General features: G+C 41.6%; 3 protein-coding genes across 11 annotated transcripts in view; all 3 read left to right on the top strand.

Moving 5' to 3' along the window:
- col8a2 (collagen, type VIII, alpha 2) overlaps positions 1-32653 on the top strand; it is a 224404-nt gene extending 191751 nt beyond the window's left edge. For 6 of the 8 annotated variants that reach the window (XM_063033645.1, XM_063033649.1, XM_063033648.1 and 3 more), the window contains one exon: positions 27648-32653. In XM_063033645.1, the coding sequence (XP_062889715.1) occupies positions 27648-29569 (1922 nt within the window). In that variant the 3' untranslated portion in view covers positions 29570-32653. The other 2 variants (XM_063033651.1, XM_063033652.1) reach the window with 2 other exon arrangements.
- A 6372-nt stretch (positions 32654-39025) lies between these two features.
- On the top strand, positions 39026-86270 carry yars1 (tyrosyl-tRNA synthetase 1). Its single transcript, XM_063033923.1, has 14 exons — positions 39026-39176; positions 47632-47713; positions 48243-48389; positions 51520-51695; positions 52344-52473; positions 55470-55550; positions 57342-57434; positions 60262-60397; positions 65683-65768; positions 66784-66922; positions 67692-67783; positions 72248-72441; positions 80292-80433; positions 83067-86270. Exons 2-14 carry the CDS (start codon positions 47657-47659, stop codon positions 83175-83177), a joined length of 1584 nt encoding a protein of 527 aa, XP_062889993.1. The 5' UTR covers positions 39026-39176; positions 47632-47656; the 3' UTR covers positions 83178-86270.
- A 6325-nt stretch (positions 86271-92595) lies between these two features.
- Positions 92596-130250, top strand: LOC134338229 (uncharacterized). 2 transcript variants are annotated; one of them, XM_063033921.1, is made up of 3 exons: positions 92596-93503; positions 113296-113382; positions 125560-130250. In XM_063033921.1, exon 3 carries the CDS (start codon positions 125840-125842, stop codon positions 127568-127570), a length of 1731 nt encoding a protein of 576 aa, XP_062889991.1. In that variant the 5' UTR covers positions 92596-93503; positions 113296-113382; positions 125560-125839; the 3' UTR covers positions 127571-130250. The 2 variants fall into 2 exon arrangements, with proteins under 2 accessions (XP_062889991.1, XP_062889992.1); XM_063033922.1 differs by lacking the exon at positions 113296-113382.
- Positions 130251-144179: the final 13929 nt, after the last annotated feature.

Raw genomic sequence — 144179 nt, 5'->3', positions numbered from 1 at the left:
CAGTGATAAATTGAACTGAACTGATCTAATCTGAACACTCCCAGACTGTTTCAAGGATTCCGCGGTTTGATGTTTATATTTGCTTGCCTTGTACCGTTTGCATGATTTGTTCTTGGGTTGGGTGTTTGATGTTTTCTCTGAGCGTGTTTCATGGTGCTTCTTTGTCTACTGGCTGCCTGAGGGAAGACAAATCTCAGGGTTGTATACTGCATTACTTACTTTGACAATAAATGTATTTTGAATCTTCGAATCTTTCACAGGACATCCAGATGTTATTTTCTTGGTTGCCTGCCAAACGTCAGTAAGGCAACATTGTTGAAGCCCCACACTTGAAGGTATCAAAACTTAATTGCGTTGATGTGTATGTATCTTCATGAAAGACTGGTAAGTCGTAGATGTAGAAGGGCCATTTGATATCCAGGAGTAAGTGGATTGGTATGAGGTGCCGTAGTTGATATAAGTTACTTGGATTTCAGTAAAGATTGAACAAGATCCCATATAGGAGACTGGTCCAAGATGTAAGAGGCTATGTGGATGGAGGGAAACTTGGCAAATAAGATCTGTATTTGGTGGTGGGAGGGGCAGAGGGGGATGGTCAAGGACTGGTTTTGTGAGTGGAAGCCAGTGCCCAGCGGCGTTCTGCGCTGGAGACTCGCTGCCTGAACATTTAACGAGCTTAGATGTAGGAGACATGATTTGTAAGCCTGCTAACATGGTGTAGCTGATAACAAGGAGGGCAGTGCTCAACTACAGAACAATATTGGTAAGCTGGGCAGAGAAGTGGCAGACGGAATTCATCCAAGAACTGTGAGGCAATGTATTTCCGGAGGACAAATAATGTTAGAGTATACACAATAAAGGGTAGAATCCTAGGAATTATTCAAGAAAAGTACAGTGATAAACACTCCAACCTGATGGCATGAACGTTGACTTCTCTAACTTCCACTAATGCCCCACCTCCCCCTCGTACCCCATCCATTATTTATTTATTTATTTATATACACTTTTTTCTTCTCTCTCTCCTTTTTCTCCCTCTGTCCCTCTCACTCTACCCCTTGCCCATCCTCTGGGCTTCCCCCCCTCCCCCTTTTCCTTCTCCCTGGGCCTCCTGTCCCATGATCCTCTCATATCCCTTTTGCCTATCACCTGTCCAGCTCTTGGCTCCATCCCTCCCCCTCCTGTCTTCTCCTATCATTTAGGATCCCCCCTCCCACTCCCACTTTCAAATCTCTTACCAGCTTTTCTTTCAGTTAGTCCTGACGAAGGGTCCCGGCCCGAAATGTCGACTGTACCTCTTCCTAGAGATGCTGCCTGGCCTGCTACGTTCACCAGCGACTTTTATATGTGTTGCTTGATAAACACTTCTACAGATTCCTGAAAACAGAAGCAAAGGTTGAAAAAAGGATAAGGTGACAATAAACATATTTGCTTTCGTTAGCTAGGGCACAGAATATAAAAGGAAGGAAGTTAATGTCACAAGTAAATAAATCACTAATTTGCACATGGTTGAAGTACATAGTGTGTAACTGAGTGTACTGTCTTGTGTTGACCCCAGTACATTGTGTTACCCCAAGTCGTCTTCCTTCTCATAGGCAGTTCCTTGGGATTGAGGATGACTCTCTTCCAGCCCGTTTTTGTGGGTTCAGAAGTGGCTCGTAGCCCAGCGGGGGGACCAGTGACTCTTACATCAATGAGATAGATCAGGGGTTCCCAACCTGGGGTCCAGGGACTTCTCGGTTAACAACAGACAATAGACAATAGACAATGGGTGCAGGAGCAGGTCATTCAGCCCTTTGAGCCAGCACCACCATTCACTGTGATCATGGCTGATCATCCACAATCAGTATCCAGTTCCTGCCTTATCCCCATAACCTTTGATTCCGCTATCTTTAAGAGCTCTATCCATCTCTTTCTTGAAAGCATCCAGAGACTTGGCCTCCACAGCCTCCTGGGGCAGAGCATTCCATACATTCACCACTCTCTGGGTGAAAAAGTTTTTCCTCAACTCCGTTCTAAACGGCCTACCCCTTATTCTTAAACTGTGGCCTCTGGTTCTGGACTCACCCATCAGCGGGAACATGCTTCCTGTCTCCAGCATGTCCAATCCCTTAATAATCTTATATGTTTCAATAAGATCCCCTCTCAGCCTTCTAAATTCCAGAGTGTACAAGCCTAGTCGCTCCAATCTTTCGACATATGACAGTCCCGCCATCCAGGGAATTAACCTTGTGAACCTACGCTGCACTCCCTCAATAGCAAGAATGTCCTTCCTCAAATTTTGAGACCAAAACTGCACACAGTACTCCAGGTGTGGTCTCACCAGGGCCCTATACAGCTGCAGAAGGTCCTCTTTGCTCTTGTACTCAATTCCCCTTGTTATGAAGGCCAGCATTCCATTAGCTTTCTTCACTGCCTGCTGTACTTGCATGCTTGCTTTCAGTGACTGATGTACAAGAACACCTAGATCTCATTGTACTTCCCCTTTTCCTAACTTGACTCCATTTAGATAATAATCTCCCTTCCTGTTCTTACCACCAAAGTGGATAACCTCACATTTATCCACATTAAACTGCATCTGCCATGCATCTGCCCACTCACCCAGCCTGTCCAAGTCACCCTGCATTCTCATAACATCCTCATCACATTTCACACTGCCTCCCAGCTTTGTATCATCAGCAAATTTGCTAATGTAGTTAACAGTAGACATCCATGGGATAAAAGAGGTTGGGAACCCCTGGGACAGATGATAGTCAATGGGGAAGGCAAATGGGTAGTTTTTGATAGCTGTTACACTAGTGATGTTGGAAATCATCTTTAGTGAGTAGGGTGAAGTTCAGATACCAGTAAATGGTAGGGCTGAATGGCTTTGCCCATAAAAGTCAAATCAACCTCTCTGAACATCAACTAAACGTTAGTCTTGATCTGCATCTGTTTATGATCTTGGTTAAGGAATTCTTAAACCTGATTATTCCATTTGTGCAGTGTGTTTCTTTTTGTAAGCAGTCAGAGGATTTAGCAAATGCTTTCAACTTCACACTTGCAAAGTCAATAAAGTTTTAGAGACATAGAGTCATAGAAAAGTACAGCACAGAAACAGGCCCTTTGCCCATTAATCCATGCTGAACCATTTAAACGGCCTACTCCCATCGACCTGCATTGGGACCATAGCCCTCCATACCTTTAACGTCCATGTACCAATCCAAACTTCTCTTAAACATTGAAATTGAGCTTGCATGCACCACTTGTGCTAGAGACTCATTCCACACTCTCATGAGTGAAGAAGTTTCCCCTCGTGTATGCCTTAAACTTTGCGCATTTCACCCCTAACCCCTGACCTCTGATTGCATTGCCATCCAACCTCAGTGGAAAAAGCCTGTTGGAATTTGCCCGATCTATAACCCTTATTTCGTATACCTCCATCAAATCTCCTCTCTATCCTCTCAATCATCTAAGTTCCAAGGAATAAAGTCCTAACCTATCCAATCTTTCCTCATAACTCAGGTCCTCCAGACCCAGCTACATCTTTGCATTAAAATGATTGATGTTTATTAAAATTCATGTGGTTTTCAGTTACCCTTGAGATTTATACTTTGTTTGCACTGAACTAAGTGACATTTTAATGAACTGTATAAAAATCTATCAAAATAAAACTTAAGTTTAAATATTTTTAAATAACCTTCCTATCACCTCCTCCAGGGTCCCCTTCTCCTTCTGTTTCTCCTATGGTCCAATCCCCTCTCCTATCAGATCCCTCCCTTTCCAGCCCTTTACCTTTCCTACCCACCCAGCTTCACCTACCACCTCTAGACATCCTCCTGTCCCACTTCCCCACCTTTTTATTCTGGTGTCTTTCCCCTTCTTTTCCAGTCCTGATGAAGGATCTCAGCCCAAAACGTCGACTGTTTATTCTTTCCCATGGATGCCGCCTGGCCTGCTGAGTTCCTCCAGCACTTTTTTTTTGTGTTGCTTCGGATTTCCAGCATCTGCAGAATCTCTGGTGTTTAATATTTTTAAATAGTCTGCATTTTCATATTTGGGATTTTATAAGATGGAGATAATGTCTCAAATAAAGTCATCTGTGCCAAGTCTCCCCACATTAAGCACTTGAGTGTGTGTCGGGTGTAACAGACGAGCCTTTGCCTCATGTTGTTAATTCACTTTAATGGTGCTCAGATCTGAAAAACAACTTCAGAGCTGTTCAACATTGGGTGGATGTGTGACCAATCTTGCTGTGCAGTATCAGCAGACAAAAACAGTTAAACTTCTCTTATGAGACAACTTTTGCTTTTGCTTTAACTTCAGAGGTGACTCACAGTAAGTCTCCAAGTGGCTTAACTGTTTACATCGGAGATCTCTCTCCATTTAGGAACTTGCAGGGGACGTACAAAATGTTTTTCTTTGCTGTTACTATTTATGAAACAAAGAGTTTGCCATTCTGCCATTGTTGCAAGGGAATACTTAACAGCTTTATTTCAGTTGTACAAACCTGCTACATTTTTATTGCAAGTGGTTAGGAAAATGAAGTATGCTTCCTGTTCTCAAATCATGTTATGGCTAACCTTGGTTGTTGTGATTCCAAGCTTTATTTGGTACCTAATTGTAGGATGTGGAGGCCAAGCTTCATGTATGTTTAAGGCAGAGTTTGATAGATTCTTGTTTAGTCAGAGCATGAAGGGATAGGGGGAGAAGCAGGAGATTGGGGCTGAGAGAAATGGATCAGCCATGATTAAAAGGTGGAGCAGACTCAATGGGCCAAATGGCCCAATTCCGTTCCTATATCTTATTGCCTTACGGAGAACTACTGAGAAATGTTTACCAGGGGTTCCCAAACTGGGGTCCATGGACCCCTTGCTTAATGCTATTTATAGCTTACAAAAGGTTGGGGATCCTTGGTCTACGCCAATTATTACCTCATGCTTTTTTGATTGCATTGGCCGCTTATGAAATCAGGCTCTTCCCACTGACTGATTTAATTGACGATCTTAGGGAGCACTCAGAGACAAACACATATAGGTCTCTCTCTCTGGACAAGGCCAACAAGCTTCCTTCTTTGAAGAACTTCTCAAAGTTCCAAGTAAATTTATTATCAAAGTACTGTATGTATCTGTCACAATATACTTGAGGAAAAACTTTTTCACACAGAGAGTTGTGGATCTGTGGAATGCTCTGCCTCAGAAGGCAGCGGAGGCCAATTCTCTGGATGCTTTCAAGAAAGAATTAGATAGAGCTCTTAATGATAGCAGAGTCAAGGGATTATGGGGAGAAGGCAGGAACGGGGTACTGATTGTGGATGATCAGCCATGATCACAATGAATGGCGGTGCTGGCTCGAAGGGCCGAATGGCCTACTCCTGCACCAATTGTCTATTGTCTACTACTCTGAGATTTATTTTCTTTCAGGCATTCAGAGTAGATACAAAGAAACACAATAGTATCAATGTAAAACTGCACAAAGATGAACAAACAACCATTGTGAGCTACTTTTAGTGCAAAAGATGACAAACTGTGCAAATACAAAGGGAAAATTAATAATAATAATAATAATAAATAAATCACAAATAATATTGAGAACGTGAGTTGTAGAGTTCTTAAAAGAGAGTCCGTAGTTTGTGGAATCAGTTCAACGTTGAGATGAGTGACTCTGGTTCAGGAGCCTGATGGCGAAAGGGTGATAGCTGTCCCTGAACCTGATGGTGTGAGGCCTACAGCTCCCGTACCTTCTGCCCGATGGCATCAGTGAGAAGAGAGCATGGTCTGGATGGTGGAGGTTCTTAATGATATGAAATAATCTGATGGAACATCAGATTTAATCTCTGAAAGCTTTTTGGGGTATCTTCAATGTATAAGTGAACATTTCTCAAGGAGATTTAGATGATTCCTTTCACAGACATTTACCCATACTAATATTTTAATCACGGATAACAAGTTCTTCAGGAAGAAATAACATGGTTCAAATTATTGAGGCCTGAACTGTCTGGTATTAGTTTAGTCTCTGTGTTCTTGCTGAGGAAAGGAAATCTCTCCATGACTAAACATTTTGATTTCATTGCGTGTTGGATCTGCTTGCCACAATGTCTGCTTCAGTTTACCAGAGGCACCTGCAGTTCCTACAACAGCAATTTCCAGATTAACGCAGCCATGTCACATTTTTGGCAAGACACCGGATTCCACACAATAAAGCAGATGGTTATAATTTCCCTTCCAATTAAAAGGGAAATCAAATAAGTTAGCTAGGAATCAGTGAAAAACACAATAACAACCATTTTACCCTACAAAACGTAAAACAAATAAACCAGTTGACTGGAAGGCAAACCTGCTTCCATTGTGCATTCTTCTCTATGGTATCTATACCACTTCAGGAATTTAGGACAATAAAATTAAATTTGATTTTTATTAAATTTGGGTAAGGACATGATAGAAACAGGAAATAGACGTGAACTTCTGATTCGTATCCTTTAAGGCAGGGGTCCATAGACCCTTCAGTTAATGGGGGGGTCCATGGCATAAAAAAAAGGTTAAGAAGAAAAGTGTTACAGAAAGTGCTGTAGTTTCATTGTCATAATGGAAATGAAAACCATTGATTCAACAATGAATGGTTAATCCCAAAAAACTGGTATTGGGCAGGTGAAAAATCTACTCCTGGGGACTTGCTTAAATATACACTCAGTGCCCCCTTTATTGGATACCTCCTGTACCCAATAAAGGGGCCAGTGAGTGTACGTTCATGATCTTCTGCTGCTGTAGCCCATCCACTTCAAGGTTTGATGTGTTATGTATTCAGAGATGCTCTTCTGCACGTCACAGTTGTAGTCATCATCATAGCTTGTCACAGCAGACAGTCAGCCACTCTAGTGTTGTTTGGTTGATGTCGAGCAGGTCAGTGTCAGCTGAATCAGGTGAGAGTGGGCAGTTGCGCAGAACGTGTTCAATGTTCTGCACCCTCTCGCCACACTCACAGGATCCGCTGGTCTTTAAACCCCACTTCACCAGATTATCTCCCGTCCTACAAACTCCCGCTCTCGCTCTGTTGAGAGTGCACCTCTTCCGTCTGTCAAACAGTGCCCCATCTGGTAACATTCCTGTGGGGTCTGGCACTGTATTGTTTGGTGGGGTTCTGGCTTCTGTTTGTTGCCAGAGGTCAATCCTGTATGTTTGGAGGGATGTTCCGTGCGGTAGTTCCTCCACTGTAGCAAAGCTTTTCCTCGATTTTAGGCAGTTGGAAACTGGCACATGATGATGTAGTGGGTGCCGTGGATCCGAGTTCTGTTTACTTTTTTCAATTCTTATTGTAGTGTGTCTTCGGGTCTCTGTTGTGGTGCATGGTTATTTGAGCTACTGTTGACTTGAACCCGTCTGGCCTTTCTTCTCTGACCTCTCTCATTAACAAGGCATTTGCTGCTCACTGGATTTTTTTTTTTTGTTTCTCGGACCATTCCCTGTAAACTCTAGACACTGTTGTGTGTGAAAATACCAGGATATCAACAGTTTCTAAGATACTCAAACCACCCTGTCTGGCACCAACAATCATTCCATGGTCAAAGTCACTGAGATCACACTTCTTCCCCATTCTGATGTTTGGTCTGGACAACAACTGAACCTCTTTATCACGTCTACATGCCTTTATGCGTGGAGTTGCTGCCACATGATTGGCTGATTAGATACCTGCATTAACAAGCAGGTGTACCTGCTGAAGTGTATATATAGACTTTGATCAACTCAAACCAGTTTTATTACATCATACACGATGGACACTCTGTAAACCAAGAAACCTCCTGGGAGGCACATAAAAAGAGAGAAAATGACAGTCGAGGCAGGATACAGGTAGAGTGGGCTTACCGATGTGAGCGGTTCACGGACTCTCATAGGTTTAGAGATGGTAAACCTCACTCACATGGTACCGAGGATTCTGTGGTATGTTTTTATCTACACAGACCAAGAGAATCTATAATGTGATAAATCCTCATGGCTTTTAGTTCTCAGTTTATAATGATGTTACAATGTTCCCAATATTTCCCAGAGGTTATGTGTTGGGGCTGAATCTTTTTACACTATATGTCAATGATTTGAATTAAGAAATTGATGGCTTTGTTGCAGACGATATGAAGATAGGTGGAGGGGCAGGTACTTTTGAGGAAGCAGAGAGGCTACAGAAGGATTTAGATAGTTTAGGAGAATGGGCAAAGAAATGGCAGATGGAATACAGTATTAGGAAGTGTATGGTCATAAACTTGATAGAAGAAATGAAAGGGTTGACTATTTTCTAAATGGAGAGAAAATACAAAAAACTGAGGCGCAAAGGGATTTGGGAGTCCTTGTGCAAGATTCCCTAAAGGTTAATTTGCAGTTTGAATCAGTGGTGAGGAAGGCAAATGTGATGTTACCATTCATTTCAAGAGGACTAGAATATGAAAGCAAGGATGTAATGTTGAGACTTTATAAAGCACTGGTGAAGCCTCACTTGGAGTATTGTGAGCAGGTCTGGGCCCCTTATCTTAGAAAGGACGTGCTGAAACTGGAGAGGGTTCAAAGGAAGTTCACGAAAATTATTCCAGGATTGAATGGCTTATCATATGAAGAGCGTTTGATGGCTCTGGGCCTGTATTCACTAGAATTCAGAAGAATGAGGGTGACCTCATTGAAACCTATTGATTGGTGAAAGACCTTGAAAGAGCGGACGTAGAGAGGATGTTTCGTATGGTGGGAGAGTCTAAGACCAGAGGAAACAACTTCAGAACAGAGGGGCATCCCTTTAGAACGGAGATGAGGAGGAATTTCTTTAGCCAGATAGTGGTGAACCTGTGGAATTCTTTGTCACAGTCAGCTGTGGAGGCCAAGCCTTTATGTATGTTTAAGGCAGAAGTTGATAGATTCTTGATTGGTCAGGGCATGAAGGGATATGGGGAGAAGGCAAGAGATTGGGGCTGAGAGGAAAATTGGATCCGCCATAATGAAATGGTGGAGTAGACTCATTGGGCAAATGGCCTAAATCTGCTCCTATATCTTATGGTCTTATGGCAATTTTAATTCGAATTTACAAGAACTACAATATTGGCTCACATCCACTTCCAAAACAAAATTGGTGACAAGAATTATCACAATAATTTACTTATATCTGCGATACAGAAAAGATGGAAATTTGATGAAACACTTTGTTGCACCTACTAAGCACTACCGATTAATCTTCAGACCTTGTGGTTCTACAGTCATGAAGATAAAAGATGCTGGTGTTAAAAAATTCCACGGTATATTGTGTTGAAAAATATGTCAGTGACAAAAGACTTCTGCTTTGGCTACAGCATGGAGAAAGTTTTCCAGAGATATTGAGGCCCTGGTTAAGAAAAAGAAGGAGGTGCATAGCAGATTTGGCAGGCAGGAACAAATGAGTTACATTTAGGAGTATAAGAAATGCAAAAAGACACTTAAGAAGGAAATTGGGGGTGAAAAGAAGGCATGAGGTTGCTCTAGCAGACAAGGTGAAGGAGAATCCCAAGGGCTCCTACAGATATGTTAAGAGCAAAGGGGTAGAAAGGGACAAAATTGGTCCTCTGGAAGACCGAGTGGTAATCTACATGTGGAGTTGAAAGAGATGGGGCATCTGTATTTACTTGGGAGATGTACACAGAGTCTATAGATGTCATGCCGTGCACTAGCAAGGTCATAGACCGTATACAGATTACAGAGGAGGAAGAGTTTGCTGTCTTGAGGCAAATGAATGTGGACAAATCCCCAGGATCTGGCAATATGTTCCCTTTGACCCTGTGGGAAGCTAATGCAGAAATTGCAGGGTCCCTGGCAGAGATATTTAAAACACCCTTATCCACAGGTGAGGTGCTGGGAGATTGGAGGATAGCTAATGTTGTTATGTTGTTTAAGAAAGGAGCTCTAAGAAAAAAAAAAAGAAACTATAGGCCAGTGAGCCTGACATCAGTAGTGGGGAAATTATTATAAGGTATGCTAAGGAAAAGGATATATAAGTAATTGGATAGAGAGGGACTGATTAGGGATAGTCAACATGGATTTGTGCATGGTTAGGTCATGTTTAACCAATCTTAATGATTTTATCAAAGAAGTTACCAGGAAAGTTGATGAAGGGTAAGGAAGTGGATGTTGTCTACATGGACTTGAACAAGGCATTTGGCAAGGTCCCACATGGGAGACTGGTCAGGAAGACTTAGTCCCTTGGCATTCAGGATGAGGCAGTAAATTGGATTATACATTGTCTTTGAGGGAGAAGCCAGAGAGTGGTAGTAGATGGTTGCCTCTCTGACTGGAGGCCTGTGACTAGTGGTGAGCCGCAGGGATCAGTGCTTGGTATGTTGTTGTTTGTCACCTATATCAACGATCCGGATGCAGTATGGTAAACTGGTTCAGCAATTTTTTGGACAACACCAAGATTGGGGGTGTAGTGGACAGTGAGAAAGCTTGCAATGCGATCTGGACCAGCTGGTGAAATGGGCTGAAAAACTGGCAGATCGTATTTAATGCAGACGAGTGTGAGGTGGTGCACTTTAGGAGGACCAACCAGGGTAGGTCTTACACAGTGAGCAATAGAGCACTGGGGAGTCTGGTAGAACAGAGCAATCTGGGAATATAGATCCCTAATTCCTTGAAAGAAGTGTCACAGGTAGATATGGTTGTAAAGAAAGCTTTTGGTATATTGGCCTTTGTAAATCAATGCATTGAGTACAGCAGATGGGATGTTATGTTGCAGTTGTACAAGACATTGGTGAGGTCTAATTTGGAGTATTGTGTGCAGTTTTGGTCACCTACCTACAGGAAAGATGTACTAAGGTGAAAGTGTACAGAGATTGCTGGGACATGAGGACCTGAGTTATATGGAAAGTTTGAATAGGTTCGGACTTTATTCCCTAGAACATAGAAGACAGAAGGGAGATTTGATAGAGACATGCAAAATTATGAGGGGTATAGACAGGGTAAATGCAAGCAGGCTTTTTCCATTAGGGTTGGGTGAGACTAGAACTAGAGATCATGGATTAAGGGTGAAAGGTGAAATGTTTAAGGGGAGCATAGGGGGAACTTCTTCACTTAGAGGGTGGTGCGAGTGTGGAACAAGCTGTCAGCACAAGTGGTGAATGCAGGGTCAATTTCAACATTTAAGAGAAATTTGGATGAGTACATGGTTGGGAGGGGTAAGGAGGGTTGTGGTCCACGTGCAGTTCAATGGGCCTATGCAGTTTACATGGCTGGGCGTGGACTAGATGGGCCAAAGGGCATGTTTATGTGCTGTAGTGTTCTAAAAGACTTGACTTTAGGAGTATTACATGAGATAGTACAGACGTTTTATGGTTTATCAGGAAAAATAATAATAAAGGCAGCTGATCTATTGCCTGGCTTGGGCTGTTCATCAAGCATGTGAGTCATTTACCGCTGCCCACATTGAAGGGATGGACATGTTCTTCTAACAATACACCCAAGGTGAAAAATTATATTCAGGATACACAGGCATTGAACACTGTTTAAAAAGTTTAAAGTAAGTTTTATTATTAAAGTACTTTTAAGTCACCATATACAACCTTGATATTCATTTTCTTGTGGGCATACTCAACAAATCTATAGACTAATAACTATAACAGTACCAATGAAAGACTTCCCATTCAACCAGAGTGCAGAAGATAACACACTGTACAAATGCAAATATAAATAATTAGCAACACACATCAAAGTTGCTGGTGAACGCAGCAGGCCAAGCAGCATCTATAGGAAGAGGCGCAGTCGACGTTTCAGGCCGAGACCCTTCGTCAGGACTAACTGAAGGAAGAGTGAGTAAGGGATTTGAAAGCTGGAGGGGGAGGGGGAGATGCAAAATGATAGGAGAAGACAGGAGGGGGAGGGATAGAGCCGAGAGCTGGCAATAAGTTTTGAGAACTTGAGATGAAAAGTCCCTGAACTTGAGTCCATAGATTTTGGGAACGTTTCAGTGATGGGGCAAGTGAAGTTCTCCCCTTTGGTTCACGAGCCTGATGGTTGAGAGCATGACCTGGGTGGTGGGGATCTGCAGAGAGAGAGTGAGTGAAACCTGTTTTTATAAGAGCAATGGGTTCTGAGGCTCAGCTCACTTACTGATCTGCTAGACCCTGTAGGCAAAAGTGTTGCCTTCACAGAAGTGGTACAGGATTGAAGGATTACTTCAGCCAACAATATTTGAGTTATAATCTGACTTAATGGAAAAACATTGGAGATATTGTTGTAACATTGAAAGAGTTCTCCAGCCTATAAGTTTGACACATTTTTTTTTTGCTTAGCCATTGCAGATTAGAGTTGTGTACTGTTTACATGACATGATCCAGGTTGAGTAGGTAGCCACAGAGAATCTTGTAATTTGTCTGGCTAGTTTGACTGGAGTCTATAACAAGCTGACAGCAAAATAAAGGACTAAGAGTTTTCTCTATTGCTAGGTACAAGGAATCGGTAAGATGCTGATGCGTTATTTCACAGTGGCTTCTATTGTCCTTTATCAAAGTATGTTTTTATGATTGCAAGACCATTCTGGACATTAGGAACTTGAAGTACTGCAGGTCTACCCCATCAGCGAGTTGCTCGTTGGTGGAGAGACTGAAGGAGCTGGACTTGGTGCGGATTGTGCTGCTGCCTGCATCAGAGGAGTCGGAGCGTGAAGGCAGTGTGCAGTTTAATAGCAAGTGATCATCTTAGTCACTTTTCTTGAGTTCGCAACACCCTATTGGCTGTTTTTAATGTGGAGTGGTGCCAGTCCTTTTCACCGATTTGTTGGCGGGCGGCTGGGGCAGACGGGCGGGGGAGCTGCGTGGCCTCGGTCATAGTAAGGACTAGGTCTCAAGTTGCAGTGTCAGCTGATTACAGCGGCCCAGGAGAGAGGCATTGGAGCCAGTGCACTCCACCAGAGACGGTGAGGACTGGCATCCATGCTAGTGTTGGTGCTGCCCCCCAGTGTTCTCTCAGCGGATGACAAGCGGTATTGTGTTCGACTGCAGACTGCTGCAGTGTTCATGGACTCAGGGTATTAGACTATATTTTTTGTGTAATTATATTTTACTTATATCTTGTATGTGCTTTGTGCTGTGTATGACTGTTGGTACTATGTTTTGCACCTTGGCCTGGAGTAACGCTGTTTCGTTTGGCTGTGTTCATGAGTATTCATGTATGATTGAATAACAACTAAACTTGAACTTAGTAGTCTATAGCCCATTTCAGAAAGTTGCATGACAATGTACCTGAGAGAATTGATGCAGTTTGAAAAGCAAAGGGTGGACACACCAAATATTGATATAGTTTTTTCAGTTTTCTGCTCTTCTTAGTAATTCTTTGATATTTAGAAACTTTTCATTTCATCATATTTGAAAGCATCTTTGCTTTACAGATTTTTTTTACGTGTTTCACAGTACTGTGTGTGTATGTATATATGTATATATATATTCCTTATTGTAATTTACAGTAAGTTTTTATGTATTGCACTGTACTGCTGCCACAAAACAACAAATTTCACAATGTATGTCAGTGTAACGTGAAAGCAGGTTCATGGGTCTGGTGAGTGAGACAGAAGACACTAATTATGAATAAGCATATTAAACATTTATTTATTTATTTGCACTTTTTGTCCCTCTTCCCTCCTGGAGAAGGCTCAGGAGCTTGAAGACTCATACGGTCAGATTTGGGAACAGCTTCTTTCCATCTGTGATAAGACTGCTGAACAGATCCTGACCCAGATCTGGGCCGTACCCTCCAAATATCTGGGCCTGCCTCTTGGTTTTTTTGCACTACCTTACTTTCCATTTTTCTATTTACGATTTATAATTTAAATTTTTTAATATTTGCTATCGATTTGTAATCCAGGGAGCGGGAAGCGCAGAATCAAATATCGCTGTGATGATTGTACATTCTAGTGTCAATTGTTTGGCGACAATAAAGTATAAAGTATTTACAAACAGTAAAAGATTCGACCGAACATCTGAGTTCCCCAAGTTACACAAACCTCAAAACTAAGTATTCAACAAGTCAATACTTAGCTAAGAGTGCGCACCTGGTCACTTCCATGATGGTAACGAGTCCGAGCCTCCTGCATGCACTATTCTTATACCTCTGAGGTGCTTGAAACTGGACACTGGTGCTGTGACACACAATACAACCAATGGGAAAAAGCTGCCGCAACTTTTAAACCAGCCAATCAATGACCAACATGGCGGAAGTGGCTTTCGACCCGCAAGGAAGCGAACCCCCAGGTGACAGTCGGGGATACTAAAGCAGATTCTGATTCTTAAATGTATGAAACACAACATCCAATTTTGCACTTGGCAATTTCTTATAATTAGCAATGTGCCAGTACATCTGTCTTAGTAACACACATAAAAGTTGCTGGTGAATGTAGCAGGCCAGGCAGCAACTCTAGGAAGAGATACAGTCAACGTTTTGGGCCGAGACCCTTCGTCAGGACTAACTGAAAGAAGAGCTGTCTTAGTATCAGCTTAAGTATAACTGTTGGTGAGAACACCTAGAGAAATCATCCTTACCATGGTATTCGAATTATGCATGAAGGATCTTATATTATCTATGAAAGGACATGGGTCTTAGTTTAAGCTTTAATCCTAAAGAAAATGTGTCAGGAAATGCAGCATCCACTGATGCTACACTGAAAGCACAAATAATTCATCCCAAGCTGGGCAGAGAGCTGGAACTGGTCACGATTGCAGAAGCCAAATGTCAATATCAAAGGCATAACTGATAGTTTCTGCCTAAAGCAAGGTTCTAAACCTGAATTAATTTTTTTTGGAGGTGGCACAGCTATTGAGAAAATTGAGATGTGTTTTTTTCCCTTTTTGGAAACCAGATCAGACCACACAGTACCAGATCAGTGTTTAATTTATAATAGGTTAAATTATATTTCTTGACATGGACCAGAGCTGCCATTTTACCGAACCATGAAAATGTTGATTGGACTAGGTTTTTCCACATGAATAATATGTCTAGCATACAAGACCAAGGGTTGTCCGAGACATCACAAAATACCTTGGATAAATATCTATGCTGATATTTAGTGTTCAAACCAAAGTTAGCATCATTACAATTTCACAGTGGTTGGCCTGTTTTCTGTGCACAAGGCAGCACTTAGTCTGGCATTCCCAGACGGGTCCTTAGCTCTCTGCTTCCTACTGAAATCACATCTTTCATCACAGGAGACAACCCAGACAAAAACCATCTCAAAATCAAAGCATGAAGACCGGGAGAGACATCTTCTATAGAACAATATATATGAGAAATAGCTTCTTCTTGAAAGTGTTTACTTTTCCCTTTATAGGGATTGAGATGAAATGTGATTTAGAACAGAATTAAAGGTCGCCAGGGCAACCATGGGCAGATAATAAAATGCCTTATGGTTACATTGAAGTTGACACATGGGGAAGAAATCTGTGGAATGCAAGTGGTCACTGTTAAATAACATGGTCTTCAATGCTGGATTACTACCCAGGGAGACATTTCATAGAGTTCTTCATTCTTGGATATTTTCCCTGTCAACAATTGAATTCACTTCACTCATGGGATTACATTGGGCCAACCCTGACAGCAATGTGTGTTCTGTTGAAAGGAATGGGAAAAATGGATTTCTTCCATTAAATAGAAGTTCCTAAGCTATCAATAAAGTTGTGATGTTTGATGAAGATTGGAGATAAGATATGCTCTGCTCATTGCGAAATTATGTTCATGTGTTTTTGAAGTAAGCAGCTCCTTGATCTTTTTCCTGCCTTTCAAGACAGCAGCAGACATAAAAATTGAAAGTCTGTTTAATGAATACCCTAGAGGTTCCCGTTTCTAATCTATCTGGTAATATTGCTTTAGTGTGTATCCTGACAGATTATATTTGGAATGTTCCCCTCCCATTGGAATAAAATGCAAAGTGGGTCAAATCGATAGGCAAGTTAATTAAATCCACAAGATTCATAAACACAAGAGATTCTGCAGATGCTGGAAGTCCAAAGTAACACACACAAACTGCTGGAGTAACTCAGAAGGTCAGGCACCAGCTATGGAGGGAAATGAATGTTTTGGCCTGAGGACTCCCAACGGCATTTTAGAGACACAGAAGATTCTGCAGATGCTGGAAAACTTGAGCAACATACACACAAAATACTGGAGGAACTCAGAAGGTCAGGCAGCATCTATGGAGGGGAATGAACAGTCAACGTTTCAGGCTGAGACCTTCCAAAATTCCTCAAAATTCAAGCCTGCCTGTGTTTATCCATCTTCAACATGATAAATAAAGTTTAGAGAGAAACAACAAATGTCTGACTATGATGCAGATCTTCCATTAATTCCTTTGTAGGTAATTCTTTTAGAAGTTTCATGCAATGTCCTTATGGTTAAAATTAACATCTTTGTGGACAAGGTGTGGGAAATGGTGTAAAAATTAGTTGGGTTATCGCTGAGATTCTTTGACTCCGGTTGTGAACAGAACACAAAGCAGAAGAATCGCAGTTCAAAGCAAAAAGCGAACAATTCTCACAAACTATTATCACACTTGGGTAGTTATCGAGACATACACCCACAGTACATACATCTAGACATATCTAGATACGGAATTTGCCATTCAGAAATCAATTCTCATGTTATCTTTTTACCTCAAATGAAGGTAGTTCACAAACGGAGAGTGAAACACAGTATTTCTGGATCACTATTAAACATAAAATTATCCCTAATCCATTTCACAGAGAAATCAATACAGAACAATGAAAAGATTAAAAGGACTAAACAAAAATTTGATCATATAACTGAGTTTAAGAATGTTCTTAAATGATGAAATCTTCATCGGCATCTGGAATATTATTCTGCTTTAGATCATTTGGCAAACCTTAGTATGTTTCTTTTCATATAAAGGCTCATTGATTCATTATGTGCCATGTCGTATGACGTGGGCAATCATGGCATTGACCATGATTGTTCTTCAGAAGTGGTTTTCTACAGAAGTGGTTTGTCATTGCCTTCTTCTGGGCAGTGTCTTTACAAGATGGTTGACCCCAGCCATTATCAATACTCTTCAGAGATTGTCTGCCTGGCGTCAGTGGTCGCATAACCAGGACTTGTGATGTGCACCAGCTGCTCGTACGACCATCCACCACCTGCTCCCATGGCTTCAAATAACCCTGATTTGGGGGATAAGCAGGTGCCACACCTGCCCAAGGGTGACCTATGGGATAGATGAGGGAAGGAGAGCCTTACACCACTTTCGGTAGAGATGTATCTACACCGCCAAAAAATACATGTAAATAGAAACATGAGATATTGGACTTACTTTTAAAAGTGAGTGATGGGGGAATTTTGTATTCATTAATGTTGGAAATATTCTGTTAAGGAATGGAATAACCTTGCACTTCAGCTGTTTCATTCTCTCAGCACCTAGATCTCCTAAACGAGGGAACCCACTTCAAGCTCCAAAATGATATCAATATTGAACCAACACATAAATAATGCATTCCATTTGGACCATAACTGAGAGGCGTGCCAGTTGGCAGTACGGTTTCTTCACTCATGGGACAACATTTTGGTAATATGTGGAGTAAGGATATGAGTTCTCAGCAATCATGTTTCATTTCAAATAGCTTTCAAGTTTTTCCAGCACAAAACCCAAGTTTCCAGTTCATTGAATGTTTAAGTGATGAGATTCTGTGATTTTTCAGGTTACTTAAATAGGCCTCAGTACCATGGAATCTCAGCATCTACTGAACAATTACCAGCTTCCCTAAATTACTTTCAATTTCCTGCATTATTTAAAACTATAATTTCAATTAGTACTGGGGCTAGATCGCGATGCTGGGATACATCCTAGGATGTGCTGGTACACAGCGTCAGTGATGTAACCTGGGGTCTTCGGATGTATCAACGTAAGACATGCTCGTCCAGGCAACCCAGCCAGTGTTGATCAGGCCCCAGCTTGTGTCCCAGTAGCATTGGTCCACGGCTCACACCTCTTGATTTATAGCCACCTGGAGACTCGCTCAGCAGCCTCTGTGACAGCCCTGATGGCTCTTTTCTTTGCAGCCCCTATAATGCTGAGGGGAGAGTAGGTTCTGTGGAGCAAGCAGCCAACAAAACCTCTACACCCCACCTCTATAGACTCACATCATGCTCGCCAGCCCTGTCCCTGGCACTGCTCTACCGGCTCCTGGTACTTGGCTTTCTTACACTCAAATGCCTCCTCAATCTGGTCTTCCCAAGGAACTGTCAGCACTACCATGAGCAGCTGCTTCGAGATTTCTGACAGAATGACCACGTCAGGCATCAGGGATGATGGTGCGATGAAGTCAGGAAACTTTAATTGTTTGCCAAGATCGACTTTCAGTTGCCGTGGTGAGCAAGCCTGCTGGTGATCTGGGCCGAGGACGTGGTCAGTCTCCAGCTTTGGGATTTCTGGATTGGTGGAGGCAGATTTCATGAAAAGCTAAATAAATAAAAACGCAGAAAAAAAGGCACTTGAACGTCCATAAACCTGTGCATCATTTATGAGTTTAAGCTGTGCACTGCTAAGTTAGCTGATGTGTTATGTATTCAGGACACAATTAACGTGGAATTATTCTGAACCAAATTTCACTACAGTATTTTAAATGAAAATGTGAGCAGCCTTCAAATCTGAGAACCATTCCCTCTCTGACATAGCTTTCCAGATTTTTAGGAAGGTCAGACATATTGGCAACAAACCTCATTTATGATTCTTCCTTTGTACAAAGCCAAAGCCTCAAACATGTCTCAGATGGCTAAAGATGGCTTATACATAACAAATGTACATAGCAACCTCTAATGTTTTCCAATTGTTAATCATCCACACTTTTGACTCAATTTTCTATTAGTTTGTAATACAGAGTTTGTCATACATAAATCTTTAAACATTTTACAGCAAGAATAAAACAAAGTAATAAATTTTACTTCCCCTTCTTTCCTGCACTACGGGCACTCTAAGAGACTACTGGTGCACTCTCTGAGAATTAAGATCACATTATGGTCGCGTAGTGGTTAGCACGATGCTATTACCGCTCTGGGGCGTTGGAGTTTGAAGTTCAGAGTTCAAACCCTGTAAGGCGTCTCTGTACGTCTTCCCCGTGGAATGCATAGATTTTCTCCGCGTGCTCTGGTTTCCTCCCACAGTCCAAAGACATACCAGGTAGTTGTACATTGTCCTGTGATTAGGTTAGGGTTAAATCCAGTTGTGAGGTACGGCTGAAGGGTTGGTAGGGCCTATTCCACACTGTAACTCTAAGTAAAATAAAATAAGTAATTCTCTCAATCATAACTATGCTTCCTGCTTTCACTTGCCGTGTTCTCATGGAGTTGGAGTTTTCTGGGACCTACCCTGAATAGTTCCAAGTGATAATAATTCCAAGCAGTACAGAACCTATGTAACCAAATATTTTATCCTGTATATAGAATTAAAAACTTTTTAACCAATTTCTATCAAAAAATATATTATATCTTATTCCTCTATGTAGAATTAAAGGCCATGTCATCAATTTGTATCAGAAAATATATTACAGTAGGCACAAAATCAGATTCGGGAAGTAATTCTCACATTGAATTGAGTGGAGTAAACTACTATCTAGTGGTTTCAAAAGAAGTTCTGTAAATTTATTCATGTAGCTTCAAGATAGATGTATTTTACAGATGTCTTTCGCTATAATCAGTACTAGTCATTGTCCAGCACCATACCATCAATTCCTTAAATAATTTTGCTGCAAAAGTTGATCACCAGAAACTACGAACTCATTGGAATCATAGTTGATGCAGCAGAAAGTTTTCCTGTGAATTCCAATTATAACCAACATGTCGAGCCACAGGAGAGAGAGATGGGTGGCTTCCAAAGTGCCAGTGGAACAACTTCTGGCATTTAGGAGGTCATCCATTCATTTACCAATGTTCACCCACATTCTAAGACAAAGCCTCTGCACCAGTGCAGGCAATAAGCCTAAATACCTAGACGACATTCTTCATCATCATTAAGTGCTGTGTTGTATGCCATAGGCGATTATGATCTCATGGCCATGATTGTTCTTGGCAAATTGTTCTACAGAAGTGTTTTGCCATTGCCTTCTTCTGGGCAGTGTCTTTACAAGACCCCATCCGTGATCAATACTCTTCAGAGATTGTCTGCTGGTGTCAATGGTTGCATAACCAGGACTTGTGATATGCACCAGCTGCTCATACGACCATCCACCACCTGCTCCCATGGCTTCACATGACCCTGATCGGGGGTGGGGGGGGGGCTAAGCAGGTGCTGTACCCTGTGCAAGGGTGATCTAGAGTCTAGTGGAGGGGAGGAGCGCCTTACACCTCCTTTGGTAAAGATGTATCTCCGCCCCGCCACCCATCAACAATATTACACACTTTATATTCGAGTTCATCTGCGAACTTGGGACATAACGGACATTGTTACATTGCACCGTCCTCCCAGGATAAATGAATGAGCTGCAGGACAGAAGGAGAATGTGGTGGTCCACGTATCTGAGACCTAAACTGAATGCCTTCCATCGAAAGTTATGAACATTGCAATGTGCAGCTAACATGTCTGTGCTGTCCACATCAAGAGATGCTTCCTGCTCTTCATGCAAGTAGCACATCAAAGTTGTATAGACTGCACACTTAGTAATACTTAACCTACTTGTTGGCTAAGTTTCCTAGCCAAAAAGTAGCAGCTCTGTTCGTGTTGATAGATAATGCACCAGTATGATCTTACAACAGTAAGAAAAGGATTTGCCTTCCCCTTCCTTGCACCCCTAGCCTTGCATTCCTGAAGACAATCCAAAAATCCACTTTATTAATGTCTCTGATATTTAGAAACATTACAAACATTTCAAAAAGAAATAATTTTAGACATTATTAAAAATAATTAATAGTTCTAACTACTAGAAATTAGTTCATTGTACATTTCTCATCAAAATATGCACTGTATATCTTGAGACTGGTCTCCTTACAGGCAAGCATGAAACAAAAAACCCAAAAGAACCCGTAAAAGATAACCCCGACAAACACTCAATGTGCAGAGCGTGGAAAAAAAACCCAAAATGTGCATTTAATAAAAGTAAGCAAATAGCATTTAGAACAGAAGTGAGTTACATTAAAACTGAGTGATATTAAAACATTAATATAAAGTAAAATTATAAAAACAAACGGGTTACCTACATGTACATTTTTTAATAAAGGTTGGTGACAATTCACTGGGCTTGCACTGGGGCTAACATAAATCTAGTTCTGACTTTGGCTTTTAACTCACCCAGATTCTCATTCCCAGCCACCACCTGCTGATTTCATAGAATTGTTGAATCGCTCAACTGCTTTCAGTTTGGGAGGACTGTCACTTGCCAAGCAAATGCATAAGAGCACAGAAGCAGAAATATGAGGGTAGTTCGTGTTGACTTTCTGTTGGACCAACTGGTAGTCATTACTCAAAGCAGTGGCAGGTTTAGGATGGCCAAATATACTAGTGTATAGGTTTATTATATAAAAGTTACATATGATGCACACTCCAATGTTAGATCTAAATAGTATTTATTGTGTTTACTATTTCCATTGGATGGCTTTTAGATGTTAAATGTTATTCAGAGTTTACTATAGTTGAGGACTGCAAAACAAGTTTCAGTCGCCTTAGAATGTTGGGAGATTCAGTCTTGTTAAATTCGCCATCATTGTGGCTAAGAGTGCACAGTAGCATGGAGGTTAGCACAATGCTTTACGGTACTGGCAACCCGGATTCAATTCTCGCTGCTGCCTGTAAGGAGTTTATACGTTCTTCTCCCCGTGACCGCGTAGCTTTCCTCCAGGTGCTCCAGTTTCCTCTCACAGTCCAAAGATGTACCAGTTGCTAGGTTAATTGGCCATTGTAAATTGTCTCTTGATTAGGCTAGGGTTAAATCGGGGGATTGCTGGGCAGCGTGGCTTTTCCACACTGTTTGTTGGTCTATAAGTAAGTAAGTAAAGCAACAAACAAACAAATAAACATCTTAACTTGTCTCCATACACAAAATAGATGCTTTAGATCTGGGGTTCCCAACCTTTTTTATGCCATGGACCTCTACCATTAACTGAGGGGTCAGGTTGGGAACCTCTGCTTTAGATAAAGGCTCATTTTCTGAACGGGACCTGTCTGACTTTCAACTGGAGCATAATAATATTAATACTCACCCACAGCATTGAAAGCAGTACAAAGTAATTTGGTAAATCGTCCTAATCACCAGCCATCAGTTCTGCAGGAAGTCTCTGGCAAACTGCAATACAGCAGTCAGCTTGTCTTGGACTTCAGAAATCCAGAAGTCCGAGACAAGCTGAAGATAAAATGCCCCATGTGTCTAACCTGATGTTTACTTCAGGCCCCATCACTGGGTTCAGCAGCAGAGCAACTATGTTCTAAGCTGAGCGGCTGGATGCTTGCCAGATCTTTGTCAGTGCTAGTGCAATCCCAGTCTTTGAATGAAGTTACCACTCTTTATTTAAAATGTACCTATAGGTAACTTGTTCGCTTTTTTTAAAAAAAATTTTTGTTTATTACCATCATCATCATGACTTTTAACCCTTAAGATCAATCTAACCCTTCCCTCCCACACAGCCCTCCATTTTTCTATCATCCATGTGCCTATCCAAGACTCTCTCAAATTTCTATAATGTACCTGCCTCCAGCACCACACCTGGCAGCGTGTTCCAAATACCCACATCTCTACAAAGCATGATGATTTGGAAAACCTACCAAATGTGATTATGACACAAGTGCAGCCCAGACAACTATCATCAAATGGGAGGAATCCACATTAGTGCCATCAGATAATGTCCATCAACACTCAAGTTAAGTTCCGCCAAAGTTCTTTGGTCAGCGCCAAATATTCAGCTATTAACGAACGCTTTCTTAAGGCTGAGTAAAGCTATTCATGACTGGCTTATCAGTGTTCAGTTTTACAAATTATCCTACACTATTGTGGAACCTCTTTGGGGGCTTTGCTGTTGCTTGGTGGGTGGTGGGCACCGATGTTTTCTGAAATGGGTGGGAGTGGTTGATGCCTTGTTGCTGCTTGTGCGTGGGAGGGCAAAGGGGGGCTCTGGGGCTGTAATGTTTTTCTGTCGCTCATTCTTTGGGGTTCTCTTCTGTTTTTGTGGATGTCTGTGAAGAGTAAGAATTTCAGGTTGTATACTGTATACATTCTCTGATATTAAAATGGAACCATTTGAAATGAAAGATAAGATCTATGACGTAAATTGTCAGGCAACCATTATTCAGACAAGAACAGCCCCAGCTGATCACTAACACTGCTGTGTCCCCACCACCCAACACCCCAATGCACCTTAACCTCCTCAACAGTTCACACTTTTGTTATGTGCTGTCATATGATGTAGGCGTTCGTAGTCTTCCCATGACCATGATTGCTCTTGGCAAATTTTTTGCAGAAGTGGTTTGCCGTTGCCTTCTTCTGGGCAGTGTCTTCACAAGGCAGGTGACCCCCAGCCATTATCAATACTCTTCAGAGATTGTCTGCCTGGAGTCAGTGGTCACATAACCAGGACTTGTGATATTCACCGGCTGCTCGTGCGACCATCCACCACCTGCTCCCATGGCTTCATGTGACACTGATTTGGGGGGGAAGGGGGGCTAAACCAGTGCTACACTTTGCCCAAGGGTGGCCTGTAGGCTAGCGGAGGGAAGGAGTGCCTTACACCTCCTTTAGTAGAGATGTATCTACACACCACCCACCTGACTTTATTGTAATGTTTCAGTTAATTAATTTCTAGTACTTAAAAGTACCAAGTACACTTATTTTTAATAACTTCTAAAACCATTTAGATCTTTTTGAAATGTTTGTAATGTTTCTGGATATTAGAGACATTTAAAATAATGATACAAGACCTTTAGCAGTGGTGAACTGTGAAATGATCATCAGATCTTTCCTGGTGTTATGCTTCAAGGGAGGGGGTGGAGATACACCCTTCTCTATCTAACTCACAAAAGCATGGTAACTGGGCTGCAATACATGCAATAGTGGCTACTTACCAAATCACACTGTTGTTTGTTCAGGACCTGTTACATTTTAACCATCGTTACGCATTTACCCACATGGAACTGACTTATAAAAGAGCATATCAGAATTTACAGGAACTGGAAGAGTCCGATCCATTAATCTGCATTTATAAAGTCTTCTTTAGGTCTTATCTAAGGGCTTTGGGATTAGTTTATACCTGGTTAAATAACGGGCCAATTCAACACAGCCATTCAAAAGCACTTGAAGTACTGGCAGTTCAAAATTATCAAGTCGGGATGGCTGAGTGACTGATTGGTGTTGGCAGACGTTCACAGAATACAAGTGCACCTGAACAAGCAGACTAGATGTCTTTGGAGCACTTGCAGAGTTAAGCTTCAAATTTCGAAACTATTTATTCAACAATGTCAAAACTGAAATTAAGTGTTTTAAGAATAAAATCAATTACTAATCATAAAGTTTTTCAGCTGAATTATCAACATTTTAATTGTTCTGATTTGTAACACCTTAACTTAAAACTATGATCACATTCGATATAAAATTCTGGTGCAGTGGTATCTACTTAACCATTCTATTTCACATGTACTTTGTTGATTTGGACGGCACGATAGTGTAGTAGTAAGCACAACACTTCACACTACCAGCGATCTGGGTTCATTTCCCTTCGCTGCCTACAAGGAGTTTGTACGTTCTCCCCGTGATCGCATACTCCAGTTTCTTTCTACGTTCCAAAGGCATACTGGTTGGTAGGTTGATCGGTGATTGTAAATTGTCCCATGATTAGGCCAGGGTTAAATCGGGTGATTACTGGGCTGGACAGTTTGAAGGGCCGGAAGTGCCTATTTCACGCTGTATCTCGAAATAAATAAATAAAAATAAAATATTGAGGATGGGAAAGGCACTTTATCAATGTAGGGTTTTTCACTCAAATTTGAACATAATTTAATGCAATAAAATTTTACTCTCGCGATTTGACAGAAATTTCCCTTTATTTCTTCAGTGGCTGAAGAGCTTTGTGCAATTGAGCTCTGCCCCATTGTGGCAGTTACTGGAATTGCAATCAATGGATTGCGATCTCACTGCAAGCTAGCTTCAGAAAGTTATAGGGATTACTTTTCATATTTAATTTCAATTGATATTGCACTTAAACTTCTTTTACTGATGTTCAACTTTTCAAGCATTGCTTTCCGGTTTTTAGGTCAAATTCTTCGGCCCCTGTACAAAGTTCTTTGATAGCAACAAATTATCTTTGAGCTGTATTGGGTAATGCCCTGGTTCATATTTTTTTACTGTTATGCTGTATGTATTTCATTTTGTGCTGTGCTGCTCTGTGCAAGCTGCTTGTTTTCAGCTTATGTTTGGGTTACTGTTGAAGATAAGAGCGAGGAGAAATGTGTGCCATCCAATTAGGATGGTCTGGTTAAGGGGAGGTTTCTCTGGTGAGGGACTCCAAGGCTGGGCTTGGAGCTTTTGTTCGAGAGGAGATGAAAAGAGAGGATGCTGGGGAGAACTGGTCGTAGCACACGATCCGGTGGGAGACCTGTTTGCTCGAGCTGGGTTGCGAGCGACATTCGGAAGGTGGTGTGAGCTTTCACATTGACCGACGGCCCAGCGCATGAGTGACAGAGAAGTTCAAGATGAGATCCAACTTGTACTCATTTGACTGTTTAATTAAAATTAGCCATCTGCCTGCTTTTGACCAGTCTCCCTCTCCCTCTCACCAGCTGCTGTTGGAGGAACGTGTAGGAGTCTTGGGACCTACATTGCCAGGATTGATCCACATTGCGGCGAGTCTGTGGACTTACTCTGGGGGCCTCTGAGGTTCATATTGCATGTGTTACTGGATTCTAATTACTCTTTTTTTTCGCAAACACGAGGAAATCTGCAGACGCTGGAATTTCAAGCAACACACATAAAAGTTGCTGGTGAACGCAGCAGGCCAGGCAGCATCTCTAGCAAGAGGTACAGTCGACGTTTCGGGCCGAGACCCTTTGTCAGGACTAACTGAAAGAACAGCTAGTAAGAGATTTGGAAGTGGGAGGGGGAGGGGGATCCCAAATGATGGGAGAAGACAGGAGGGGGAGGGATGGAGCCAAGAGCTGGACAGTTGATTGGCAAAAGGGATATGAGAGGATCATGGGACAGGAGGCCCAGGAAGAAAGAAAAAGGGGGGGGGGACCAGAGGATGGGTAAGGGGTATAGTGAGGGGGACAGAGGGAGAAAAAGAATGTGTGAATATAAATAAATAACGGATGGGGTACGAGGGGGAGGTGGGATATTAGCGGAAGTTTGAGAAGTTTGAGAAGCCAATGTCTTTTTCTCCCTCTGTCCCCCTCACTATACTCCTTGCCCGTCCTCTCACATCCCTTTTGCCAGTCAACTGTCCAGCTCTTGGTTCCATCCCTCCCCCTCCTGTCTTCTTAAATGTCAACCTGGCCTGCTGCGTTCACCAGCAACTTTTATGTGTGTTACTCTTTTTTTTTGCTATTTTTGAGTGGTTTGATCAGGATAGTTGAATGTTTGATATTCTACGTGTTGTCCGCTTGCTTCTTGGTGTTTGCAATTTGTTCTTTTTTTTTCAAGCGTTGAGTGTTTGGTATGCTCTTGAACTGGTTTCCATGGTGTTTCTTTGTTTTATGGCTGTCTGCGGGAGGACAAATCTCAGACTTGTATTTTGTATACATACCTTGAGAGCAATAGTACTTTGAATCTTTGATTTTTGAATCGTTAGATTTTGTTAGTACATCTTATGATTCCTTTAAAAATTTTAAGGTCAAAGGCAAGTTCATTGAGTTTGTTCGCACGTAAAATGATATCTATACTATTCAGGCAGGAAACTTGTGAAACTTTTTGCAATAGCAAGTTAGTATATCAATGGGATTAATGAAAGTCCCATGTTGCCTTCATATCTGTTCTATATATTTATAAACGCCTTGTGCTATAAGCAAAATCAGGAATTAAGCATTAACAAAAGCAGCATTTTGCAGTGGGCAATGAAACTATAAATGAATTTTGAAGTTCTGTTAAAATGAATATAAACAATAACTTTACAAAATAACGTCATCAGCATATTTCATGGCATTAGTGTCTAAACAAAGTCATGTTTAATTGTTTATTCAATGTGGAAAAACATGCTTGAGGGAGTGGTCGTTAAAGTATATGGGATCCTAGGATTCACTGGGGCACAGTAGAGAAACACAGTAAAAGTATGTTGAACTTGATTGTTATAAGATCAGAATGGAAAATATAGGGTGGTCCTCTTCATAAGGAAGACAGATAAGAGGAGATTTGATAGAGGTCCACAAGATTTAAAAATTGATCTCGTTAGTTCAATACCACAGGAAGACTTTAAAATTTTGGGCAAAGGATCCAAGAGGGAAAGTTTTTTTTTAAATTCTAGAGAGTACTTAGAACAGGAAATGTATTGTCTGTAAGGCCTGTGGAAGCACAATCTGTCAGTCCATTCGAAAGAGAATTGGACAGGAATGAGATTAATTTGAGTTCAAGAGGAAAGGTGGTAGGTGGGGGGAGGGGCGGTTATATTGGGGGTTATAAGATGTTAGTATAGACTTGATGGGATGATTGGTCATCTTCTATGCCAAAATAAATCTGTGGATTCATAATTTGACATGGTTTTATATTTATTTTATTGCAACAGAAATTCCAGTGATTCTTCCTTCGGATCTCAAGGGTGATAGAGGTGCTCCTGGAAAACCTGGACTGAGAGGACCTCCTGGGCCGCCGGGAATGCCAGGCAAACCAGGATATGGCAAACCGGGTCGACCAGGCCCAACTGGCCCTCCAGGGGCCCCAGGATTTTCGAGCTTTGGAAAACCAGGAATGCCAGGAATACCTGGTAAGCCAGGAATAAAAGGACTTCCTGGACCTAAGGGCGACGTAGGACCCAGAGGAGATCTAGGTCCACGAGGTCCAGCTGGGATTCCAGGGTTACCTGGGCCTGTGGGGCTTTCTGTAACTGGGAAGCAAGGGCCCCCGGGGATTCCTGGAGCTCCAGGGCCTAGAGCAGAACCTGGTGAGAAAGGAGAACCTGGACTTCCTGGGGAACGTGGCCCCAAAGGTGAGGTTGGATATGGAAAACCGGGTATTCCAGGTTCAAGAGGTAAGGAAGGGATTCCAGGAAAATCTGGACCCCCAGGTCTACCTGGTATTGGAAAACCAGGAATTAATGGCCTACCAGGTGTACCTGGTGAAAAAGGTGAATTAGGACAAAGGGGAGAAATTGGCCCAGCAGGTCCTCCTGGTCCTCAGGGTCCTGCAGGGAAGCCAGGATTGGATGGCATAGGAAAACCAGGTCGAGATGGACTAATAGGTAAGCCAGGAGCTGCAGGTCATAAAGGTGAGCCTGGCCCACCAGGTGTGAGGGGTTTTCCTGGAGTTCCAGGGTATGCAAAACCAGGAATGAACGGAATAAAAGGCCAGCGAGGGCCTCCTGGTGCACCAGGTGCTCCAGGACCCAGGGGTGAACCAGGTGTACACGGTTTCCGTGGTGAACCAGGTCCTAAGGGTGAAAAAGGTTATCCAGGGCCAATGGGATCCAAGGGTTTAATGGGAAAGCATGGTCTACCAGGACCTGAAGGAAAAATTGGGCTTACTGGGCCTCCAGGGCCAAAAGGAAGACAAGGAGATCAGGGATATAGTGGTGTACCTGGAGAACCTGGTATACCTGGGGAAAGGGGTTTACAAGGACTTCCTGGAGCACCAGGTAAAATTGGTCCAAAAGGAGACGGTGGACATACAGGGGCTCCTGGGATACCAGGATTAGCAGGTCCTGTAGGACCCAAAGGTGAACCAGGGCAAGGTGGACAACCAGGACACAGAGGTTCTTCAGGAATTCCAGGTATGCAGGGGCCTACAGGACCTAGAGGACCAATGGGTTTACCCGGTCCCAGAGGAGAATCAGGGCCTCCAGGCTTACCGGGAGAAGGAAAATTAGGATTACCAGGAACTGCAGGACCAATGGGCCCAACGGGACACCCTGGCATTCCAGGTAGGATGGGAGCTCAAGGCCCGCCTGGACCTCCAGGTCCACCGGGCCCACCCGGGATCATCGTTAATGGGGATACAACAGGTATTGCTAGCCTGCAAGTAAATGGTGGTGTGGATGGTGCCTCAATACCAGGAAACGGAAAGCCAAAGTATGAAAGAGGAGAAATTTCTGCACGCGTAGCTCCAGCTTTCACTGCAATCCTTACAAAGTCATTTCCACCATCAGGGGTTCCCATTAAGTTTGATAGGATTTTGTATAATGGACAATATGGTTATAATCCAGCAACTGGGCTATTCACGTGTCAAGTTCCTGGTGTCTACTACTTTGCTTATCACGTGCATGTAAAGGGAACCAATATCTGGGTGGCACTGTACAAGAATAATGTGCCTGCAACGTACACGTATGATGAATATAAGAAAGGATACCTTGATCAAGCATCAGGAAGTGCGGTTCTGGAACTGAGACAGCATGATCAGGTGTGGGTCCAGATGCCTTCAGACCAAGCTAATGGTTTATATTCCACAGATTACATCCATTCCTCATTCTCAGGATTCCTACTTTGCCCGACATAACGATGATCAACTTGAATTAGCGGATTTATATATTGTGTAGTAATTAACTGTATCAAGAGGGACACTGGAAAAAAAAAACACACACACACAAGTGCTATATGTTGCTACCATTTTCCAGTATAAAAGAAAAGCCTCTGGATGATAACCGGCATAGTATAACAACCACAAACATCAGACGTTTTCCCTAATGACTGCACATTTTCAGCTTATGCTATAAGGGATTAAATGTGGAACTTTTTTTTTAATGATCAGTTAGAGGCAAAGGTTTTGTCAATGAAAGTTGATATGATGTACGTGACACTTGTATTCCCTGTGCTACTTTTGAGTAATGTTCTGCGTAAGGATGCGTTTCTTGTTCTTTTTTCACATTTATACCATTGACAGAAACAATCTATCAATATTACACAGTTGTATACTAATTATTATAATCGTATCTTTTAAGTGCAATACATGATTAGTGGTGTTCATTGTGAATTCTGACAACTGTGTACACTGTATACTTACTGAGAATTAAAACTTTTGAGGAATGGTATAATCGCCACTGCAACTTGCTTGAATTTTAAATTTCAATTTAATTTGTAGTAATGTTATGCTGACTAGAAGAAGGCTGAAGGACAAATGATGTAGGTGCAAGTAAATGTCTCTTTTGTACTGGTTAGGTGTTATGTATCTTGAATTATCTTAGTACCTTGAGATGTTCACAAACGTTAATTTAGTTGGATTAAAGGGTAGGATACATTGAACTGTACAGAGACTATTTTGTGCTCAAGTCCCAGGAATGGGATTTGAATCAAAATTTTCTGACTCAGAGAGTGCTGTTCATTGGCTAATGCCCAAATCAGAATGTGGTGTACCCCAACATTTCACCCAACTGATGAGACAAAACAGGAATTCATCCATTATCTGTCATTCCCCCTAATGAGATACTAAATTATCCCAGCTGATGTGATCTCAGAATAGTCACATGCAATGAATGACCTCCTTCTAGATCATAAATTGTTATGATTTTAACATAGTGAAGACATCTCTGGGCCAGATGTAGTGTAGTTACTCGGTAATTTAATTCAGTTTGCTGGCAGCTAGAGTGCTGCACGTACATATGCCACTATTTTTCAAAACTAGCAAAGACTGTGAAATGTTTAGTCTTTTAAAGCACATCACACAACAGCCTTGATGAGAACCCATAGTTAAATCATTCCAGAGCCCAGAGGGAATAGCACTTGGAGCAAAGGACCACTGGATTGCGTTTATAGTGGATCCTTCAATGGTTTATACATTGCTGAGATTCACTATGTCAAATTATTCCCATTGTGGATAATGCTTCATAAAAGCAATACATTACATATGCTGTTTCAGATTATGTTGCAGTGTCTGTGCTTCTGAGCTAAGGCATGTACACAACAGTAGGTGCTATATTTTCAAAAAGGGCATATGTGCAGATTGACTATTATAAACCTCTAGGCAGTGTTTCTTTTCTGATCATAAGAGGCCAAATTATTTTTGTTGCTCGAGATACTTATTGGTAAATTCTCTGCAAGTAAAACTTAGTTAATAAAAAAAATTGCAATATAATTTACTTGCACTGGTTCATTTGTAAATGCCTTGTCTCTGATATTTCTCCCCCCTGCCTCTTCTTTATCTGGCCTACTAATACTTCTATTGACACAGCAAACCAATGTTGCAAGCTGTAATTCAAACCTTTAATGTACACATCCAATTCGATTTGAAAAGTTAATACAGATATGTTTAATATTCTAATGAGGTAAATGGAAGGTATGCATTCTACTGATACAATCAACTAATAAAGAAATTCAGAATGGACAGCAAAAATGTTGTGGCTGATGAAAGTGATGAAATATGTTTAACAAGTAATTTGACTACTTATGAGTCAATAATGATCATTAAAACTGTTTTATGATCTCCCAGTTCTTTCCATGCATTCTGACTGAATTATAATAGTTACCCTGCTCATAAAATAGTTAAAAGTAAACCAATTCAAACTACTTTTTAACTTTTTAGTTGAAAAATTGTATTTACAGAATCAAACTGATATGCAAAGCAATTTGGCTCATGATGAAATGACACCAGTAAGAATTCTGTTTACAGGATCCTGCAATTTTTGTGCAATTACGCATATTTATTAGCATATTACCCTTTTATGTAACAGAATTAAAATCAACTGAACTGAAAAATGCACAGCAGAGAGTGGGTTTGAAGGAATGAGTTGATAATTGTCTCAGTTTATTAGGATAGAAATTTCAGAGCAAAAGTCATAAAAAATGTTCAAAACATGGAGATTATAATATGAATTGATAATTTCTCTCAGATTTCAATTATAAGCACTGGGCTGTAACATAATTTATTTTGTAACAAAATTAACATCACCAAATGAAGCTATCTTTTACCAGAAAATGTAATAACGATAGCTGTTGCAATAAACCACAATGTGAAACTATGTAATATCATAATGTGCAAAGGATATTATATGAAATGTCCATTGTTCGAAACAAAGGCTTAAATCAATTGCTTGGAGAGATTAACAGGCATGGATTTGTTAACATTACCATATGAATTTTCTGATGTAGCATCAGTGGACCGCAAACTGATACTTTCATTCTCTGTACTAACGTCAACAGAATTGTCATCTAAAATTCACTTATACATTACACATTATTAATCTATTGTTATATCCAATGTCAGCCAGCATAACAATTCCAGCATGAAGGGATTGCATTTCAATATTTCACACTATGCAACTTTAGATTACAGTATAAGTATTTTTAATAAGCTGTTGTTTTCACATCAACTGCTTTTTGATAAATCACATTTTGAGTCTGGGTGATTATGTTAATGAATTATTACTCATGAAGAAAGAGACTAATTCTCCCTCTTTTTGTTAAGAGGAGATCTTCACCTTCTGTAGTCATCTTTTTCTGATGTAGAAGGATAAGTTTTCTTTTGTAAATACTTAACCTGCACTGTAATAGCAACTGGTAAAATGCACTCTTATCGGAATTGAAAGCCAGACTCTTCTTTGAAAACTAAACTACTTGATTGTATTGATAGAACATCAATAAAGGGTTTCCTGGTATAAAGAAAAATGACTTTTTGTCTATTTTGTGTAATTCTAATAAAGCATTTCCTGTTTTTGTTCCTGCCTGAAACATCCTGATAAAAAGGCATCTTTCAGTGTCAAAGTTTATCCAATTTATCTTGTCTAAATTGGCAGCATGATAACTCACTTTGCATTATTAGATATAAAAAGAAAACAAATGGATGATTTTAATATTATTAAAATTTAACCTTTACATTACTATACAGGCTCATGTTGGAAATTCAAAACCAACAACTATTAGTACTGTTCCAACAACCAGCTACAGATAAAATGCTTGGATATTCTACTATATACAGTAAATAAAATATCAGTATAATTAACTGATAGCAGATCACTATTAAAAACACAAGCACATTTATATCACACAGCAGTTTAGGCCATTAATAAACTCACACATTTCTAATTGATTCAATGCAAGATTGAGAAGAAGGGACTGAAAAATCCACTCAAATTTTAGGAATAATATATGATATACTGACTGACAGAGTCTAAAATTATAAAAGCACAACTGTAATAGCTTAAACAAATTAAAATAATTCAATTTAGAGCAGGGGTTCCCAAACATTGGATCTACAGACTCCTCGGTTAACGGTAGGGGTCCATGGCATAAAAAAGCTTAAGAACCCCTGGTTTAAAGTGATATGAAGTTTTCAGACTGTTTAAAAAGAGAGAAGTAACAGTGAGACTACCAGTTGCCATTGTTACTGCGGGAAAAATATGACTGCAGCTTGCAAAGAATGCACACAAACAACTGTACAAGAAAATCATGTTTCTGTCATGAATTCCCTTCTTTGCCACAGAGGATGTTATTTTATTATCTCTAACAATCTGCTGATATTAATGAAGTGACAGGAACTCTGAAAGGATGCACTTATTGATGAGTTGTGTAACTCTTTGGTTGAGTTGACCATGGATATTGAGTCCTAGCTGTCTAGCTATGCAAGCCTGGGCAGTACGATACGGAGAGCAAGCTGTTGCCCATGTAGCAAGCTCCCCCTCTCTACAGACATGATGAACCCAAGGGAACAGCAGAGACTGACACAGCTTGGTAGTAGAAGCGTCACAGCGTCGCCAGTCGACATTGAACTCAGTGTAAAACTGTCCCAGGGACTCCAGCTCGAGGTTTACTCCCAAAGCCTTCCCCATGAGTGAGTATAGCTACAAGGCAGCAGAGGTTGAGATCAGAGTTTTCCTTCTCCTCGATTAAGCTGCCAACCATTTGCCCGAAGCTACTGGTTTTAAGGCACCAGTAACCCTTCTTTGCCCCTTCTCCTGTTAGTAGAAACGGTTCCACTGGGCTTAGTAGCTAAGCCACATGTGAAGGCCACGAGCTGGACTTGGTTGTCAGAGGCTATTTGAGGTGCACACCATTGGGAATATTTAATAGGTAGTGGGAGCTTGTCCCCGTTACCACCCCCGGCTACAACAACCTTAAGGAATCTTAACTTCCTTAACTTCTTGGTAGTATCTTAAAATCTTCTCTGACCTATGTGCATTGTCATTCCCACAGCTAATGATCTCAAAGATCCTTGCATATTTAAAAAGAAAATTTTACTTTTATTATACTTCATCTTTGCCCTTAATTTCATTTTTTTCCCTAAGCAAAGTAAAATACTTTGTACAATGCTTTAGAACTTGGTCAATGAAAAAAGGCCCAGAATCTTTTTTGAGTAGTGACATAGCACTCTGTGCAAGAGTGCTTTCAATGTGGAGAACATCCAGCAGCAAATGGGTTCAGCTTGGGTTACTTCATTATAAGAAGGAAATGGAAGCTTTGGTGAGGTTGCAGAGGACATTTACCAGGATTCTGCCTGGATTAGGGAGTATATCTTATGAAGACAGGTTGTGTGAGTTAGGGCATTTCTCTTTGGAGAGAAGAAGGATGAGAGGAGACTTGATAGAGATATACAAGATGATAAGAGTAGACAGCTGGCTCCTTTTTGGGTGGCAATGGCTAAGTCAAAGTTAAGGAGTTTCAAAAAAGTCCAAACTTTCTTGTGGTTGTGTCCACTAGGGGAACAGCAATTCTGGATTGGGTGTTATGCAATGACCCAAATTTGATTAGGGACCTTAAGGTAAAGGAACCCTTAGAAGACACAGTATGGTAGAATTCACCCTGTAGTTTCAGAAGAAGCTAAAAATCAGTATTCCAGTGGAGTACAGGGAATTACAGAGGCATGAGAAAGAAGCTGGCCAAAGTTGATCGGAAGGGGACTATAGCCAGGATGACAGCAGAATAGCAATGGCTTGAGTTTCTGTGAGCAGTTCGGAAGGTGCAGGGAAGATATATCTCAAAAATTAAGTAGAATTTTGAATTGAGGATGAGGCAAACGTTGCTGACAAGGGAAATCAAAGACAACCTAAAAGCAAAAGAGAGGGCATTTAATATAGCAAAAATTAATGGGAAGGTAGAGGATTGGGAAGCTTTTAAAAACCAACAGAAGGCAACTAGAAAGCCTAAAGAGACAAAAGATGAAGTATGAAGGTAAGCTAGCCAATAATATAAAAGAGGACACCAAAAGTTTTTCAGGTATATAACAAGGAAAAGAGAGACCAGATTGGATACTGGACCACCGGAAAATGCCACTGAAAGGTAGGAATGGGGGACAAAAAATGATGGATGAGCTTAGTAAGTATTTTGCATCAGTCTTCACAGTGGAAAACATTAGCTGAATGGCAGAAATTCAAGATGGTCAGGGGGCAGAAGTGAGTGCTGTTACTATTACTAAGGTCAAGGTGATTGGGAAACTGAAAAGTTTGAAGGTGGATAAGTCACCTGGACCCGATGGACTACACCCCAGAGTTCAGTAAGAAATAGCCAATGAAATTGCGGAGACATTGGTAATGACCTTTCAACAATCACTAGATTCTGGAATGGTTCTGGAGGACTGGAAAATTGCAGATATTACTCCACTCTTTAAGAATGGAGGGAAACATAAGAAAGGAAATTATAGCCCAGTTAGCCTGACTTCAGTGGTTGGAAAGATGATGGAGTCTATTATTAAGGACAGGGTTTTGGTTACTAGGAGACACATGGTAAAACAGGCCAAAGTCAGCATGGTTTCCTCAAGGGGAAATGTTGCCTGAAAAATCTGTTGGATCTCTGAGAAAATAACAGGCAGGATCAAATCAGTGAATGTTCTTTCTTTAGATTTTCAGACGGCCCTTGACAAGGTGCTGCACATGAGGCTGCTTAACAAGGTAAGAGCCCATGGTATTACAGCAAAGATACTAACATGGGTAGAGCATTGGCTGACTGGCAGGGAGCAAAGAGTGGGAATAAATGGGGCCTTTTCTGGTTGGCTGTCAGTGACTAGTGGTGTGCAGCAGGGCTCGGTATTGGGACTACTTTGTTTCATGTTACGTCAATAATTTGGATGAAGGAATTGATGGCTTTGTGGCCAAATTTGTTGATGATACTAAGATAGGTGGAGGGGCGGGTAGTATTTAGGAAGCAGGATGTCTGCAGAAGAACTTTGAGAGATTGGGAGAATGGGCAAAGAAGTGACAGATGGAATATGGTGTAGGGAAGTGCATGGTCATACACTTTGGTAGAAGGAATAAAGATGTGGACTATTTTATAAATGGGGAGAAAATTCAAAAATCAGAGGTGCAAAGTGACTTGGTAGTCCTTGTGCAGGATTCCCTAATGGTGAATTTGCTGGCAGTGGAGAGAGTTCTAAGGTTTCAAGAATTATCTCAACAGTGGAAGCTTAACATATGAAGAAGTTTTGATGGCTCTGGGCCTGTATTTGCTGGAGTTTAGAAGAATGGGGCGGGGGGATCTCGTTGAAACTTAACAAATATTGAAATGCCTAGATAGTGTGGATGTGGAGAGGATTGACCACTGATGCCAGGCAAACAATCTCTGAAGAGTATTGATAATGGCTGGGGTCACCCATCTTGTGAAGACACTGCCCAGAAGAAAGGCAATGGCAAACCACTTCTGTAGAAAAATTTGCAAAGAACAGTTATAGTCACGGGACCATGATCGCCCACATTATACGACACGGCACAGAATGACGATGATGAAGTTAAATCAAGAAAGTTATTTCAAGTAGGAACAAGCTCAAAAACCAGTATGAACCAGACCTCACATACATTTTCCTTCCAAAATATTACACTTCTTCATTCAAGCATAGGTTAATCTTTCTCCCCTTCTGAAAATTCCATGGGACATATTTTGACACTAGAAGCAGTATGTAAAAGCAAACTGTGATTGAGACATCGTTTATTCACTTTAAAGCCGATTATGGGGCAGTGCAGCTGCAACATGCCTCTGTATCACCTTTAACTCAGCTTATGGTGAGTGTAACCATGTGAGATACCTCATGGCCTGTTAACTTTTTTAATGTTTCACAGTTCTCCCTATTGACGAGCAAATAACAACTGCCATAAATTTGTCTTAACTGAAGTTTTGAATTCATTTTGCCTTACATCTGTTGACTCCCTAATACTAGTGAATTAATTAGATAATGTTAATTATGGAATGATATTGTGTACTAAATGAATATTGGCTGTGAACAATGAACACTATCTCATGGTTCTCATCCCTTTTCACGAGACTATTTACGAATTTAACAGGTGTAAAGTGTGCATACTACATTCCCCATGGTGCACATGAAGAGCCTTTGAATAAGTCACACAAGATGTTTCAGCTCCTTGTGTTTTATTTCTGTACTGCATTTTGTCAGAGGCTAATAATTCACTGCATGCATAAATTTAATCTGCAATTCAGACATTGACACCCATCTGAGGTATTTATCAGGAGTACTGCATACACAAGGGCCTTAGCAATGTCAATGACCCCCCCTCCCATCCGTCCAACAATCTCTTTGACCACCATCAGATAGGAGGTACCGTAGCATTAGGACAAGAACTGCTAGGATAGGAAACAGCTTCTTTCCCCAGGCCACGAGACTACCGAACTCCCTGACCACCCAGGTATAAAGTGCCACTGACATTATACTCATGAGGAAGTCTGCAGATGCTGGAAATCCAAAGCAATACACACACAAAATGCTGGAGGAACTCAGCAGGTCAGGCAGCATCTATGGAAATGAATAAACAGTTGATGTTTCAGGCTGAGACCCTTCCTTGGGACTGGAAGGGAGAAAATGCCAGAATAAGAGTGAAAGGAAGATAGCTGGAAGGTGATAGGTGAAGCTAGGTAGTTAGGAGAGGTAAAGGGCTGGAGAAGAAGGAATCTGATAGGAGAGAGAGTGGACCATAGGAGAAAGGGAAGGAGGATGGGACCCAGCGGGAGTTAAAGACAGGTGAAGAAGAGGTAAGGGGCTAGAGTGGGGAATAGAAGAAGAGGGGAGAGGGAGGGAACTTTTTCTGTTGTGCACCTTGGTCTGGAGGAGCATTGTTTAATAAACTGAATTTCAACCACCTGATAAGTGGAGCACAGTTTGAAGAGTCTGTCTGAACACTTTACTTTCCTCTATCTTCTCTCACCGCTTTCACCTCCCTCATGTTCCTATCACTCATAGTTCTAGCTCAGATACATAGACCTCAGACCTGGAAGGTGACCACCTAGCAACCACTGAGGACAATTTCGGACAGGAAATAAATGGTGACTTCGTTAATAAATTGCGTACACCATAAATTAATAAAAACTATATTCTTTACCCCAATCCCCTCCCTTAACAATCTGTGTGTTGCTCTCTGAAATGCTCTCGCGGAAAAGCAGGACCTATCATCAGAGATCACCACCACCCAGGACATGCTCTTTTCTCACTGCTACCATCAGGTAGAAGGTACAGGAGCCTCAGGACGGGCACCGCCAGGTTCAAGAACAGTTACTACTCCACAACCACCAGGCTCTTGAACCAAAGCGGATAACAACACTCACGTGTCCTTCCATTGAGAAGTTCCCACAACCAATGATCTCACTTTCAAGATTCTTTAGCTCATTATTTCATGTTCTCGTTATTTATTTATATTTGCATTTACACAGTTTGTTGTCTTCTGTACTCCGGTTGATCTTCCATTGATCCTGTTGTAGTTACAATTCTATAGAATTGGTGAGTATGCCCGCAGGAAAATGAACCGCAGTGTTATATGTGGTGATTATGTATGTACGTTGATAATAAAATTAACTTTGAACTTTACCTTATGGCTTTCTGATCACTGTAAATAATATTTGCTTGTCTAATACACTTCGCTGCCTTCTTTCAGTCCGAAGAATTGATGGAGCGACAAGTGCTCTGCGCAGACGCAGTGAAGCACAATTGACAAGACCGGCTCTGCTCAGTCTGCGCAGACGCAGTGAAGGGCGATTGACGAGACCGGCGCTGGTCAGTCTGCGCAGACGCATTGAAGAGCGATTGGTGAGCCCGAGCAGTCGGGGCCCGCAGTGTCTGCGCATGCGCATGACCATGCAGGTAACCGGTGGGAGCTGATGCAATTCGTCAACGTGACTTGTTGGCGGTAGAGCTGGAGGTGGAGGGTTGTTCATCGTTGGCTCTCTAAGCTGATCTGCACACGGTAAGGAATGTGGTGCTGAAGCAGCCGGAGGAAACGGGGTCTGGAGCTGTGTGTTGGTCGGATTCACGTGGGCTGGGGGCCTGTCTGGAGGACTGTAGCCGGCCTGGGCTTTGGTTTATATCGAGGGTGCGGTGACATCTGACTTGCCTTTTCCTATTTGTTTTTCGGGTTTATGTCGCGGGCAAAGATTAAGCATTTGTTGCCCATCCAAAATTGCCCTGGAACAGCAGGCCGGTCAGAGGACATTTAATGGTAAATCATGAAGCACGGTCTGGCAATAAGAGGAAATCTGCAGATGCCGGAAACCCGAGGTAGAAAATGCTGGAAGCACTCAGGTCAGGCAACATCCGTGGAAAGAGAAACAAACTTAACGTTTCAAGCCTCAGATTCTTGGTCGTTACAAAGACCAAACACTTTAATTATGTTTCTTCTTCACTGATGACGCTTCACTTCCTGAGTGTTTCCATCATTTTCTGTTTTTTTATTGTGGTGCTGGGCCAGACCAGGTAGAATGGCAGCTTTCATTCCTTCAAGGACAGTCGTAAGCCAGATGGATTTTTACAACAATCTGTTAGTTTTGTGGTAATTACTAATTACTGGCTTTGTAAATTTAAGCTCCACTGCTACCAGAGTAGCATTTGAATGATAGTCTCTGGTTTCTTTAAGCCACTGGGTTGCTCAACAGCCTACTTAAGACTGATACCAGCGATACCAAAGAAACAGATACCGGGGTTCATAAACACAAACGGTTCTACAGGTGTAGAAATCTTGAGTAACACACATAAATTGCTGGAGGAACTCAGCAAGTCAGTCAGCGTCTTTAGAGAGGAATAGGTAATCATCGTTTCTGGCTTGAAATATCAGCTGTTCATTATCCTCCATAGATGTTTAAACGTATTGATTTTGATTCTGAATCTCTCTATAGGTGTTTCCTGGCTTGCTCAGTATTTTTGGGATCTTTGATTTTTGTTTCAGATTTTCAACATCTGTGGCTGGCAGACTCTAGAAATAGTTTATTTGTATATCAAATGAGGCTGCCCCTCTCACTTTAGAAAATCGTCAGTCCTTGCATTGCTCATGTATTGCACCAGAATAATAAAATTTGCCCTCTTAAACTCTGTTAGTTCTGGAAAATATCATCATTGTTATGTGCCATGTCGAATGACATGGGCAATCATGGTCTTTCCATGACCATGATTGTTCTTGTCAAATTTTTCTACTGAAGTGGTTTGCCATTGCCTTCTTCTGGGAACTGTCCTTACAAGATGAGTGACCCCAGCCATTATCAATACTGTTCAGAGATTGTCTGCCTGGCGTCAATGGTCGCATAACCAGGACTTATGATGTGCATCGGCTGCTCCCATGGCAGGTGGTGAAGAAACGTGACCCTGATCGAGGGCCTAAGCAGGTACGACACCTTGTCAAATGGTGACCTGGGGGTCAGCGGAGTGAAGGAGGACTTATACCAGCTTTGGTAGAATTGTATCTCCACCCTGCCATCCAGCTGCAATGTAACAGCATACAAATTGGACACTTGAAGGTGATGGGGAGAGTTGTGCTTGTATTGGCTGAGTCTATAACCCTCTGCAGCCTCATGCGATCTTGTAAATTGGAGGGCTCACACCAGGCTGTGTTGCCTTTAAAAATTTGCAATTTATAAAAACATACCAAATCTCCTCAAACTCCTAACAAAGTAGTCTTCATGATTGCATTGACAGATCATCTGAGATGTTGAAACCCAGGTACTTGAGGCTGCTCACCCTTCCCACCACTGTCTCCCCATTGAGGACCAGTCTATGTTCTCCCTTCTTCACATCCAGAATCGTTTTTGCTGCAACGCCACTCAACCAACCGATCAATTTCGCTCCTGTATGGCTTCTCATCATCATCTGGGATTCTAAAACAACAGCGGTGTCCTTGACGAATTTATTATTGGTGAATAAATACCTGGCCTTCTGTGATTTTTGGGGAACTGCTGGATCCTCCACTTAGAACTTCTGGTAGTAGATGGTTATAGAAGGTGCATCCTTGTCTTTGGCACTTGTACTAGGTGAAGCATTTTAGGGATCATCTTCCATTAAGTGTTTAATTGCCATTCATAGCTGGATGTGGCAGAACTGCAGTGTTTTGATCACATCTGATTTGGACTGTGTGATTCTGTTTACTGTATGCTCTTCTTGCTAATTTGCACACATGTTACAACTTCAACAGGTTCCTCTTCTTCCCCCCCCCCCACTTCCTCATTTCCCCACTCTGACCTTTTACCTTTGTAAGGGGGTTTCGTCTTTTAGGTTACTGTGTAGGCTAATTAAAATGGCTTCTTTGTTATGTTATGCTTAGGAATGCTTCTTTGTTATGTTAAATGCTGAGAAAGTCCTTCCCGCTAGCAGTTTGTTTTGTGTTATCTATTGATATGAGGAAGAATGAACCAATTGGGATAGTTGTTATGTTTTTGGTGTATTTGAGGATACTGTATGTGCGGGGTTTTGGGGCAGAAGGCAGGAGAGAGAGACAGAGAATGGACCAGGTGCTGTGAGTCCGCTAACGGGGTTGGACCCCGAGCGGGGCGTTCGGCGAGGAGGGGAGACAGAGACGGACTCGTGTGGAGCATCTGGTCGACCACCGTTGTTGGTCCCAGGCGGCCGGTCAAGGTGGTCCGAGGGGTCGCAGTGTGATGAAGAAGGGTCCTGAGCTCCAACTTTTTTTGTGCACAAGTGTGGCGCCTTTTATTTTCCTTTTTTTATTTTATTCTCTATTAATTATATAGTTCCAGTAATATCTATAAACTGTAAATCATTTAATTGTATCTAGTGTATTATCTGTTATTTGGGCGGGGTGGGGTACATCACACAGCATCCACACAAACTAATTACCCAGTTTGCCTGGGCCGAGGGCTGTTTCCCTAGTCGACAGCGAGCCGAGCGACCCTGAGGCTGGTCGGGGAGGCTACACCTTTTCTCACCTGCCTATTCCCCTGGGTCCTCTTTCTCCTATGGTACACTCTTCTCTGATCAGATTTCTTCCATCCCAGCCTTTGACCTTTCCCATCCACCCGAGTTTACCTATCACCTTCCAGCTAGCCTCTTTCCCCTCCCTTCCGCCCTTTAATTCTGCCATCTTCCTTCCTTACTTCCTTCTCAGTCCTGAAGAAGGGTCTCAGCCCAAAACATCGACTATCAATTCATTTCCGTAGATGCTGCCTGACTCTTTGAGTTCCTCCAGCATTTTGTGTGCTTAACCTCAACAGATTGTTACCTCATTTTTATACATGCCTAATGGTATGCATGGCAAATCCTTGTACACTATTCATTGGAGCAGGTTTTGACCTGTGTAGAGTCAGGGACAAGTGATGTCAAAAGGTTACAGTCTCAAGATGGCACAGAACTGTGACCTCTGTGGAAGTTGTGACTAAGTTTTAGTTGTTTTTTTTTCCAGTGCATTTTTTTTAGTGTTTTGTTTGGGTTTGTAGGGATGGTTTTGGGGACAGAGAGAGTTGTCAGGGGTTATCTTGGGGTTTTAGGGACAAGAATGTTGGGGAGTTGGAGGACAGGCTTAAGTGTCCTCGTCATATTCAAAAGAGAGCGATGCAACAGTGAAGGATGTGGGGCATCCCTGTGAATCTGGCTGGAATGTCTGGCTGACAGACTAGCTTAGATGATGGATGTTGGCTCATTTTAGGGTCAGGTTGTCAACGGGTTCCAGGGTCTGAGTTCGGTTCAGACAGGAGGAACAAGGTCCAATGACCGCCCTGCGTTCATGAATTGATGAGACCAGAGTTCCAAGGCCTAGTGTTCAGAGTCCTGTCATCAGGGAGGATGGAGTTCGAGGTGAGTCTGAGAATCGAGGCCCGAGGGTCTAATTGGAAGAATATAGGTTGAGGCCCATTGGCCGGAGCCGCGGGTCTGCGGGTCTGCTGGGGTAGTCGAATGCCCAATGTCTGTGTGTCCACATTCGAATCTGGGTGTGCTGGAGCCCAAAGAATACGGGCTGACTTGAGCTTAGGGGACTGTGTGTGTGCGTGTGGGAATGAGGAATGGGACTTATTTTGGTGTTCTGCCGAGCATTGTGGGCGTGCTTTGTTGACATCTGTAGTTGGGAAAATGCTTGAAGCTATCATTAAAGAAGAAATAGCAAGGCATCTAGAAAGAAATGGATCCATCAGGCAGACACAGCGTAGTTTCAGCAAAAGCAGATCTCTTTGACAAACTTACTGGAGCTCTTAGAGGATATAATGAGCGGAGTGGATAGAGGGGGACAGATGGACGTTATTCACTTGGATTTCCAGAAGGTATTTGATAAGGTGCCACATAAAAGACTTATCCATAAGATAAGGATGCGGAGTTGGGGGTGTTGTATTAGCATGGATAGAGGATTGGTTAATCGATGGAAAGCAGAGAGTTGGGAAACGTGGGTGTTTCTCTGGTTGGCAATCAGTGGCGAGCAGTGCTGAGCCCACAACTGTTCCTGATATCCTTTACTAACCATATAGTCAAATTAAGAATTATAAAGCTGAATCATTTAATTGCAAAAAAAAGAAAAGTGCCCATTCTTATGAAACAGTCTAATGTGCAATGTTGGAGCTCACTGATAAGGCCGTTCGTCCACCATCGACTTCCTCCGATCATCGCTGACCTTCGGACCCTCATTCCAAGTCCACTCCATCTGGCGGTCTACCAGCTCTCTCCATTCGCATCTTATCTCTTCCCAGCAAAAGACTGCAAATTCCTGGCTCCCAGACACACAAGAAAGAACAACATCCTGCTCATTGGCTAACGTGCCCCGTTACCTCTAGTCATAACCCAAACATTGCTGCTACAGAGAAACCATTACCTCAGCAGTGGAACATTACAGAGAAGCCATTACATCAGCAGTGAAACCTTACACTGTGTTACATACATTAACAATCTGGAAGAGGGGACTGAGTGCAGTGTATCTTAAGTTTGCTGTAGACAATAAATTGAGTGGAAAAGCAAATAGTGCAAAGGATATGGAGAGTCTGCAGAGATATAGAGATAGGTTCAGTGAGTGGGCAAAGGTCTGCCAGATGGAGTACAATGTTGGTAAATGCGAGGTCATCCACTTAGGAAGGAAAATGGAAGATCAGAGTATTATTTAAATGGTAAAAGATTGCAGCATGCTGCTGTGCGGAAGGATGTGGGAGTGCTTGTGCATGAATTGCAAAAGGTTGGTGTGCAGGTGCAACAGACTATCAAGAGGGTAAACGGAATGTTGGCCATTACTAGAGGGATTGAATTTAAGAGCAGGGAGGTTATGCTGCAACTGTATAGGGTTCTGGTGAGGCTGCATCTGGAGTACTGTGGGCAGTTCTGGTCTCCTTACGTGAGGAAGGATGTACTGGCTTTGGAGATGGTGCAGATGAGGTTCACCAAGATGATTCCAGAGATGAGGGAGTCAGACTATGAGAGAATGTTGCCTGGGACTGTAATCACTGGATTTCAGAAGGATGAGAGGAAATCTTATAGAAACATATACCATTATGAAAGGGATAGAAAAGACAGAGGCAGGAAAGTTGTTTTCACTGGTAGGTGAGACTAGAACTAGGGGACATAGCCTCAAGATTTGGGGGAATCGATTTGGGATGGAGATGAGGAGGAAATGCTTTTCCCAAAGGGTGGTGAATCTGTGGAATTCTCTGCCCAGTGAAACAGTGAAGGCTACCTTAGTAAATATAATTAAGACAAGGTCAGATAGATTTTTGCATAGTAGGGGAATTAAGGGTTATGGGGGAAAAGGCAGGTAGGTGGAGATCAGCCATGATCTTACTGAATGGCAGTGCAGGCTTGACGGACCAGATGGCCGACTCCTACTCCTGTTTCTTATGTTCTTATGTGGACACTGGAATGTGTGACGACAATTGCGGGCTGACCCCAGCACATCCTATATTGTGTTGGTTGTTGATGCAAACAACACATTTCACCATTTGTTTCGATGTGTGTGTGAGAAATAAATTTGAATCTTGGCATACTTGAGGTTATGGACGGTAGCAAAATTCAATTCTGATCTTGATTGTCCACTTTGTCTTACAAATGCATTGTCTTAAGCTGGTAGATTTGTTCTGAATATGCATTGCCACGTACCACGCAGTGACGGGTGTATACAGTACGAAGATAAAGAATTTCATTCCATTAAAGGGCGGTTTTCCTTCTAACACATTTATGGACAGTTTGGGTGAAGTATTGTTAGTATTGCCTTGCCAGGAAAGCACTTTTGAATTATAGTCATGTTTGTAATAAGCATGGTAGGTAATCTTTATCCAGCAAGGTTAGCAAGGGGCCAGAGTAGTACAGTGATTAGCACAGCAGTTTACAGTACAAACAACCCGGGTTCAATTGCTGCTGCTGCCTGTAAGGACTTTGTACATTCTTCCTGTGACCACGTGGGTTTCCTCTGGGAGCTCCGGTTTCCTCCCACTGTCTAAAGATGTACCGGCTGATAGGTTAATTGGCCATTGTAAATTATCCCGTAATTAGGCTCAGATTAAATTGGGGGATTGTTGGGCAACATGGCTCGAAGGCTTGGAAGGGCCTATTCTGCACTCTATCTCATTAAATATTTTTTTTTAAAAAGAGGTTACAGGTTTCCCCTGCAATTCCTATGAAATGGTTCATAAGCTGGATTGACGTGAAGTGAAGAAGCAATTACCATTTATTTATATGGGAAAAATTTGTGATCGTTCACAGACCCAAAAAATAACCTATCAAATCATGCCAAATAACACACAAAACCTAAAATAGCAGTAACGTATAGTAAAAGCAGGAATGATATGATAAATACACAGCCTATATAAAGTAGAAATAGTTTTCTGCAATCATTGCACTGTCCACCGTAGCGAAAATCTCACACAAGCGCTCTCGGCAGAAACACTCGGCGCAAGCACTCTCGGCAGAAACACTCTCTCCAGTAACCTTTAAGCTATGAAGCTGCCAAATCATACCAAATAACACATAAAAATACAGAGCCTTTATAAAGTAGAAATAATATATTTGCAGTGTAGTATCACTTACTGGAATTGGGAAGACAGCGAGCACACTGATGATGGTGTGTTAGGCTGAGTCGTTGGAGGTTGGAGTGTTGGGACACTGGGGTGTCATCTCATCGTTGCCTGTTTCCATCAAGGCAGGCAGGTCATCTTCTATGTCTGCCTGCCTCGATGTTGAAGGTCGAGGTTGGTCGTCTGCTGTGGCTGATGTGGAAGGCTTGAAAAACGACGGTATGCTTGACTGCTAGCCTCGCGCATTTTTCTATCGTACAGTTCTTTGTAAGCATTCAAACTATCCTGCAAATATGCCCTAAACCTATATACCCTTTCAAAATTAAAGTCGTAGTTTTCTGCAATCATTGCAGCGTTGTCATTTGCAGCGAAAATCTCACGCAGTTACTTCATGTTCAGTTCCTGGACGACTTCACTTGCGGTCTGTTCACTACTGCATTCAGTTTACCCTTTCCTCTTCCAATTGCATCAGTTCTTGGTCATAGGATGCCAAAGCCTCTTCAAAATCATCTTCGTCAACTTCCATAAGCCAGACTCACTTCGTCCTTAATTCGTTCACCACGATCAAAACGCTTAATTATGCCTAGTTTTATGCTAATTGTAACACCCATAGGAGCTCTTTTAGGTTTTTCATCTGGCTAATGGATGCTCAAAATAAATCGACATAAAGCACAGATGCTCACAGGCACGTGTTTAAGCAATGCCAGCTAGAATGCATTTCATGGGGAGGAGCTTGGCTGCTCGGGGTGCACGCTGCCTTTTTTCGTAACAGTGAAAACACCTTCTGTTAGCGAAGACAGGTAACTAATGTAGGTCTATCGTAACAGCGAGGTGTCATAAAGCGAACGTTCGAAAAACAGGGGACACCTGTATTTGTATTTTTGCTTTAGAACTAAGCATTATACAGGACATCAGAGCCAGCTTCTCCATGCTTCTCAAAATGGTGCCAAAGGATTTTTTTTGCATTCACTGAGAGGGCAGATGAGTCCCCAGTTTATTACTGACTCCTCAGTTATTCTCTAATGTTAATGTAAAAATATAGTACTATACCAGTTGCTCAGTTTTGCTTCTAATCCTTGAATCTTTGAATTGGCAACCCACTTCCTACTGATTTGTGTAAAAGCTTTCTCGAGAGGCCTTGTCTTACACTAAAGGCAACCTTTACTCTTACACAGTTGTACATGCAGAAATCTACAAATATTAGACAGTTCTTCAGATTCATTTATTTTTCACATGTACATCAAAATATACACTACAGTGAAATGTGTTTGCATTAACGACTGACACAACTTAAGGATGTACTGGGGACAGCCTGCAAGTGTTATCATCTATGCAATTATAGTGGGCAGGAGAAGTTCATGTTTACTGGCATTGTTTGTGAACAAAGTTAAACATTTGGCAGTAATGTTATAGTAAAACTGACGTTTTTTCGGTTTCTCGCAGATCGCCATTGGAAGCATTCGGCAACATGGGGGAAAGCAGAAATGTTAAGGAGAAAATCAGTCTTATCGCACGAAACTTGCAGGTATGATATTATGCAAATATCAATGATAAGAAATAATTATTTCTCCTTCTGTTTGAATACGTAGACTTGATTACCGGAAATAATGGTGAATGCAAATTTAACTGGAATCTTTTAAATGAATTGAATGTTGAAATATGTTGAAAGTAGTACTAACCCCAACCTTTTTCCCATTATATTGAGCTTGTAAGTGTAAATCTATTAAAACTTCTCACCCTGAATAATGTGCAAACTGCAGACCATGTTATATTGTCACTGAAAGTAAATATATGGGGAAAATATAAAAAGTGATGTAATATTTTTAGCAAAAGAAGCACAGAACAGTATAACTGGTAAGTAAGTTGGTGGATAATTGATTACATTTTGAGGATCAATTCACTTTTATGTCTATATGTTAAGTTCTTGAACTTCAGTCATTTAATCCTATTATATAGTCTGCATTTTCAGAAAAAAAATCAGTTTAAGAATGTATTTTTATGCTTAATATATACTTAAGTAGTTCAACAAAGCAAGCTTTATGTTTTTTATCTAGGAGGTCTTGGGTGAGGATAAGTTGCATTCCATTCTGCAAGAGCGAGACCTGAAAGTTTACTGGGGAACGGCCACGACTGGAAAGCCCCATGTAGCATACTTTGTGCCAATGTCAAAGATTGCTGACTTCTTGAAAGCTGGGTGTGAGGTGAGAAGATAGACAAATAGGAAATGTGATGCAGATTTTTTTCCATGAACTTCGTAGTCCAAACTATATTATTGGTTTAGTCATGATTTTGTTGAAAACTGGCGGCATAAATCAGAGTCAGGTTTATTATCAGTGGCGATTTGCAGCAGCAGTACAGTGCGAGACATAAAGCTTCCTGTAAGTTACAAAAAATATCGTGCAAAAGAAGGAAAGTAACGTAGTATTCATAGGTTCATGGACCGTTTAGAAATCTGATGGTGGAAGCAAAGAAGCTGCCTCTAAAATGTTGAGAGTAGGTCTTCAGGCTCTTGTACTTCCTCCCCAATGGTAGTAATGGGAAGAGGAGTGTCCCGGATGGTGAGGGTCTTAATGATGGATGCTACCTTCTTGAGGCACTGGCCCTTGGAGATGACTCAACAGTGGGGATGGTTTCGTTGGAGCTGGCTCAGGCTACAACCCTCTGCAGCCTCTTTCAATACCGCACGTTGGAACCTCCATAATCAGGCCATGATGCGTCCAGTCAGAATGCACTCCACTGTACATTTGCAGAAATTTTTAAGCCTTTGGTGACATGCCAAATCTCCTCAAAATCCTAATGAAGTGGAGCCGCTGTTGTAATTGTATCAAAATGTTGAGCCTGGGATAGATCCTCTGAAATGTTGGTGTCCAGGAACTTGAAGCTGCTCACCTTTTCCGCTGCTCACCTTTTCCACTGCATCACTTCGATGAGGATTGGTGTGTGTCCTCCCTCCCTAAAGTTCATGACCAGTTTCTTGGTCTTGTTGACACAGGGTGCGAGGTTGTTGTTATGACACCACTCAACTAGCTAATCTATCTCACTCCTGTATGCCTCCTCTTTGCCACCTGAGATTCTGTCGAGAACAGTAATATGATCGAAATTAGAGATGTCTCTTCAGCTGTGTCCAGCCACACAAGTAGCCCGGGTCAGCATGTACCTTGGAGGTGTTGATTGTCAGTGAGGGCGATACATTATTATTGCTCTGCGCTGAGTGTGGTCTTCTGATGAGAAAGGCAAGGAACCAGTTACAGAAGGAGGTACAGAGTCCCCAGTGAGGGAGTGATGATGTTGAACACTGAGATGTAATTGGTAAACAGCAGACTGAGGTGTGTAATGCTGTTGTCCAGATTTTCCAAAGCTGAGTGGAGAGCCAGTGAGATGGCAAGTTGCAGTGGGTCCTTGCTCAGGGTGGGGGAGGGAACGTCGACTCAGACAACAGTTAGGAGTGTTAGTTAGTTAGAATAGGCCTTTCAAGCCCATCCCTCCATAGTTAACCCTTGCCTAATCACAGGACAATTTACAATAACCGTATTAACATACTAACCAGTACGTATTTAGACTGTGGGAAAAAACTGGAGGACCCAGAGAGAACCCACACATTCCATTGGGAAGACGTACAGACTCCATAGAAGTGATGTTGGAACTGAACTTTGAATTCTTGATGCCCTGAGCTATAATAGTATCTGGTAACCACCAAGTGAGTGCTGTCAGGAGACAGTCGTTGAAATAGCCCATCCTGTTCTTCTTGGGCACTGGTATGAATGATGCCCTTTTGAGGCAGGTGTGAACCACTGGTTGCAGTAGTGAGAGTCTGGAGATGATTTTGAACACTCCAGCCAGTTGTTCAACAAAGATTTCCAATACCTGGCCAGGTACACCGGTGACTAATTCAACAGATTCGAAGAGGAATCCCTGATAATTCTGTTTTTTTAAAAATTCTATTATACTCCATCATTGTTGATAGCAATAGCACCTTCCATAATCTAGGGCCTCCATTAGTCAGGGTCGACCATGGATGTTGAGTCTTAGCTGTCTACAGGATATGCAAGCCAGGGCAGTACAATACAAGCTTTTACCACGCATCACACACCCCATCCACACATCTGATGAACCCAAAGAGTGGCAGAGACCAATATTGTTTGGCACCTGCAGTGTTGCAGGAGTTGCCAGTCAGAGTTGAACTCAATATAGGACTGCCTTGGGGATTCCAGCTCTAGATTTTTCCCTCAAGAGTTTACTCCCAAAGCCTTCTCCATGAGTGGGAAGAACTGCAAGGCAGCGGAGGTTTGAGATCGGAATTTTCCTTCTCCTAGATGAGCTGCCAACCACAGCTAATGAGCCCCATCTGCCGGAAGGTACAGGTTTTAAGCTGCTGACGACTCGCCTTTGCCGCTTCTCCTGTCAGTAGAAACAGTTCTGCCAGGCTTAGTAGCTAAGCCACACGTGAAGGATAGGAGCTGGACTTGGTTGGTCAGAGGACATTTGAAGTGCACACTATTGGGAGCATTTATTAGGTAGTAGAAGCTTATCCCCATTACCACCCCTGGCTATAACAACCTGAAGGAACAATCTTTCACAACACAGCACCTTAAACAGAATGGATCAGTGAGTAATATGCAAGAAAAAAAATTATTCCAATGAAATAACATGCACGAGATCCTGAGGATGCTTGAAATTCTGATGAAGGATCTCAGTGATCTTTATTCCTCTCCATAGATGTTGCCTGACCTGCTGAGTTCCTCCAGCATTTTGTGTATTACCCCTATCAAGTGAGTGGATCTTAGGACAGATAATCAAAATTTTGGTAACAATAATTTTAATGATCTTCATAAAGGCCAGTGGAGAGTTTAATAGTGGGAGTTCTTGAGCTTAGTGATTAGAGCTGAAAGTAAAAGTCTAAAATTCTTTATCAATATACATTGTGAGTATCTGAATATTTTTAATCGAGGAAAAACTCTGACTCCCGGCTATCTTAGTTGTATCGTATCAAGCTTACAAACATTCTGAGAATAAAACTTGTTGGACTATGGAGCAAATTTTTGCAGGGACCAAAGGTGATGGCAGTGGTCTTCCTGGTGCTTAAATGGAGAAAATTTCTGTTGTTCTTTTCTGGATGTGGGACTTGCAAAGTGTCACGTCATAGTAGTGAACATGTGGAAAGAGTTTCAAAAGCTGGAAATGTCATGATTTAGTTTTCTGAAGCATTGTGCAGGATCTCAATATGTGTGAATATCTTCTAGGAAAGCTATAGCACATTCCAGAAATAGCAGAAATTGCAATAAAAAAATTTCTTACGAACAATTAAAATCTCTGTTTCCCCTTCTGCTTCAGGTAACTATTTTATTTGCTGATTTGCATGCTTATTTGGACAACATGAAAGCCCCTTGGGAACTGCTTCAACTAAGAACGGAGTACTACGAACATATTATAAAAGCCATGCTGGAAAGTATAGGTGTATCAACAGAAAAACTCAAATTTGTGAAAGGGACCGATTATCAGTTAAGCAGGTAGGGTATTAGTATCTCAATAGAGAAAAGATTATTTTAATTTCATAGATTGAAAGTCTTTATTTTGTTTGACTGTAACAAGTTAACTTCATTCAACTTCACTTGCCCCATCATTGAAAAGTTCCCACAACCTTTGGACTCACTTTCAAGGGCTCTTCATCTGAAGTTCTCAATATTTATTGCTTTGTTTTTGTATTAGCACCTTGTTGTCTTTTGGGTTGGGGTTTTGGTGTTTAATGTTACAACTGCCGATTTCCATGTGGACGATCTGTTAGTTTTTTGTGTGAGGGAGGGGTGGGGTATTTTGGGTTAGCGAGTTTTGTTTCTTTTTCATGTGGGGGTGGTTGATTTTTCTTTCAACAACACCCATGATTTTTTGTATTTCATGGTTATCTGGAGAAGACAAATATCAGAGTTGTATGCATACTTTGACAATAAACTGAACCTTTTGCACATTGGTTGAATGGCCAAATTGGTGCAGTCTTTCATTGATTTTATTATGGTTATTATTCTGTAATGGATTATTGAGTTTACCCACAAGAAAGTGAATCTCAGTGTTGTATATGATGACTTGTATGTACTTCGATGATAAATTTACTTTGAACTTTGAACAATTTCTCTAACTTCAGCATGTGTCTGTGTTTTCAGGGAATACACTTTGGATGTCTACAAGTTGTCCTCTGTAGTGACCCAACATGATGCCAAAAAAGCTGGTGCGGAAGTAGTTAAACAAGTGGAACATCCACTCCTCAGTGGTCTCCTGTATCCTGGGTTACAGGTAGGAATGGGAAAGACTGATAACAAAGGGGATGTACATGGTGAGGCAAAGGGGCTCCGACACCTGTGATGATGTCCAAGAAGGATTCCTGACACGATATGTGGACCGGCCGACTAGAAGAGAAGTCAATCACTAACACACACAAAAGTCTACAGATTCTGGAAATCCAAAGCAACACACACAAAATGCTGGAGCAACTCAGCAGGTCAGGCAGCATCTATGGAAAAGAATAAACAGTTGCCGTTTTGGGCCAAGACCTTCTTCAGAACTGAGAAGGAAGAGGGAAGATGCCAGAATAAGAAGTTGGCGGGGGGTAGTGGGTGGAGAGGCTAACTGGAAGGTGAAAGGTGAAGCCAGGTAGGTGGGAAAGGTAAGGGCTGGAGAAGAAGTAATCTGATAAGAGAGGAGAGTGGACAATAGCAGAAAGGGAAGGAGGAGGGTACCCAGGGGGAAGTAATAGGCAGGGAAGAAGAAGGGAAAGTTCAGAATGGAGAATAGAGGAAAGGGTTATACTGGATAGAAGAGAAGCCATACTGGATCTGTTACTAGGCAATGAACCTGGTCAAGTGACAGATCTCTTGGTGAGCATTTTGGAGACAATGACTACATCTCCATAACATTTAGACAAGGAAAGGAGCAGACAGTATAGAATAGTGTTTAATTGAGGAAGGGCAAATTAGGATTCTGGGCAGGAACTGGGGAGATACTGGGGATGTATGTGCGGTCAGCATAAAACAGGCTAAAGTGCTGAAACATGTCGAGGTTAAGAAAAAGGGTGTGTTGGAACTTTGGAAAAACATTAGGCTAGATAACTCTTTGGACTGGATGGATATACCCCAGGTTATCAAGGGAAGAGATTGCTACGCAGTTGGCACTGATCTTTGTATCTTCACTGGCCACGGAAGTCGTAGCAGAAAATTGGAGGGTGTCATGTGTTATTTCCTTGTTCAAGAAAGGTAATAGGATAATCCTGAGAATTATAGACCACTGAGTCTTATATCAGTGGTGGGCAAACAATTGGACAGGACTGATGAGCAATTTGGAGAAGCTTAGTCTGATTAGAGATAGAAAGTATGGTTTTGTGTGGGACAGGTTGTGCCTCGTGAGCCTGTTGACTTTTCCAGAAAATGACAAAACAAATCGATGAAGGTAGAGTGGTAGATGTGATACTTATGGATTTTAGAAAGGCATCCTGCAAGGTTCCTGTAGTAGGCTCAGGAGGCATTGGATCCAGTGGAATTTGGTTGTGTGGATTTTAGAATTGGCTTGCCCTCTGGTAGTAAATGGAACGGATTCTGCCTGGAGCTCCCTGACCAGCGGCAGTCCACATGGATCTGTTCTAGGACCCCTGCTCTTTGTGATTGTTAAAAATGACTAAATGAGGAAATTCAAGGGTGGGTTTGCAGATGACACAAAGGTTAGTGGTGTTGTGGATAGTGTACAAGCCTGTTGTAGTTACAATGGAACATTGATAGGATGTAGAGCTGGGCTGAGAAGTGGCAGATGGAGATTAATCCTGAAAAGTGTGAAGTAAAGCACTTCAGAAGGTCGAACTTGACAGTGGAGGACAAGGTTAATGGTAGGATTCTTGGCAGAGTGGAAGAACAGTGGGATCTTGGGATCGATATCCATCGATCCCACAAAGATGCTGCACAGATTGATAGGACGGTTAAGAAGGAGTATAGTGCAGTGGCCTTCATTATTCAGGGTATTTTAGATTAGGAGCCGTGAGGTAAAGTTGCAGCTGTATAAAACTGGTTAGAACACACTTGGAGTATTGTGTTCAGTTCTGACCACCTCATTATGAAAGGATATGGACTCTTTGGATAGAGAGGAGATTTACCCGGATGCTGCCTGGGTTGGAGCATGCCTTAGTAAGATAGACTGAGTGAACTAGGGCTTTTCTCTGCAGAGCAAAGGAGGATGGGAGGTGACTTGATGGTGTATAAGATAATAAGCATAAATAGAGTGGACAACCAGTGCCTCTTACGCAGGGCGGCAATGACTAACTTTAGAGGACGTTCTTTTAAGGTGATTGGAGGAGCGCACAGAGGGATGTCAGAGGTACAGAGAGTAGAAAGTGTTGGCACACACCACCAGGGGTGGTAGTAGAGGCAGATTCATGAGGGGTATTTCAGAGACTCTTAGATAGGTACATGAATGAAAGAGAGATGGAGGGCTATGTGGAGGGTAGAGTTAGAGTGATCTTGAAGTAGGCTGTACCAGGGTGACCGCGTGACTGAGTGGGTTTCCTCTGGGGGCTTCGGTTTCCACCCACGGTCCAAAGTCGTACAGGTTGGTAGGTTAGTTGGTCATTGTAAATTGTCCCGTGATTAGGCTAGGATTAAATTGGGAGATTGCTGAGCGCCATGGCTCGAAGACCAGGAGGGCATATTCCACACTGCAGCTTAATAAATAAATAAAGGTTGGCAGAACATTGTGGCCAAAGGGCCTGTACTCTACTATTGTATATTCTTTGAACATGAAGCAGATTGAGAATGCATGCTTGCGTGCACAATGTGTATTATTTTAGTGAGCCCCATCATAACAGTCAAATTTAAATTCCTATCCATATCACAGCTGAAACTTATTGAAGTAAGGGAAATCCTTTCTCTTAAATCTTTGTTGTCGATAGATTGACAGGAATTTCCATTTCTCGTTATGTAAGTTTGTGGGTAATAAACCAGGTGTTCAAATGATATCTGAAATATTACTTATTCATTTTTGATATTTTTTTCAGTCATTCATTTGTATTTTAATAAAATCACAACTTTTTGTAGTCTGTTCAAAACCATAGGGCCCTAGGTTAAAATAAACCTGTGATGCCTGCCCTGTTCTAATGTTGAAATGATCTTGTGTGGCAAGTAATTCAATTTATTAGTTGCTTTCTTTGTTTTCAAAGCTTCAATATTATCATTAATTGAAAACTTTAAAAGTTTTATTTCATTTTAATCCTAAGTGTTAACATTTTTTAAATATTTTCTCACTCCTTTTAGGCCCTAGATGAAGAGTATTTGAAAGTTGATGCACAGTTTGGTGGGATTGATCAGAGGAAAATATTCACCTTTGCAGAAAAGGTACTTCTGTTATCAAAATATTTACCATTATTTGAAATATTAAGCAGTTGGAGTATTGAATGTCTAATTGTGCTTGTCATATTATTGTCATGTCTTATGAGGAAAGGTTGAGCGCGTAGGTTGGATGTGAAATTTATTAAGGCATGTTACTTTATGGTACCAGCGACCTGGGTTCAATTCCCACCCGCTGCCTGTAAGGAATTTGTACGTTCTTCCCATGACTATGTGGGTTTCCTCCAGGTGCTCAGGTTTTCTCCCACAGGCCAAAGATGTACCGGTTGGTAGATTAGTTGGTCATTGTTAATTGTCCTGTGATTAAGCTAGGATTAAATCAAGGGTTGCTAGCCGCCGCGGCTGGAAGAGCCTATTACAGAAACCAATGCTGTCATGATGAGAACGTACAAACTCCTTACTGCGCTGTATCTCAATAAATAACTTGAAGAATAATTTGGTTTGCAAAAGTGTAAGAGCAGATCCAATGTTCCACTTGGAACTGGCAAAGACTAGAATATCCTCTTGTGCCAGAACAACTCTGTAAATATTAGGTTGCAAAAGCATGTCCCAGAATTCAACTTTCACTTTAAAAGTTAGCATTATTAACAAAATGATATTCGGTGGGGGGGGGGGTGTCCTTTCAGAGGAGCATTGCAAATTTCGTGTTACAATACAGTTGATTCTCAACCGAGTTCAACAGGAAATTTTTATATGTACTTTATTGGAAAAGTATGCATTTTTTTGTTCAGTTATATTAAGAATATCTTGCCATTGAAACCTGAATTTATAATCTAGGTTATTTCTCTAGTTCAAGGTTTAGAGGGATGGGATTTTCTGCACCATCTGCAGCTGGCATCTCTCGTATAGGATGTTAAACCAGGATCCCACAATAATACCTGAAGTGGGGAGATTCCTGGTGCCCTGATTGATCCTTGTCTTCAATAAACCCCAACTATCATAATATTGCTTTTTTTGGAAACTTGATATATGTAAACTGATGACTGTGTTTCCAATGTTACAAGCATAATACTTAAGTTATTTGATTTAAAGTAATTTGCAATGATCTGTGCTTTATGAGACCAAGTGTCTGTTGGTCTTGCCAGAACTAGCATTCAATGTTATAAGTAATGCAGCTGGAGATGTCTGGATAGGTTATTAATTGCATATATTTTTAAATCTTTAGAAATATTAATATTTTCTTGGAAAATGCAATGCTTAAGATTCATTTAAAAAGCTGAATATTCCATATGTTATTGTTTCAAGATGCTGCTGCTTCAGTTGCTTCAAGGACCAAGCAAACTATGATAAAAATGTAAAATTTAAATAATCTAATTCAATGTACAGTAGTTGATTTATAGAACATGTGATGTCTGAAATGTAACAACTCCTTTCTCTTTGCATTTTCCTTGTACTTATGAGACTATTCATTGGCTTAGTTTTTGATCACATTGTTAAACGTGGAATTAACATAAGATACTCTGCGCTATTAATGTTGATATCTTGCTAGATCTGAATGACAACTCTTTAGGTTACATTATTGCTTATTCAAATAATCTAGAGTTATCATTTGATAAAATTTAACACAGGATTAAACATAACTCTTAAGTAATCTATTAATAATCTTCAGAGATATTTTGAAGACAAAGCTTTCTAAACAATAGTCAGGAGTAGGCAAATGTTTTTTAAGATTATCAGTCCTCCTGTCAATGCAGGTGGACACCAACTTTTGGTGAAGTTAGTTTTAAAATCTTCAAGCAGTGTCTGAATGTATTTAACTCTGAATTGTTCTTTCTTCAGTACCTTCCAGCTCTTGGGTATTCCAAGCGTATTCATTTAATGAACCCTATGGTCCCAGGTCTGACTGGAGGGAAAATGAGCTCTTCTGAAGAGGTATTGATTGTTGATTTCAATTTCTATTGTTCTGGATAATTTTACTAATTGAGAAACAAAATTGTAAGTGCCCATGGCTTGTTATGAATCGTGACTAGATTGTCAGCCAAAAATAAGCATAAAATTCAACAAGAAGGGGAAAGTAATGGCCCCAAGGTGATACAGGCTAACAATATCCTATCTAACGGGGATCATGTTCTCCAAGTTTCACCCTGATGTGTTCAGGGAATGGGATTAATGTGTTTACTCCAAACCTTATCATAAACCTGCAGGATTAAATGGCTTTCATCTATGTCAGGAGAGAGTAGGAAAGACCATGATGTTAAACTTTATTTTAGATTATGAGAATCTATTTAGAAACGCATACATGCATTAAGAAATGATACAATGTTTCTCCGGAGTGATATCACAGAAAACAGGACAAACCAAAGACTAACGCTGACAGACCCACATGATTATAACATGTAGTTACAGCAGTGCAAAGCAATACCATAACTTGATGAAGAGCAAACCATGAGCATGGTAAAAAAAAAAATAAAGTCTCAAAAGTCCCCGAGTCGATCGACTCCCGAGTCCCCGATAGCAGGCGGCAAAAGGGAGAAACTCCCTGCCATAATCCTCTAGGCACCATCAACTTGCCGATGCCTTGGAAGCAGCCGACCCTGAGTCCGTCCGTCTGAAAACTTAAAGTCTCCGACCAGCCCCTCCGATACAGCCTCCTGAGCGCCATACTCTGCCGAGTGCCTTCGACCTAGCCCCAGCCGCTGAAACAAGCAAAGCCGAGGATTCGGGGCCTTCTGCTCCGGAGATTCCGGTTACCACACAGTAGCAGCGGCAGCAAAGCGAGCATTTCAGAAGTTTTCCAGATGTTCCTGCGTACTCTCACATCCATCTCCATCGAATTAGGATTGTGCACGGTCCCCTACTCAACAGATTAACAGATATTCATCACTGGAGAGGCCGCGTGCGCTGCCGTCGCGCCGCCATCTTCTCCTCCCGCTTTATTTATTTATTGACATACAGCATAAGATAGGCCCTTCAAGCCATGCTGCCCAGCAATCCCCTGACTTTATCTTAGCTTAATTACAGGTCAGTTTACAATAACCAATTAACCTACCTACCAACTAGTAGGCCTTTGGGCCATGGAAGGAAATCGGAGCATCAGGAGCAAACCCACGCAGTCACAAGGAGAACATACAATCCCCTTACAGGCGGTGGCAGGAATTGAACCCAGGTCGCTTGTACTGTAAACCGTTGTGCTGACCACTGTGCTACCATGCCGCTCAAATTGCCACTTAGTGTTTAGAAAATGGATGTTGAGATTACTACCTGGTGGTATAAATATCTGCTAATGTCTTGATTCATAGAAAAAAAATTCCTAGAATTGCGCAAGATAGAAACCATTGAATGGGTAATCAGTCTGTATACTGTTAAGCCAGAATTTGATTCTGTAACAAGTTCAGAATTGTAACAGAAATTTTAGAAGATGGTAACAAACAACAGGAATTCTGCAGATGCTGGAAATTCAAGCAACACACATCAAAGTTGCTGGTGAACGCAGCAGGCCAGGCAGCATCTATAGGAAGAGGCGCAGTCGACGTTTCAGGCCGAGACCCTTCGTCAGGACTAACTGAAGGAAGAGTGAGTAAGGGATTTGAAAGCTGGAGGGGGAGGGGGAGATGCAAAATGATAGGAGAAGACAGGAGGGGGAGGGATAGAGCCGAGAGCTGGACAGGTGATAGGCAGAAGGGGATACGAGAGGATCATGGGACAGGAGGTCCGGGAAGAAAGACGGGGGGGGGGTGGTGACCCAGAGGATGGGCAAGAGGTATATTCAGAGGGACAGAGGGAGAAAAAGGAGAGTGAGAGAAAGAATGTGTGCATAAAAAAGAGTAACAGATGGGGTACGAGGGGGAGGTGGGGCCTAGCGGAAGTTAGAGAAGTCAATGTTCATGCCATCAGGTTGGAGGCTACCCATACGGAATATAAGGTGTTGTTCCTCCAACCTGAGTGTGGCTTCATCTTTACAGTAGAGGAGGCCGTGGATAGACATGTCAGAATGGGAATGGGATGTGGAATTAAAATGTGTGGCCACTGGGAGATCCTGCCCTAGCGGAAGTTAGAGAAGTTCACAGGATCTCCCAGTGGCCACACATTTTAATTCCACATCCCATTCCCATTCTGACATGTCTATCCACGGCCTCCTCTACTGTAAAGATGAAGCCACACTCAGGTTGGAGGAACAACACCTTATATTCCGTATGGGTAGCCTCCAACCTGATGGCATGAACATTGACTTCTCTAACTTCCGCTAGGCCCCACCTCCCCCTCGTACCCCATCTGTTACTCTTTTTTATACACACATTCTTTCTCTCACTCTCCTTTTTCTCCCTCTGTCCCTCTGAATATACCTCTTGCCCATCCTCTGGGTCACCCCCCCCCCCGTCTTTCTTCCCGGACCTCCTGTCCCATGATCCTCTCGTATCCCCTTCTGCCTATCCCCTGTCCAGCTCTCGGCTCTATCCCTCCCCCTCCTGTCTTCTCCTATCATTTTGCATCTCCCCCTCCCCCTCCAGCTTTCAAATCCCTTTCTCACTCTTCCTTCAGTTAGTCCTGACGAAGGGTCTCGGCCTGAAACGTCGACTGCGCCTCTTCCTATAGATGCTGCCTGGCCTGCTGCGTTCACCAGCAACTTTGATGTGTGTTGTTTTTAGAAGATGGTGGTGTTATTATATTTAATTTATACACGAAAAGTAAAGCAAGAGGCACAAAATGAATGTAATTGCTTTGGCATTCTGTTTGATAATGCAGTAAATGTTGCTTTTAGGAATCCAAAATTGATCTGCTTGACAAAAAGGAAGATGTAAAAAAGAAGTTGAAAAAGGCGTTCTGTGAACCTGGCAATGTGGAGAACAATGGTGTTTTATCCTTTGTGAGGCATGTCTTGTTTCCATTGTATGGAGGTGAGAACAAGTTATACTTCTGTTTGTGGCCAAGGATTATTACTGACCTGTTCTTGCGGAACTGAATGCTATTTTCACAGTCACTTCACCTGATTGGTTAAGGAGATGCTCAGTTGTTTAGGTCCAGATTGAACGATAATGGAGATTGTGCCATTTCTATTTTGCATGGGCAGTGAATTTGCCATGCAGAATGCCATTGGTGTTAAATTGAGTCAAGCCATTTGCCAAACGTTTCCAAAGAAAGTATATCAATTAAAAGATCAAAAGGTTTAAAACATTGATTAGAGTAGCAGTAAGGTTGAGGATTGAGATTAAGAATTAAAAGATTTTAAAGATCAAAACATACAGTGAAATGTGTCATTTGTGTCAATGACCAGGACGGTCTGAAAGATGTACTGGGGGCAAGCAGCAATTGTCACCATACTTCCGGTGCAAAAATGGCATGCTGATATCTTACTAACCCTAACTTGTGCTAATGTGGGAGGGACTGGAGCACCTGGAGGAAACCCACGTAGAATGTACAAACTCCATACAGCCAGCATTGGGAACTGAGCCCCTGTCAATGGCACTGAAATGGGTTGTGCTAACAGCTACGCAATCATGCCACCTGAGAGCTTTAGGAAGCAAAATATTTAACTGGAAAGTCATGAGGAGAAATTAAATATAAGAGTAACCAATGAGGAAATTTGAGGAAGTATTGTACGGGCTATGGGGCATGGAAAGGGAGGTGAAATTATGAAGGGTAATGATGTTGGTAGCATTAAATATTCTGTGTAGTTTTTCTGGCAAAGATTCAAATGTATGGAATGTGTCAGACCTTAAGGCATAGGAGCAGAATTAGGCAACTCGGCCCATCAAGTCTGCTTTGCCATTTCATCATGGCTGATTTCCGATCCCTCTCAACTACATTCTCCAACCTTCTCCCCGTAACCTTTATGTTCTGACTAACCAAGAACCTATCAACCTCTGCTTTCAATATACTCAATGACTTGGCCTCCACAGCTGTCTCTGGTAGCCAGATTTTCAATCTCCCTCTTACATGTTGATTTGGCCTATGGCAGTAGTGTCATTAGCAAACTTGAATATAGCATTGGAGCTGTGCTTAGCCACACAGTCATAAGTGTAAAGCAAGTAGAGCAGGGGGGCTAAGCGTACCTGTGCTGATGGAGATCACGGAGGTTATTGCCAATCTGAACCGATTGGGGTCTGCAAGTGATCCAATTGCACAAGCTGGTATTGAGGCCAAAGTCTTGAAGCTTATTGATTAGTTTTGAGCTGTATGGTGAATGTTGAGCTGTAGTCGATAAAGAGCATCCTTTGCTGTCCAGATGCTCCAGGGGTGAGTGGAAAGCCAGTGAAATGGCATCTGCTGTGGGCCTGTTGTGGCGGTTGGCAAATTGGAGCGGGCAGGCAAGAATTAATAGGTTTCATTACCAACCTCTCAAAGTATCACAGTGGACAATAATTTTTGAGGCTGGTCACCGTGTTCTTAGGCACTGGTATAATTGAAGCCTGCTTGAAGCAGGTGGGTATCTCAGACTGCTGAAGTGAGAGGTTAAAGATATTGGTGAACATTCCAGCTAGTCGATCAGTAACAGGTCTTTCGTACTTGGACAGGTCCGTCACCTGGGCAGAATAATTTCTGTTGGTTCACCGTCCTGGAGGATGCTCTCATGTTGGCCTCAGACCGAAATCACAAGGTCGCTGAAGGGTTGTGGGAGTTCGTGGAGATTCCTCTATGTTTTGATGGTCAAAGTGAGCATAAAAGGCTTTGAGCTCATCTGAAAGTGAAGCCTTGTTACCTATGTCACTTGGTTTCACTTTCTTAAGAGGTGATAGCATTCAAGCCCTGCCACAGCTGTTGAGCATCCTTCAATGGTTCAAGTTTAGTCTGGAATTGTCACTTTACCTGTGAGAAGGCTTTCTGGATATCGAACCTGGATCTCTTGTATCTTGGTCACCAGACTTGAATGCCAATGATCTGGCCCTCAACAGATTGCAGATCTCATGGTTCATCCATGAGATCTGCAATCTCATGTGGAAGCCTGAATGACTTTGTGGGGGACACACTCATTACGATTGTTCTTATGAAGTCCATGATGCCCATGGTGTATTTTTTCAGATCCCCTAATGACCTGGTCCACTGACTTGAAGCAATCCTGACACTGTTTCTCTGCCTCCCGCAAAGACTGCTTTGTTGTCCTTGGAGCTAAAGAGCCTTGCTCTTTAGCCTCTACCTGCATGCAGGTAGGAGAAGGGCAGCCAAGTGATCAGATTTCCCAAAATGTGGTCTGGGCATGGAACATTAGGTATTCCTTACCGTAGTATTGCAGTGGTCTTGTGTTTTGGGATGTCTGGTGGTATAGATTATATGCTGATGATTTTTGGGAAGAGATTTCTTCAAACAAGCCCGATTGGAGTCCTTTGACTATGATTTGAAATGTGTCAGGGTGGACTATTTCTTGTTTGGTGATAGCGAGATGCATTCATGTGTCTGATTACAGTCGTCCGTTTGCTGTAACAATCACGGAGAACTTTCTTGTTAAATAGAACGGTTGGCACTTAATTGTGAGATGTTCCAGGTCAGAGGAACAAGAGTATGACACATCCCTCTGTGGTACGAGCACCACAGAGAGTTTATCTTGAAACACACACTCCCATCTTTTGCCTTTTCTGAATCTCCAGTTCAGTCCATGTTGTGAATTGTGAAGCCTTCAGGTTTGATTGCTGAATCTGGCATGTTCAAAATAGGTCCCCTTTTTTCTAGCTCTTAGCCTGTGCCAATCTTCTGTTCATGTTCGTATCTTTCCTGTAATTTTATCTTATTAAGTAACCTCGTGTGTGGTACCATGTCAGAGACCTTCTGAAAATGTAAGTAAACAACATCTGCTGCCTCTGTCTATACTGCATGTTATTTCCTCAATTTGTCAGACAAGATTTTCTCTTAAGGAAACCATGCTGAATTTGGCCTACTTTATCATGTGCCTCCAAGTAGCACGAAACTTCATTCTTAATCGATTCCACATCTTCCTAACCATTGAAGCCAGGCTATCTTGCCTATAATTTCTTTTCTTCTGCCTCCCTCCCTTTCAAAGAGTGGAGTGACATTTGCAATTTTCTAGTCCTCTGGAACCATTCCAGAATCTCATGATACTTGAAAGATCATTACTAATGCACCCATAATCTCTTTAGCTATGTCTTTCGGAACCTCGGGGTATTGTCCATCTGGTCCAGGTGATTTTATCTACCTTCAGACCTTACAGCTTTCCAGGTACCTTCTCCTTAGTAACAGCAACGACACTCACTTCTGCCTCTCTCACACTCGAATTTCTGGCATACTGCTAGTATCTTTTGCAGTGTAGTGAGATGGGACAGCAGATTAAAACATTGATAAATGCTATTGATATAGTGATCAGCCATTGTTTAACTTCCAAAAACATTTGACATACTACTCCTTTTGGGATATGAGTATCAATTTGAAGAATAGCCAGGGAGCAGTAACCCTCCAATGTACAAAAAGCATTGTTCAAGCGGTTGGTGGTGATCTAAGATGCAACATTATCTCCAAGTGCTTACTCTATCTCCAGAATTAAATTTCTCATTTTTCCTTCTCTTGTTTTTCAAGTACTTTTTTTGCTGCTCCACTCTGTGCATTTTCCTGTACTTGCATTGCAATAGGGTAGAATTTGCGACTTGCCAAAAAGATTTACAAACTTGCCGGATAAAATCTTGGCTTGAAGGTTGGTGGGTGGGACCCTAGTCTGATATTGCATGGCAGGGACCTAGTTAGATGTAGAAGAAGATCATACAGTGCAATCAAAGTGAGCTACTTCCATTTTAAAAAAAAACTTCCGTTCACAGAAAAGGAGAAAAACATTCTTACTCTTCAACTCAGCTGAAAGTGTAACTGAATGCTTCAGACTTTCAAAAACTATTCATTCGTTGTTATGTGATGTGTCATATAACGTGGGTGACCAGGGTCATTCCATGACCATGTTGTTCTAGGCAAGTTTTTCTCCAGGAGTGGTTTGCTATTTCCTCCTTTTTTACAATGTTTTTACAAGATGGGAGACCCCAGCCATTATCAATTCTCTTCAGAGGTTGCCTGCCTGGCATCAGTGGTCACCTCACCAGGATTTGTGATGTGCACCAATTGCTCATACAATCATCCACCACCTGCTCCCACAAAACCATTAGAAATTATTAAAATATTGTCGTTAGTTTATTAGAAAATTAAATGCATCTGGTGCACTGATGTTTTAAATATTTTAGATCATCTTTCCAAAATTCATTGCAATTGTTTTCCTCTAGTGCAATGAAGGGTAGTGTTTTTGCTATGCCTACTCCCATGCAGCGCAGGATCCTGGGACAGTTTCCCTACCCAAAGAGGAGTCATTGCTCCAATGAGCTACAGCTTCGGCAAACTGCCCATTTAACACCAACACCTTGATTTCCATATTCACATTTACAGAAGCACCAATATTGGTGTCAATTACACAGGATAATATTAATCTATTCTTGATAATGTTCTCAACATTTCCTCATGAAATCTGGGCTGTTATGTCGCTTGCCAAGTCTTTCACAGAATTCAGAAAGTTGCCATTGCACTACAGTTATTTTATCCTAGCCAGAGAGGCTAGACAGTTTGGACGTGTAATTCAGAAGAAGAGGTGACCTTATTCACATACAATATCCTGAGTGGAATTAACAGGGTAGATATTGAGATGATTTCATGGTCGGAGAGTCACAAACAAGGGGTTATGGCAGCAAAATAAGGGAGAAAATGAGATGCACATAAATTTCTTCTCTCAGAAGATAACAAATTACTGGAATTTCTAGCCCCAGAGTGGGGTGGAGGCCATATTATTGGATGTATTAAGCTGTTTGTAGATATTTGAAAGATCAAGGAATTGAGAGTTATGGAAAACTAGTACAGAAAAGGAGTTACAGTCAAAGGTAGCTCAGCCAATTTCATAGTGAATGGAGGCCCATTTTTCCTATTGTGCTTTTATAGACTTTGTATTGCACCTGTGACTGGACGAACGAGTGATTTAATTATGAATGACTAAAGGGATTTGCTATTGCAATATTATATGTCAGTCAAAACTTAGAGCAAGTGTCCTTTTTTGTGCCATTGACCAATACCATTAATCAAGGAGTCTGTGGACCCCAGATCGGGAACCCCTGACTTAGAGGATAGTTGATGTATGCATTATTTATTTTTAAACACTTGTTTTATTTCTGTTCAACTGCAATAAAATGTAATTTTTTCTGCTCTCTTTCAGAATTTGTAATTTTGAGAGATGAAAAGTGGGGTGGCAACAAGACCTATGTAGAATATGATCAACTTGAAAATGACTTCCGTGATCAAGTAATTTAACATAAATTCCTGTAATAGTTTCAAATAATATTAAACTTGTTACTTTGTGGTATTTCAAGATATAGCTTTGGATATATCTCGCTTTGAATACTTAATTTAACTGTTTGTTACAGAAGTAGTCATCAGAGAAGTATAGCACAGAGACAGACCCTTCAGCCCATCTAGTCCATGCCAAAACTATGTAAACTGCCTACTCCCATCACCTGCACCCAGGACCATAGCCCTCCATACCACTACCATTCATGTACCCATCCAAACTTCTCTTAAACATTGAAATCGAGCTCGCATGCATCACTTGTGCTGGCAGCTCATTCCACACTCTCACGACTCTGAGTGAAGAAGTTTCTCCTCATGTTCTCCTTAACCTTTTCATCTTTCACCTTTAACCCTGGTTGTAGACCCACCTAACCTCAGACACCTGCTTACATTAACTCTATTTATACCCTCATAATTTTCTATGCCTTTGTCAAATCTCCTCTCAATCTTCTACATTCTAAGGATTACAGTCCTAACCTATTCAATCTTTCCTTATAACTTGGGTCCTCCAGACCCAGCAACATCCTTGTAAATTTTCTGTGTACTCTTTCAACCTTGTTTACATCTTTTCTGTAGGTTGGTGACCAAAACTGCACGCAATACTCCAAATTAGGCCTCACCAACGTCTTATACAACATCACGATAACATCCCATCTCCAGTACTCAGTACATTGATTTATGAAGACCAAAGTGCCAAGAGCTTTCTTTACGACCCTATCTACCTGTGACCTCACTTTCAATGAATTATGGACCTGTATTCCCAGATTCGTTTGTTCTACCACACTACTCAGTGCCCTACCATTCACTCTGTGAGACCTAACCTTCTGTGAAGTTTGCTCAGTGATGTCTACAGCTCCTGAAGCTGCAATTTAAGTCCTATATAGAGTTTGCGAGGTGCAGTGTTACTTGCATGAATATCCGCTTAGTTAGTATTTGTGTGTATTAATAGATTAAAACGTTTTCTCCTCAGACTGTCCATCCTGGGGACCTGAAGAATTCTGTGGAGGTCATGTTAGATAAGCTGCTAGACCCAATCAGGAAGAAGTTTCAGACACCGGAGATGCAACAACTAATCCAAAGAGCTTATCCTGTACCTAAGAAGCAACAAAGTGAGTAGATTTTAGTCAAATTGATTCTTTGCCTTGTTTACCAGGAAGGAAACAAGTTAATTGTAAAATTGGTGGCAGGGTGAGGGGATTGATTGAAAGCCATTAGAATTTAAACACAGAATAATAACACCTGGTATAATAGAAGAAGGAGCCTGCAGACCTGGAATTGGGTGAGTAAATGATTTGAGGAGAAATTGGTTGGGGAGTAAAAGTGCATGTGAATTCCTAGTGTTCACTTAATACCATCACAAGAGACCAATGTCAGCCTTATTATATATCAGCCTTATGATTAATTTCAATTAATATGCATAGAATGTAATGGATTCATTGGAACATTTCTGCAAGTCAAAGCTGAAGAATAAAAGTGAAAGCATTTTTGTCTTGAGCTCTTCTTGATTCGGAACATAAGCATGAGTGTGAAGACACAAGAGACTTTAATTGCTGGAATTCAGAGCAAATAGCAAGCTACTGGCGGAACTTGCCGGGTTGAGCAGTGCTAGGTAGATGAATCTGGTTCACCCCTCCCTCTCGCCTCTTTATACTGACTGCCACTCTTCGTTCTGATGCAGAAGCTTGACCTGGAGCACCAGCTATCCCTCTGCGTCCACAGATGCTCCTCAACCCACTGAGGTCTTCTAGCAGTTTTTTCCTGCTCTCTATTTATGGAAATGATTTTCTGCCAGTATTATTTTTGAAGGAGCATAACTTTAAATAAATCTTAACAAAAGATGTGTATTTTCAAGTCGTCTTTCTCCAATTCAACTTCCAGAGGGAGTTCCCAAAGGACCAGCTGTTGATAATGATGAAATTAGGCCTTCTAGGCTTGATATTCGAGTTGGAAGGATTATCAGTGTGGAGAAGGTAAGTTAGAAGCACAGAGGACTTCTAGCTATCACTGAAATGTGCCCCTCCTGTGCCTTTCTATTAGGTATATGGCACTGCCTTTAATAATTGGTTGCTGGGACAAACAAGTGACTGCTATATTAAAGTTGCTGGTGAACGCAGCAGGCCAGGCAGCTGACGAAGGGTCTCGGCCTGAAACGTCGACTGCGCCTCTTCCTATAGATGCTGCCTGGCCTGCTGCGTTCACCAGCAACTTTGATGTGTGTTGCTTGAATTTCCAGCATCTGCAGAATTCCTGTTGACTGCTATATTAGCTCAGTATTATGGTTGTGAAGTGTTAGGTACAAGAATTATACTTTGTCCATGTTATATCTGATATGGATTCCTGGACATGTCCTGTATACAAAAATGAAAAGTTCTTACTTTCAAGCATAGCCGAGCTTTAAATTGAGAACATAGATCCAGAAAATACTGCAAATGTAGCACACCTTTGATTCAGCCAGTTTTTTTTCCCTGTCATTTTGTCTCGGGTCTGGAGGGTTTTTAAAAGGAAGCAATTCCATTGTTTTTCAATTTGCTAAGAATACAGTTATACAGGATAGAATGAAATATGTGCATATCCACTTAATTAAGTAGGCACTTACACTCTGTCCCTCACCTGAAATAACTTCCTGGAAGTTCAGAACACAAATACACAAGCCCAAAATTTGCTGATTGAGCTTCATTGATTCCCAGGCTATACTCCAAAGCTGAAGGTTTCTGGAAACCCTGCAAGCTCATCTCCTTAACTTTCAAATAAATGGGCTCACTTTCCCAGGTCTGGTCTAACCTGTGCAAACAAAGTTCTAGACAGCTGTGGTGGTTAGTAAAGCTTGTGGGCATGGTTATGGTCCTTTGTATACTGGGGTTTACTCTAGTCTGCCCACTTTATAGTATTCTGACACATGAGAGCCTCGGCAGTCTGAATTGGAACAGAACTCACTAGTGAATCAATGTTGGTAGACCCATGAAAGGCAAATCTCTAGATGCTTAAAGCTGGCATAGGCAGCAAGCTGTGGCTGATTTGTATTTTAATTTGTAACTGGAGTACAGTGAGTTTGTAGTTTCCGAACTGTGGCTTTAGTTTGAAATTAGCATGGACAGTTTTGACCTTTGTTTTTGCAAATTGAGATCCAAGAAAACTTAAATTAGCCATATTTATGCAATTGACATTTATTCACTGTAAATAAATCAATCAATAAAATTATAGTTTAGGCACTGTCTTGGAGTTAAATAAGCTGCTCTTAATTTCATCCTGCAAAACTTGATAAAGCAGTGGTGATATTGGGCATTAGCATAGAAAACCTACAGCACAATACAGGCCCTTCGGCCCACAAACCTGTGCCGAACATGTCCTTACCATAGAAATTACCTAGGGTTACCCATAGCCCTCTACTTTTCTAAGCATGTACCTATCTAGGAGTCTCTTAAAAGGCTGTATAGTATCCACCTTCACCACCATCGCTGGCAGCCCATTCCACGCAATCACCACTCTCTGCATAAAAAAAACTTACCCCTGACCTCTCCTCTGTACCTGCGTCCAAGCACCTTAAAACTGTGCCCTCTCGTGCTAGCCATTTCAGACCTGGGAAAAAGCCTCTGACTATCCACACGATCAATGCTTCTCATCATCTTATACACCACTATCAGGTCACCTTTCGTCCTCCATCGCTCCAAGGAGAAAAGGCCGAGTTCACTCAACCTATTCTCATAAGGCATGCTCCCCAATCCAGGCAACATCCTTTAAATCTCCTCTGCACCCTTTCTATGGTTTCCACATCCTTCTTGTAGTGAGGTGACCAGAACTGAGCACAGTACTCCAGGTGGGTCTGACCAGGATCCTATATAGCTACAACATTACCTTTCAGCTCCTAATCTCAATCCCACCGTTGATGAAGGCCAATGCACCATATGACTTCTTAACCACAGAGTCAACCTGAACAGCAGCTTTGGGTGTCCTATGGACTCGGACCCCAAGATTCCTCTGATCCTCCACACCGCCAAGTCTTACCATTAATACTATATTCTGCCATCATATTTGACCTACCAAAATGAACCACCTCACACTTATGTGGAGGAACATCACATGAAACTTGATTTTTAATGTTTGACAACATCTGAGTATATTGATAGTGCATCTAATTATAATCTAATAATCATAGTAAATGTATCATACAAAGTAAGTGCTTTGCGGTCAAGTGCTGCCAACCAAACTTCAGTAAACTTGCTCAGATAAATTATTTCAGGAAAATGAACCAAGGCTTACTTTTTAACTTAATTGTAATATCAATGGAATAAGCTACCAGAGGAGGTGGTAGTGGCAGGAGCTAATAACGTCTGTTTAAAACTTCCCCCTTCCTTTCCAGTCCTGAAGAAGGGTCTTGGCCCAAAATGTTGACTGTCTATTCATTTCCTGTCTTGCCTGCTGAGTTTCTCCAGTATTTTGTGTGTCCTGTTTAAAACAAGCCAGTTAGTGCATTGATATATCAATCTAACTAATCCAAAGATTACTTTGATGTTTCTCTATGGCTAGTTATTATTTTGTATTGTATTCACTGTCCACTTCCTGATTTATTTCTCATCACCGTATTCATCCCCACCAACTCAAATTCCAATCCAATTTGTTCAGTTTCCATCCATTTTTGAATATTCTGACTTCTTCCTCCCAAGGCCTCCACTTGTCGGGATTGACGATGGATATTGCATCCTAGCTGTCTGCGAAGCAAGGGCAGTACGATATGGAGAGCAAGCTCCCCTCTCCATGGAGCTGATTAATCCAAAGGAATGGCAGACACTGTTACAGTTTGGCACCAGTGGCATGCAAGGACTTGCCAGTCAGTGTTGAACTCAATGTAAGACTCCCTTAGGGATTCCAGCTCCGGATTTTTTCCTCTGGGTTTACTCCCAAAGGCTTCCTCAAGGCAGCTGAAGTTTGAGATCAGAGTTTTCCTTCCCCTAGATGAGCTGCCAATCATAGCTGATGAGCCCCATCTGCCTGCTTCTTCCTTCACCTTCTTCTATTCCGCCCAATTTCTACTTCAGCTTATTTGTGCACCTCCACCATCATCCTCTCTTTTAGATGAAATTTAGAGTAACGAGAGTTCCAATGCAGCCAGGATGGCCTGAAAGGCACGATGTTGTATGACAATAATTCTATCAAATGGGAAGGAGTGACCATTTTGGAGTTCTAACTGAGCAGCCATCCAGTTTGTAGAGGTGCTATGAGTAAAACATTATCAATTAAAATAGTAATTAAATGCAAACAGAAAATCTTTACCTGAAAAAATTAACTTTATAATTTTTTAAATAGAATGCAATCTCCACTAACTGCAAAAGTAAATCTCTTTCATCCTACTGCTGGCCCACCACCTCCAGGGAGTCTTGATCATAAGCGGGCTGAAACTGCTGAAGACAGGTGGCAGATCAACTGATGGTCCCACTGGTGATAGCACAGGACAGTTAACATCTTAGTCCACGTGTATTTTTTAACTCAATGCAATTAATCATCTTGCTTAATCATTTTCTGATTACAAAATTCATTTTCCAAATCTCCAGTGGAAATCACTTTCCTTTTACTATTTCATTACGGGCTGCCAGCATCGGGTGGTCTTCCTTAAATTGATCAAGCCAGCTGGTCATGTTTTGCACGGTTTAGACTGCTAGTTGATTCATTTTCCCTGATTGTCTAGAAGTGTAGTTTAAATTACTTTTCCCTCCTTTTTCTTTATACTTTCAATTTTTTCTCTTCATTGCTTGGGCCTTATGACTTGCAATAATCTTCTTTCTTAAAACGAATTCTAACTTGGAGAACCTGCAATACTTCCCTGACCTTTTGGCTATTTTCATTCTTCTGACTGTCAGCTTTTGCTGACATTTCAGCTTCTGTAGAATACATTAATCTCCATTTTTCTTGTATATCTTTTCCTTTCTCAAGGAATGCTAACAATTCTACTTCGCTGTTTACTGAAAAAAAATAGTGCCATCCATTCCCTAATGAAAGGTTATTTCTTCCCCCTTTCACCTCAAATATCAGTGACCTTTCTGAGGGACTTCTTTCAGCATTACATACTATTCTCATTGCCTAATATCAAATGTTATCTCCTAGCTGTGACTGTTTTCACACTTCATTTATCAAGAAGGCTTGATAATGTTCCTTCTCATGATATCCAACATATGTACTTCGAGCTTATTTTTAGGCAGTTTACTTTAGAGGCTGTAAATTTGGCGTTAAGATTTTCTTAATATGGCCTTGCCTCTGGAACACTGTTAATTCCCTTACTGTATTAATTTTCAATTGTATATGATAATAAATTAGCCTAATGCATGATTCCTGGTATGGTCTTTCAAAGACCTTAAGATTGTTGAAGAAATTGCTTATTTCCTGATTGTAAAATTAAATGAAAAATATGTGCATAATTATCAATTGTATTTTGTTTACCCTAGCATCCTGATGCAGAGAGTCTATACGTGGAGAAAGTGGACATTGGAGAAGCAGAGCCACGAACGGTTGTTAGTGGGTTAGTGCAGTACGTTGCTGCTGAGGAGCTCCAGAATCGAGACGTGGTATTGCTATGTAATCTGAAGCCACAGAAGATGCGAGGAATTGAATCTCAAGCCATGTTGCTTTGTGCATCCATGTGAGTAGGATTTTTTTTCAATAATTAGAGCATTATAGACCCTAGCTTGAACACTACATTATACATTTTTGATAAAGAACAGACTGGCTGCCAAATAATAAAATATGTAGTTAGCTGGTATCATTAATGTTTTGCTGCTGCTTTATGCTTCACCTGCTGTTAGTTTTATAATTGGAATTTCAGAATGTACAATATTAAATTAACACCACAAGGTTCAGGAACAGTTACTACCCCAGCCATCAGGCTCTTGAACCAAAGGCGATAATTTCACTCAACTTCACTTGCCCAATCACTGAAATGCTCGCACAAACAATGGATTCGCTTTCAAGGGCTCTTCATCTCATGTTCTCAATATTTATTGCTTGCTTGCTTATTTATCTTATCTATCTATTTATTATTTCTTCATTTTGTATTTGCACAATTTGTTGATTTCTGCACTCTGGTTGAATGACCATGTTGGGCGGTCTTTCATTGATTCTGTTGTGGTTATTGTTGTATAGATTTATTGAGTATGCCCACAAAGAAATGAATTTCTGGGTTGTAGTGGGTCATATATGAACTTTGATAATAAATTTACTTTGAACTTGAATTTTAAATAGATATTCAAATAAATCATCTATGGAATCTATATCTTTCACTCTATGTCAAAGATATTTCCATTGCTTCTGTTCAGCTTTTCATACCTTATCTATCATTACAGATATTTTTATAAAGTAATAACTGATCAAAAAGAAAGCAGTGTTCAAAAAGCTCCCCCTCCATTTTTTTTTAGCTGAATTAGACTGTTAGTATTAATTCATTAATTTTACATGTGTGCTTTTCAATCTATGGAATTAATTCAGTAATGCATTTTGTTTTGCATTAGCTTCATTTTAACATTTAACATATTTCTGTGCTTATTTGTTTTGATTATTGAGCAGTTTTATGGCAGTTTAATACATAGGAGCTTTTTTATTTTGGTAGGTTTATTAACAACTTCTGAATTCAATAAAGGATTCCAAAAATGTTTTAAAAATAAGAAGGCTTTTGTGCAATATTAATATTTATTGAGGGTAATAATTTGCTTTTGTCTATTCTATATCAATAACTTTTTTAAATTTTTATCGTGATTTCTGTTAGGTTTCCTTCCTCTCACAGTTACTTTCTAAATTTGTCATTCTTGTGTTACCAAGATGTCCAGGTCTTGTGTTTACTGGACTTGGGCCGCCTTTGCATTATTAGGGGGGAACCTGCTTCAGGATCAGTATTTTGCACCAATTTCATCTCTTGAAGACCAACAAACTAGTACACTTTCAGCCTTTTTCTCTAAAGAGCTCGTCACAAATTATTTGGCAAGACCAATACATAAAAGGACTTCATATTTTCTCTTTTTTTTACTTTATTGTCAGTAGCAATACTAATTGTTAATTTGAAATTGGAGAAGAGAACTTTAGTTTCCTTACTTGACAGTTTGTGATCTCACTGTGTACAGAAAATCTGAAATAGTTCCTGGAAATGAAGGTGTGTGTACTAACATTCACAAATGTACACTTTCAATAGTTTTGGCTACTTTCTTATTTTCCACTTTACTTCTGGAACCTTCCGATTCAGTTGGCACTGCTTTATATTTAACAATATACTTTACAATTTTTGTCTGTTCAACAATGTTCTAATGCTGTTTTGAAGAATGTCCATTTCAAAGTGAATTTTTGCCAAGCAATTTCCTGGAAATTGATTTTTGGAATATGCTGTACTTTGAAGGTGAAGCATATTTCATGCTCTTCTAGCTTTGATGCATTATATAGAGTTGAAAATCCAATCAGTATCTTACTGGCAGAATGCACTGTCATGCTCCTTCTAGCCTGCATCAACTTTTCATTTGTAGAGAGTGTCTTATCATTGAACTTGATGACAGTATCTTCATAAAGTAGAAAATCTACTCCAACAAATGGAAATACAGGCAGAGAAAGACAGATCTGAGCAATCTTGTATGATGAGTTGAACAGAAAACAATGGCCCTCTCGAGTTTATTTCCCAAGTTGACTATCTTGAAGCTGTAAAAACAGCGTCTTGAAACCCAACTATACAAATATTTTGCTCTGTCTTCAAGGTTTTATTTTTATTGAGATGCAGTGTGGAGTAGGCCCTTTCTGCCCTTTGAGCAACCCACCGATTTAACCCTAGTCTCATCAGGGGACAATCTACAATGACCAATTAACTTGTCAGCTGGTACGTCTTTGGACTGTGGGAGACCCGGAGGAAACCCATGTGGTCATGGGGAGAACGTACTAACTCCTTACAGGACAGCAGTGGGAATTGAACCTAGGTCGCCTGTACCATAAAGTGTTGTGCTAACCATTATGCTACCATGTTTCTAGAGTATTTATTTTTCCTCAGCTGGGCCGTGCTTGTTCCACTGAAGTGGGTAGAACAGTAATAGCACTTCAGCTACCCATATAGAGCTGCCCATCAAATGGTTTTACCTCATTTGAGATCTTCTGCAGTAAATTGTCATCATCAGACCTCATTCTGATTATCAGAAGTTGTAAATGCATTTTTAGCACAATTCCCTGAGAATTCAAGTTGCATTATTATTGTCATGTACTGAAAAGCATATCTTGCATACTGTTTATACAGATCATTATGTACAGATCTGTTTATACAGATCTGTTAATGCAGAGAAAGTGCAGTGCAGGTAAGACAATAAGGTGCAAGATCATAATGAGGTAGACTGATAGGTCAAGAGTTCATTTTATTTTTCTAGGAACTATTTAGTAGTCTTGTAATAGGTAGCATCTATTATTTTGTGTGGTGGTATTTGCTTTCAGACTCTCTTATCTTCTAAACACGAGCAAGTCTGCAGGTGCTGGAATCCAAGCAACGCGCACAAAATGCTGGAGGAACTCAGCAGGTCAGGCAGCATCTATGGAAATGAATAAACAGTTGACGTTTTGGGCTGAGACCCTTCATCAGGACTGTGAAGGAAGAAGAAAGATGCCAGAATAAAAAGGAGGGGAAGGAGGCTAGCTGGATCGTGATGGGTGAAGCCAGGTGGGTGGGAAAGGTCAAGGGCTGGAGAAGAAGGAATCTGATGGGAATCAGGTTGGATCTTCTGCCCAATGGGAGAGGGAAGGAAAAAGAGTATCCAGTGTGAGTAACACACACAAAATGCTGGAGGAACTCAGCAGCTGGGCAGCTTCTATGAAAAAGAGTAAACAGTCGACATTCTGGGCCGAGAGCATCAGGACTGGGAGAAAAAGATGAGAAGTCACAGCAAGAAGGTGGGGGGAGGGGAGGGGAGGGAGAAGTACAAGGTGAGGGGAGGGGTGAAGTAAAGAGCTGGGAAGTTGATTGGTGAAAGAGAGAAAGGGCTGGGTAGCAAGAAGTATAGACAGAGTCCATGGGGGGGAGGCTGGTTTCCATAATGTGCTGAGCCACAAGTCCTTGTAGATTCTTCCAGTCACAGCTGGAGCAGTTCAGTATCAGAATCTGGTTTAATATCACTGGCATGCGTCATGAAGTTTGTTAGCTTTGTGGCCCCAGCACAATGCAATACATGGTAATATAGAAATAAAAATTAATTACTGTTCATTGGTTCAATGTCTATTCATATGTCTGATGGCAGAGGGGAAGAAGCTGTTCTTGAGTTGTTGAGTGTGTTGAGTTGAGTTGCCATATTAAGCTGTGTTGAACCCAGACAGGATACTCTATTGTGCATTGATAAAAATTTTTTTTAAAAAGCATGAATTGCTGCTAGTGTTTTACCCTTGAGTTCTGAGAACTGAAGTTAATTGTAGTGACCTTATTACTGCATCTGGAAGTTAACGGACCAGAATACAGGTTTCCCCCGCCATCCGAAGGTAGAGCGTTCCTGTGAAATTTTGTAAGCCGGAATGTCGTAAAGTGAAGAAGCAAGAACCATTTATTTATATGGGAAAAACTTGTGAGCATTCGCAGACCCAAAAAATAACCTAGCAAATCATGCCAAATAACACATAAAACCTAAAATAACAGTAACATATAGTAAAAGCAGGAATGATATGATAAATACACAGCCTATATAAAGTAGAAATACTTTTCTACAATCATTGCCGCATTGTTCTCCGTAGCGAAAATCTCACGCAAGCGCTTTCGGCAGAAACACGGTGCAAGCGCTCTCGGCAGAACCACTCTCTCCAGTAACCTTTAAGCTATGAAGCTGCCAAATCATACCAAATAACACATAAAAACACATAAAAACACAGAGCCGTTATAAAGTAGAAATAATGTATGTACAGTGTAGTATCACTTACCGGAATTGGGAAGACAGCGCCGAGCACACTGATGATGGTGTGTTAGGCTGAGTCGTTGGAGGTTGGGGTGGTGCAGTGGTACAGCGGTGGCCAGGACGCACCCAGCACATCTTTAAGGAAAAAGCCGAAATAAGCAAGCTAATTAATTAGGTGCCTCCCGGCACGTAAATGTCGGCCCAGTTCAGAGGCGACACAATCGGCAATCGCCCCTGATCTGGGCCGCCATTTACGTGCTGGGCGGCACCTAATTAGCTTATTTCTGCTTTTTAAAGATGTGCTGGGTGCGTCCCGGCTACCGCTGCATTCTCCGCGGCAATGTATCGATCCACGGCCCAGGGGTTGGGGTGGTGGGACACTGGGGTGTCATCTCATCGTCGTCTGTTTCCATCAGGGCAGGCAGGTCATCTTCCTCTACGTCTGCCTGCCTCAGTGTTGAAAGTCGAGGTTCATTGTCTGCTGTGGCTGATGTGGAAGGCTTGAAAAACGACAGTATGCTTGACTACTTAGCCTTGCGCATTTTTCTATCATACAGTTCTTTGTAAGCACTCAAACCATCCTGCAAATATGCCCTAAACCTACGTACCCTTTCAAAATTAAAGTCGTACTTTTCTGCAATCATTGCAGTTGCTTTACGTTCAGTTCCTGGACAACTTCACTTTTGGTCTGTTTGCTACTGCATTTGGTTTCGATTGTTATCCTTTCCTCTTCCAATTGCATCAGCTCTTCATCTATCAGTTCTTGGTCATAGGATACCAAAACCTCTTCAACATCATCTTCATCAACTTCCACAAGCCAAACTCACTTTGTCCTTACTTCGTTCACCACAATCGAAACACCTAATTATGTCTAGTTTTATGCTAAGTGTAACACCCTTACGAGCTCTTTTAGGCTTTTCCGATACCTTAGAACTCATCTGGCTAATAGATGCTCAAAATAAATCGACATAAAGCACAGATGCTCACAGGCACGTGTTTAAGCAATGCCGGCGAAAACAGGTAACTAATGTAGGTCTTTCGTAACAGCGAGGTTTCGTAAAGCGAACGTTCGAAAAGCAGGGGACACCTGTAACTGGTTAGTCTGCAAGCCCAAGTACATTACCCTCCAAGTCGATAAGGATTAACAGGAAATTATAGACAATGAATTCCATGGAAGAGCTATTTCAATTTTGTGCAGAGTATTCCTTTTCTCCTTCGCAGCTATTAAATGTCACAGATCATACTCTACCCATAGCTATGAAATGTGAATACAAAGTTGGCAGAAAATATTTGTGCCTTTGCATTACACTATTCTATACTTGCCTAACTCACTGGGTCTGATGCAAGTTGTCAGTATACTGCTGCCAAAGTGGAGTCTGCTTGCTCTTATTCTGCTTTTATTTATGGGATCTAAGCAGACCTATTCTTTCTTGCTTCGGCTCGATGCAGCTCTAAGTTAGATGCCCTCTGTCTCATTACAGTATGCACAAGAATGTGAAATGTTCAGCTTCCTTAGATTCCTAGCTTGTACAGGGTTTAGAAAAATGTATTATAATTACTGAGATACAGTGCTGCCCAGCAATCCCTGATTTAACCCTACCCTTATCACAGGATAATTTACAATGACCAATTAGCCTACTAACCAGTATGTCTTTGGACTGTGGGAAGAAACCGGAGAATGTGGAAGAAACCCACGGGGTTACATGAAGAGCAGACAGACTGCTTGCATGCAGCAGTGGGAATTGAACCTGGGTCACCTGCACTGTAAAGCGTTGAGCTACCCACTACACTACCAGCTCTCCTTCTGCAGGGGTAAAGGTTTATGAATGGTGGGAATCAGGGATTCCCTGAGAACTATAAGTCATGGAGATCTAATCTCATGAAAACCGGTTAAGAAGGCACTACTGAAGACATGTGACAGCTTACTTGTGGTTTGAAAGCAAAGGCATTCCATTAAAAACATTATTAATAACACTATTTTCCCCGAAGTAAATTATGGTAAACTATCACCACAAACAATGAAAGGCAAGCGAGGGCAAAGCCAGCACGAGACATGTATCCTGCTGATGCACTGCAAAATCGATGCACTTGGAGTTGGAGTGGATGATTTGAAGGGGCGAAAATGGGACGGGGGAGTTCCGATGCCAGTCCAACTTACCCAGGTGTAAGAGTGGGTCACTGTAAGCGCCGAGCCAATTTGGGGGGATTTGCTACAGCAAGGCCCGGGTCCTAGTGCTAGGTACAACATGCTATTTGGACAATCTAAATGTGGGCCCAGATAGACAGAAAAGTCAGGGTGTCGAGAGTCTGGCGGGGCTGAGTCACGCAAAACGCCAAGCTGATGTGGAGAGATTGAGAACGGCTTCTCTGGCAGCAAAATCTAGGCCCCGAGTGATTCACCATGCTTCCTAGCGGGAGGTGCAGACAGATTTAAATACCGACCCAGATAGTCTGGGGGCTTCACTCTCCACAACGCCAAAGTTGTAAGATTGCCCCCAGCTGCAGTGCTTCATGTCTGCGAACTTTGCGGCAACTTGCTCCGCTGATATGATGAACTGCATTCCGTGGCTTTAGGCCTACTCCAAGCTGTTCCGGGGATTTGGGTCTAAGGACTCAATTTGATTTGGAAAGCTGCTGCTGTTCTTGTTTCTGTTGCTTGTATGATTTGTTTTTTTTCTCTTTCTCTGTGGGCACTAGGGTTGGTCTTATTTTTTTTTCTAATAGGTTCCTTGTTTTGCAACTGTTAAACAAATCTCAAGGTTGTATAATTTATATATTTGTTGATAATTACACTTTAAATCTTTGAATATTTCATGCTTTTCCTTTTGTTGTGCATCTGAAAATAGTGTTCCACTAATGAGAGAAAAAGGAAAATCTACTACTAAACCTAAACTGTTTGAATGAATAATTAATGATAAATATGGTTTATTATTTATTTGGAAGCGAGAGGGGCAGCAGATTAGGTTGGTTCCCAATACTGAAATCTGTCCACTGAAACATTGATAGATGGGGCTCAGGTGTGATATCTCTGATTAGTTTCATGATACCTACCATCTATGTTCTTATCTGTAGAGCTAATCACTTGGGCACTGAAGTTAGTGTAGGAAGCTTGTACTTAAAGAAAGAACACTCTTGGCATTATATCTGAGTTTTATTATCTTTAGACACATCTGTATGAAGGGCCCTGCAGGTTACTCAAACTATTAATTTATAATGGAGATTTTAAAAAATTATTACATTATAAAATAAACATCCATTTGCAATTTGACAATCTCGGAATATGAGCCAAATGTAGGAAGTTTGGATTCGATTGGAGGGAGGGGCACACTGTGGTCAGCATTGAGCCAAAGGTTTGTGGAGTATTAGTCTGACTCCATAATGCGATAGTTGCCACGTTATATCTAGAAACAGTAAAATTGAGTGGAAATTACATCATTCTAACAAGCTAAGATTTTCACCGGTTGATAAAATTTAAAGCTAGATTTTAGATGCTGAGGTATGAAAAAAAAGAGCAACTTTCAAAGTAGATACTTTGTTAGTTGTTGCCTGAAGATCTTGAAGTAGACAATGTTGTAAAGCAAGTTTGTCCTCCTTGTCTTTACAGAGATGGAGAAAAGCGTAAAGTGGAACCATTAAATCCTCCAGAAGGCTCTGAACCAGGAGAGCGGGTGTTTGTGGAGGGATTCGAAAATGGTACAGCAGATGAAGAACTGAAACCAAAGAAGAAAGTATTTGAGAAGTTGCAGGTAATATTTGTACCAGAAAGCCTCCAGAACATACCCTTGCAGGAAATTGTATATGCTGTATCCCTTCTGATTTGTTTGCAATAAGCATGTCTTGTGATAATAAGAATTAAGAAATTGAGCAGTTTTAATATAAGACCATGAGACATTGGAGCAGAATTAGGCCACTTGGCCCATTGAGTCTGCTCTGCTATTCCATTATGGCTGTTTTATTGTTCTCGTGCCTCCTGCCCCCTGCCCATTACCTTTGAAACCCTCAGTAACCAAGAACCTGTCAACCTCTGCTTTAGATACTCTTAATGACTTGGTCTCAGTGGCAGTGAATTCCACAGATTCACCATCCTCTGGTGAAAGAAATTCCTTCTCATCTCTGTTCTAAATGGGAGTCTCTCTATTCTGAGGCTGTGCCCTCTGGTCCAAGACTCACCCGCTATGAAAAACATCCTCTCCACATCATCTCTAGACCTTTTAACATTAGAAAGTTTTCCGTGAGATCCCCCCATTCCTCTTAAGTTTCAGCGAGTACAAGCCCAGAGCCATCAAACCCTTCTCATGTTAACCCTTTCGTTCCTGGAATCATTGTCTTGAACCATCGCTGTTCTCTTTCTAATAAAATACAGTATTGTGCACAGTACCGTAATAATTTTATGTATTGCACTGTACTGCTGCCACAAAGAAAGATAAATTTCATGACATATGTGAGTGATGATTAACCTGGTTCTGATATGGGTCTCTATTGTGGACTGGAGAGTGGGAAGAAGGCAGAGGGAGGGGAATAATGGTTGGAGAAAGGGGGAGGGAGTGGGAAGCACCGGAGAGACATTCTGTAAGGGTCTGTAAACCCATTGTTTGAAATCATATGACCTTGGCTGGTGACTCAGGGCGGGATGTGTCTGCACCCAGGCCACACACTGCCCCTTCTCTGCCACCTGTTCTATACCCTTCCTGCAGTGCTCCACCTTCACCACTGCCAACATCCTCTGCTCCCACCAGATTTACAGACTCGCTGTCTGCTCCATGTTGACAAATACAGTAGTGCAGAAATCTTCGGCACCCCAGCTATGTGTACGTTCTGAATTTATTTGTGAAAATATAGAAATATTGGAATTGTGAAAGCAAATAAATGTAATTGTCTAGTCTGATGTACAGAGTAGTTTTAGGATTTGTATGGGTTGAGGAAGTTGTTACCAAGTAATAAATTCTTTAAGGTAAGACTTGAATATGTATTCAATGTGTTGGTTGTTTATTTTCCATTTTACCTGTAGTGGGCAGTATTGGTCTTTTAACTGATCAGATTTGTTAGTGACAATTGACTCCACTTCCCAAGCCTGGCATCTTTAACTGATAATTTGTATTTGTACAGTTTACTTCAAAGCTCCGCCTTAATTTTCTACCCGGAGTAAAATTATTCACATTCATAGGAGAGGGTAGCCCTACTTGTACTGCTTTTAATCTTGGCAATGTCATGGCATTCACTGTTATTACAGGATTAATCTACTACAGGATGAACTGTGCATATGCACAGTTCATCAGAAGCCGGGGGATTCCTTTGAGTCTTGTACTGCAACTGAAATTGCGGTTTTGGTCACAGTGTCGGAGGAAAGGTGTGGTTAATCTGGAAACAGTGCAGGAAATAATGAGGAAGTGGCCAGGATCGGCAGGTTTGAGTTATGGACAGGCTCAGTCTCTATTGCTTGAAACTTAACGGATGACCTTTATAGAAATGTTTAGAAGTACGTTAAGTGAGATGTTAAGAGTCGGGCAGAAGAGCCTGTATTTGTGCTGTATTGCACCATGACTCAGTGCTGTCTTGTTTCTCCATAACTTAGTTTTGCAGCCTTTATAAAACGAGAACAAACTCACACTTAATAATTTTCATAAATGAAAATTCTTGAGTATTATTATATCATGCAGGTGGGGGTTAAGTGAGTTTTTACAGGTATTATTAGTGATCGTGCAACTAATAAACCTCTTTGGCCCTGAAGAAGTTGCAAAAAGGATTTTTTGTAGTCTTGCTCTCCTTTAACAAAATAATTACCTTTTAAAAAAAAAAATAAAATGTATTGGTGAGAATTATTTGACTGATAAAGGACCCTCACTGCTGATCATGGAAACAATGTCCCCGTGAGAGATCTGCGTCCGATCAGATGTGGGACTAGTAGCAGCATCTAGAGGCTGAGGTAATTGACAATCACCGTTCCTTTACTGCACACAGCAAAGTAGTGGCCATGATCCTATTCAGTCTCAGGTAGAATTTTCTAAGTTTGACATGCAATGTGACAATGTCAGGACAATTCCCTAAAAGATATGCCACCAATTCTGTGTCATAACTTCCCTTAAGATAATTTTGGAATAATGTCCATACCTTCGAGAGGAAAACTTTAGTTCAAATACATCACTTGCAGATTTAATCTGGTATAGTCCAGGGTAGATGTGATTTTAACATTAATAGCTCCTGACGTAGAATTTTGTACAGTACAAAAGAGGACAATATGGACTCTGCTATTTCTTCGCTCTGTTGGAACAATCCAAAACTAATCCTTGAAGAAACATTTATCTCTTTTACACATTCCATTCCTACTGTTAAATGTTGTACAAAGATAATTTTCTAAGATCAATGCTTATTTATTTTCCAGGTCGATTTCAGGATTTCAGATGATTGCATTGCCCAGTGGCAGGAGAAGAACTTTATGACAAAACTTGGTGCCATTACATGTAAATCACTAAAAGGAGGAAGTATAAGTTAATGAATACATCCTACTTGAAAGTACAGAGATTGCTTTTCATCTGGCTTTAAGACCTCAGCTCCAGCCCTGTACAGTGAGGATATTATTGCAGTCTCTCAGCTGAAACTCATAACTATGTCGTCTGCTAGTGGTGAAATCATGAAAGGATGAAATATCAAGGAATTGAATAAAGGTTATTAATCTTGGAATAACCACATTCTCATTAATAGTATCTAATATACCAATTGTCAATGTGACAGAATGCATTTATTGCTAAGGTGACATCCTTGCACTGCATCAGTAGTTTTGGCAGCATGTACCTTGTGTCTAAGTTGAGATGTTTGTTAGTTGGCTCACTAGACACTCAAGTAATTAGACAGTAAAAGTCAACTATCTACTAATTATAAATATCATAGTTGGTATATAACCCTGATGAAGTTCAAGCAGCAGAAGGAATACAGCACCTCAAACTAACTTCCTCCTCGCACATCATCAGGCATCTTCTGCCCTGTAGCTGGGAAAAAGTCTGTGCTTTCCATGATGCCATCATTAGCCACTTGTAAACCCACAAACAGGAGCAGAATTTGACTTTTATCTTGAGGAATTGCTCAGGAAGGATGTTTATATTCATTAAAGCCCATATAAATTAGTCGTATTAATTTGACCATACTTCCAAATTTCATCGGAATGGTTTTTGGTTTCTTTGGCCTCATAGTACTCTGTAGCTTAAACTTAATATACGTAGACTATCTATAAACATCTGTAACTTGCCTTCATTCATTAAGGTAAATGAGTAATTATGTTTACTCGGCCTCAAAGCCTGCTCTGATATTTATCTTCTGTGACTTTTGCTAATGGGGGAGGGTGGCAGTAGCCCAGTTTCAATCCTGACCTCTGGTGCTGTCTGGGGTTTTTGCACATTCTTCTGAGACTGTGCTCTAGTTTCTTCCCACATCCCAAAAAAACGTGGGATGGTTAATTGGCCTTTGTAAATTGTTCCACAAGTGTACAGTAGGTGTGGTAGAATGTGAGAATAACATGGAATTAATATAAATGCATGCTTACCTGGGCAGATTCTGGGGCTGGAGGGTGTGTTTCCATGCTGTGTGACTTACCTGATTGGGATTCATGTCACAATTATGTTGGTGAGACTACACTGAGAACAGTTGTAGTCATCTTCCATAAAATTGGATATATATGCCACAGAGAGAATGCAATGATGATTCACTAAGTTGGTTCCTGGGAAAGCAGGCTTGCTGTATGAACAGATATCAAACAGGCAAGACTTGAATTCTCTATCATCGAGAAGAATAAGAGGTGATCTCGCTGAGATTTTTAAAAATTCACAGGGGTTAATGCAGAGGAGATATTTTTTCCCTTGTTAAGGTGTCTTAAACCAGGGTTCACAGCCTTGGAAAAAGGGGGAAGTCATTTAGGGCTGAGATTAAAATTGAAATGAGGTAAAAGAGCTCCATGAACTTGAAAGGCAGAGCAAACTTGAAGGGCCAGATGCTAATTCTTATAAGAAGTAATGTGCAGGAAAACTGACTATAACCAGATTTCATTGTGTACATGTGATCCATACAATGCATGTCTGAGTTTGCAGCAGTAATACATTGCATTTCTAGCAAGGAATTTGTCATGGCATCAGAGATATCACCAGCTGCCAAGACCTGTGTTAGGCTTTCAGTTTATTCTGACATTTAAATGATTTTAGACATCTTCAGTACTGGAAATTTTATGTTGTATAAATGATAAAATAATCTTTAAAAAATTAAGCAACTGAAATTGTTGTTTTTCCTAGGAATTGATTGGGACCCAGAAATTCTTTGCTTTACTTTGCTTAAATCCAAGTGGCTTCAAGCTCTAGCTGGGACAGAATGTATCAATGCACTTGTAACTTAGATACGCCGATCATAAGTGAAAACAATTTCTTGAATATTTAAATGTCTGCAATTTCTATTTTGTGTATTGAAGAAATAGGGAGTTTTTAAAATTATTTTGAGAGAACAAAATAATCAGCCTCTCTTTTAAACACCATGAACTCTGTTGGAAACTAATTGGAGGTGATTGATATGTTTTCAATTACGTTGTAAAAACAATCAGTATAATTTTTATTTTTTTATTAATTTAGTTGACCTCCAAGTCCTATTACAAGTGTACTTGGGTATCATGGTGCTCTATTTTATGCATGTGTAGGTGGTTTGGTTTTGAAACAGCTCTCCATTCAATTATGCACTGTTAACTTCTTGATGGATATTGTTCATACGCAAGATGCAGTGGCCAATTCTAATAAACCAATTGCTCCTGCTGGTGACCTAACACGGGTTGTTACCTTTGTGTGATGTGCCCTTCAATCACTCCAGTAATGATGTTCCACAGAGTTGAAGAAATATATTAGATACTTTATTAGCAAAACAATCATGAAGTGATGCAATTAAGCATAACTAAGCGGTAGAAAAAAATGACATCCAGCGGTCCCCAGAACCAAACTGCCTAGAACAAAACACAAATACGTAACTTATTCCCTTCACTTCTACCACACCCCCACTTGAATGACTAGTTATCATAAACATGCAACAGATGTAATGTTTCTACACAAGATTTGCTCGAAAGCTACCCCACTAAGGATAATGTTATTGTTTACTTGATTTTCATATGACAAACAGCCTATTAGCTGAGTGTAACTGATAACAATTGAACCATAACCTATATATGTTGCCTTTAGAGTTAAAACGCAAGGGGTGTTGGTTATAGAAAACCTTGAAGATCAGTTACAGATATTAAAACAAATCAGCTTGAATTATACACAAATCATGGATGGAGCTTTCACTCACATAGTTTGGATTTTAATGAAAACTAATTGTTTGTGGGTATTACTTGTTGCTTCAAGTAGGCATTTGAATTTAATACATTTACCACTTTTCCATTTTCAGACTTACAAGTAAGTTTTTTGGCAAACTTCAGATAGGACCAATACTTAGTGTCCCAAGAAAAGCCAGGGGAGTGTAATTAATTGGAGAGTTCTTTCAAAAAGCCAGCATATGTATGATACTTTGTTCAAATTTAGAGCTGTATGCATGTTGTATATTGAAATTGCTTACGGAGGGGTCTGTTACGGAATTTAAATATATCAAAATCAGATTTATTATCACCTGCATATGCCATGAAATGTCATTGTGACAAACTTTATGCAATACATAATAAAAAAAAAACTAAAGTATATATATTTTAAGTTAAATAAGTAGTGCCAAAAGAAACAAAAAGTAGTGAGGTAGTGTTCATGGGTTCAATGTTCACTCAGAAATCTGATGGCAGAGAGGAAGAAGCTGTTTCTGAATTGCATGTGTGCTTTCAGCCTTCTGTACCTCCTCTCTGATTATAGCAATGAAAGAGGGCATATCCTGGGTGAAGGTATACAACTTAGTTTTATTAAGTCATTAGGTTATCACATCTGCCATAGATAACTAGGTAATGATAAGCCAAATGAAGCTTCCAGGTCAGGCAGCAGCTATGGAGAGGGATGAAGAGTCGACTTTTTGAGCTGAGACCCTTCAGGAGTTTCTGGATTCCTGCATTTAAATGTTCAGAAGTTGCGCTTAGATTTCCTTAATTATAGTCTGACCACAGATTATCACACTGAAATTTTCATTTCAAATTCTAGGCATTGGTTTTCATTCAGAAAGTACTATAAAATAAAATTGGTCTTTGTATTTTTATTACAGCTCATCGCTTTAAATGGCCTTAAGTACATCAGACAAATAATTCTGAAATACAATGACGACTTTAGGCAAATGTGCCAATAACAATGTCTCACAAATAGCAAGAAATAACAGGTTTAAGAACAGCTGCTTCCCTTCAACCATTTGGTTCTTGAAACAACTGGCAAAACCTTGATCACTATGGTTTAGCAACGATAATCACTTATCACTAAAATAGACTTTTTTTTTTAATTTCTAATTCTGCCCAAAACATTGGTTCTTTATTCCCGTCTATGGATGCTGCCGGACCTGCTGAATTTCTCCAGTATTTTTTGTGCTTTACTCTGGATTTCCAGAATCTCTTGTTCTGAATTTTAATGACTAGAATATATAAGTGGGGATGTAATGTTGAGGCTTTATAAAGCAATCTGAGGCCTCACTTGGAGTGTTATGAGCAGTTATGGGTCCTTTATCTAAGAAAGGATGTGCTGACATTGGAGAGGGTTCAAAGAAGGTTCATGAAAATGACTCCAGGATTGAATAGCTTTTCAGATGAGTGCTTGATGGCCCTGGGCCTGTACTCACTAGAATTAAGAAGGGGAGGGGGTGCTCTTTGAAATGTTTCGAATGTTGAAAGGCCTTGATAGATTAGATTTGGAGAGGATGTTTCCTTGTAGTGGGGGAGTTTAAGACCAGAAGGGCCAGCTTCAGAATAGAGGGGTGTCCTTTTAGAACAGAAATGAGGAGAAATTTCTCCTCATTAGTGGTGAGTGTGGAATTTGTTGCCACAGGCAGCTGTGGAGAAAGGCCAAGTCATTGGGTATATTTAAGGCAGAGGATGATAGATTCTTGATTAGTCAGAACTAGATATAAACCTGAATTAAGAGTCCAAATCTATAATCCGCTTCAATTAAACTTTGCTCTGGCAACATCAGCTGACAGCATCGAGAGAGAGAGAAAGGTCACTTGAATGCAAGGACGTTCCCTTGGGAGCAGAAAGTGAGAGACCAGCACACACAGACACCTGCAGCGGCGAGCAAGAGGCTGGCAGTCAGCGCTGATCACTCGATCACTTTCCACACCCTCATGGATAAAAATGAAATGATTCATTTTGGTTCTTATCTGAATGGTGAGAGATTGGGGAAAAGGGAACACACAATGAGAACAGATGCCCTGTTCCAACACCACATACAGTGAAGATCATGTCTGTTATACTGTTTTAGGGAAGGAATCACCTTTTCAACTTTGAGAGAAGATGCTCTACAACTGCCATGAGGTATTTGAGGTGATCCTAGCAGTAACTGTGACAGAGAGAAGTAAGGCTCCACTAATCTCTGTTCTCCAGGTGATTGCAACAATGGCATATGCAAGGTCCCCATGCTTTGTCATTCTCTTGCTGGAGGAAATAGGGTCATGAATTTCTGCCTGAAGTACTTTCATACGTCAGCAGGAGTTTAGTGTGCTTCAATCCCCTTATGGTTTTCACTTGTCAAGTTGTCTTATCAACTTCTTACCGGGGTGGGGTAATGGTGATACTGTAACAGATGGTGTGGTGTAGGATAACGTTAAGGACAATCATATCAAGGTCAAAATCTTGACTGAGGAGATTTTACAAAGTGCTCCTTTTAGCAGTAGCTGACTGCCTCATTCTCCCTGATTAATTCTCAGAGCTATTTCTGCAAAACAAAGGCAAATGGGACTAGCCTGGATGGGCATCTTACTGCACCATTTCTGTGCTATATGTTTACAAATTCTCCAAATCTATTTGCAGGATGCAGCCTGCATCTTGGCTGGCAAGTCTGTGATAGGCCAGCCATGTCACATACTGTATGTTCGGCCACAGAAAACATACACTCGTGATCTAGCATGAGATTTTCAAGATACAGGAACTGTTTCCCTCGTGTTCCCAATGTCTCTTTGAAAAACTAACATCCTCCAACTTAAGATTCTAAGTACATTCATTATCAAAATATATATGCAGCATACAGCCCTGAAATTCATCTTCCTGGGACAATCATGAAACAAAGAAGAACCATGTTTGTTTGAAGCCATTCAAAGAAAAACATCAAACCAACCCACCCCCTACCCCTACTAAAAAGAATTGTGCAAACGGCAACAAAATATATGGGAGAAAACAGAACATAAAACACAAAATCAAAATACATATTTCAGTACAGTTCAGCTCAGTGTTCACTATCTGGAAGCTATCCCGATTCAAAAGTTGCCCAAAAGTAATAACAAAAAAGTAGCAACCAGGACTACAACTAGAAAATCATAAACCTGATTTAGAGTCCAAATCTACAAATCGTGCCGATTAAACCTTGTTCCAGGGCCATCCACCAACGGCATCGAGGCAGAGAGCGATCACTCGAATACAAGGACTTTCCCTCAGCAGCAGCAAGTGAGAAACCATCATACACAGACACCTCCTCCTGCAGCAGCGAGCTAGAGGGTTGAAATCACCCGCCTTGATGATTTCAAACTTCCTCGGTGAGATAGAGAGTTTAATTATAATTGGTGAATAAATAATTCATTTGTTGCTCCTGGATTTATATCTGAGCTGAGAAGATATTGTTTTCAATTTCACTTGAAGTTCATGACTTTGTGATGGGGTGTAGATATTTCAATATGACATACCAGCTGGCAAATGCGAGATAGAGACAGATAACAAATAGATCAAAGGATAGCAACTCTCCTTTACATACACAATAACGACATAAAAGAAATTAATACACATGCTTGTCATGTTCTTTATTAAAACAGACTCCAGAATTTTCTTTTTTGAAAATAATTTCATGTTCTGTTTTCATTATCTTACTTCTCGGGGATATTTTTAATCTTTGACCAATGGATGAAGTTAGTCAAAAGTGAATAATTAGATTGATCAATTAAAATCAAAGTAGACTTATCAAAGCACATAAATGTCATCATATACAATCCAAAGATTCGTTTTCTTTTAGGCATACACAATAAATCCAATAACCATAATAAAATCTATGAAAGACTGCACTAACAGGTCAGCAGACAGCCAGTGTGGAAAAAAAACAAACTGCAAATACAAAAAGAAAAAAAAAGTAAATAAGCAGTAAATATTGAGAACATGAGATGAAGAGTCTATGAAGGTGAATCCTTGATGGATAGGGCCATATCCACTACTTTTTGTAGGCTTTTCTGTTCTAGGGCATTGGTGTTTCCATACCAGGCCATGATGTGACCCATCCACCACACATCTATAGAACTTGGTCAAAGTCTTAGTTGACATATTGAACTTTTGCAAACTCCTAAGGAAGTAGGGGTGCTGCCAGGCTTTCTTTATAATGGCACTTGCATGCTGGACCTACACAAAGCCCTCTGAAATGTTAACTGGGGAATTTAAGTTTGCTGACCCTCTCCACCTCTGATCTCCTGATGAGGACCGGCTCATAGTCCTCTGGTTTCCTCCTCCCGAAGTCAATAATCAGCTCCTTGGTGTTGCTGACATTGAGACAGAGATTGTTTTTACAGCACCACTCAGCCAGGTTTTCAATCTCACTCCTCTTTGACTCCTTTGATTGGGCCAACGATAGTGGTGTCCTCACCAAACTTAAATATAGCATTGGAACTGCGCCTAGCCACAGAGTCACAAGTATAAAGCAAGCAGAGCAAGGGACTAAGCATGCAGCCTTGTGGTGCACCTGTGCTGATAGTGCTGATTAACGAGACAAGGATGTTATCAAATGTTTCATACCAGCTGCATGAACATCTAGTGTCAGAAAAATATTCTGTAACCCAACAGGCAGCAATTGTGGAGGCACAAATCAAGTTAACGATGCAGGCGAATGCCCGTATCTCACTAGGGTATGGGTGGCAAGCCTCCTGATCATCATTGGTGTCAATCTTCAACGGAGCACCACATCAGAGATAATAGGCTATTGATAGATCGTTGACCCAAAATATCAGCTTTTCCTGTAAATTATTTCAAGTATTTGCTGATTTTATTTCAGATTTCTACCATCTTCAGTATTTTGCTTTTGGATTACTATTCCATTTGTTCTGAATTTTTTTTTGTTTTAGGCCTATCCTCAGAAACCTGAAGATAAATAATTGAAATAAATTGAAATCTCTTACTAACTCTTCCTTCAGTTAGTCCTGACAAAGGGTCTCGGCCTGAAACGTTGACTGTACCTCTTCCTAGAGATGCTGCCTGGCCTGCTGCGTTCATCAGCAACTTTGATGTGTGTTAATTGAAATAAACATCCATTTATGGAGTTTATCACAGAGTGTATAGAGTTAAGAATACCTTGCCTCTTTTGAGGGAGAACTTGACTGAGATAAAACAGGATCTTTTGAATGACTGGAAGTTCGATCATTCTAAAACTTCAAACCCAGGATTCACTCATCCTAGTGCATGCTTAGGTCAATTAAATTTAAACAATTGATCAGGCAAAATATAATCACCAAGCTGAACCAAAGTGATGAATACATTATCCATAAGTGCAACTGAAAACAACAGTCTTGCCACCAAAAAGTAGAACAATTATATTTTAACACTAGGGTTTAATATAATTGCACATTATACATTAATATCTCAGCTGAAAATTCCTTCAAAACACAAGTTTATCACACATACGCCTTCTTCTGAAGAGCTGTACAATCATGGCCAGTATGTGATTCCAATTTACAATATTTTAATATTCCTGGTATTGAGGTGCTATTCTCTGACATATTGCAAATGGAATAAAAAGATATTTGGTTGCTGTTATTTGGTCTTTAATACCCCAGTGAACGTCAGTACAAAAGGAGTCGAGAAGGCTAATTTCTATAAGGTCCTTGACAAAATGCTCGAGCCAGGACCAAAACTCAACAAGCACTCTGCTCACCAGGGAGAGAAAAAAAACACAAAAAGACATAGCACTCCACCAATTTCAAGCACTGGGACCTTCTAGTATCTGAGCAGGACACATAACGACGTTTGCCATCGACTGCACCATGAGAGGCACCAGTGGTCCTCTTCAATCGCCTCAAAACGTCAGCTTCAATGGGAAGATCAACGTGGAAGCTCTCAGCCATATCACAAAGCTGCCTTTAGCCTCAAACAGTCTGCCAGCGGGTCGCCTACAATGTTTTCATGACTTACGGGTATTTGGCAAGACTTAGTTCCCGCTGTACATTGTGCCCCAACAACCTAGATCTTGAGGCCCATTAACCAGGATCCAGGGTCCTGAGATAATGAAGTAGGGAAAGGAAAAGCCCTTGTTGGGTGAGATTCCTTCGAAGGCTCTGCCACTCCAGACTGGAGCGACCAACTCCCCCTCACTGGCGCCATTTCCTGCAAGGAGAAGCGCCTGGTGAAAACCGAACTGTGAGTGTTCATACTCCATGTTGTCTCGGAAATCTTAACTCAATTTACCCCGCCCTATCCTCCCGTCATTTCCTCTCTTGATTTTTCTTTCTATGCATTTCTTTCCTCTGAAATGTACTGTCATCTAATTTCCACCCTGCTTTTTCACCTCATTCTTTTGTTCCCTCCAAAACCACTCACACACTCTCCATCTCTTAACAGAATACGAAAGCACACCCACAAACCCCAAATATCATCCATTTGCACTAATCCCATTTATTTCCCGCATGCCCCCCACCCTACCAGCATCCCAGTCCAGCCATTCATTCCCTTCTGCTGCATAATGCGGTATGAACTCCGGGACTGAACAACGTGCCGTGGTAGTAAAACTATTAACGTGGTTTAATTCCCGTCTGGGTAACGGAGCTTTGTATTGCAACAACAACAACAAAAAGATTAAAATAGACCGTTTAGTAATCAAAAAAGCAAGCCTCCATCAGCCTTACTGATGTGCAGGGGGGAGCCGTCTGTTCCAGGGTGCCGGGGTCACAAGGGAAGGGAACCTCTCTGGTCCTGGATGGTGGGCTGCTCCCCGAACCTCAGCAGCCCATCTACGGTTCACCGCCGCTGGCGGGCTCGGGTCTGCGGGCTGCAAAAACTTTCTAAATCCGAGGAGGGTGGGCCTCTGTCTTGAATGTGGCTGCCACACTGAGGCATTAGGGTCACATTTACCTCAGGAAATATGCGCGATCCCAATGAATTTCTAGGCTACAAAAGAAGGGGGGGGGGGATCATAAGGCATGATTTTTAAACGTGACTTCAGTGAAATCGAATAGTCCCGATTCCTCACGCTACTAAGCCGAGGGGGTTCATTCCGCTCCCTGAGCGCGTCCATTGCGCCGATCCATCCGGCCGGCTGGCGGGAACGTGGAAGAGTGACCGTGTTGGTCATCTTTCAACTTCAAATGTGTGGAAGTTTTAGTGGTTTATCGTTTATAAAAGTGTTTTTATCGTGAAAATCCCTATGAATAAGGGTCGGGGCAAACGAGGTGCGATTTATTCCTCAGAACTATGCTGTGCTATCAAGCTAAGGGGCATGCAGTATGGCGCAGACACAAGGACGAATAACAAATGTCTGACCTTGTGATACGAGTGAGATAGCAAGTCCTGCGAACGAGTCTTGCACAAATAAATGTTTTAAGAAAAACAGCAGCAGACAGGCAAACTTCGGTTCTCCAACAAGGCAGGCCAGAAGAGAGAAATCCCGGCCCGTTAGATGTAAACACCTGGGCAAGCCTTTCAGACTATTGGTGTGATTCAATGCAGGTAAACTGGCATTTAATTGAACAAATATGGGAAACAAAATAAGCTACTTGGGAACTGGGTGTTCATAAGTATAAAATTTCCTATTAAGTACAACCAGGAGACTTGTGTACCTCATTTAGACTTATAGAACAGTACAGCACAGAAACAGGCCCTTTGCCCATCCTGTAAGTACCTACCTATGTAAACTGCCCCCACCCATCGACCATAGCCCTCCTTACCCTTACAATCCATGTTCCTATCCAAACTTCTCCTCAACGTTGAAATGAAGCTCACATGCACCACTTGTGCTGGCAGCTCGTTCCACACTCTCAGAGTGAAGAAGTTTCCCCTCATGTTCCCCTTAAACTTTTCATCTTTCACCCTTAAAACATGACTTTTAGTTGTAGTCCCACCCAACCCCAGTGGAAACAGCCTGCTTGCATTAACCCTATCTATACTCTCATAATTTTGTATACCTCAATCAAATCTCCTCTCAATCTTCTACCATCTTGGGAATACAATCCTAACCTATTCAGTCTTTCCTTATAACTCAGGTCCCCCAGCAACATCCTTGTAAATTTTTCCTGTACTCTTTCAATCTTGTTTACACCTTTCCTGGATGTAGGTGACCAAAACCGCACACAATACTCCAAACTATGCCTCACCAATGTCTTGTATAACTTCAATATAACATCCCATCTCCTGTACTCAGTACATTGAACTGTGAAGGCCAATGTGCCAAAAGCTTTCTTTATAACCTCATCTACCTGTGACCCCACTTTCAATGAATTATGGACCTGTATTCCCAGATCCCTTTGTTCCACCACACTCCTCAGTGCCCTACCATTCACTGTGTGAGACCTAACTTTCTGTGAAGCTTGCTCAGTGGTGTCTGCAGCTCCTGAAGCTGCAATTTAAGTCCTGTTTAAAGTTTGGCAGGTGCAGTGTGACTTACATAATTAAGTAATTTAACATAAGCTCCTTTAATGTTAGAGTAAATTATTAAACTTGTTAATTTGTGGTATTTCAAGATATTTGATCAAAGACTTTGGTTATATCTCATTTTGAAAATACTTAAATTAACTGTTTGTTACAGAAGTAGTCATCAGAGAAGTATAGCACAGAGACAGGCCCTTCAGCCCATCTAGTCCATGCCAAAACTATGTAAACTGCCTACTCCCATTGACCTGCACCAGAACCATACCCCTACCATCCATGTACCTATCCCAAACTTTGCTTAAACATTGAAATCGAGCTTGCGTGCACCACTTGCACTGGTGGCTCATTCAACTCAATCTTCTACATTCCAAGGAATGAAGTCCTAACCTACTCAATCCCTCCTTATAGCACAGGTTGTCCCAACCCGGCAACATCCTTGTAAACTTTCTCTGTACTCTTTCAACCTGATTTACATCTTTCCTGTAGGTAGGTGACCAGAACAGCACACAATACTCCAAATTAGGCCTCAGCAATGTCCTGTATAACTTGTTGCATCATCTCCACACAATGTGTGGCAGCACTTGCGAGCTGCCCCCAGCGCATCGTTTGTATGTGTTGGTTGTTAAGCAAATGCTTTGAAGTACATGTGATAAATAAATGTAAATCTGTACATCAGTTCTGTTACTCACCCGCTCCCTCATATACAGCTCAGCCCTCACTGCACGTGTGGCTGGTGAGGGGTGGTGGGGGGCGCGATCTGTTGGGATGAATTGTGCCCACAATATCTGATGGGCTGAGGGGAGTGGGGGATAAAGGGAAAGAAAAGAAGACAAGGACTGGGTCGGGGGGTTCCCAACCTTTTTTATGCCATAGACCCCTACCATTAACCGAGGGGTCTGTGAACTCCAGGGTTGGGAACCCTGTACCCGGCAATTCAGAGGGAACTTTATTTTTCTCTCCTGAATCTCTGCATGGATCATTTTAATTTCCCACTGATTATTACTGACATCAGCAACAATGCCTATTTTTGATGCCTGGAAGATGATCAGGTCCTATGAGGTGAGGAAGGGGCTGGGAGTGGGTCAAACTACACAGAGAGCAATGCTCACCAACTTAACGCCAGGACGTGCAGGTAAGGGGGTCTTAGAACTTGATAATCTCTTGAGACATAGCAAGCCAACAGCCACTACACAAGGTCACCATACGCAACCCTGAGATTCATTTTCTTGCGGGCGTACTCAATAAATCTATAAAATAATAATCATAACAGAATCCATGAAGAACGGCACCAAAGTGCAGAAGACAACAAACTGTGCAAATACAAAAAGAAGAAATAATAAATAAATAAGCAAAAAATATCAAGAACATGAGAGGAAGAGTCCTTGGAAGTGAGTCTATTGATTGTGGGAACATTACAACAATTGGGCCAGTGAAGTTGAACCTTTGGTTCAAGAGCCTGATGGCTGAGGGTAGTAACTGTTCCAGAACATGGTGGTGAGAGCTCTGAAGCACCTGTACCTTCTTCCTGATGGCAGCAGCAAGAAGAGAGCTTGTCCAGGGTGTTCGAGCAGGGGTCCCTGATGATGGATGTTGCTTCTAGATGTGCTCAGTGGTAGGGAGGGCTTTACCTGTGATGAACTGGGCCGTATCCACTCCTTTTTGTAGGATTTTTCGTTCAAGGGCATACAAGTTCTAATCAACAGCCGGTCTTTGTAGACTTCCCAATAATACTAAACTATGCTTTATATGGAGTCATATGAAGGAATGCAAATCTAGGGCATCAACCAAGTTGTTCAGTTCAATACGGCAAGATATTAGTAACTGGTTAAAAGTATCACTTAATTTCCCTGACTGATGGTGATGAAATAATCTTCTGCATCCGAGTCAACATAAAGTCATGTGCAGAACAGTGTCACTTGCCTCAGGATGAGAAGGGTACAGAACTGGAACTGCCAGTGTCCAGAACAGTCAACTGCATCATGAAGTGTCTTTGTAATCGCTTTCAGCATCGGCAGAAATTTATCATCTGTGCTTCCTCTAACTCTTTTTGAAAACTTAGAGTTTTGTTCTTCTGTTGTAACCCTTCTCGTTAATTAAATCCATCCTTGGCAATTACTTATCAATTTCTGATATTAGTTCACTTCCTCTTTTGGATTTGTGAACGATTCCATATTTACTAGTAGAAGTTCTTAACTACCAGGCTGATTTAAATGCCAAATTGAGAATCAGTGCTGAAACTTATCTTCAGCTCCACTGTACCAATATCGGAAAGTGTCAGTATTCTTTTCTTTTAATAGAGTCATAGAGGAGTACAGCAAAGAAACAGGCCCTTTGTCCCATCTAGTCCATGCTGAACCATTTAAACTGCCTACGCCCATCAACCTGCACTGGGACCATACCCCTACCATCCATGTACCTATCCAAACTTCTCTTAAACTCTTATTCCTTGACATTGCCAAAAGAGTATGAAATCCCATCCAAAGATGCTAAAAACTTGATTTTTCTGTTTTCCTCAGAGTATTTCTAAGAAATGGGGTTTTCCAACCCTGTTTGTAAACAAAAGAGCAACAGACAAGCTCCCCTTCAGAAATTTCTTGGGGAAATTCCTACTTGAAAAAACTGAAACATTCTGTTTCATGTTTCCAATAGCTAGGGATGCAGCTATCCACAGGGTAGAGTGCTTTAGCTGTAGAAAAACATTAATATTTCACAAGCATATGTAAACCTTCCAATAAATATCACATCAGAACTGACTGGAGGCAGGTAATATTTGAATTGTTTTCTTCAGGAATATGGAGAATCTCTGCCTCCACTTCTCCCGACAGTAGCTGTTGAGAAGCTCTCTTCGTCAGCTTTAAACAACAATATTCAGGAAATAGCTGGTGTACAAAATTTTCAAGCAGCAAACATAGGCAATGAAATACACTATTTTCTAGTTCCAGTACTATGTAAAAGTCTTAGGTTTATATATATGTAGCTAGGGTGTCCAAGACTTTTGCACAGTACTGTATTTGCCAACATGGACCAGGGAGCGAGTTTGTAAATCTGCTGGGAGCAAAGGATGTTGGGAATGGCGAGGCTGGAGTGCTGCAGGAGGGGCATGAGACAGGTGGCAGAGAAGGAGTGCCAGAGACGGAGCTGGGGGTGGCACAGGTGCAGACACACCCAGCCCTGACACACCAGGCAAGGTCATTTGATTCCAAACAATTGGTTTATTGACCATTACAGAATGTCTCTCTGGTGCTTCCTGCTCTCTCCCCTCTCCTCTCCCTTCCCCTTTTCCCAAGCATGACTCCCCTCTCCCTGCCCCCTTCCCACTCTCAGTCCACAATAGAGACCCATATAAGAATCAGATTTATTATCACTCACATATGTCAGCAGTAGGGTGTAATAGATAAAATTACTACAGTACTGTGTAAAAGTCTTAGGCACCTTAGCTATATATTGTAAGTGTGCCTAAGAATTTTGCATGGTACCGTACATAGAACTATACTGCCATTTCTTCTAAACTCAGCAAAATAATCATCACCCAGAACAAAAATGCATTTATAAAGAGAGGATAGAATTTAAGTGTATTCTACAACAACCCAAAGGCCATTACAGTGAGTGATACAAAGTTAGAGCTATACACACAGAAATGGGCCCATTCTATACTAATTCCATTTGTTATGGTCCACACTAGGTCCATGTCTCTCTATGTCTTCTCTATTTCAGTGCCTGTTTAAATGCAGTAATTGTACCTGACTCCATCTCCTGTAGCAGAGAGTTCAAAATATCCATGTAGAAGCAAATTTCGTTGCAAATCTTCTTTAAAGCTCCTCCTCTAATCTTCAATATATTCTTCTTCAGCTCATCACCCATACTGGAGCAGAGGCCACCGACAGCAACTTGCCGGAGTCTTCTGTCCTGGGCCAGCCTTTCATGTTATCTCCAGGTGTAGCCCATCTTCTTGGTGTATCTTTCCTCTCTCAGGGATGAGCGCTTTGGAGCTTCTGTTGGCATTTCTGTAGCACTGGGCTTTTACAGGATGGAGTTGCTAGCCCCGTGCCCAATCCTCCTCCATTTGCAGTCGAGCTTCGGGCCGTCCATGACACAGTTGATCTTAAATATATGCACTTGTTTTTGATTTGATCGTCTATCCCACAACTCTATCCCACCTCTGTCAAGTCACTCCTGATCTTCTTTGCTGTAGGGAAAACAAAACCAGCCTATCCAATTTCTACCCATGACTGAATTCCGGGCAACTATCTGAGGAACCTCTTCTGCACTCTTTCTAACACAACCATTTTTACAGTGTGGTGACTACAACGGCACATGATACTCCAGATACAGGTTAACCAGTGTTTTATAGAAAATCTAACTTTTATATTCTTTGCCGTGACTCAAGAAGACAAACATGATATACACCTTCTTCACCACCCCGTTTACCTTGTTGCTACCCCAAGATCTCCGTTTATCAGCTTTCCATTGCACCCTACTATTTATCATACATGCTCTACCACTATTTGACTCACCAAAATGCATTACCTTGTGCTCTTTGAGATTACTTTCCATCTGCCAACTCATCTATTTGAATCATTCTATTTTAGATTGTGGAAAAACGTGAAACCCCGCTGGTTTCCTTGGCTGCGGAAGTCCAGGGAATACACACTCCGGTCCTGCCAAACCCACGAGATTGAGACAGCTCTCCCACACCAAACCCCAGTTTGTGTGGATGCTGTGTAATTTGCTACCCTGTTACAACTCAGTCCCAAGAAATAACAGACAGCACAATGTATTTGATTAAAGGAATTATATTTATGAATCTTAACTAAAGGGTTAATAAAGAGAGAAAAAAACAAAAAGGGCTTATTATAATTAAACAGTCAAATGGGCACAAGTTGGAGCTCAACTCTTCCAAAACTAATATTCACCAACCCTCAGTCGACTGTGGCACCTTGCTCCCTTGAATCACAGTCCCCCACCGGGTCAAATCCTACGAGCAGGTGTCTCCAGTGTCTTCCCTCTATCTCCTGCCAAACACAGGACCCAGCTCACATTCCAAAGCACCCATTATCTCTAACCATAACCCAAACACAACTACAGAAAGACCATTACATTAGCAGTGAAACCTCTCCCAGGGTGTTACAAATATAATGTAGAAGCAGTGTACAAAGGATATAGAAAATCTAGTTAAGAAGAAAAAAAAACTTGTGAAAGGTTCAAGAAACTAGGTACTGTTAGAGCTGTAGAAAATTACAAGGGTGCCAGGAAGGAGCTCAAGAATGAAATTGTTAGGAAAGCTAGAAGGGGCCATGAAAAGGCCTTGGTGAGCAGGATTCAGAAAAATCCCAAGGCATTCTACAAGTAGGTGAAAAGCAAGAGGACGAGCCATATGAGAATAGAACCAAATCAGGAGCAAGAGTGGAAACATATGCATGGAGCCGAAGGAAGTAGCGGAGGTACTTAATGAATACTTTGCTTCCGTATTCACTAGTGAAAAGGATCTTGGCAATTGTGGGGGTGACTTAAAGTGGACTGAAGTGCTTGAGTATATAGACATTAAGAGGATGTACTGGAGCTTTTGAAAGGTATTAAGTTAGATAAGTCGCTGGGACCGGATGAGATATACCCCAGACTACTGTGGGAAGCGAGGAAGGAGATTGCTGAGCCTCTGACGATGATCTTTGCATCAATAGGGATGGGAGAAGTACTGGAGGATTGGAGGGTTGCAAACGTTGTTCCCTTGTTCAAGGAAGGGAGTAGAGATAACCCAGGAAATTATAGACCAGTGAGTCTTACTTCAGTGGTGGGCAAGTTGTTGGAGAAGATCCTGAGAGGCAGGATTTATGAGCATTTGGAGAGACATAATCTGATTAGGGATAGTCAGCAGGGCTTTGTCAAGGGTAGGTCATGTCTTACGAACTTGATTGGATTCTTTGAGGATGTAACGAAACACATTGATGAAGGTAGAGCATTGGATATAGTGTATATGGATTTCAGTAAGGCAGGCGATAAGGTTCCCCATGCAGGCTCATTCAGAAAGTAATGAGGCATGGATCCACGGGGACCTTGCTTTGTGGATACAGAATAGGCTTGACCACAAAAGGCAAAGGGTGGTTGTGAATGGTTCGAATTCTATATGGAGGACACTCAGTGGTGTTCCGTGGGAATCTGTTTTAGGACCTCTCCTCTTTGTGATTTTTATAAATGACCTGGTTGAGGAAGTAACAGGGTGAGTTAGTAAGTTTGCTGATGATACAAAAGTTGGGGGCATTGTGGATAGTCTGGAGGGTTGTCAGAGGTTACAGCGGGACATCGATAGGATGCAGAACTGGGCTGAGAAGTGTCAGATGGAGTTCAACCCAGGTTAGTGTGAAATGGTTCATTTCGGTAGGTCAAATTTGAAGACAGAATATAATATTAATGTTAAGACTCTTGCAGTATGGAGGATCAGCAAGATCTTGGGGTCCATGTCCATTGGACACTCAAAGCTGCTGTGCAGGTTGACAGTGTTGTTAAGAAGGCGTATGGTGTATTGGCCTTCATCGACTGTGGGATTGAGTTCAAGAGCCATGAGGTAACGTTACAAGTATACAAGACCTTAGACCCACTTGGAGTACAGTGTTCAGTTTTGGTATCCACATCTATAGAGAGAGTGCAGAGGAGATTTACGAGGATGATGCCTGGATTGGAGAGCATGCCTTATAAGAATAGGTTGAGTGAACTTGGCCTTTTCTTCTTGGAGCGACAGAAGATGAGGGGTGACCTGAAAGAGGTGTATAAGACGATGAGAGGCATTGATCGTGTGGATAGTCAGAGGCTTTTTCCCAGGGCTGAAATGGCTAAGGCTAGGAGACATAGTTTTAAGGTGCTTGGAAGTAGGTACAAGGGGGATGTCAGAGACAAGTTTTTCCACACAGAGAGTGGTGGGTGCGTGGAATACACTGCCAGCAAAGGTGGTAGAGGCGGATACAGTAGGGTCTTTTAAGAGACTCTTAGGTACATGGAGCTTAGAAAAATAGAGGGCTATGCGGTAGGGAAATTCTAGGCAGCTTCTAGAGTAGGTTACATGGTCGGCACAAAGGGCTTGTAATGTGCTGTAAATTTTCTATGTTTCTATTCTATGTTAGAACTACACTAGACTGAACAGTTATGCTACAAACATAAGAAAGTCTGCAAATGCTGGGAGTCCAAAACAACACACACACACACACACACACACACACACACACACACAAAATGCTGGATGAACTCATCAGGCCAGGCAACATCTATGGAAAAGAGTAAACAGTCTGTTTCGCACCGAGACCCTTCATCAGGACTGGAAAGGAAGAGTAAGAAGGGTTAAAAATCATAACATTAAGAACTGTTAAATTGCTGCATGACAGCTTTGAGTGAAATAATGTATTAAACAGTTCCTATAGTGGACTGAGCTCATTACAATCTTGTCACAAACAAGAGAAAATCTGCAGATGCTGGAAATCCAAGCAACACATACAAAATGCTGGAGGAATTTGAAGGGTCTCGGTCTGAAATGTCAACTGTACTTTTCTCCATAGATGCTGCCTGGCCTGCTGAGTTCCTGCAGCATTGTGTGTGTGTTCATTATATAACCCTCAGGTTCTGTTGGCGGCGTTAGTCCAGGGAAGACAATCTCTGGCCCTGCCAAATGTGTGAAATTTGAAGTGCAAAACCTCTTGTTTGTGTGGGTGCTGTGTGATGTGTTCTCTTTACAAATCAGTACCATGAAATAATAGATAGTACGCCATATGCAATTGAAGGATTTAGCTTTATAATCCTTAGTTTGATGAAAGGGTTAGTAAAGAAAAAGGCCCATTTTAATGAAACAGTCCAATGTGCACTAGTTGGAGCTCACGGTTTCCCTTCTGCTGGTCCTCCATCGACTCCTGACCCCACTCCAAGTCCACCCCTTTCTGGTGCCTACGACCTCTCCTTTCTGGCATCTTCTCTCTCCATCCTCCGCCAAAGACAAGACCCAGATAACCTCGGTGTCAGGCACACAGCACGAAAACACCCCCCCCCCTCACTGGACAGCCCTCATTCCAAAGCACCTGCTATTTCTAACCGCAACCCAAGCACTACTCCTACAGAAAGGCCATTACATCAGCAGTGAAACCTTTCCCAGGGCGTTACAATTACAATCTTGAATATTTCTGTTCAGATTCATTTGATGTGGATTCTCGTTTTCAGAAGTCTTAAATCTTAGCAATTGTGGCTTTAAAAGATAACTGGCATCGAGCCCCTTGGGATAGGACCAGGCAATTTGAAAGAGCTTTACCAAATGCACTTTAATTGACACCATTAGGAACAAGGCACTGGATTAATGAATAAAGGGGTTAAAAGTGGGATAATGGAATGTTCCCAATCAATGGGATGAGACTGCAGAACAATTGAATATCTCCAAGTAAACAAATTGTCAAAGAAAAGTGCAAAATATTGTCAGGATGTCTGACGAAGTGCAGTCAAACCACAAGAGATGTAATGGAGGCTGGCATCCCCAGAGCCAGCAGTGCTGCAGGTGAATCCAGAGGGGATTTGATGTTAAAGATCTCACTGTCATTACCTGCAGGAGCAGCAGAACAATAGATCATCTGTTTCAGCACGGAATTGTGCACCACCATTAAGCACCATCGCTACGGAGCGAATTCCCTCAGTGCATTGCAAAATATGTTTGTACTTTCTGTCAATCACCAGCTGTGCTTTTGTAGGGAAAAATAATTGTGCTGTGATAAACACTGCTCATTATTCAAAAACCCTGAGCAGTTAATAAGCATTTCACATCAGATGCCAATATATTTTTGAAATATATTCTTTGTTCTCCAAGGGTAGATAGATTTTTATCATTTATTGGGTGACAGAGATACGAGTGAAAAGGAGATTATTGTGTACTCAGACGATGAGGAAAATTGTTGGGTGAAGTGTTAAAGCCGGTTAGCATACCAGCTGTGAATTGAATTCAGTGGAATGAATCCCCTCAGCTTAGTAACATCGTGAGGAAACAAGATTGTTAGATAAAAATGTAAACATGACAGAGTCTGCACATGCTGGAGATCCAAGGCAACACACAAAATGCTGGAGGAACTCAGCAGGTTAGGCAGCCTCTTTGGAAATGAATAAACAGCCAACGTTTCAGGCCGAGACCCTTCTTCAGGACTGAGAAGAAAGGGAGAAGATGCCAGAATAAAAAGATGTTGGGGGGGGGGGGGAAGATGGAGGCTAGCTGGAAAGGTCAAGAGCTGAAGAAGGAATCTGATAGGAGTGTGGCAATAGGAGAAAGCAGAGGAGGAGGGGCAACAGGGGGAGGTGACAGGCAGGTGAGGAGAGGAAGGAGGCCAGAGTGAAGAAAATAATAAGGGGGAGAAGTAATAGGCAGCTGAGAAGTAAAAGATCAGGGTGGAGAATAAAGTGGGGGGCGGGGGAGATGTAATTTGTTCACTGCAAAGAGAAACCAGATAAAAATACTGCTTTCTCATTTCACTGAAGTCATGTTTAATACATTGGGGCATTAAGACTTTTTTCTTCTTCTGTTGTAAGAACATAAGAAATAGGAGCAGGAATCCTGATCCGTCATTCAATAAGATCATGACTGATCTGGCCATGGACCCATCTCCACGTACCTGCCTTTTCCCCATAATCCTTACTTCCCCTACAATACAAAAATCTATCCGACCTTGTCTTAAATAGATTTACTGAGGTAGCCTCCATTGCTCATTAGGCAGAGAATTCCACAGATTCACCACTCCCTGGGAAAAGCAGGTCCTCCTCATCCCTGTCCTAAATCTACTCCCCCGAATCTTGAGGCTATGTCCCCTAGTTCAAATCTCACCTACCAGTGGAAACAACTTTCCTGCCTCTATGCCTTTCATAATTTTATAGGTTTCTATAAGATACAAGATCTAGATGCCCACTCTCCTTCATATTTGATGGGGCTGCTCTAGATCACTGAGGATTACAAATTAGGACTCTGATTCTAGTTTGTCTTGGTGTCTGGTTGGCTGGGCTGAACATCACCTGGTGCTAACAGGTAGACTGGAGCTTTCATCAGTGCTATTTAAGGAGGTCATTGCATGACATACTGCAGCGGCTGTTTGAAAAACAAACAAAAAAAAACAGAGGCTGACTGGCTGAGAGAATTAACACTGTGTGATGCGCTTCCAAATAACTGAGTTCCCAGTCAAAAAAAATACGTTCGATCCTTTACTATGAAACCAAAGACGGACGGTAAAATTTAGCAATATCAGAATTAGCAAAGAAGGTAGTGTAACCAAATTAGCGTTCAACAAAAAAAAAATCAATTCCCTGGTTCATTGCCCCCAAACTAATGAGGACAAAGCGGGAATACGTGACTATACTACTACACCCCAACCCACATGACAGATTACCATAATCTGTAATAAAAAGCACAACACAAAATACAGTACAGACAGAAAATAAACACATGGCTCCTACACATATGATCACGTTGTGTTCACCCTTTTGGGCCGTTGGTTAACTTCTGGGTGTCCTGTTTGCTGTTGGGGGAGTAGCACTTTGTACATGTCTGTACCTGATTCTATTTGTGTCAGCAGTCCTGGGTAATGTGTTGGCATAGTTCCTACCTATTCATCAATTACAGACTCGTTGGTGGGAAGCAATGGTCACTATTGGCCAGTGCTGTCCAACACCCATCAGGAACCCAAGCTGACCCAGCCTAGGGCAGGAATCCTGAACCTTTTCTACTTGAGCTGCACCCCACAAATTGAAACTTTGTAGAATAGTGTAGAGTTGGTGGTTGGGCATGATGCTTGTTCCATAAATTTGCTGTCTGTAATGTGCTAATCCTTCTGTAGTGGTTACTTTAAAACAAACCAGAATCACCAACAGACTAAGCCAGGAGTTCGACGCTATGACGTGCTTCCAAGTAACAAAGTTCTAAAGTTGAAGCATGTCCAATCCTTTATTATGAAACCAAAGACAAACAATCTTATAACAATTAAAAAACTGTCAAAACTAAATCAGTGATGTAGTGATTTTAGTGTTCAAATCAGCATAGCTAAGTGTTCTAATTAGTGACCTCAGCATTAATTTTCAATGGTGACATTTGCAAATGATTGCCAACATCAGAGAAGTCAACCAAACCATCAACCACTAGACCTACACATTTTCCAAGTTACTTCCAGCGTATTTAAGCAGTCTAATAATGTTCCAATTAACGTAAGCGTTACCATAGTAAGTGGTTGAACTAAATTAGAGGGTCAACACAAAAAAAAATCATTCCATAGCTTACCCCTTTCAACTAGAGTAAACTAACTCATTTGCTTCTCCCACACCCCAAACCACATGGCGGATTTCCATAATAAACACGCCACGAAAATACAATACAGACAAAATAGATACAGAGCTCCAATGGACAGAAGGTAGATGTGTGACTCCTACATCTTTCAATGACCAAGATAACAAGAGCATCATATAGCAATGGAAGCAGGCCATTTGGCCCACCTGGTCCATGACAGTCGAGGTATCCATCTAAACTAGTCCTGCTTGCCAGTGTTTGGTCCATATCATTGACTGCATTTCATTAGGCGTTTGAGGAGATTTGGTGTGTCACCAGACACTCGCACATTTCTGCAGATCTACCATGTTGAGAATTCTAACTGGCTGCTTCACCATCTGGTATGGGGGAGGGGGAGTATAAGTGCACAGGATCAAAATAAGCCGGAGACTTGTGACATGCATTTGCTGCTTATACTGCCATCCACCACCTGCTCCCATGACTTCATGCAACCCTGCTTGGGGGGTGTGCTAAGATGCTACACTCTGCCCACCTTTGGTAGAGATACATCTCCATCCCTGCCAACATTAAGGACCCCCTTCATCCAGGCTACGCCCTCTTCTCATTGCTAGCATCAGGGAGGAGGGTACAGGATCCTGAAGGCACACACTCAACATCTCAGGAATAGCTTCTTCCCCACTGCCATCAGATTTCTGAATGAACATTGAACCCATGAACACTACCTATTTTTCCCCTCTTTTTGCCCTACTTATTTAACTTGGTATATAAACATATATTGTGGCGCGGTGCAGATCTGTTTTCACCAAAGGAGGTGTAAGGTGGTCCTTCCCTCCGCTAGCCTGCAGGTTACCTTTGGACAAGGTGTAGCACCTGCTTAGCTCCCCGAACAGAGTCGCTTGAAGCCATGGGAGAAGGTGGTGGATGGTTGTACGACAACATTGAGAAAAACTCTGCATGCTGTCTCCTCTGTTGTTCTTCTTTTACACTAGTTATTTTTAGTAATTGTGATTTTATAGCAAGATGCACAGAATGCTTGAGGAACTCAAGTCAGGCAGCAGTATCAACGGAGAGAAATAAACAGTCGACATTTCAGGCTGAGAACCTTTAGTGTTTATGTAATTTTGTATCTTTGTACTGTATTGCTGCTGCAAAACAACAAGTTTCACATCATAAGTCAGTGATAATAAAACCATAAGACATGGGCTCATTGATTCTACTCCGCCATTTCATCATGGTCAATCCATTTCCTTTCAGCCTCAGTCTCCTGCCTTCTCCCCGTATCCCTTCGTGCCCTGACTAATCAAGAATCTATCAACCTCTGCCTTAAATATGCCCAATGACTTGGCCTCCACAGTTGTCTGTGGCAATGAATTCCAGGTTGCCGCTGGCTAAAGAAATTCCACCTCCATTCTAAAAGGACATCCCTCTGTTCCGAGGCTGTGTTCTCTGGTCTTAGACTCTCGGCCCATAGGAAACATTCTCTCCTCATCCACTCTATCCAGGTCTTTCAACATTTTATAAGTTTCAATGAGGTCACCCTTCATTCTTCTGAATTCCAATGAGTAGAGGCCCGGAGCCATCAAACATTTTTCACTGGACAACCCTTTCAATCCCAGAATCATTTTCGTGAACCCCCTTTGAACTCTCTCCAACCTCTACATAAATAAATCTGATTTCTCCTTCTCATCCTTCCTACACTGGTCTGAGTGTCTCTTCCAAAGTAAGGGATGGGATTGCAGAGTGGGGGTTCAGTGTATTCCATTATCAGTCTCCTGGCACAGGTTGCATTTGATCACCTGCAGCAGAGGTTTGATTGTGTGCTTACATCTAGAGAATGTGGCAGGTCTATGGGCTGATATGCCGTGTTCACGATGTTAGGCATTTTGTTGGAATTTGAAGTATTATATTGACAATGTCTGTGGTCTTATCATTTAAATTCAGACCATTTAAAGAGCTAAGCCTTGTCCTTCTCAACAACTTTCCCTTGGCGGTGCTGATATTGCCTGAAGAAATCTTACATTGCAGCCATGAGATAATAGTGTTACAGAACTTCCAGTCTGTCAGGGTGTATTATTCTCAGCCCCAGTTTTCTGACAGGCAGCCCACCTCTAAACACCACAAGCACAACTCTGAACATCTTAGAGGCAGTGTTCATCGTGAGGTGTTTCCACGCATCATTCTATTGAACTCCTGCCTAATTTGCTTCTGGTGAGTTATCCTTGGTATTGAGGTCACTAATTCATTTAAATGCTAAAAAAGCTCCTTTGTGTTGATGAAAAAGACAGGATTATTCCTTCAGGATACCAACTGTGGCAATAATGATTTAGCTGTGAGTTACCAAAGATACAAGGGATAACATTAACTTGAATTTTTTTTTTCATTTATTACCATAGGGCAGCTCTCTTTATTCATTGATAACATGGAATAGGCCCTTCTGGCCCTTTGAGCCACGCTGGCCAGCAACCCCTGATTTAACCCTAGCCTAATCATGGGACAATTTTTACAAAGACCATTTAACCTATCAACCGGTACACATTTGGACTGTGGGAGGAAACTGGAGCACCTGGAAGAAACCTACACAGTCACGGGGAGAATGTACAAACTCCTTACAGGCAGTGGCGGGAATTGAACCCTGGTCACTTGTACCGTAAAGCACTGTGCTAACCAACATGCTACCATGCTGCTCAATAGCCCCAACCTTAAATCACAGAATAATACATTCCAAAACCTGCACAATGATATTTAGAGCCTCTATCTGAAATTCATTGACTTTATTTCAGAGTTAGTTTCAACTCAGCTTGAAGTATGAAAGGGATACAAAGGAAGAGCTTCATTTCTATAGCACCTCTCACATCCTCAGGCTATCCCATAGCAATTTATATCAGAGATTTGGAACAATAGTTACTAGTGTAACATGGAGAATACACAATGCTAATCTATATAAAGAAGCTTCACAAAAAAAAATGAAGTCAATAACCAGATATATTTTATTTTATTATTGGTCAGTTTTTAATTTATGTTAGGGAATAACATAAGCTAGGTCATGGGGTCAAAACTGGGCAGCACTGGCAAATGTGTACTGGGATCAAAGTGTGTACTTGGCATGTGACTGTTGTAACTGAACAAAGTCACTGGCGAGACACAGAAACTAGTGGATATGGAAGTGTTTTATTCAGCACTCGAGACACTCTTGGAGGAACTGGCTTCCAACCCAATATTATATATGACATTTTTATATGCTAAAGATCAAAAGTAACAGCAGGACAATTCTAGAGTTACAATGCTTCCTTCAAATTACACTCAATTTTCAAACAACTCCTTCACACCCAGACTCCAAACACCCAACATGAATGTTAATCAACATTGTCTGGTTTGCAATCAATTCCAGTCTGCAGCTCCAGGAAGACTATCGTTCAAAGCTGCATTTTAAATTCGATCTACAATCCACATTCAGATCTGATATTTGGTTGCTGTTGAGACTACTATTTGTTATATACCCTAACTCCAGAAATCACCCTAATAATGACCATTCAAAATAGGGCAGGCTATTGATTTCAGGAGGCAGACTGCACTAATCTTAGTGTTTACCACCTTACAGAATCACCATCTGCTCTGTTTTCATGGGTGACTTGACTACTTGATGTACTGACTAAGTTAAGCTCCATTTCTTAAAGGAGCTACTGATTAGGACTGGGCATGGAAGCTATTCCAACGGTCTTTGCACCGTATATAGGATTTCTTATACCTGCCTTGCCAACACCTCAACTGTGTACATCTCTTTCAGGTCTCTCCCCATCTAGGATAGAGCTACCAAAAATTGTTGAAAGATATATTCATATAACAGCAGGAGATGGTCCAAAGTCTTAAAAATCGGTGTACTCTTAAGGCTGAGTGGCGGGGTGGAGATATGTCTCCACGAAGGAGATGCAAAGTGCTCCTTCCATCCACTTGTGCAAGGTGTAGCACCTGCTTATCCCCCAACCTCCCTCCAATCAGGGTCATATGAAACCATGGGAGCAGGTAGTGGATGGTCGTATGAGCAGCTGGTGCATGTCACAAGTCCTGGTTATGCGACCACTGACGCCAGGCAGACAATCTCTGAAAGAGTATTTATAATGGCTGGGGTCACCGGTCTTGTAAAGACACTGCCCAGGAGAAGGCAATGGCAAACCACTTCTGTAGGAAAAAAAGTTGCCAACAATTATGGTTATGGAAAGATGAATCAACTTATGGACTGATATTCAGGTACCCTATAAGCAGCACAAAGGAACTGTGATGTTAAGCTTACCCAAAGCCAGGCCAATCTCTGAATAATCGTTTCTGCTACCACAGCATCCTTCTCAACACCACCAACCCCTCCTTGCCATTGTTTCTCCAATCAGGTCCCAGCTACTAAATGAGTTTGTGCAATAACTTTTGATCATCGACCTTTAGCACACAAAAAAAAAATCAAAGCGCAATAATGTTGAAATTGATAAGCCACAGATAACTGGTCATTTAGTTTATTGCAAACTAAAAGAAATTTCATCAACAGTACTGACTCAGCTGACTTAAGCAATTTGAATATCAAACTACTACCCTATTTAAAGCACAGCAATGCCTCTACTTCCTTAGGAGTCAGCAAAGGTTTGGCATGACATCCAAAACTTTGACAAACTTCTATAGATGGGTAGTGGAGAATATATTGATTGGCTGCATCACAGCCCGGTACAGAAACACCAATGCACTTGAGTGGAGAAGCCTACAAAAAGTAGTGGAAGTGGCCCAGTCCATCTGGGGCAAAGCCCTCCCGCCATTGTGCACATCTGCATAGAGCTTTGTCACAGGAAAGTTGCATCCATCATCAGGGACCCCCATCATCCAGGTCATGCTCTCTTCTCGCTGCTGCCATCAGGAAGGTGGTACAGGAGCTTCAGGTCTCACAGCACCAGTTTCAGGAACAGATATTACCCTTCAACCATCTCGCTCTTGAACCAAAGGGACAACTTCACTCGCCCCATCACTGAAATGTTCCCACAACCTATGGACTCACATTCAAGGACTCTTCATTGTGTGTTCTCGATATTTATTGCTTATTATTATCTCTTTCTTGTTGTATTTGCACAGTTTGTTATCTTTTGCACACCGGTTGAACACCCTGTTGGTGCTGTCTTACATTGATTCCATTATGGATTTATTGAATATGCCCCCAGAAAAATGAATCTCAGGGTTGGAAATGGTGACATATGTATTTTGATGATAAATTTACTTGGAACTTTGATGCCAAAACTTAAAATTCTGATTTTATTTTGCACATTTTAGCTGAGGAAGTTGTTTCTGGTTTACTCAACAGCTTTATTAACAAAAGTTATTGTATCTTGCTTTCAATTTCCTTACTAAGTGAACTACTTACCTATATATATCAGAAAGGTTAAAAATTTTATTTTGAGGCAAAACTGTTCTAGCATGTTCCAAAATAGCAGAATGGTATAAGTACTGTTGAATCAGTTGAGAATGGGGTCTGGAGAAAGGCTGCACCTCTATTGAACACGTTGCACATGCCTCGTGAGACTAACAGAAAGATGATGGCAGGTTGCCAGCTTCAGGAAGATAATACTAATGAAGTGTACACAACAGGTTAATGATCACAGGGGAATGCTTTGCCAAGTCTGGGAATTGCAGAGTAGTGTTTGGCCTCCAGGTGTAACGAGGAGCTACATCTGTGCTTTCAGGAGTAGATCACATCCAAGTCATCTACTGAGGCCTACTCTGCCATTCCACTGTAGTTTTTAAATCCAGTGTGAAACCAGAATTTTGTCTGTTACACAAGAATGGGTACTATTAGCTCCAATCATACTGCTGTGCTGCAGGCATTAAATAGGCTACACCTTTGTCCCTTATTCAGGTGAGTTAATTTGAAATTAGCTTTTGGGATCTTTCCAAATGCTGAAAAGAAAACCATACCAAGGGAGTTTAAAAACTAACAGGTCAGATCTTGTACTATCGATAACTAGTTTTATTTTAAAAATTTTCGGAACATGTGAACAGCAGGAAAGACTACCTGCTAAGGACTGCTTTGCCATTCTACTGATCTGTATCTCAAACTCCATTCACTAGTGCTTGACTCCATTTTTCCTGATACTCTTACCAGCAAAAATTTGCCATTCAGATCCAAGAGTGGGAGCCAATGATCTCCACAAATCCCATTATAGTTAGAGGAAGGGTATAACCAAAATGATTAAGTGGCACAATAATCTGCTCCTTTGAGCAATATATTTACTCAAATAGTTCAATTTAATATCATAGAATGTATATAGTATATAACCTGCAAGCCTTACTCTTTGCAGACATCCACAAAACAAAACCCTAAAGAATGAATGACAGAAACATTAGAACCCCAAAGCCCCCCGCCACCTCCCATGCACAAGAAGCAGGATTGACCCTCCCCCTCCTTGCACCAGCATCCCCACCCCCCACCATGCAAGCAATAGCAAAAGCCCCCAAAGAGACCTTGATCCAGAGTTCAAAACCTGCAGTCCAAAACCCAATGCTTGTAATATTTAACTTGTTTTGCGATGTACTAAAAAAGCACAGTTCCATCATTAACTTCTCACAAGAAAACTTAGACCACCATATGGAAATGAGAATAAAACTTACAGCTGCTCTTTGAATGCCATTCTGAAGTCTTTTTGTACACATCAGGAGATCCAGGAGGTAAATCAAACCAATACACAACTATGATCATTGCATCAAGGATTCTCTTCTAGATTTGAGATGCTGTTTATATATTAAGGTTGAAACCTCCCAAGTTACAGAACTTGGGCCTCTGTACCTCCCTCTGCAATTGGATCCTCAACTTCCTAAATGGAAGACTACAGTCTGTGGGGATTGGTGATAATATCTCCTCCTCACTGAAGATCCAACACTGGTGCACCTCAGCAGTGTTTGCTTAGCCGACTGCTCTATACCCACGATGGTGTGGCTAGCTATAGCTCTAATACTGTCTATAAATTTGCTGATGATACAACCATTGTTGGTAGATGGATACAAGAGGGCGTACAGGAGCGAGATATACCAACTATTGGAGTGGTGTCGCAGCAACAACCATGCACCCAATGCCAGTAAGATGAAAGAGCTGATTGTAGACTTCATGAAGAGTAGGATGAAGGAACACATACCAATCTTGGTAAAGCTGTATAGACTAATCCCTGGTACAGTGGACACAATGGATTACAGAAACATTGATGAACTCCAACCCTACCATTGACTTTGGACGATGGAGACAGGAGGTCGGTGGCCTATGCTCCACTGTGAGCTAAGGGCCGAAGAAGAAGAAGAAGAAGCAAGGTTGATAAGTGTAATATTCACTCAGGCTCCTCCTTAAACAGAGATGGATACAAATTAAAAGATGGGTATCAAAGGCAAAAAGTTCAACTTATAAACCCAAAATTGAAAATTGCTTACTCAATTGTTACGTTATCTACCAAGTTTGAGTTATTGTTATTTGTTTGCAACCAAAAGAAATGAAATGAAAATTCATTTTTATTAGCCAACAATAACAAAGTGGATACCAAAAGTATTTTTTTTAGATATATGACAATACTAAACTTTTTCCCCCAGATAGATAAAGAGTAAAGGAGGCGAGAGTGGATATTGGACCACTGGAAAGTGACACTGGGAGAGGTAGTAATGAAGGACAAAGATATGGTAGGCAAACTTAAGTATTTTACATCGGTTTTCACTGTGGAAGACTGTGGTATGCTGAAATCTGAGAGTATCAGGGGACAGAAGTGAGTGTTACTATTACAAAGGAGAAATCCGTGTGCTAGTAGGGTTGGTCGGTACCTTCTGAGGGGAATAATGCTCAGTGATTTTTGGCAAGGTATACATTTCTAGAGTTAGAAAATATGTGATAGCATTGCACTAGTGGTAACTTTGTGTGTGCATTTTATAACACTACCCTAAAATAAGCATTTCTGAAAAGTGGCCAATATAAAGTACAACATATATATTTAACCTAGTGGTATTTTGTCATCAGTGATCCCTCAACATTGAAATTTGTCACAATGATAGCTGAGTTCAAGCACTTTTCATCAAATGTTGTTATAAAATTCTACATTGAAAACTATGTCATTGGTGACACCCGCAGTACAGTGCCCAATTTCAGTAGAGTGAATCATTTCATTTTTAGAAAAATATTTGTATGTTGTTTATTTTGGAAAAGTCAATAAAAACCCTAGGACACATAATCACACGGATTTGTGGAAAATTTATTCAGGAATTCAAATAAGTAATCACTTCCAGGAATTTCATATTAACAGTACAGCAGAAAATGTTACCCCGCCCCCAAAAGGCAAAAAAAAAACCTCATTTGGAGAGATTTCTGGAGTTTTATCAATACTTTCCATATTGTTGTATCAAATCAAAACAATCTTAAGCTTTTGTCATAGCATATAGAATTACAGTACAATAATTCAAATGTGGGGTTCCACACAGCCATAACCTAGGACCCATCTGGTTGTAAAATGAATATATTTAATCAAAGGTTGCTTTCCATACTTTCATAATCTATTAATAATCATAATAATTTTCCAAGTCTTCTACGTCTTCCACATCTTCATCTGAACTTTCCACACTCTGAGGTGGATGCCTGGTTCTCACAGTCTGCCAGTCTACACATGTCAGTACAGCCGAGGCTACTTGCAACACGCATACATCTTGGGAGCGAACATTTTTCTTGGACAGTTACAGGCCAGTAGATCCAGGACGGCATCGGGTGCTGGCTGGCCTTCCATCCAGTGCACCACCAACTGTTCAGCTTCCTCTTCTCTCTCCATCTTCAATCCTCCTTCAACAGGGCTTGGCACTTGTGGGTCCTTCTCCAAACATCTTCTCCATATACCAGCCTGGTAGTTGGCTCGCTGTCCCCCTCACGAGAGGCGCGCAGAAGCCCAAGTACTATGTTCTCTACCTTGTCAAGGTATCCAGAATGCGGAAAGCTCTCCATTGTTGTGACTGAAGTGTTCCAGAAAGTCTGTCCACAGGGTTATCAGCTCAGCTAAGAGTGGACTTTGCAGCAGATTGTTCAACTTCAGTTGGTTCAAGTCACTGGCCATGTTGTTCACATGATCTTCTAAGAAGATTTGATCATCCCACTCCTCTCTGGAACGTCGTCCTCAACCCAGTGTGAACTCTGCCCATGCGAGTCTCATCAGTGCTTCATAGATGTACTTGTGGACCCTGACAGCACGATTGTAATGTTTACCATCAGGGACTCCATTGATGGATCCCCCTGCGACAATTCCAGCCTCTATGCATACATTCTTGAGACCAGCATTCCAAAATCACTTTTCTAGGATGGCTAAGGCTTTACATATGGTATGGAATGTCCCCAACCTGAGAAGAATGTTGGAGAAGCGCTTTTTCTGTTTCCAGGCAATTTCAGTAGCTTTTACACAGAATGCTTGAACCATGACTACCACAATTGTTTCTAGATGAAGTTCTTTCCTGATTAGCTTTGATTAGTTCAGGATTTCAAATACTGTGGTCAACTCTGTGGCTGGTGAATTGATGGTTGGCAGATACCCAATAATATCTTGTGAGATTGGCTCTTGATCTCTGGTGCTGATATTAAAACCAGTCCAGCTTGGGATTGTCTGATTCTCTGGATCTGTTTGCCTTGCAAGTGTCCACACCAGGTTCTTCTTGCAGGCAAGAAGAGCAGTTTCCTTGGTTTCCTGGACACAGTGTTCCCTGGTTGGGAGAGGCTGTGGGCCCACACATGCACCTGCTACATATACTTCCAGTTCTTGGTCCTCAGTGGTGACTGATCTCTGCTTCAGTTTCTCAATGTGTGGAAGCTCAGCTCTTGGCAGATGTGGTCCATAGACATTGGCCTGTACCACTATGCCATCGACTCTATGTGATGTACCCTTTCCAGTGAGAGTTTCCTCAAGTCTACGATGTTGTCCCATCAAGATTGGTGAAGACATGAGGCTTGATGGAGGCTGGAAGTACAACTCTCTGGTTGGAGGCTGTTGCTAGCTTCTGGACACACAGAGCAGTGTCGTTCTTTTCAAGTTGGGAGTAAGACACCCCATGCCCAAGCCTGTTCAGTGTTTGGATGAGCTCAGTGTTACCTGTCAGGTGTTTTTACTGCGGGAAGAAGTAGAAGGTGCTTTCAACAGGAATTCTGCAGATGCTGGAAATTCAAGCAACACACATCAAAGTTGCTGGTGAACGCAGCAGGCCAGGCAGCATCTATAGGAAGAGGCGCAGTCGACGTTTCAGGCCGAGACCCTTGGTCTCGGCCTGAAACGTCGACTGCGCCTCTTCCTATAGATGCTGCCTGGCCTGCTGCGTTCACCAGCAACTTTGATGTGTGTTGCTAGAAGGTGCTTTGGTGGTTTATGTTGACCACATGTCACAGGTACCACTGCTGCAATGCTATCACATATTTTCTAGCACTAGGGGTGTACACCTTGCCAAAAATCACTATAAGAATTATTCCCCCCGAGATGGTACCGGTGGCCCAAATTTGGGGTCCTGGCTCACAGACTGTTGGGAAGCTGGAAGGTCTGAAGGTCAAGTCACCTGGAGCAGATGGACTATACCCCAGGAATCTGAAAGAGGTAGCTGGAGAGATTTATGGAAGCATTAGTACTGACCTTTGAAGAAGTACTTGATTCTGGAGAACTGGAAATTTACAAATGTCACTACACTCTTAAGGAAGGGAGGCAGAATAAAGGAAACTATAGGCCAGTTATCTGGACTTCACTGGTTGGGAAGATATTGGAGTTCATTATCAAGAATGAAGTTTCAGGCACGTGATAAAGTAGATAGATGTAGCATATGCTAAACTGGGCCAAAGTCAGTATGGAAAATCTTACCTGACAAATCTGTTAGAATTCTTTGAGGAAACAACAGGCAGGAGACTCAGTGGATGCTGTTTACTTGGATTTTCATAAGGCCTTTGACAAGGTGCCGCACATGAGGCTGCTTAATAAGGCAAGAGCCCAAGATATTGTAGGAAATATACTAGCATGGACAGAAGTTGGCTTACTGGCAGGAGGCAAAGAGTGGAAATAAAATGGGTGTTTCCTAGTTGGCTGCCGGTGACTAATGGTGTTCTGCAGGGGACAGTTTTGGGACTGCTTCTTTTCAAGTTATAGATCAATGATTTGGATGATGGAATTGACAGCTTTATGGCCAAATTTGCAGATAATACAAAGATAGTGTTGAGTCTGCAGGGAGTCTTGTGCAGATTGGAAGAATGGGCAAAGTAGCAGCAGTTGGAATTTAGTTTAGGGAAGTGTATGTTCATGCAAGAAGTAATAAAGGTATAGACTATTTTCTAAATGGAGAGGAAAATTTTAAAAATTGGAGGTGTGGAGGGTCTTGGGAGGCCTTGTGCAAGATTCCCTAAAGGTTAATTTGCAGATTCAGTTGGTGGCAAGAAAGACAAATTCATTGTTAGTGTTCATTTCGAGGGGACAAGACTATAAAAACAAGAATGTAATGCTGGGACATTACAAGGCGTTGGTGAAGTCTCACTTGGAGTATTGTAAACAGCTTTGTATCTCTTATCTAAGGAAGGATGTGTTGGCATTGGAGAGGAGGTTCACCCGAATTCTGGAAATGAAAGGGTTAACACATGCAAAGCATTTAATGTCTCTAGGCTTGTACTCACTGGAGTGTAGGAAAATGAGGGGGAATCTCATTGAAACCTAAGAAATGTTGGAAGGCCTATGGAGAGTGGACATGGAGATGTGTCCTATATAGGGTGAGTCTAGGACTACAGGGCACAGCTTCAGAATTGAGGGACGTCCATTTGAACAGAGATGAGAAGGAATCTCTTTAGCCAGAAGATGGTAAATCTATGGAGTTCATTGCCAAGGAGGGTTGTGGAGGCCAAGTCACTGAGTATATTTAAAGCAGAGGTTGATGGGTTCTCGGTTAGTCAGAGTGTCAAACATTACAGGGAAAAAGCATGAGAATGGGATTGAGAGGGATAATAAATCAGCCATGGTGGAATGGCAGATTCTGCTCTAATGTCTAATGATGAAATGGTGGAATAGAATTTCATTTGCATTTATCGCTCAGTGGGTTTCCTGAAGTGGGGTTGGCCTTCTGCTCCTTCATACCAACTCCTTTACAAACACTGAAATCAAGAGTTAACTCTGGTTTAGCAGGAGTTAACTCCACAACATAGTGAATCAACTCCCAGGTGTTTGTTTCTGAGTCTTGGGAGCAAGACCGAATTCTCTGCAGCTGTGAGACTCTCATTAGCTGCTTTATCATCAGGCTAATACAGGGAGAACTTGAAATCCCCAGTATAACCTCAAGGCATCATGGGTCACAGCACTTTTTTTTTCTCAGAACCTTCACACCAGTAGCATGTGTACCCTCCACTCCCACCCTGCCGAGACTAATAGGACCCCAGCCAGCCAAGCAGAGTTTTTCTTGCTTTAAGGATATTGGTGCTTAAAGGATTTTTCAGTCATAAAGTATTGTGTACTGCCTCAGGTGTTTTTTTTAAATTGTTATTATGGGGCATACAGATTTAAGGACATGGAGGGTTACAGATCGAATGCAGGCAATTGTGACTAGCAGGGAGGTGCCGTGGTTGACATTGACCTGTTAATGTTGAGGAACCTGCTTCTGTGTGGCACAACTCTGTGGCAAGGGTTCCCAACCTTTGTGCCATGGACCCTTATCCTTAACTGAGAGGTCCATTTACCCCAGGTTGGGAATCTCTGCTCTATAGAATAATCTATTCTTACCCTGACAAAAAAAAATGAGAAGCTTACATTAGGCACATTATATATCATTGTGGACATAACCTACGTGAAAGAAAATGTTGGCAGGCTTCCCTCAATACCAAATATCATACTTCTATATCACACAAAATATAGACAAAAATCAAATTTCTCATTTATATTCTCAGTAACTACAATTTTCTTTTTTCCCCCAAGCTAATTCATAGTAACCTTTTGATGAAAGGCTATATCTCAAATTAACTCTGCATCATTAAAGCCTAGCTTACAGAATGATTAAGTATGTCATAATTCATCATCATCATTATGTGTCGTGTCATTTGATGTGGGCGATCATGGTCTTCCCTCCGTCTTTAATCTGAGAAGTTCTAATAAGCTGTCCAAAACTTTTGCCTGTCCGTCCCTTGATATAACTCATGAATATCATGTGCTGTCAACCGCGACTTTCTCTTCCATCAATTTTTACTGTCACTGCAAGATGTTTGAGCTTCTCTTTCCTTAGTCCATGTCTCAGAAATTCCAGCTGTCGTTTCCTGATTGACGATACCAGCTCCTTTCTTTTTCTGGCTTTTCACAACACTTCATTTGTTACTCTGTCCTTCCACGATATTTTCATCATTCTTCTCAAAAACCACAATTCTGCAGCTTCGAGTCTTCCCTCATTTTGTTTTGATATTGTCCAACATTCGCTTCCATAGGTCAGTGTGGAATGAACGTAGCACCACAGCACACTGATTTCTGTACCCATAGAAATGATGTTATTCTTTAGTATCTTGCTCAAACACTCATATGTGTATTTAGCAATCCCAATCCTCCTCCTAATTTCATCATCAGCACTTCCGTCAGATATTATTGTGCTCCCTAAGTAACTGAGCTTCCATGTTTGTTTAAAATCAGAAAAATCAATTCCAAACTAAGCTAAATATAACTCTGACTAGGTCATTTAACTCAGATTGCGTTATCAAATGAGGCTGACTTGACATAAAGGGTTCAAAATCTGTATCAGTATTGAAGATTCTTGGCATCTTCATCTGCCTCCTCTAGACTCCATATCCTGCTTTTCTAAAACCTGTCCTGTCACGCAGCATCCGCCCTGCCTAAGCATGCCCGGAGAAGATAGAAAACTTTCCAGCCTACATTGTGGGCAACATTTAATTAACTCGAATTATGAACTGAAATAACAAATACAGGCGATTTCAAAAAGTACACCCTGAAGTATTCGGGAAGCAAAATCTTTGTTGTCCAGTGATACCTGCAAAGGTATGCAGTAGCACCCCTTCATTCCATTGTTTGTATTAATTTGCTGTGGGACTGTGGGAGAAAACCTGAGCACCTGGAGGAAACCCACGCGGTCACAGGGAGAACGGACGGCGGCAGGAACTGAAGCCGGATTACCTTTACTGTAAAGCATTATGCTAACCACAATGCTACCATGACCTGTACATGACCAAAAAGGTAAAATGGTCATGGCAGGGTTTTAAAATCTGTACTTGTAATGGGGTAATGGGGAGGACCTATGGCTGTCTTATTTCCAAAAGAATTCAGGAAAGTGCCACACTAAGTTGGTTATTTTAATACTGACCATGGATTGATTAAAAGGTCAGAAATTTTAGTTTGGGCTGGTTTACGTGGTATGTACGAAGGTACAGTAACAAAAACCGGTCTTCCATACTGTTCATTGGTTACGACAGTCCATTGAAATGGTACAAGGTAAAACAACAACAGAATGCAGAATAAAGTGTAACAGTTACAAAGAGAGTGCAGTGCAGGTAGACAATGAGGTGCAAGGATAACGGAGGTAAATTGTGAGGTGTTTTTTTAATCATACTTAGTCTTATAACAGCAGGATGGAATCTGAGCTGGAGCCTGGTCTGCTTTCAGGCTCGTTATCTTCTGCCCACTGGGAGAGGGGAAGAGAGAGAACGTTTGGGAGAGCTGGGGTCTGATTATACTGACTGCTTTACTGAGGCAGCAAGAAATGCAGACAGATTACATGGAGAGGAGACTGGATTCTGTGATGTTCTAAGCCGTGCCCACAACTCCCTATAGTTTCTTGCAGAACCAGGCAGAGCTATCAAGCCGTGATGCTTTCTATCACGCATTGATAATTGGCAAGGGTCAAAGGGGACGTGCCAAATCTCTTTAGCCTCATGAGGAAGTAGAAGCATTGGTGAGCTTTCTTGACCATAGCATTTACTAGGCTGGACCAGAAGAGTATATTGGTGATGTTCTTTCGTAGGAACTAGAAGCTCTTAACCCTCACCACCTCAGCATGGTTGATGTAGACAGAAGCATGTGTGCTTCCCAACTTCCTGAAGTCAATGACCAGTACTTTTATATAGCAGACTGGTTACTATTATGTCAGCACGTCACTAGGCTCTCCGTTTCCTTCCTGTGGTCTGACTGATGCTACTTGAGCCAAGACCTTTTATGGTAGAATCATCTACAAACTAGATGGAGTTAGACTGGAATTATGGACTTTTTCATGTTGGTAGACTGATTCTAATGAAGGACCAGTGCTGAGGGATCTGAATAGGTTACAATCTATACTATTGGCATTCATGAAGGAAGTGTAGTCTATATGCATGCTGAAGATACCAAGCTACGTGGGCATGTCTGGAGCGGAAAGGATGTAGTGTGCATAGAGTATAAACAGGTAAGAAAGTGGATAACATGTGGCAGATATAGTACCCTCCAAGAAGACCACAATCTTGTCATTAGGTTTGGAGGCTTGTGTGCCTCGACGACCCAGAGAGCTATGTTGGCTGGAGTCAGGGCTTTATACTTTGACTCTTGGTAGAGTCACCCATGCCAAACAGATCAAAGCGTAGAGGCCAGACGAAGAGTGGTCCACCAGTCCTCCAGGTTCTGGGGTTCAGCTCAGGGTCAACAACCCTGACTGGTCAAACAAAACTGTTACTAGAAACAGCAACGAAGAATCTTTCTACATCGGTGTGTGATGGTATTCCAGAGTCTCCACCTGGGACTTGGGTGACCGACAGTAGTGAAAACTGAGAGGAAACTACTGGCATGATGAGGGAAGCCTTGAACACTGCCAGAGGACCTTCATTGCTGCCCTAAATGCCAGTGGTGCAAAATGGAGTATAATGTTGAGGAAAATTAGGTCAATTATTTGATATTTTCTTATTTTACATTAATAAGAGATTATGAAAGCTGCACTTGTGTTATTTGTCTTTCAAGAAACTGTCAACAAGCAGATACAGCTACATAGGAAGTCAAGTGGTATTTTAGGTTGCAATAGAAGGGAGTTGGAGTTGAAGAGTAAGGTAATGTTGGTAATAATAATCTGTTGTGTCATTCCAATGTATCCCTCCCCCTCCTGTCTTCTCCTATCATTTTGGATCTCCCCCTCCCCCTCCAACTTTCAAATCCCTTACTCACTCTTCCTTCAGTTAGTCCTGACGAAGGGTCTCGGCCTGAAACGTCGACTGCACCTCTTCCTACAGATGCTGCCTGGCCTGCTGCGTTCACCAGCAACTTTGATGTGTGTTGCGTGTCCATTTTATACACTGTTTACAAATGACTACTAGGCCAAGGAAGTCTAATTATATGTGTATAAAGATTTGATGATACCACATTGTGTACTTTGTACTGTTTTAACCTCTGTTCCCGGATATACAGTATTTGCCTTTCAGTGGGTGTAGCAAAAGTTCATTAGGTTCATTGCAAGATGAACAGGTTGAAGAAATGCTAATGGGATGGAGCCACAGTAGTTACGAATGAGAGGACTTAACAGCATGAAACTTGAGGTTTCTCACACTGAGAGCCTTGAAACCAGGCAAGACAAAGGGTTTGTATTAAGATACTGAGCAGGTGATTTGCAAGGAAGGGATATTTCACAATCAGACTTTTTGGACCATTTTCTACTTTGAAGGGCTATGGATACCCAGTTGAAAGTATTCAAGGACAATATCAACATTTTTTATTTCAAAGCGTTTCAGAGATTGGCTGACAGGGCGGAATTGTTGAGAATTAGCTCTCCAAATGGTTGAGCAAGTTTGAAAAACTGTAACTAACCACTGCTTTTATTTTTTCCATATTCCTAAATCTTTCCTATCCATGCATACGTCCAAGCGCCTTTTAAAATGTTGCTAATTTGCCTACTCCAACCACTTCCTCTGGCAACTCATTCCATATACTCAACACCCTATGGGTGAAAAAGTTTCTTAAGTTACTAATAAATCTCTCCCTTCCAATCCCATAAACCCATATCTTACAGTTCTTGATTCCTCACTGCTTTGAAGAAGATTATGCATGTTGATCTGTCTGTGCCCCTCTTGAATTTATACAAGTTTAACCATATGTGATAAACAGGCAGTAAAGAGATCTGTAAAGTGTCATGGTAAAGTTATATGTACAACTGTTGCCTGCAAGGTTATTGTCATATCTAAAATTTGTACGTCATTTCTAGTTTGAACAGCTTCCAAGAATTGCCTTTCTGGAAAATATCATTTACACATCTTTTATTACTGACCTTCCGTCTCAATCTTATGCCTGTAGATTATGCTCTAATCAAGCCCTCCAAATATGGAGCAGCCTGTGGTAGCCTGCAGTAGAACCTAGACAACACTCAGACTTGGGCTGCCAAATGATAGAAACAGTTTCAATGACACAATGGTAAGGACTAACAATCTCTAACATGGAAAGTCCTGTTCTCAATGGTAGCAGCTTTGTTGCATTTATAGAAGAGAGATTTGAATTTATGAGCTACATCAATACAAGCAGTTAAAGAGATGGGTGGAAGTGAAATATCTCACAGTATGAAATTCACTTCCTCTTCCCTTTTGTGCTTACCATTCATAAAAAATCCTGATGGAATCCTAACTTCTCACTTACAACACCAAAGAGCTCAAAACTATTTAGCACCCCTAAGAAAGATTAGTTTTAGCGATGTCCCAAGTCTGAAGTTATCATCAATCCCCATGTTTCCAACATATAATAACAAAAGCAGATTCTCGCTACAAATATACTCAACAAGCTCAGAAGGACAACTTTTCTCCATTTTCAGTGACACTGACAAGGACAAAAACAGCACTGGTATCTTCAAGTCCATGACTTCATCCTAACTCATCCTAATATCAACTAACACTTTTTGGTTAAAGTCCTGAAATTGTCCACCGAGCGGCACAGGAACTACAACAGAAGGCCTATCATTTCCCCCCACCCCCAATAGATATATTGCTTTTTACATTCTTAAGAATAGATTATTTGGCATTTCCCTAGTCTCAGCCACTGTTCTTTAACTTTAGTTCAAATGCTGCATCCACAACTGTCCTGTGCTTCTTGTGCAGTTCAGTGTCATGGTACTTGTAAATAATTGTACTCGTACATTTTGGATTGTTCCCATGATTGTGGATATCTCAGGGAAATAATGCATACTGAAGACAAAACTCCTCCAAGAGGACCGCAACCTTGTCATATGGTTTGGAGGCTTTTGTACCCCAGTGACCTGGACAGCTACGTTAGCTGAGTCAGAAAGGACGTTGTGCTTTGGATCCTGGGAGAGTCACCTATGCCAAACATGGCGAAGGGTAGAGGCCAGACTAAGGGTGGTCCGCCAATCCTCCAGGTTTGGAGGTTCAACTCAGGGCTAACAACTGTGACTAGCCAAAAAAAACTGTTATGGAAGCAGCAATGAAGAATCCTTCTATACAGATGGAGATGGAGGACCTTCATTGCTGCCCTAAACGCCAGCAGCATAATGGGCACTAAGTACGAAGACAAAACTAGAATATTTGCATGGGTTATACCAGTTACAGAGTGTTATTGGTTTATCTTAACACTTATTGCACTCTTTTATTTTTTTTAAATAGAATATATACAGTACTGTGCAAAAGTCTTGGGCACTCTAGGTTTTTACATGACTTCAGATGGTATGGCCTCCACAGAGCACTGATCTCAACAACATTGAGGTTGTCTGGGATTAGCTGAAGAGACAGAAGCAAGCTGGACAGCCAAAGTGTGCAGAAGAACTGTGACAAGTTTTCCAAGGTGCTTGGAACAACCCACCAGCTGATTTTCTTAGCAAACCACATAACAATGTACAATCAACACACACAAATGCATAACCCAATACAACACACATCCAAGAGAATTGATGCCTTTTCAAAGGCAAAGGGTGGTCACACCAAATATTGATTCGCTTTAGTTGTTTCAAATTGTTCACTGCTTTTTATAGTAAATTATTGAGATTTAGAAACTTTTCATTTCATTATTTTCAAAAGTATCTTAGCTTTACAGATTTTTTTGACATGTGCCCGAGACTTTTGCACAGTACTGTATGTTCATTGCAATATGGATTTTGGAAAAAAAAAACAGGAGGTAGATTTAGAGAGGAAGCTGATATAGAATCTATAAAGAAAATATTTATGAATTTGTTGTGGAAGTCGGCAAGGTTTTAACAATGTATACTTGCAAAAGTCCAAGGCATTTTACAAGAACTTAAAACAAATTCTACATTATGCATCCCAAAAGAGGTAGAAGTGAAGAGGGAGGTTAGAACCCAAAGAGTTTAAAATGCAGTCTCTCACTCACACACACACACACACACAAATTTGAGAACACAAAAGTTAGAGTAACAGAGAGACCTCTGAGGAAATATAGGGCTGGAGGAGGTTAGATAAATTGGGATGGGGGTGAGGGAAAAATACCGTACAGTGATTTGAGAAGATTAGAACGGGACCCAGGGATCAAAATAAATTAACAAACACAGGGCTAATGGGTGTGAGTTAGGGTACTTACCTGGAGTTTCACCCCAGTTCGGGTGTTCAGAATGTAGAGATTTGAAGATGTTCTGAAGACTATTGTAATTGAAATGTGATAAGAAAGAGCATCGAGTGCAAAGGAAATTTATTTCCTGTGATTTAAAGAGGAATTCGGTTTGTAATGATTCTGTACACGATAAAATGGTGCGGTTAAACGTTGTAGCCAGTTGACGCTAATCGGGCCCTATCTTATCGCAGCCTAATAGAACTGGTTCCCGGGGGAATTAGCAAAAAAAATAGGGGGGAGCACATGCTTGGGTTCTCCAACAAGGTGGTTTATGTCTTGTTAACACAGATTAATAGTGTTCATTTTCACTCTCAAGGCACTCAAATTACGGTAATCGGATGAAATGTGCTCATCAAGCCCGGTGGACCAACGCTGGTCTTCGCAATCATCACCCGTGAAGAAATATCGCCAGGAAGAAGCCAGACTAGAAACATCAAAGAGGAAAATGCTCCCCCTGTGTCTTCTCCTTGGTGTTGCCTAACTGCAAAAACCAGACGTGTATTCTGTAATCAGCAGGTTTTTTTGTCCCCAAAACAACACGTGGAACGTAGGCTTTGGAAACTACCAAGCGGAAATTTGGGAACTAACTTGGCATCATGTCATCTGAAAGCTCTAAGGCTGAATCATCTAAATATAATCATAGATTCTCGGTGTCACGAGAGAGACTTTTTCTATCGAGTGCTTCCCTCAGGTGGTGGGATATGGCCACTCCTAAAAAAGCTCTCCAGGCGCTACTTGACAGGAGGTTCGAGCTTGTTTGCAATGGTTGGGTTCCTGTCAGTACAGAACCACAACCAGACTTTCCGGACAAAGTAAGTGCCCCAAGGCGCTGGCGGGCGGGAGTTCGGGCCCAGGACCCCTGGAAGAAACTTGGAATATCGCCTATCAGGCTGTTGTTCAGGGGGAGGGTGAACATGGGGAAAGTTTGCGATTGGTTCATGCAGACCACAGAAACTCGGTCGCTGACTATTGCGAAGAAGACAAGTTTTCGGAGGCAGCTGAGGGGCAAAGGATTCCGGGCTGAAGGGCAAAGGAGAACTCGACTCGGTGCTACGAAGGCGCGGTCGGCCAAAACCCGTGCGAAGACTCGGGGCAGGATGGCCTCGGGGAGGGGGCGGAGGAGGAACCTGGCGCGGCGAGAAGCGTCTGTGTGTAACCCGCAACTCGATGGATCGCATAATTGGTTGGGTCGCCAGCTGGAGGAGCGCAGGTATAACCTGTGGCAACGGGAGCCGCCCCCCGCCACTGCTCAGAGCTCACAGAGCAGCCACAGCAGCGAGAGCGTAGCACCTACCGACGTCCCTGCACCATCCCCAGTCACCTACGATCCGCCTGTGAGCCCACCCGTGATCTTCGTCAAAGGGACCCGCTACAAGATGGTGCCGGTTGGCAACGCCTTGCCTACCTCGGAGAAAATGCAAGAGACCAAGACACCAGGGGAGTCTCGGCCCCGCGAACCCTCCCAGCGGCCAGCACCGCCCCTCCTGGGCTGCCTGCGGGAGTGTTGGGTGCTGCTCAGGAACATCGAGTTGCCCCGGAGTTCGGAACAGAGCCTTCCCTGGCCGGACCGGAAGGTGGCCAAGGTTGGCCGGGGGCGGAGACGACAAAGGGGGAGGATAAACGCCCACCCAGACCTTGGTCGCAGCCGGCCTGGCTTTGCCCGCCGCACCCACAGGGTGGCCGGACGCCAACTCCCCATTGGGACCGTCCCACCCCGGGACTTGTCCCCTCTACAATCCCGGCCGGATGGAGGACCCACGATTCCCGTTCAACGGTACTGTGCAATGCAGAAAGTGACGGTGACACAACAGGACGACCTCCTGGCGGACGTTCATTGGCAACTGGTGGGTTTGAAAGAGTGCAGGGTCATTCTGAGGAAGATCAAAGTATTGGATGGGAGTCGTCGAAATGGCTGTTTTGGTGGACTGCGCTCTAAGACAACTTCACCGTGCAAGCACCCAAAGCAAAACTTGCAAGGAAGGGGAGCCGAAGTTAAGCGCCCTTCTGAATTTCATGGTACCGCCTTCTGCGAGAAGAACCCAAAACGGTCGTTAGCAACAAGTAACCGTGGTGCAAGTGTATCAGCCTTTGCAAAAGTACAGTGTTTTGATTCCGTCAGTGAAACGTATCCTCGAGCGTCCATCAAAGAAAAGAGGGACAATTTCAGGGACGTTCAGTGGAAGCAACAAGGTCTGAAAGAATGCAAAGTAGTATTAGAGAAAATGTCACCTCTAGTTGGAAATCGCTTCATTAGTTTGGCAGATGGTCCGCTATTTAAATTAGGTTGGAATACTATTAGAAATAAAAGTAATTGCCAAGAACTTTAGAGGAGAAATGATAAAAAAAAAATGGGCTGTTGAATTGTAGTTAGTCGGTAGGTGGACTTCGGTTATTTTGACATCAGAGCAAACCTTCACTGTTATTCTGAAATTCAGTTGTACATTGAATTGATGGAATCAATGGACATGTTTGCTCGCAGCCTTATTGACCCACTGTGTATAACTGACTTTAATGAAGGCATTATTGATCAATTACAAGCTCTAGGGGCTGGCACGGAAGAATGAATTGAGATGTAAGGAGGTGTTATCGACACATTTCCATCTGTTGAGCTAGGTCATAGAATTACAAATTAGTGAAGATGGTGGTAGGAGGTGATCAAACTGTCCACTAGGACTTAAATTGACACGTGCACCTGTTAGTATTTAGAATGCCTTAACTATCCAACAAAAACCTGATGTGTAGTGTGGGTGGAATTGGGGTTCACCTTGTTATTTTGCCAGTGGAAGATAGAATGGTTTGAAATGTTTACAATGTTGCTGCTGAAGGAAGTTAATCTAAAGCATACTTAAAATAGATATGTATGAGTAAGTGTAATTTATCTAAATTTTCTAAAAGCTTTCAAACTTTGTTTAAACTCACAATTCCGGAGACTCAGGGTGAAAAACAAGCTATAAAGTTGTTTTTACAAATGTGAACATTTTTGTTTAATCTGTGTTTTGGGCATTGAAATGTAGCAGGTTTTCTCAATTTAAATAAATTGCTAATAAATTGTTTTGTCAGATTATCAAATGCCCCCCCCCATGTAATTGTAGTTTGAATCTCTGTGAAATCATTTTGCTTATAGGTTTATGAAGTGCGATTTTCATAGATATTGCACATTTTAAGATAATGTGATCAGAACGTTGAATTTTGTTAGAAAAGTTTGGAAATGAAACCTGTGTGCCTCAATCAACATTTTTTTGGGCTTGATTATTATAGTTTTTTTGAAAATCTTAAAATTTATGGTTCCAAAAAAGCAGTATAACAAGTCTCAATGATATTTGATTAAAATACCTTAATAGCATTTTAATATTAGGGAAAATCTGCAACATGCACTGATCCTGCACCTGTGAGATTTCACTCAATATTGGTATATCTTTATTTTAAACTGGGATTATTTAACCTCTATCTCCAATCTGTGACAATAAACTTGAAGGGCATCTAAAGTGGGTTTAACATTCAATGAAAATGAGCTATGCTACTATTCTTCAGTGCTGGCAAGACTATTAAGGCATGCAGGATATCTGTAGTGAAAAATGCATTCAGTCACATGCTGTGAATTTGGTAATGGTAAACTTTAGAATTTTTTAAAATGGCAAAATAAATGGTTTTGCTTCAGAAGGAGCTGACCTGTGTGGTGGAGAAGGAATAATTTTGTGGGCAGTCTCATTTCCACAAGAGACCCAATGTTGCAGATTTCATAATTGTCTCTAACTGCATCTATATTTTCAATCTTTCATATAATTAGTTTCATACCATTATATTTTAATACACCTTTACACAAAGCTCAAATTAGAACATTATGTTTTGTGTTTGTAGATGCCCTATGTCTCCTTGCCAAAGAGTGCAGTTGTGAAACATGGCAGAGTAGAGTGAAACTGTTAAGCTCACACACCTGGCACATGGTATCAGACTAGCAGATTTTCTGGATTTATAGTTAATACTCCAACACACTAGATACTTTTTTAGATGTTATACAGAATAACAAATCTTTCAGGGAATACAGTAAGTTTACAGGGTGCACGTGAAACAAGGTTGGAATTGGGGACCTGTCAGGTAAAAGGAGTGCGTGAATCAGCACCTAATGCACCAGATCTTAAGCCGACTAGCTCTACTGGAGTTCTTCTGTACTAGAAATTCCACACTGAAGTCCACAAATCGTTTTGCAATGTGAATACTGAAAGGTTCTTCCTTTTGAGCAGAATCTCAGCCATGAACGACTGCTTCAATTATTATATTCTTCAGGTTCCTTGAATGTGTGCAACGAATGGAAATGCAACATTCAATATTTTGTTTGATCTCATACACAGACTGGAGAGGTAGTTTGCTCCTTGTGGAGTAGAACCCTGCCCATTATATTCTCGGGTTGCAGGTGAATATGATTCTGAAGGTAATTGCTTATTCTGGTATATGCCAGTTGCAGATAAGGTACCTATATTTCTGCTCTTAGGGGGGTTTAAAATGATTTTGTATGAATAGATGGAAAATGACAACATTGGAAAACTCCTGTCAATAGTTAAGTAAGTTCTGTATACATTTTTGTTAAATTGATAAACAGAGCTAACATAGGCCATCTAACTATCCAAGCCTGCTCAGCAGTTCATTGAGATTGTTGCTGTTTTGCCTCATCACCACTTCCTGCACTATCCCACAATTCCTTAATTTTCTTAATACTCAGAAATCTAGTAATCTCTGTTCTGAATGAAAGCCCTCCATGCTAGAGGGCTTCGAAAATCCCTAATAGTTGGCACTAAATGGGTGTTAAAATTTCTTATCCGTTCTAAACGGCCCCCTGCTTCTGAAGTTCTGCATCACTCCCTGTAAGAATTAAGTTTGTGTATTGAGATGCAGTGCAGAATAGGCTCTCTGGTCCTTTGAGCCATGCTGGCCTGCCATCCCCCCAATTTAATCCTAGCTTAATCATGGGACAATTTACAATGGCCAATTAACCTACCAACTGGTATGTCTTTGGGCTGTGAAAGGCAACACTACTTATGAGGAGAACGTACAAACTGCTTGCAGGTAGTGGCGGGAATTTTTAGTGGCAGGGGAAGAGAAGGGTTTGTGGGGGGGGGGCAAGTTTTCATGAGTTTGTCTGACCTGTAATTGTTTTGGACTTGTAGCAATCAATTGAATTTGTCTACAAAGAGGGAGGTAAAGTTGCTTTAAATCCAAGGATTCCCGACCTGGTGTCTGCACCTTGGTAACCCCCGATCAAACAAATGATTGAAAAGCAAAACTGAATTGGGTCAAAGTGGCTTGTGTTCTAGGAATAGACGTGATGGAGAGACAAATTGAAGTTGCCCAAGATTTTTTGGAGGAATGACACTAAGGAAGATCAAGAGTGTTACTATTTGAATCAAGGTATGGTAAAAGCAGCAACTGAAAATTTGCCAAAGTACCTCTAATTTTATTGCTGATTAAACTATTGGTAAGTAAAACAGTGAAAGTTAATAAAATATGTGCTTAGTCAGGTTTGGGCTTCAGAATATTGAATGGCAAGTATAAGGAACCTGAAGCAAAATGTGGAATAAAAGGGACAGATGTTTTTCAGAGTGATCTTGATGTAATCCAGAGATCTCTTGCCACAAGTTTGAATGGCTTAATTGTCGACAAATGATATTGTAGTCAACTATAATGATAATTGAGTCAGGAGATTCTGCAGATGCTGAAAATCTACAAATATCGAACAAAGTGCTGGAGAAACTCGAGTTAGGAAGCTTCTACAAAGGGAGGGAACTGAACAGTTGAAGTTTTCAGGCTTTTGTCTGGATTGGAAAGGAAGAGGGCAGAAGCCAGAATAACAGGGTAGGGGGAGGAGTATAATATAGCAGGTAATGAGTCCAAGTGAGAGGGATGTAAATAAATCGTGGGGGGAAAAACTGGAAGATGCTGTGTGGAAGAGGCAAAGGGCTGAAGAAATACGATGGGAGAAGACAGCAGACCATAGAATGAAGGAAAGGAGATGGGAACCAAAGGGAGGTTATGAGCAGGTTGTGAGAGTGGGGCGGGGGAAGAGGAGGGTTGAGAGGGCCACAGGAATGGGGAAAACAAAAGAGCATGGTTGCATGGAGCTGGAGATATTGATGTTGTTGATGTTAGATTGGGAAGTCATAGAGAAGTACAGCACAGAAACAGGTCCTTTGGTCCATCTAGTCCATGCTGAAACCATTTAAGCAACCTGCACTGGCACCATAGCCCTCCAAGAAAGGGGTTTTGCTGGTCCAACCCACATTGAACCTCATCATGACAGCACTGGTGACAGTGTTTAGACGTTGTATGGGAATGGAAAAAAATGGCTTTTGTGGTCTCCTCTTTGGTGAGACCCAATGCAGGTTAAGGGACTACTTTACCAAAAACCTTTGCTCTGTACATTATAACAGCCACAATCTCGGTGGCCACTAATTCCAATTTCACTTTCCACGAGGATGTCCTCTACTATCACTAATGCCAGATGCTGGTTGGAGGAGCAACACCTTGTAATCAGTCTTGATGGTCTCTAATCTGACAGCATCAATTTCTCTACCTTCCAATAACCATTCCCTTTTGTTTTCTTTTGGTCATGTGGCTCCCAAATCTCCTTTTATCTCCTGCCCATTAATTCTCTTTGGTTCCTCACCTCCTTCCATGTATTCTATGGTCTACTGTTTTTCTGTCAGATTCTTCCTTCAGCCCTTTATCTCTTCCACTTACCACCTCCCAGCTTCTCTCATTCCCTTTTCTATCCCTCTAACCTGGGCTTACTTATTACCTGCTAGCTTCCCTTTTTATTCTGAATTCTGCCTCCTTCCTTTCCAGTCCTGATGAAGGGTCTCGGCCTTAAATGTTGACTGTTCATTTCCCTTCATAGGAGCTGCCTGACCTGAGATCCCTGAACATTTTGTGTGTTGCTATAACAACTCACAATTGCACTAATGTAGTGGTGCAAATACACAGCTGGTGCTAACATTACTGCCATTTTTCTGAACCAAAAAAAACTGATTGAACTTTAACTGAAACAGTATAACTATAAAAGAGGAAGATACAATGTTGTGCAATGCTTGGGCACTGGTGTGCAGCTAGGGTGCCTATGACTTTTGCACAGTAGTCTGGTAATTATATGTATTACTGTATTGCAAAAAATCATGTCATGTGAGTGATAAATATGATTCTGATATGGGTTTCTTTTGCAGAAGTGAGTAAGGAGAGGGAAATCATGGTTGGGAAAAGGGGAAGGGAGAGGGGAGGGAGCAGGAAACACTAGAGAGACATTCTGTAATGATCAATGAATCAGTGACCCTTCCTGGTGTGTCAGGGCTGAATATCTGTACCCACACCAACCCCTGCCCCACAACCCTCCTGCAGCACTTCACCCTTGCCATTCCCAACATCCTTTGCTCTTGCCAGATTTACAAACTTGCTCTCTGCTTCATGTTGACAAATGCAGTACTGCGCGAGTCTTAGGATATCTCTCAGTACAGTATATGTCAATCAGTGGAAAAAATTTAAAATTTAATATTAAAACATGAAGCAAAAATTATAATACTACCACTTTCAAACAACTGAATTAAAAGGTTTAAGATTCAGATTAGATAATAAACAGTTTTGAAGTTAACAGTAAACAGTGGTTAACAATTCTTTAACTAGGTTGATAGGAAACTGGGTATGAATTGTGGACAAGAGTCTACAGAAACTGAAGTAGTGAGCTATAGACAAAATTTGGGCTTGAGCCCGTGATGAAGAAAATTTACAATGAGTGAGTGAACTTAAAATTTCATGAGTGTTAGAAACTAAGATTTCATGGCCACTAAGTTGCACTTATCTTCTATGGTGTAAGTATTTGAATTACCATATCCCAGAGACTGGCAACTAACAATACAGCTATGGGTACAACCTGTTTATAATAATATGGCTGCTCTCAGAGAGGAGGTTACAGAAATGGGAAGGCCTGTTGTAGTGAATACAACTGAAGAAATCTATGCCAGTGGGGGCTACTGCCCAACATTGAACAATATGCTCTATGAATAGATGAAGGTTACTTAATGAAGGTTACCAATGGGCTTGGAGGAGGGAAATGTAGAACCATAGAACACTACAGCACAGAAAACAGGCCATTCAGCCCTTCTAGTCTGTGCCAAACTTTATTCTGCTAGTCCCATTGACCTACACCCAGTCCATAACCCTCCAGACCGCTCCCATCCATGTATCTATCCAATGCATGATTACTTCATAATTTCCCTAGGGTATTGAATTTTGGCATGCAATATTGATTTTGTGTTTGTCAAAGCAGTGGGTGGTAAATTGTGACTGGCGTACGTGTCCTAAGAGAAGGCTGGCATGCAGTTTCAATTCTGTTTGGTTTCTAGAATATTTCATTACTGAAGGTGCCAGAGAGATAACATTAAGTGAACTAATAAAAACGTTTCAATACTGAGAAACTGTTAACTCAAGGCCTTTTAATGTGTACATTTCTTTTTACTAGTTCCTGGATCAACTTCAGATAATCAATGTGGAGAATGTGTACATTTCTAGAATTAGCAAGTTCTAAGAAACCTAACTCCCAGATAATAGGGAAATTTTAATTTAACAACTGCGAATTTGGTACCTCAGGGAGACCATGACTAGAGTTGCTCTGGAAGACTAGAAGCAGTGGAAAAGTTTAGTGGGATCATGAGTAGGTTAGTGACATAGAAAAGTACAGCACAGAAACAGGTCCTTTTGGCCCATCTAGTTTGTGCTGAGCCCCCATTTAAACTGCCTACTCATATTGGCCAGCACTGGGACCATACCCCTACCATCCAGGTACCTGTTCAAACGTCTCTTAAGGAATTTATTTTAAAATACTGGCACCCATTTTGAGAACAGTAGTGAGCACTTCTGATATAGCAGGCAATATTAATCTTTCACCAATTGAGATTTTCCACACTCTGCTATCATTTTGGAGATGTTATAAGAAGCAATGAGACCAGTATCAAGGTCATTTTTAGCTTTCTTGGCAAATGACTTGAGTGTGCAACACTTCAAATGCTTCTTTCATCTTCTGGAACTGAGTAATGCCATAAGTAGCCTATCCAGGTTGCCTTTTATGGAAGTGTTCCTGCAATCTTGATGGTTTTCATGGCTTCATTAGACAGTACAGTATTACAAAAGACACATGGGGCGTTGCTGATCTGACAGGCACGGAGTAAAACCACACTCCAGGTATGTAACATTGTATTTACATACTTCCTATAGTTTCAGTTTCTGTTTAAGATTAGAATTCAAGGCTTCACCACCTTCAGACTCATAGAGATCGTGCAGTGTGTATTTATCCATCATTAATGGGGCTAAATTAAAATTAAAGAATTAACACAAACTGGGAATGCTCATCTGATGTTGACGATGGCAGCAAGTTGACACAGGTGGAACGATGGTAGTGGTACGCAAAGGAATGGTGAGGCGATGATGAAGACTATCACGTTATATTGACAAGGATTCAGACTGGAACCTTAAAGGAGGAGAAGATGGCGCTGCGACTTCGATGGTGATGTCTTATTTGTCAAGTAGGGGACCGTGCACAATTCTGATTTGATGGAGACAGACGTGAGAGTGCGGAGGAACATCTGGAGAAACTTCTGAAATGCCCGCTTCGCTGCCGCTGTTTCTGTGTGGTCCGGAATCCTCGGCTTTGCTTGTTTCGGCGGCCGGGCTAGGTCGAAGGCGCTCGGCAGAGGATGGCACTCAGGAGGCTGTATCGGAGGGGCTGGTCGGAGGCACGAAGTTGACAGACAGATGGACTCGGTGTCAGCTGTGGTCAGGTGCTTCCAATGCATCAGCAGTTGTCGGTGCCTGGAGGTTTATGGCAGGGAGTTTCTCCCTTTGCTACCTGCTATCGGGGACTCGGGAGTTGATCGACTCGGGACTTTGAGACTTTTTTTACCGTGCCCATGGTCTGTTCTTTATCAAATTATGGTATTGTTTTGCACTGCTGTAACTATATGTTATAAGTATGTGGTTCTGTTAGTGTTGATCTTTGGTTTGTCCTGTTTTTCTGTGATATCACTCTGGAGGAACATTGTATCATTTCTTCATGCATGCGTGTATTTCTAAATGACAATAAACGAAGACTGAGTGTTCTCATAATCTAATGTTAGTTGGGCTAGAGCTGGTGACGGGCAAGCTACCTTTATGCCTTTCTAGTTAATATGATTGACCAATCACATAGTCTCACAATCCCCAAATATAGTTCTTGAGCACATATGAAGCTGAGGTCATTTTGAACAGCTCAAGAGGAATCCTCATGGTCAGCAAGTTCACTGATTTGTCCCTATTTCACCCTTTGGTTCTGGCCAGTGCTGTATCATTGTGTGACCAGTTTTCTGTAGATCTGCAAAGTTAAGGGGTGTACTGGACTTACAACTGTTAAATTGCATAAACTCGTTCTGTGCCATGAGTCAAGGGGAACTGTTGGTCACCCTGGCTGCTAATTTGTGCATCCCCAATAATGTCTGTTTGGTTGGCAAAATCAGATGAGACTGCCAAGATTCGGATGCGTTGTGATGACTAGTGCTTACGAGCTATGTCCTAGTGCCTGTTTCTTTTATTTTTAGGAAGTGCCTGCTCTACTAATGGTCGGTCAGATCTCATGCCTCAAGTTAGGGTGCTGCTTTGACCCACCCCCCAAAGAATCTTGAATGCCCCCTGATGACTTCTATTTTCCCCTAATGCCCCCTTCACCCGCATTGGGCATCACTGTGCTACAGTATAAGCCTCCCAGTAGTCAGCAGGAATTAGAAGCAAATATATAAGGAGATAACAGGTAGATATTGGAATAGTGATATAGTAGGTGATTTTTTTTAATATAAACCACCAATAATGATTAGTAATGCCTTAGAGGCTGGGCAAGTGCAGGTGGGTTGATGGGGGAACACTTTGGGACTGGTGACCATAATTCTCAGTTTTAAAATGGTTATGGGGAAAAGTAGGACTGATGCACCTATTAAAATCATAAATTTGGGCAAGGCTAATTTTGATGGTGTTAGACAGCAACTTACAAAAGTTTGATTGGCTGTTTGCTGATTAAAGGGAGCTCTGATAATCGGGAGGCTTGTAAAAGTGAGCTGGAGGAGCGTTTAGGTAGCGTGTTGGAGAGGAGGCTGCGGGGATCAGTAAACCTGATTGAGGGTTATTCAGGCTCTGGACTGGAAAAAAGGGCATGTATCATGTATAAGCAGTTGGATCAAGCAAGTTCATAGAAACCCTACAGCACAATACAGGCCCTTTGGCCCGCAAACCTGTGCTGATCATGTCCTTACCTTAGAAATTACCTAGAGTTACCCATAGCCTCCTATTTTTCTAAGCTTCATGTACCTATCCAGGAGTCTCTTAAAAGACCCTATCGTATCCACGTCCACCATTATCACCGGCAGCCCATTCCATGTACTCGTCACTTTTTTTAAAAAAAACACACTTGCCCCTGACATCTCCTCTGTACCGACTTCCAAGCACCTTAAAACCATGCCCTCTGCTAGCCATTTCAGCCCTGGGGAAAAAGCCTCTGACTATCCATGTGATCAATGCCTCTCATCTTATACACCTCTATCAGGTCACCTCTCATCCTCCATTGCTCCAAGGAGAAAAGGCCGAGTTCACTCAACCTATTCTCATGAGGCATACTCCCCAATCCAGGCCACATCCTTGTAAATCTCCTCTGCACCCTTTCTATAGTTTCCACATCCTTCCTATAGTGAGGTGACCAGAACTGAGCACAGTACTCCAAGTGGGGTCTGACCAGGGTCCTATATAGCAGCAACATTACCTCTTGGCTCCTAAACTCAATCCCTTGAGTAAAAGGAACATGCTTTGAGAAAATCAGGGGGACCATGTGGTAGCATAGTGGTTAGCAGAATGCTTTACAGTATCAGCAACCCAGGTTTAATTCCTGTCATTGCCTGTAAGGAATTTGTATGTTCTCACTGTGACTTCATGGGTTTCCTCTGGGTGCTCCGGTTTCTTCCCACAGCCCAAAGATGTACTGGTTGGTAGGTTAATTGGTCATTGTAAATTGTCCTGTTATTAGGCTAGGATTAAATTGGGGGATTGCTGGACAGCGGGGCTCGAAAGGCTGGTAGGGCCACCTCTGCCTGGTATCCCAATAAATAAATGGGAATTATTGATTAGCCAGGGCATTAAAGGGTACGGGGAGAAGGCAGGGGAGTGGGGATGATTGGAAGAATTGGATCAGCCCATGATTGAATGGCAGAGCAGACTCAATGGGCTGAATGGCCTACTTCTCCTATATCTTAAGGAACACAAGATAATTTTGGTACATAGTTAAAGAATAATTCACAAAAATCTCACTTCTTAAGCAAAATGACAACTGCGGGAGAGCAAGCCCCCTTAAGAATTAGTGTGATCACCTATGTGTGCAGTTGAGGGAGGTGGGCAAGTTTTCAAATGAATGCTTGTCTGTTTTTATTGTAGAGAAGTTCATGGAAGCGAGTGTGTGCAGAGAAGGGAGCAGTGATATCAACATTACTAGAAAGGTCTGCAGGTGGGTAAAGGTGAATAAATCCCTGCGTGTGTCATATTGACAAAAGCAATAATAGGAATTGTTGGGCTCTGCCTGAGACTTGTGTGTCTTTGTCAGTCATTGGTGAGGTAATAGAAAACTAAGGGTGCCAAATGTTATGGTTTCATTTAACGACTGCAAGGTCACCCTACAGACTGCTGAGCTTTGCGGCAATGACGCCGAAATTACTGGAGGGAATTTTAAGAGGTGGGATCCAACTGCATTTGGAAAGGCACGGACTGATTATACTGGACAACAAATATTTTCTAAAATGTTGCTTCCTCAGAATTTTTTTTTTTGTTTATCATTGACCGCCTAATGCTAAACACAACTATAATTTCAGACTCTTTGTATCACCTAGGAATGTGGAGGAATAGCGAATTAACTTTTATTGAATATAATGCAGATAATTGCACAACGGTACCGATGCTTTGCAATAGTTCAACTAAGCTGAAAATGTTCTGTTGATGATTTTCATTTGTACTCGGTGTCTGAGGCTTCTCGCTTAAATGTCCAACAATTGATGGATTCGGCCTGATGCCATTTCTGCGTGTCTGCAGTGTCCTGGTGAAACCCTTCACCGTGCTCGTCACTGACAACACCCAAGATTGGTAGAAAGAACTCTAAATGGGAATGCAGAAAATGACTCTTTAGTGACATGCTGCACTTCATGGTTTTGTATGCTTGAAGCATGTTATCAACCAGCGGCATGTAGTTTGGTGCTCTGCAGTTGCCAGGAGAATTTTCAACAGTATCCTTGAATGCCTTCCATGTGATGTTTCTCTCGTCCCATTAGAAGTCCTTTGAATTGCCTGTCATTGATGACGTGTTTGATTTGTGGACCAACAAAAATGCGTTCCTTAATCTTGGCATCAGTTATTCTGATAAATTATGAATTGAAATAACAAATATAGGCAATTTTAAAAAAGTGCTTGATAGGGAAATTTCATGGTGTTTTTCATGATCAGCAGCCCAAAATCCATAAAATTCACCCAAACATATTCAGGATGCAAAATCTTTGTTGTCCAGTGTTATGGCTAGTCAGAAACAAGAGAAAATCTACAGATTCTGGAAATCCAAGCAACACACAAAATGCTGGAGGTACTCAGCAGGCTAGGCAGCAACTATGGAAAAGAGTACAGTTGACGTTTCGGGCTGAGGCATGACTTTGTACATGGGACCGTGACTCGTGAATGTGACTCTGACTTTGAAGAAGTGAGCAGAGGGCAGAGTGATGCACATCCTTATGGACTATATCTAGACTTTTGACGTCTTACATTGTTGGCTGGCGCAGAAGGTTGGATCACATGGAATCAAGTGAAAGCCAGCCAATTAGATACAAAATTGGCTTGGTGGTTTAAAAAGTGAGTGTGGTTTTTCAGATTGATGATCTATGACTAGAGGGGTGCAGCAAGGATCTGCCAGCCACTGCTTTTCATATTCTCATTTGGTAAGATTGCAGATGTCACCAAAATGAGTGGTACAGTGGAGAATAGGAAAGGTTCCCCCAGGTTACAAAGGGATCCAGATGAACTAGAAAAGTGGGCAAAGGAATAGCAGATGGAATTTAAACTGGATAAGTGTGAAGTGATGTGTTTTGGAAATCTAAAAAGGACAGGATATACAGTGAATGACGGGGACCTAGGAAGTGTTGTAGAACAGAGACCTAGCCCAAAAAGTAGTGACATCAGTAGATGGGGGTGAAGTGTTTGACATGCTTTATTCATTGGTTAGGCCAAGGGTTCCTGACCCTTTTTTTTTTAACTGGAGGGCAGGGGTGGGGGGATCTGTGGACCCAGGTGTTCGGCCATTGTACACAGTATTCCATGACCATCAACATTGAGTACAGCTATATCGTAACCCATCTCTTATAGATTGTTAATGTTTACGCCTGTACCAGATGTTGGTGGGACTTCGCTTGGAGTACTACGTGCAATTCTGGTTACCCAGTTATTGGACGTATGTGATTAAGCTTGAGAGGGTGCATACAAGATTCAGTGGCTGTTGCTGGGCCTGGAGGGCCTATGTTATAAGGGGAAACTGAACAGGCTAGGTCTGCTTTCCATGGAGAGGAGGAGATAGATGGATGGTCCTAAGAGGTTTATAAAATAGAATGGCATGGATAGGCATATAGTCTTTTTCCCAGTAAAAAGGAATTTAAAAACTAGAGTACAAGGTCTAAAGTGCGAGGGGAAGAAACGAAAATGGACTTGACTGTCAAGAATTTAACTCAGGTGATAGTGGATACATAGTGGGTACATGGATTAAGCTGACAGAGGTGGGTAAAATTTATCATCCTGTGTCATATTATATGGGCGATCATGGTCTCATGACCATGATTGTTCTTGGCAAATTTTTTATGGAAGTGCTTTGCCACTGCAGTCTTCTGGACAGTGTCTTTACAAGATGAGTGACCCCAGCCATTATCAATACTCTTCAGTGATTGTCTGCCTGGCGCCAGTGTTTGCATAACCAGGACTTGTGATCTGCACCAGCTGCTCATACAACCATCCACCACCTGCTCCCATGGCTTCACATGACCCTGATCTGGGGGGCTAAGCAGGTGCTACACCTTGCCCAAGAGTGACCTGCAAGCTAGCAGAGGGAAGGAATGCCTTGCACCTCCTTTGGTAGAGACGTATCTCCTTCCTGCCTCCCAAGCCCATAACATTGACCAATCTTAGTGTATCTTCAAAAGATGTACAATTATCCACTTCCACTAGTTGGGGTGTTGAGGCTGCAGAGTATAATATTAAACATTAGAGCCAAGTGTTTTGGGAATAATGTAAGAAACACTTATGCATCCAAAGGGTAGTTACAATTTGAAATTCTTTTGCTGTGGATAGGAGTAAATAATGAAATTTAAATTTAGGATTGATTAACAAAATCCTATCAAAAACATTAAGGGATGCGGGTGAAAGGCTGTTAAATGGAGTTGGAGGACAACTTAACTGGGATTGCCCTGAGTGACAGAAAGAGCTTTAAGGTTATTAAATTTTGTTTTGTGTACAAAGCAAGTACTGTTTTGGTGGTTATATTTTTTAAAAAACATTGAAGACAGCAGAAGCGCCTGACAGAGTTGTATAAACCTGAGATATAGTTAGTGTTTTGGCGAGGGTCACGAGCTGGAAAGCTGGTAGGAGTAGTCTTGAGCTGAACTTTGGGTTGAACTTGAGCAAGAGCTGAGTGTTCCCATAGCAGGAACTGCACCAGTTCTCCTCATGTCCTCTGGCTAGGGTGGTGTCGTTAGGCAGGTTTTTAGCTCCCAGAACTCCTGAACCAGCTGTTCTTTGCTGGCCAGTCAGGAACCTATTAAGAATAGTTGTGCCATCTGGTATGGTCTTGCTGGGACAGCAGGGGGCTCCTGTGCCTTCAGCTCAGTACCTGGGGCTGCAAATATCTCCTCCTCTGACTCCGGTGTCCCATTGCTCATTGTCAGATCCGTCATGTTGGGCTAGAGGAGCCATCGTCTGTGAGTGGAAACCAATCCTTTTCTTGAATACCTTTTATTTTCTTGCAGCTCGCCATCCTACCCCTGCCACCATCTGTGGGTTTTGGTGAGGGCTGTGTGCCTTTATGAAGGTGTGAACTTTGCAGATCAGTAGCTGCACTAGCCCATTTGGTGCAAAGGTGTTCATTGTGTGTGCTAGAGGTTTTTAAAAAAAATTTTAAAGTGCAAAAAAAGGCCAAATGGCAAAAGGAAAAAATACAGATATGTACCATCAGATCATTAGGATGACAGCTCCAAAACATCACACCTCACCTTACCACACCCTCTCTCCCTTCCCCACTTACACCAAATGAACCTTTAAGTAAGGATCTTCTTGCTCTAGGAGAAAAGGGATAGCCCGTTCCTTGAAATGTGGGGGGAGTTGTTACCATGAGCCTGAAGAGTTGCACAAAACAAAACACAGGAATCCACATCCTCCTTTGCAATCACAAACGTCCACAAATACATTCATCGCAAGAAGATCACAGTGACATTGTGCAGTAAAGTCAGTCAACAGCTAACCACTTTCCAGGAGCCAGCACTCTTCACCATCCTCCACAATGAACTGTTCCGCTGAGCCCGCACTAAGCATGTGCCACCACAAGGAGGTATTTCTAAAGACACCCCACCCATCAGTTGGGGCCCCTCCCTGAAAGGGGAAGCAGCAACAAACAGGTTGCATCAACGAACGAATGCCGGTGTTTTGGAGTGTGCAAGTACCAACAAAAGTGTCCACGCTACGCGTAGCCTAGTGTGTGCACCTGATAAGCAAAATGTCAGCAAGGCCAGACAGGGATAATGAGCATTACGGGGTTACTGCAGGGAGGGGGGTGGAGGAGGAAGAAATTACTTGTGGCAGACCTGATCTGTCACAGCTAGTCAGAAACTTTTCCTCATGGTTGCTATCTCTAAAACCATAGGTTGAAGATGAGGAATAAGATTTTGTTTTTTTTTGCCCACGAGGTAGAATCTGTTGGAGAAGGTGATGGAAGCAGCCACTCTCAACACTTAAGATGTATTTGGATGAGCATCTGTGTTGCCAAGCTGTAGTGGGCCAGCCGCCCATCTGTAGCGGCAAACCCAAACCAAAACAATTGCCGCTGACGGTGACCCCACGGATTTCTTATGTGTGTGAGACGTGCCCTCACTCCTGTGATGATTGCTCCAACAATCTATGTATTTGATCCTTTATTAGCAATTGGCAACATACAATCTTGAAGCCATGAAATTCAGCATTCCTAAGTGTAAGCTCAGCGTAACTGAGCAGTCAGCAAAAGTGATGACCGAAGTAGGCTCCCAGCTACTACAAACTGCAATGAACAGAGCGCCATACGTGACTTATTTCCTTTGCTTTTACCAGAGCGCACATACGTGACTTATTCCCTTTGCTTTTACCAGAGCGTGCATACGTGACTTATTCCCTTTGCTTTTACCGGAGCGTGCATACGTGACTTATTCCCTTTGCTTTTACCACATCCCCATCCACGTGACTAACTACCATGATAAACTCACAACGCAGATGGAGAACAGATGTCTGGCTTGTGCAGCATCTTTACCAGAAGTTTTTGTGTTTCATTTTTGAGGAAATTATTGCTGTTATTAGCTCCTCACGTTATGGATGTAGTAAATTATTCAGTTGGGGGTTAGCACAGTTGTAAAGCTCTGTCTGATGAGGCTGTGCTAGTAAGATGTAGCATTTTTCTGTTTGTAATACTTGAGCAAATATTAAAATAGCTTCAAACTGTTGCTTTATCTGTGCATACAAATAATATGCAATATTAACTCGTTTTATGGTGGAGCTATAGTGATATAATTTCACAAATAATGCCATGAAAAAGCTTGCCATGGCAAGGTGTTCCTACACAAGACCGTAAGCCATGGGAGCAGAATTCAGCCCATCAAGTCTGCTCTGACATTTGATCAAGGCTGATTTATTTTTCCTCTGAACCCCATTCTTCTGCCTTCTCCCTGTAACCCTTGATGCCCTTGCTAATCAAGAACCTATCTCTTTAAACATACCCTCAGCAATGAATTCCATAGATTCACCATCTTCTGGCTAAAGAAGTTTCTCCTCACAACAACCTTCTGTTCTGAGGCTGTGCCCTCTGGTCCCAGACTCTTCCACTATTGGAAACATCCTCTCCACATCAACCACATCCAGACTTTTCAATATACGATGGGTTTCAGTGAGATCCCCTACTCCTTCATTCTTCTAAACTCCAGTGCATCAAGCACTCCTCGTAAGTTAACCCTTTCATTCCCAGGATCATTCTTGTAAACCACCAGAGGACCCTCTTCAATTCCAGCATATCCATATTGGGCCCAAGACTGCTAACAATACTCTGTGCAGTCTGACTAATTCCTTATAAAGCCCCAGCATTACATACTTGCTTTTATATTCCAGTCTTCTTGAAATGAATGCATTAGCCTTCCTCACCACTGACTCAAAATGCAAGTTAACCTTTTCTGCATTAGGACTCCTAAGTCCCTGAGCACCTCTGATTTTTTGATTTCGCCCCCTATGTAGAAAATAGTCTACACTTTTATTCCTTCTACCGAAGTGCATGAACCATACAATGCCCTGTAATGCTTTCCTTCTAACATTTCTTTGCCCATTCTTCTAATCCAACCAAGTCATACTCCAGATTTCCTGCTTCCTCAACACTAATGGCCTCTCCACCTATCTTGGTATCATCTGCAAATTTGTCTGTAAAGCCATTAATCCCATCATCCAGATCATTAACATACGATGTGAAAAGTAGTGGGCCCAGCACCAACCCCTGTTGAACATTGTCAGTCACCGGCAGCCACCAGAAAAGGCCTCCTTTGTTCCCACATTAACAATGGACATTGTTAATGTGGAATGCTGCAAGTCCGA

Source organism: Mobula hypostoma, chromosome 26 (assembly GCF_963921235.1).
Source record: "Mobula hypostoma chromosome 26, sMobHyp1.1, whole genome shotgun sequence".
In the NCBI taxonomy this organism is placed as follows: domain Eukaryota; kingdom Metazoa; phylum Chordata; class Chondrichthyes; order Myliobatiformes; family Myliobatidae; genus Mobula; species Mobula hypostoma.
Note: the sequence above shows the minus strand (reverse complement) of the source record. Positions and strands in the feature narration are given on the sequence as shown.

Excerpts from the sequence above, each read along its gene's own strand:
- yars1 (XM_063033923.1), top strand. The coding sequence starts at position 47,657 with ATGGGGGAAAGCAGAAATGTTAAGGAGAAAATCAGTCTTATCGCACGA. Across the intron at positions 48,390-51,519 it reads TCTTGAAAGCTGGGTGTGAG|GTAACTATTTTATTTGCTGA; the intron begins GTGAGAAGATAG and ends CTTCTGCTTCAG. Across the intron at positions 51,696-52,343 it reads ACCGATTATCAGTTAAGCAG|GGAATACACTTTGGATGTCT; the intron begins GTAGGGTATTAG and ends CTGTGTTTTCAG.
- LOC134338229 (XM_063033922.1), top strand. The coding sequence starts at position 125,840 with ATGTCATCTGAAAGCTCTAAGGCTGAATCATCTAAATATAATCATAGA.